General features: G+C 42.5%; 2 protein-coding genes and 1 long non-coding RNA gene across 9 annotated transcripts in view; 2 read left to right on the forward strand and 1 right to left on the reverse strand.

Moving 5' to 3' along the window:
- The window catches only part of LOC138959466 (ribosome-binding protein 1-like), a 39,854-nt gene extending 26,697 nt beyond the window's left edge, over positions 1-13,157 (forward strand). For all 5 annotated transcript variants that reach the window (XM_070330969.1, XM_070330967.1, XM_070330968.1 and 2 more), the window contains 5 exons: positions 789-981; positions 1,566-1,673; positions 2,249-2,547; positions 2,935-3,536; positions 9,329-13,157. In XM_070330969.1, coding sequence (XP_070187070.1) covers positions 789-981; positions 1,566-1,673; positions 2,249-2,547; positions 2,935-3,536; positions 9,329-10,596 — 2,470 coding nt within the window. In that variant the 3' untranslated portion in view covers positions 10,597-13,157. The remainder of the gene's footprint in view (positions 1-788; positions 982-1,565; positions 1,674-2,248; positions 2,548-2,934; positions 3,537-9,328) is intronic.
- Positions 13,158-16,837: 3,680 nt separating this feature from the next.
- Positions 16,838-20,500, forward strand: LOC138959464 (uncharacterized). The gene is made up of 5 exons (XR_011453723.1): positions 16,838-17,283; positions 17,800-17,902; positions 18,904-18,964; positions 19,330-19,423; positions 20,295-20,500. It is a non-coding gene; the product is annotated as an uncharacterized lncRNA (long non-coding RNA).
- A 4,919-nt stretch (positions 20,501-25,419) lies between these two features.
- On the reverse strand, positions 25,420-103,793 carry LOC138959465 (innexin unc-9-like). Of its 3 annotated transcripts, XM_070330964.1 has the most exons (9): positions 103,659-103,793; positions 100,225-100,394; positions 85,348-85,628; positions 38,378-38,572; positions 35,359-35,569; positions 34,012-34,155; positions 30,780-30,995; positions 29,299-29,517; positions 25,420-28,519 (listed from the first exon to the last, which is right to left on the reverse strand). In XM_070330964.1, the coding sequence occupies exons 3-9, from the start codon at positions 85,350-85,352 to the stop codon at positions 28,313-28,315; spliced, it is 1,197 nt and encodes a 398-aa protein (XP_070187065.1). In that variant the 5' UTR covers positions 85,353-85,628; positions 100,225-100,394; positions 103,659-103,793; the 3' UTR covers positions 25,420-28,312. The 3 variants fall into 3 exon arrangements, with proteins under 3 accessions (XP_070187065.1, XP_070187063.1, XP_070187064.1); XM_070330962.1 differs by lacking the exons at positions 25,420-28,519; positions 29,299-29,517; positions 30,780-30,995; ... (1 more) ...; positions 35,359-35,569; positions 38,378-38,572 and adding an exon at positions 50,894-52,801 and having other exon boundaries at positions 103,659-103,789; XM_070330963.1 differs by lacking the exons at positions 25,420-28,519; positions 29,299-29,517; positions 30,780-30,995; ... (3 more) ...; positions 100,225-100,394; positions 103,659-103,793 and adding exons at positions 50,894-52,801; positions 96,288-96,499.
- Positions 103,794-136,514: the final 32,721 nt, after the last annotated feature.

Raw genomic sequence — 136,514 nt, forward strand, 5'->3', positions numbered from 1 at the left:
CATGAGGTAAATATCCCATACAAAGAGATAGACTTCCTGATTTCACACCACCCATGAGGTAAATATCCCATAGAAAGAGATAGACTTTCTGATTTCACACCACCCATGAGATAAATATCTCATAGAAAGAGATAGACTTTCTGATTTCACACCACCCATGAGATAAATATCCCATAGACAGAGATAGACTTCCTGATTTCCCACCACCAATGAGGTAAATATCCCATAGACAGAGATAGACTTCCTGATTTCACACCACCCATGAGGTAATTATCCCATAGAAAGAGATAGACTTCCCGATTTCCCACCACCCAGCAGGTAAATATTCCATTGATAGAGATAGACTTCCTGATTTAGAGGTAAATATCCCATAGGAAGAGTTAGATTTCCTGATTTCACACCACCCATGATGTCACATAAAAAGAGTTAGACTTCCTGATTCCCACCATCTAGCAACCAAATATGTCATGGAAAAAGATAGTCGTCCGGATTTTTCTTTCATCCAGGAATAAAATCTCAGATAAATTTAAAATAAAGCTAGACGTCCTGATGTTCCCACCATCTAAGAGATAAAGATCCCAAAATATTTTTAGATTTCCTTACTTCCAAACCGAATACAAGGTAAACACCAAATGGAAAGACTTGGACAAAATCAGGTTTCCTTGGCTTAACCTCTGAGCAAATGTTTCTGATCTTGAACTTTCTCCGCTGAATCTCAAGGCTAACTGGAATCTGCGCTGAGTGTTCTACTCTCAAATATGCTCCCCGTTCTTGCCTGTATTCACTAGGTACCTGGCCAAGGCCTCCGTGCACAGGTCTGAGCTGTTCCTGACGTTTGGCAGCGGGCCCCGGACGTGCATTGGGTACGAGCTGGCCCTGCTGCAACTCAAGATAGCCCTCGTGCACATCGTCCGCAAGGTCAAGCTCATGCGCGCACCCAGCGAATACAACATTCAGGACTCCTACATGAAGGATTGCCAGGTGACAGCTTCCCTGCGCTTAGAACTGTACCCACGGAATACGCGCGATATAAGCCTCATATTGATTGATTGATTGGGTTTCGCTTACTGTAGAGGTGTGTGTGTGTGTGAGTGTGTGTGTGTGTGTATGTGTGTGTGTGTGTGTGTGTGTTGGGGGTCGGGTATGTGTGTGTGTGTGTTTGGTTGTGTGCGTGTGTGTGTGTGTGTGTGTGTGTGTGTGTGTGTGTGTGTGTGTGTGAGAGAGAGAGAGAGAGAGAGAGAGAGAGAGAGAGAGAGAGAGAATGAAATTGTGCTAGCGTGCGTGAAACCGTGAAAATCGTGCAGTTCGAAGCAACTCAACCCTGTGGAGGCACGGGCCCAGAAATCCATGGAGGAGGATAGAGATAGATGAGTGGTGGGGAATGTCTTCCTGTCTGGACCAAATGTATCTGCACTGTTATCAGCATCTCTTATTCTCGGCGTGTTTTCGTCCATATGAAATCCTCGAGCGCATTTAAAATCTGTAGACGTCTTCGTTTGCGAGTTGCATATGGAAAGGATGTCAACTTGCAAATATGTATTCTACATTTTGTTCTCTCTGTTCAGCTCAAGGGTGGCCTATCGGTGACGGATGAAGGAATTCTGAGGCCTATGAAGCCGCTACGCCTGTTAATGGAACCGCGACGTCCTCAAGATGTGTTCAAACTCAAGCCAGTAAGATTCTATTCGGCTTGTTTTCCTTGCGGGTTTTTTCAACTGATGTTTCCGATGTTAGTTTTTGGAAAATATAGTTTGTATTGTGTGTCTTCACCTCTCTTCCCTTCAAGCTACTCCTCTGCCTGCATTTGAGAGAACCAAAATGAGCCTGCGAGTCGAACAGTACTCTGAACAGACAATAAATCACCAGCTGATTCAGCCTATGTTTTTGGCTGCTTTATATTGCAATCAATGTCAAACTGCCTGAATGGCGGAGTAAAAACAGTCATACACATAAAAACCCACTCGTGCAAAAACATGAATGAACGTGGGAGTTTCAGCCCACGAACGAGAAGAAGAAGAAGAAGAAGAAGAAGAAGAAGAAGAATATAACTTGGAATCACAAACAAATCGTAATTCAACCAATCCGATCTCGGGACCGGTAACCACAAAGTTGGGTACTTTCTCTGTAAAATCAGTCGTGATATCAGTTGACCATGTGTACTTGATTTTGATCTAATCTGACGTTTTTTTTCCTTTTCTTCGCATCTCTCTTGAAATACATTCTTCTTTGTGTGTTTGGTGACGTGCAGAAGTCCGGGGCACAAACAGCGACGACAGCAGCAGGCGCGGGGGGGAAGGAGATGGACATGCTGAAGGACAAGGCAGTCCACTTCAATCGCGGGGGAAGCGGCGTCTCGTCTGCCGAGAGCAGTCACTCCATCCCCTCCACAGATTCCTCGCCCGCCCAGACTCCGGACCCGCGCGACTCCTCTCCTGGCAGCATAACCAGCGCGTCGGGCGGGATGTCTTCCAGTCGTTTGAGTGCGACCTCCACCACGTCTGAGAAAGGCAGTGGGGAGTTCGGTCCCTCGCTGGATGATTTGCTGTGGTGAGTATAGCGTGGATGGATGGATGGATGGATGAATAGGCAGATGAACAGACGGACAGACACACACACAGACAGACAGATCGACAGACAGGCAAGTAGATAAGTAGATGAAAGGAGGGAGGGTGGGTCGGAAAGATAGATAGAGGGAGAGTCAGTCGAATATTTACAGAAGCGCAAAATCACAGACGCATGCGTATACAGAACTTACAAAACAAATGAGTAGGACTTCATAAGAGGGAAAGAGAAAGAGAGGGAGAGGCAGATTAGCAGAGAGACATACAAAAACAACCAGAAAGAATATAATCAAAATCAACAGACAGAGAGTGTGACAGATAGAACTATCGCGAATTGGCTGCAGCTCCTTACGCAGGTCTTCCCATGTTACAGGAAGGAATCCAAAGCAGGGACCGCCAAATCAAAATCAGATCAGTTCTACGATGCCGTTGAAGCCGACTCCAAAGTGGACCACGGTCACCTCGCCGCTTCGAGCGAAGCCGTTCCCTCAGAGGGGACGTCGGACGAAGGCGACAAGAAAAAGAAGAAAAAGAAGAAGAAGAGCAAGTCAGAAGAAGAAGAACCGGCTGGAGGAAGCAAGACAAAACTGGCAGAAAAAGCCAACGCCGCAGGGAGCCAGGATAACTTGGAGGGGGGCGACGGGAAGAAACACAAGAAGAAAAAGAAGAAGGGGTTGCTGGACGACGATGAGCCAGAAGAAGCTGGAGGCAAGCAGGCAGCGAAGTCCGTGTCCAAAGAGGCGGTGGGTGAGGAAGGGTCCAAGAAGAAGAAAAAGAAGAAGAAGGGGTTTCTGGACGACAGTGGGCCGGAAGAAGCTGGAGGCGAGCAGGCAGCCAGGTCCGTATCCAATGAGGCAGTGGGTAAGCAAGGGTCCAAGAAGAAAGACAAAAAGAAGAAGGGGTTTCTGGACGATCAGGAAGAATTGGAGCCACAGTCCGTCGTATCAAAAGGAGCTTCAAGTACTGGCCTTTCAGGTGAGTTACAAGTGTAAAAGATCCGTTGTGTGTTCTGTTCTTTTCAGGTATCGACCTTCGGAAACAAAATGAGGCCAGGAGGGAAAGCCAAGTTGGTGAAGATCCAGAAAACAAAAATAGCATGACATAGTCAAACAAACACAAAGAAATCGCGTGTAAAACAACCATGCTTATAATAAGGACAGGACAACTATAGAAAATCCAGGTTTCCCATTGTAAACTTCACGACCTTTTGCCCTATGCAAGGGTATTTGGGTGTCTACAGACGAATCAACTATTGCATCTGTAGTGCAATCTACGACTCTGCTGTAAATGTTCACACAGATGAAGGCTTGATAAGATATGGATGTCTGCATGGCGGCACTTTTATTAAGACAATTGGAACCCCTAGATGATAACATTTGTTATATAGAATTGTGTTTAATTTCAAGATATGCAGACTCCAGAGGAATAACTTCGGAAGTATCTGAAACGACGTGTTCTTCAAAATGAATCTATATATATATATATACGACTAGTGTCTGTCTGTCTGTCTGTTCGCGATGCACGTTCAAAGTTCTCGGTGGATCTTTTTCAAATTTGGACACCGTATTCAGCTACACCCCGGACACAAGCTCATCGATGAGATATTTCAACACGTGCTCTCAGCGCGCAGCGCTGTGCGCGCTGAACTGATTTTTTTTGTGTGTGTTTTTTTGTTGTCGGGATCCACTACCAGTAACTCTTCCTTATCTTCTCCAGTGTTTTCAGCCGCGATTATCTCCCTTCCTCCGTGTGGTGTCAATCCATATTCCCGTTACTACGTTACTATTTTTAGAAGGTCACTGCACGTTACTATTTTTAGAAGGTCTCCAGTGTTATGCGCGTTTATCTCCTTTCCTTCGTGCGCCGGCGAAGCCGGCGTACACCCGGCAAAGCCGGTCCCAGGCGCAGCCTGGTATTCGGCTCTACTTCTTCCCGGCGAAGCCGGTACCCGGCGAAGCGGGTAATCATCTAGTATATATATATACGACTAGTGTCTGTCTGTCTGTCTGTTCGCGATGCACGTTCAAAGTTCTCGGTGGATCTTTTTCAAATTTGGACACCGTATTCAGCTACACCCCGGACACAAGCTCATCGATGAGATATTTCAACACGTGCTCTCAGCGCGCAGCGCTGTGCGCGCTGAACTGATTTTTGTTTTGTTTTTTGTCGGGATCCACTACCAGTAACTCTTCTTATCTTCTCCAGTGTTTTCAGCCGCGATTATCTCCCTTCCTCCGTGTGGCGTCAATCCATATTCCCGTTACTACGTTACTATTTTTAGAAGGTCACTGCACGTTACTATTTTTAGAAGGTCTCCAGTGTTTTGCGCGTTTATCTCCTTTCCTTCGTGCGCCGGCGAAGCCGGCGTCCCAGGCGCAGCCTGGTATTCGGCTCTATTTTCTTCCCGGCTAAGCCGGTACCCGGCGAAGCGGGTAATCATCTAGTAACTGATATATATACTTCCTAGGAAACACAAATGAAATTCTTTTGTGCTGTTGATGTATGTATTATTTTGCTGAGGTATTTGGCTAATATGAAACTGCCAAAAAAGGCTGTTATTTTTATACTCAAAACGTAAAAGGCTTTCCAGAAATGCCTAATCATTTCAAAATCCACCTTCTTGTGGGCGCGCTTTGAGCTTTTTGCATTATATTTTCAACGAAAAAGACATAATCATACAATGAAAAACTCTTCAATTTGATTATGTTTATTAATCTTATACGCTGCATGACCATTGTTAATGTTCTATCTTCTGCAAAAGGCAGGGTAGAGTAGGGCAAAACACGATTTGAACCAGTGGCAATTTCTGTTTAATGTGTTTGAAACCCCTCGGGTGTGGACCAGGCGTTCTGTGTAATCCAGGTTAAAAAGCTCCAGAAAACAGGTTTGAAAGATTTATATCCGTATGGGCAAGCTCGGTGATACTTTGGTCATGTAAGCTTTCTCCCAACCGCTAAACAAAGAACGTAAGAAGTTTCCGGTCAAGTGAACACGTTTTTTTATTTACCGGCACGAAAACACTCATTAACTTAACAGAATTAAATCAGACAAAACTGAAGAGGTTTTCAAACAAAAGCAAAGTCACAAACCAAAGAAACCTCCAGTAAACCTCTTCAGAATGCCATAACCTAGGGGTTCCAAATGAAACAGTAAAGTGCTGTCCAGGGGCGGATCACATCATTTATAAGGGGGGGGGGGGGGTCCAAATTTCTTTTAGGGACAGATCGACGACGCAAAGCGCCCCCCCCCCCCCCCCGGAAAATGTTGATAAAAACAAGGAAAATGGAGCAATCTGGTGCAAGCCAAGACACTTCTCCTAATACACGTTCAAAAATTTAATTTAAGAAGCAAATTTGGATCAAAACAAGGAAATTGACCGATCCGGTGCAACCTGAGCCAACAGACTACCCAACTACCTTCCAAAACCGTCATTTAGAAGACAAAGGCCGGCTCCTAGGTGGGTCCTGGGGTATGCCCCCCCGGGAAAATGTTGATAAAAACAAGGAAAATTGACCAATCTGGTGCAATCTGAGCCATTGTTTTTTTCGTTATTTTTCAAATTTATTGCACACACACAAAAATTCCATTCAAAAAAATTTAGGCTGAGGGAGGGGGGGGCGGAAACCCCGTAAACCCCCCCTTGGATCCGCCCCTGCTGTCTATCAGGTGTTCACATCCAGTTGGCCTCTAACCCGTGTTGCCTTCTGCGGACAATGTGATTATAAACACTACAGTTTGCCTACTAATGATAATCCGATTCGTCTCTTTCAGAGACCAGTGAATCAAAAAAAGAAGCAAAGAAACGCAAAATAGAAGAGAGAAAGCGCCCAAAACCTGAAATACATCTAAATCATACATCCAAAAAAGAACCGAACAAGCTGCAGACAGGAGGACACCAAGGAATTTTTCTTTCCGAATCGGACGATAGCCTATCTCCGCATCATTTAGATCTGGACACAGTGTTGCGTAAAATCTCCTCTTCCTCGGCATCGTCGGGGAGCGAGGGTGTGTCAATAGAGGTCCCCGTTGTCCCCAGAGCAGGGAGTCACCACGAGCCTTCCTATTCTCAGACAGACAGATCAGGCGTCAAGGAGAAAAGACAAGCCTCCGCAAAACAAATAACCAGCGAGGAGCGCGTTGTTCAGAATCTGTCCAAAGTGTTGCAAGAACTCTCACATTCCCTGATCTGTCCAAACTTTTAACTGAGGACACTTCAAGTGCGTCTAACCTCCCCGAATCGCATCTGTTTTTTCCTCATGCGACATCAGAACTGGACGATGGGGAGTCAATTCCAAGCGATCACAGCGGTCTCCCCGAAACGCTACGATCGTTTCAGTCCGTGTCTTCTTCACCTTTGTCTTCGCGCTCGCCCCAAAGTTACACAGCGGGTAACGAATTAGAGCAGCATGATCTGGAAGAAACTAAGAAGAAAAAGAGGAAAAGTACTACTGAACGTAAACTGAGCGATGTCTACTTGCACTCTTTTGGTAAAGATCCTGCTAGTAAATCTGCTGCAACCAATTCAAGGAGGTGTCAGATAGTTAAACTCGTGGTGGGGTTAAAGACACGTTTAAGGCAAACTCTGTTGTCCCATCTGCTTCTGAACAGAAGGATAGATCCAGCTATCGAGATCCATCTCTTGCGAAGACAGCTATGTCCGACGTTCAGTCAAGACAACAAAAGCAAGACGATAGTATGGAGAAGAAGAATGGAAGAATAACGAAAACTGTGGAGCAAGAACCTGGTGGTGGAGGTGCGGGTACTTTGATGTCAGGAGTCGTCGGCCAATATTCCCCTCTTTCATCACCACCCGGAGAGGTGTCAGACCGTGAGGATGAGACCAACTCTGACTCCGACCTAACGGAGCTCACCTTGCCGTTTGCTGACTATTCGCTCAAAGACGAGCCAAGCTCTCCGTATAAAATAGAGGAGAGGAAGAAGAACAAGTTAAAGAAAGACGAGCAAAGACACGAATCACAGACGGATGAGATAGGCAGCAGGGTCTCGCATCCCTGCGATCTGCCAGCAGTTCTTAACAAGACCTCTCGCTATTCCAGCGCGGCGAGTTCTCGGGATCTGTTTTTTCTTGTGTCCAGTGATGAGTCGTTTCGTTCAAATGCTTCTGCGTCTGTGAGGGAGTCAAGCCACGCAGAACCCTCTCAAACAGGGGTGGATGAATCAGAAACCGATGACCACGAGAGAGCCTCGCAGGTGAGAAATGCGTCAGAGGTGTCCTGGGAGTTCTCTGCAACAGGGCCAAGTGTACCAGACAAAAAGCCCCGTGATCAGCGAGACTCCTCTCTTTCGCAGACGGACGAGTCAGACCCTTGGGGAAAGCAGCATGACCCCCAGCATTGGGAAAAGGACGCCAAAGAAAAGATAAGCCCTCACAGACTGATGATCTTGTCCCGTCCTGTCGACATGTCGGAAGTGTTCGGAAAGCCGTCGGCCCTTGAGATCCCGGCATATGAGTCCACATACTCATATCCCTCAGACGCAAGCCGCGAACATTGCAAAGAAGAGGAAGAAGAGAGAAATATTTTTCAGATTTCTCAGACCTCAGTCTCGGTCGGGAACTCATACGACTAATTCCACTTCATCCAAAACGTCTGCACGCTCCATTACCTCACATCCAACCACGAGAACCTCATATCAAACCACGAGTATGCAAAGAGACGAAGACGAAGAAGATGAGGATGCTGACTAGAAAAGGATGGAGTATGGTGGCTCTAGCCACTGTCGATGGCTCTAGCCTCACGTTTTCAAGATTTGGTGTATGTACTATCATGTCAGAACAGGGGATGGTCCACATCAGGAGCCGGTCCATATTAGGGGCCCTTAGCTTCCCCTTCTACACATTGCAAATATAGCTTTAGAATAGCCAACTTGCACAATACCCCGCTTGGATAGCTCTCCGGTGCGAGAGGTACGGAAGGTTCCCTTCCCTGCGGGCAAACTTTTTGCTCTCAAGAGTTATCATTCCTTCCACACGCTACAATCACTGATATAAACAATGGCTACCAAACAGTAGAATTTGCATTCGATTGCAAGTACCAAAGTTGCAAAATTACCTCAAAGAAAGAAAAGTACAATATTCAGGATACAAGAAACTGCAGCTGATACAGTAATTGAACAGATAACGGAGTACCGGGATAGCACGTAATTTTGACGTCGAAGAGAATTCAGCCATCGCTTTATAAGCGCTGGTCTTCTCTGGCTTGTGTTTAAAAAAAAAACTCGATCGCCTTTCCTTTGTGTACGGGCCATGCTTTGAACGAACTTTAGGATTATTCTTGCGGCTATCATTGCTGCAACCCACTGCCGCACAGTGCAAATACACCATTTTCAAGGCGAAGTATCTGCACTGAAACGCAACCTCTCACAGAGCTCTCAAAACATGCCCGAAGTTTGAGGCGGATCTCGCAAGGCCACGCAAGGTAACGCAGATTCATCGCGCGACTTCGCGACGCTGGCTAATAGTGCAATTCGCCTATTATGATTAAAGCTGGTTGTAGTCACGGTACACAAAAGGTTTGCGGGCATGATATATCTTTTCTTCAGTCCTTTACCCAATCCAGAGATCTCCCCTTTATCCATTTTATTTTTTCTCTCTCCCAGTGTTTCTTTCCTTCTTTTCTCTGTTTCACTCTTTTGTTTAGATTAGTGTTAGTTTAGCTTTTTCATAAATGTGTACTTTTACATCTTTTTTTCCTTTCTTTCTTATCTATATTCATGGTAATTTATCCCTATTTTTTTGGTTTTGGTAGAATCCGAAGGAGGAAAGGAAAAGAAGAAAAAGAAGAAGAAAGATAAAGGTGCAGACGGTACTTCTGGCGGCGAAAATCTGGCAGCCACCTCGGGAGACGAAGCAGCCGAAGGCGATGGGAAAAAGAAGAAAAAGAAAAAGAAGGACAAAGAAGAAGAGGGAGAGAAGGGCGGGGATGCACCGGCCACCAGCGCCGATGATGCGGGCGAAGAAGGAGGGAAGAAAAAGAAGAAAAAGAAAACGGAGAAAGACGGCGTAAAGAATGAGGATGCACCGGCCACCAGCGCCGATGGTGCGGGCGAAGAAGGAGAGAAGAAAAAGAAGAAAAAGAAAAAGGACAAAGACGGCGTAAAGAGTGGGGATGCACCGGCCACCAGCGGCAATGATGCGGGCGAAGAAGGAGGGAAGAAAAAGAAAAAGGACAAAGACGGCGATGATGCGGGCGAAGAAGAAGGGAAGAAAAAGAAGAAAAAGAAAAAGGAGATAGACGGCGAAAAGAGTGGGGATGCACCGGCCACCAACGGCGATGGTGCGGGCGAAGAAGAAGGGAAGAAAAAGAAGAAAAAGAAAAAGGACAAAGACGGTGAAAAGAGTGGGGATGCACCGGCCACCAGCGGCGATGATGCGGGCGAAGAAGGAGGGAAGAAAAAGAAAAAGGACAAAGACGGCGATGATGCGGGCGAAGAAGAAGGGAAGAAAAAGAAGAAAAAGAAAAAGGAGATAGACGGCGAAAAGAGTGGGGATGCACCGGCCACCAACGGCGATGGTGCGGGCGAAGAAGAAGGGAAGAAAAAGAAGAAAAAGAAAAAGGACAAAGACGGCGAAAAGAGTGGGGATGCACCGGCCACCAGCGGCGATGATGCGGGCGAAGAAGGAGGGAAGAAGAAAAAAAAGAAAAAGAAAGACGGTGAAAAGAGTGTGGATGAGACTGGTGGATCTGGCGAATTGCCCGCCGAGGGAGAAGAAGGAGGCGAGAAGAAAAAGAAAAAGAAAATAAAGAAAGACGGTGAAAAGAGTGGGGATGAGGCTGGTGGATCTGAGGGACAGGAAGGAGACGAGAATAAAAAGAAGAAAAAGAAAAAGAAGGACACAGATGGAGATCCACCAGACGAAGGAGGCTCCCCTAACAACGCTGAAGGAGGAGAAGGTGCAGGGGGTGAGAAAAAGAAGAAGAAGAAGAAAGACAAGGAAGGCAAAGGAGAGGAAGCAGCAGGAGACCAGGAAGCAGGCGACGGGGGAGAGAAGAAAAAGAAAAAGAAGAAAAAGTAGGAGGCATAAACTGATTCCAACATAGTTATCTCTTACAAGTAGGCAAAACTTTCGAGGAAGAAAACATGATGTTGATATACTCTAAACAGCATTTCCACAGGTTTTGTTTAGGAGGCAGAAATTCCCGATACATACCAAAAAATGTCCCCGTAATAGACAAATACTTTGTGTGTGTTGTCCTAAAAGGGAGAGAGCAGTTTTACATTTCTGTATGGCCTGACATTGTTTGCTTTGGGCACATGCATTTTACCCTTTGAAATGGACTCAAAGGAAGACCGTTGAATAAAATATAATCGTCTTTCTCAAGAAAACTAAATATTTGACCTCATGCACGACGTTAATTCAGAAAACATCAAAGAATCAGCCCCACTGCACAGTGAAAAACAAAGAAATGCAAGTCCAGTTTGACAAAAAGAAGTATACTACAAAGTGGGGATCCTCGTCTTAGCCTTTATCTCTTTTCTTTCTTTACAAAAAGTCACATGAATGTAACCCCAGAGTGAGTGTATCACTAGGAACTTACGATTCTCATCGAAACCATGCCCTCCTCCTACACCCCCACCCCCCAACCAACACCCCCGCCCCCTTCTTCCTCCCTTTCCCAGTTGTACAAAAGCCCTAAGAATGTAACCCCTAAACAACACTGAAGATTCTCACCTCCTATTGTCGTTCAAAAATTCACATGGATTTTCGCCACTCACGACAGGGTGAAGTTGAGCATTACCCCTGTTTTGTTGTCAGACAGGGTAAAGTTGAGCATTACCCTTGTTTTGTTGTCAGACAGGGTAAAGTTGAGCATTACCCCTGTTTTGTTGTCAGACAGGGTAAAGTTGAGCATTACCCTTGTTTTGTTGTCAGACAGGGTAAAGTTGAGCATTACCCCTGTTTTGTTGTCAGACAGGGTAAAGTTGAGCATTACCCCTGTTTTGTTGTCAGACAGGGTAAAGTTGAGCATTACCCCTGTTTTGTTGTCAGACAGGGTAAAGTTGAGCATTACTCCTGTTTTGTTGTCAGACAGGGTAAAGTTGAGCATTACCCCTGTTTTGTTGTCAGACAGGGTAAAGTTGAGCATTACCCCTGTTTTGTTGTCAGACAGGGTAAAGTTGAGCATTACCCCTGTTTTGTTGTCAGACAGGGTAAAGTTGAGCATTACCCCTGTTTTGTTGTCAGACAGGGTAAAGTTGAGCATTACTCCTGTTTTGTTGTCAGACAGGATAAAGTTGAGCATTACCCCTGTTTTGTTGTCAGACAGGGTAAAGTTGAGCATTACCCCTGTTTTGTTGTCAGACAGGGTAAAGTTGAGCATTACCCCTGTTTTGTTGTCAGACAGGGTAAAGTTGAGCATTACCCCTGTTTTGTTGTCAGACAGGGTAAAGTTGAGCATTACCCCTGTTTTGTTGTCAGACAGGGTAAAGTTGAGCATTACCCCTGTTTTGTTGTCGGACAGGGTAAAGTTGAGCATTACCCCTGTTTTGTTGTCAGACAGGGTAAAGTTGAGCATTACTCCTGTTTTGTTGTCAGGCGGTCGAGGAATGGAAAAACTCCAGGAGAAAATCGGTCACGTTCTCTCTTGAATTGCCATTCTAGTCGCTGCTTAAGATTTGACTGCTGGCAGTGGAATTTATCGTCTGCCATTTAAGAAGTTCTCCAACACCAGGTCAGAGTCACAGATTTGAAATAGTATGCCGGACAGTTCAGGACAAAACACAAGAAATAAAAAAAACGCTTTCCCCCGACAGATTTAGATGATGTATCTTTTAAACGCTTTGACATCTTTACTTAATTGATATCACACTTCGCACTTGATGTTGCATAGGAATTGCTGTTCACGAGTGTGTGACTATAACTTGAAATTCAAACAATCGCTAAACGAAGTGGTTCATCTGCATTCATATGCTGGAGAACCGGTGTTGGAAATAATTATGTCTAGTTAAATAAATATAGTCAGGTTACTTTACATTTGGAAATAAGACTTTTTTTATCTCGAATTGTATGCCTGCAAAATATTGGCTGGCTTAGTTGATACTAGTCATCAAATGTAATGGATATGAAGAGAACGAAAGTCCTGAATAAGAACAGTATGGGCCTATTGTTTGAACGTTCTGCACGTCTGGCATACTTATTTCAGGTTCTGAGGCTTTGACTTGAAGTCGGACAGCCCCTTTTAGCCAAGAAGTCCGTATGAAACTACATTTGTGTTTACTTTTTATGCTTGCTATGTGGTCTTTTGATAAACTTGCCCCAATTACAAAGCGCGGGAAGTCGCCTATTTCAGAGTTGTAACACTCGTATCCGTAAACAATCTGTACAGAGTACGGAAAACATCAGCTAAACCGAACAGGACCCCATTAAATCCAAGTATTTTTCCTTCTACTTCGTGTTTTTCATTAAATAAAAACGCATAGACGAAGGGGCAAATCCATACGGATACTCGTTTTAAATAGATGCTTAAATTAAGTGCATTTTCACAAAAGAAAATAGAGAATTGTACCACTGGAACATATGTACCGAATTCTGAACCTTATTGTACGTTTTAATAAAAATTACTTTACGACAAATCATTTTTCTCAGCACATAATACTTTGAAAGACTGCGGGCATGTTCTGACTTCAGGTCAAAAGTCAGCTTTCATTTGAAAAAGCTTCAACTTGGCACACAAAATATTGCAACATGTATTTTGTATGTACTCCAACAAATTGGGTTTATTCATTCAAACTTTCTATGCTGTAAAAGGCAAGTGGCTTGGCTATCTGGTACACTTTCAGAGTAATCATTACTTTCATAGGGGCCACAAGACAGCCGCTCAAATAAGTGTACAACCAAAATCGACACGACCAAAATCTAAGTTTCAAATTGAAAAGTAAAAAAATATTCAGAATGGGCCAAATTAAGTAACGTTTATATAAATGGAAAGAAAGACCTATCGATTGTCTATCAAGAACAGGTTAATTATTTGGTATACCCTAATTTGAGCGTCTGTCATGTGGCCCTTGTAAAAGATTTATTTTTTCAATTCAGATAATGTGTCTGATAGCCAAAACACGTGCCTTTTATTGCATAGAAAATTGCAATGAAGAAAGAAAGCGTATCGCACGCGCGTGTGTGTGTGTGTGTGTGTGTGTGTGTGCGTGTGCATGAGTTAGTGTGTGTGTATGTGTGTGTGTGTGTGTGTGTGTGTGTGTGTGTGTGTGTGTGCTTTTGGGTATGCGTGGAGGAGATTGACGGGAAAGTAAAAGGATGCAACTCAAAGATAACACAGAAAGTAGGGAAAAGGGGAGTAACTTGGACCTCACGATTAATTAAACCACCGCCCATTCTCTAAAACTCGATGATGGAGAGCTCTACCTGGTTATGGAACAAACGGGCACTTTGACAGGCTGACATTTGCTGGCAAAAACATGGCTTTAAAAAAGAAACAGTGTCTAAGTTTCCACATTTTTGCATTTTGCATTGCAGTTTCATTTCTCTAGAAGTCACGAATTTGTGTGTAGATCTATTGAAGAACACAAAATTGCAAAATATTTGTTTGCTGCAGTGGTACAGCATCATTGTAGTTCACATTGACGCCACTTACACAGGGCCACATGCTCAACGCATATTATTACAAACTTCGTTTTTATGCAAGTAAGAAACACCTAAATTGGACCTCTGCTCAGAGGGAAAACGCATTATAACATCATTAGTGAAAGTTGGACCAGTGTACTACAAATGCAGTACGTCATCATAACATCTATGTGCTGAAATTGTTTAGTTGGGGCAGGTTTCACGGTATTGAGACATTCTATTGACTGCACAATGTGCTCTGATTTCTAACTTGCTGAACCAATTTTCTCAGTGTTTTTTTTCATATGCAATGCACAAATGTGTCATTTTGAATACAATTCTAAAAAAAAAAATCGTTTGAGTTGTTTTGTTGGCATTTTATGCACATGTGTTTGGTAGCGATCGTGTGAATCCTGACAGACGCCATTTCCTTCTGCATGACAGAAGCCAACCATTGATGTGAAAATTGAAACGAAAAGGCACTCAATTCACACTGAATGGTCATATTTGATAGCAGAGCTGCAATATCTAACCATACAAACAAAAACAAAAGCACAAATATGAATTTTGCATTACATATTTTGCACACAAAAAATCGAATCGAGAACTGGAAGCTGTCTGTCCGAAAAACTAAGTCTTCACAGATAAACCAAGTAAGCTTATTTTACCACAAGAAATGATAACATGATTTTATTTTGACATTGAAAACACACCTTTATAGTCTGTACTTCATAGGAAAGCATTTACAATGACCGAAATTTCGCGAAATTCCGCGCCGTGTCCATTTCTTGGAATGTCCGACCGTCGTCTGTCAGGGGTTTCCAACGATCGCTACTTTCACTTTCGTTGTCATTTTCGGGCAATCCTATGCCGTATGTGACATATTACACACTTTTCACAGTTGAGGCCGAAGGCGTGATTTGTGATTATTTTTTCAGGTGAGATTTTATTGTTTTTGTTGCCTTTTTGTCGAGTAATATGCCGTCTGTCAGCCAACGATCGCTACCACACGATCGCTACCTCTTCATGCTCGATCAGATTTTTAGCTTTTTCAATGATTATAGAAGTTTGATTAACGTTTCCTTTGCAGTTCTGGATCGGTAGGGTAAAGGTATCTAATTTCGACATAAGATCTTGGGGGTACCTAAATCCGACCGATTTTCCAAGTCACATCAATGACGAGGTGCGCACGTCATCACAACAGAAGGAATGCCATTCATACACGGGCCATTCATGAACCGGTTGATGACGCGATTTTACGGACCAATCGTTTTGTCGCGAGAGTTATTTGCGTCATCGGCACCGCGGCGCGAAAATTTGCCTTGCAAGTGTCTTCTAAAGTTTTAACGTTGAGGGGGGAATCGAGACAAGGGTGTGGTGTATGTGTGTGTGTGCGTGTGTGTGTAGAGCGATTCAGACCAAACTACTAGACCGATCTTTATGAAATTTTACATGAGTGTTTCTGGGAATGATATCCCCGGACGTTTTGTTTCTTTTTTTTGATACATACCTTTGATGACGTCATATCCGGCTTTTTGTAAAAGTTGAGGCGGCACTGTCACACCCTCATTTTTCAATCAAATTGATTGAAATTTTGGCCAAGCAATCATCGACGAAGGCCGGACTTCGGTATTGCATTTCAGCTTGGTGGCTTAAAAATTAATTAATGACTTTGGTCATTAAAAATCTGAAAATTGTAAAAAAAAATAATAATTTATAAAACGATCCAAATTTACGTTCATCTTATTCTTCATCATTTTCTGATTCCAAAAACATATAAATATGTTATATTTGGATTAAAAACAAGCTCTAAAAATTAAAAATATAAACATTATGATCAAAATTAAAGGCACAGTAAGCCTCCCGTAAACCATCACAGATACGGTCAGGCTTTTACACACAGTACAAACACCCTTTCATTTAAACACTCACCGATTGAGAACATCCTAGGTGCCCTCCGTGAAGAGCGAACAATTTTCAAAGAATTTATTTTTGCGTGGTTTATCTTACCCCTGAGCCATCGTGAACTCGTGTCATCCAGTTTCCCTTTTTCACAATGTAGTCGTCAGTTAGTCATTTGAATGTGACTCGATGTGAGCTTATCTACAATAGCACGTTTTTATGCACGAAACAAACGGCTGTGGTTCACAAGAACTCTAGCGATGGCTTTTGACTGTTGAGAGGAACGGCGATATGCACTGTAAACCGTCGTCTGCGACGACCCTTGCGTGACCCTGCTTCCGGGCTTTTCTGATCTTGTCTTGATGAAAAACATTCTTTTATGATTAAAGAATTTTGTAACAAGCTGTCAATTTATTATTTAGATTTTAAAAGTTAGGTCTAGCGCAAAAACGCACCACGGTCCAAAAACATTCTGATAATCATCGATCCACGGCTATCGACAGTTTACATCGATAGAAGGGAAGTAACTCATTTTTGACCTGAGTTCAGAATGGGTCCAAAAAGTGTTCGAGACAATCTGCAAAATTAATTCTTTAAAAATTGCTCGCTCTTTACGTAGGGCACCATACCAAGGATGTTCCCGTTTGGTGAGCGTTCAAATGGAAGGGTGTTTGTACTGTGTGTAAAAGCCTGACAGTATCTGTGATGGTTTACGGGAGGCTTACTGTCCGGGCGTGATTTCCGGTATCATATTCATAACAGCCGTCCCGGCCAGCACCAAAACGAGGCGCAATTGTTGTTAAAGCGGGGCTCACACACAGGTGGAGCAAGCGGAGCAAGGGTGGAGTAGGCTGCACCAGGCGGAGAGATGACGCTACTTCCGTTGCAGGAGTGGAGAAAGTTGTGTGTGCGGTGCGGAGCAAGGAATAGGACACGTTTCTATTTTTTGGCTCCGGTGCAGCGGTGCAGCCAATCAGCGCACTCATCACTTTCTCCGGAAATAGTAGTGTGACACTAGGTGGCATCCCAAATAACGACGGCCGCCTTTTTCGAAAGAACTTTTTCATGGATTTTACACAAGAATGCCGAAACGGAAAGATAAAATGTGGTTTCCGCTAGATTTCAAGTCACGCTTTTCACTTTTCCGAGGAAGCCAACAGCTGAGTGTGAAGAAACGCTGCTGTTCAACTTCGAAATCTCCAGTCGCAGACGACCTTCGCTTTCGCAGTACAGTCAATGCAGGTGCGATGTTACTCATTTCGATCAGCTCGTTTTCGTATATATGTTTTTGCATTAAGATCATGTACAATGATTGGAATCAAAGGAGGAATGACTTCAGCATGCAAATGCGTTGGTTTGGCCGAAATCAATACAGCAGTAATTAAGCTAGGTTCTTTCTCGTCAGTTTGTTTTTGCGACTGAATTAAGTTTGTCTTCTGAATGTAGATATCTACCACTTGCTTGATTTTGATTGTTTGTTCAGCTCCTCGGCACAAAATTCATCATGCAAGATATCAATTTGTTGAATGATAAGGGGATAAGTGAAGTTCAAACATTTATCTGCTTGCAAAAACAATCGCAGGGACAGATCTATCTGCTTCATTGACTGACAGATTGTCATTGAATTTCCAACGTAAAATGACTCGTTTGCAGACTCTCTAATTAGATCCATCGAGTGTTTGTGTTCTTAGATCCATTGGCTATGCAGGCTTTTTGCGATCATAACATTGTTTAGGTTTGTGCTGGTGCAATCTGCAGATCAGAGGAGATTGACCGCAGGGTGACGCAGTGTCAGTGATCAATGCAACTTGTGTTCGACACTCAATATTGCCTTCTACCAAACTCAAGGGCAAAACAAAAGGTACATGCTTGTGAATTCATATTATGTAATGTCTGTGAAGATTAACACCGTTTTTAGCTCTAGTCTGAGTGATCATGCTTATTAATATCCAATTCAAGTTACGTACGATACATACTCCGCCCCAGCACCACCCTCACTCCATAGCACTGCTATTCAGATACTACAGTCCAACAACCAACCCTCTAAAAGTCCCCCCCCCCCCCCCCACTCTCGGTGTAACATCTGTTGCTATCTGCACCTTTGTGTGGTAATGGGGAACTCGTGCTCAAATAGTTTCAGAACTGTTGATATTATAAGAGTTTTATTTACCAATGGTTCTCCCCTCCCTCCTTCATATTACACCGACACTCTCTATGCCCACCCTCCACCCCCTTCCCCCATCCCTTCCCTCTACAGGCACGTCTACTAAAGTCTGAGTCGTGATAGGTTCAAGAGGATGCCACAATGATCCAGGTAACTTTGCAAATAATCATACTGATATAACAGAAGAAAGTTATTCCACAGTCATTTCTGCTTATACATTACAGTGTTTCACACTGCACAACAGGAATTTGTGCTAAGTTATAATCTACAAACAACAAAGACCCTCCAGCCACCACCACCCCCCCCCCCCCTCCTCACCTGCAACATATACATGTTCATGTCCAACTTTCCCAGTGGCTCTTAATCTTATGCCTATGACTGTTGATATTGAAGAGTAGAAAGTGTTTAGTTTTCAATGACTAAATTTTCCCTCACACACACACACACATACACACACACACACGCACAAACACACACGCACATGCACATAATGCACATAGCTGTTGTCTCCTTCTCAATCTCTCTATGTCTCTCTGTTTAATTAACATATTTGGATCACTAACTCTTCACTGAGATTCAGTGTTATGTGTTATGTGGAGTAAGATTAGTGAATGTTGCTGCTGATTCTGTTGTTTTTACTGTTCTTCCTCCCTGCATAATCTTTTTACTCCTTAAACAGTTTTTTCTTATTACTACAGTGCGTCTATGGAGTGTACATCAGAGATGTGATGGGACCAAAAGCATTCCAAAATGAAACAGGTAACTTTTTAAACTGGTCTTCATTTGGTTTATTGAGAAGTTGGTTCACATGATACATTTCAGAGTCGTCCTTTTAAATTCGTTAAATATTGCACCAGTCACTACATCTATAGATGACCATGCTGATTAGTTTCAAACTGTGTACATAGCCAGCTTATCCCCACCCGTACTTCCCTCAGTTCCCAAACTACCCTTCTACAGCCCCCACCCTTCCCATCTCCCCAAACTCATTAGATCACTGACATGACACTGATCTTTATTTTATGATTAAATGTTTTTTGAGTAAAATCATATAGACTGTTGGTGCTGCTAATGTTGTTGTGACTATTCTTCCTCTGTGTATTCTTTCTTAATCTTTTCTTCAGATTGCAGTTCTCCCATGCACCACATCGTCTATCAATGGAGTCTACAACATTGTCTGAGATGTGATTTGAGTACGAGAATGTCAAAATGATGAAGGTAAACTTTTAAACACATAGAGCTGAACAAACTGCTGAATTCAAACAAAATCTTAACACTAAATGTCAGGGTATTTATCTCCATGCAGATTGTGAGGTTAAATTGCAGAGAGTTATTATGCAATGTGTGACTTGCATCGAGTTGTGTCGCTATGCAGAGTGTGACTTTTCTTGTCTAATTGCCGTACAATTAAATGGAAGATACTCAGATTAAAGAAAGTCTTACATTGGGAGGTAGGAATGTGCTTTTGCATGGTTTGTGACAAGACAAACTTTCCTTATAAGAGCTTAAAGATACATTCCATGACGTTTGAACCAAAATGTCAGCTATCATAGATCTCTCGAACTAAACAAAATGAGGGTAACCTTCTACCGGAACGCATACCAAAAGCTCTTTAGCTTGGTTACCACCCTTTCGAGGGCAGGTAATTTGAGTAGTTTTTTGACATCTAGCATATATGAGATCTTAGTCAATGCATCCCTCAGACAACCAGTGACACCGTTAATGACACATGAAGCAATAAGGTAACTATCAGATAACACTTGTATACACAAAATCCACTCGGACAAGATCAACAAAATCTTACGATCTTGTTAACTCATTGGAGACGTAATGTTTTAATCCTTTTTTGTTGTTGTTGAAAATGTGCTGAAAAAAGAAGATTACAGCTAGATCAAAACTCAAAAGTGTTCCAAATTACCCCTCCATTTGACCTGTGAACTCGCCACTGTGTTGACCTTTGTCATGCATAAGATATAGTTAATAATCACCAAATATTAACTAACTAGGTCAACAGGTCAAGAAATATTAAGCATTTTTGTGGGCTGCATTTGTTTCATTTGTGTCACCTTTTATGTTTATACTTTTGCAGGCTGGTGTGGAGTTCTGATGTTGCCAGGGCGATGGAAGACACATACATAAGACATATAAACAAGCTTCCCTGTGAAGTGTTTTGATCACAAATCACCATTATTTTACACATTTATGCATATCTATGCTCAGCTCAGACTTGTGCTTTGAAATTTGATGTTTAAGTACTAGCTAAAACCCTGAATAAAGTCTTCGCAGTACATGGAATGGGATTAAAAGTGTGTGTGTGTGTGTGTGTGTGTGTGTGTGTGTGTGTGTGTGTGTGAAAACAACATTCAAAAATGTGACCCTCCACCACGGAATGAGTCGCATGTCACCTCGCGCGGTTTTGCGCTAGGCTTAATATAAGTCTGGGGGGTGTCTGGTAACTGTCTGAGGGTCACCTTAGTCACAGGCTTATAACTCGAAAGGTTTTCGCTCTTTTCTAAAACGGTTTTCACCACTGGATAGAGCATTCAAAACTCTTTAGGAAAATGTAAAAATATAAAAATCATGCTAAGATGACATGCGACTCATTCCGTGGTGGAGGGTCACAAATGAGGGTGAGATAAAACATAAAAAAAGCTACAGCACAGATACTTTTTTGTTTTTTGTCTAGCGTCAAGGACGGATCCAGGGGGGGGGGGGGGTTCCTGTCACCTGTATCTCCCCCCCCCCCCCCCCCCCGGCCTGAACATGTATCTCCTCCAAGGGTGAAAATGAAATAAAAATCAACAAATCATGACAAATATTCGGAGAACGCGCCAGCTAGATTCCACATATTCTCATCTACATTTCAAAACGTCCTGACCCTAGCGCCCTCAACTAATGAACCCCTAACACAATTGCCCCCCCCCCCCCCCCCCCCCCAACCTGATACGGTCCGGCCATGAGCGTTCTATATCGTCCTCTTTAGAAACTTGTTGCGCTGTTGACACACGTACGTTTCTATTTGCAAACATCCATAAAGTAATATTTTGTTAATCATGTTTAAAACATTTCTTCTGAGTAGAATGAAGCTAAATGAAACCACACACAAAATGAAAAAAACTAAATCTAAATCAAAGCCATATTGCGCGTAACATAAAGCAACAGTCTAACCGTCTGCAAGAGAGATTGTTAGTAGTAGATCTAAAAGAAAAGAATGGATTCCATGGAAGCTAGTGTAACTATGCACATTGAACATCTTTGAAGCTTCGGATATAACTCGATAAAACAAAAAAGAACCAAAACTTAAAACATGTCCCAACAGTTGTTAGTCCACCTCTCTCTTCACCCGACCCCCACACTCACATATTTTGTGTCTGAAAAGCTCTAAAACGCACTGGCACACACACACACACACACACTGACTTATACAGAGTCCATTTAGAAATATGTTCAGTAATTGCGATAAAAGACAAGACTTTTGTCTCCTTTGGTAAACATCACGGTGTTTTTTTTCCCGCCACTGCTTATCCACGTGTAACAATAGTTCCCATCAGACAGCGCGGGTGGAGAAACTACGTCATATCATAGGGGAATCCCCTACCGGAGCAGGATCGGAGCAGCCTGCTCCGGAACCGGAGCTTGTGTGTGAGAGGGCAGGTGGAGAGCGGAGCAGGATCGGAGCAGCCTGCTCCGCTTGCTCCGCCTGTGTGTGAGCCCCGCTTAAGGAGAAGTCCACGAAAATAAATTCTTTGAAAATTTCTCACGCTCGGCAGAAAGCAGCCAGGATGTTCCCGTTCGGTGAGCGTTCAAATGGAAGTATGCTTGTACTGTATGTAGACGCTCGGGGAGCTCTGTGATGGTTTACGGGAGGCTTACTGTGCCTTTAAATTTTCGAAATCAATTTAAAAACACTTTCATCTTATTCCTTGTCGGTTCCTGATTCCAAAAACATATAGATATGATATGTTTGGATTAAAAACACGCTCAGAAAGTTAAAACGAAGAGAGGTACAGAAAAGCGTGCTATCCTTCTCAGCGCAACTACTACCCCGCTCTTCTTGTCAATTCCACTGCCTTTGCCACGAGCGGTGGACTGACGATGCTACGAGTATACGGTCTTGCTGAAAAATTGCATTGCGTTCAGTTTCATTCTGTGAGTTCGACAGCTTGACTAAATTTTGTATTTTCGCCTTACGCGACTTGTTCTTCTTTGTTTCTGTTTTTCGACGGCATAATTGGATGACCAAGCAGGCACGGCTACCTACTAAAGTCGTGTTGAGGCAGGCTTTGTTTAGGGATCCTTCTATCTCCCCCCTCCCTATGTGAGGAGAGTAGTTAGGGTACCCACAGTCTTTGGTGGTAAGCCTTCAGTTTGTGTGCGTCACTTATGTGCGTGTTTTTTGTTGTGTGTTTTTTCCACTTAAAATAAAAGTAGATTTGTTTAACATTCTGTATTCATATATGTATGCAATTGATTATTATTTTATATCAAAATGACTGAGTGTCTTTTTATGAACAAAAAAGTGTTCCTTGTTAATGAAACAGGTATCTTGGCTCTTCTTGCCGTTTTCTAAATTAGGGGGTATCGATAGTATAAGTTTATTTCTGCCATTAAAAAAATGATAAAGAAGTACTTATCTGTTTTTATCTTGTACACACATAAATACACTTTCAAAACATGTGACTTTTGTTAGTGTATGGAGACCTTGAAATGTGAAAAAAAACATTTCGCCGGCCGGTTTAGGTGAAAATGGCGTTCTGATCAAGGACATCTGCATGCAAACATATAGACAGCCTCAGGCAAGGAACTTTGTTGTGAAAATCTGTTATATGTTTAAACTTTATGTAAATCATTTAGTATTAGTGGTTTTCAGTCTTCTTTCTGGAGTCAGGCTTGCATCAAGTTTGTTTGATAGATTTTCACGTTTTGGGGGCAACTTTCGTTTCGCTTGATTTTCTATGGAAAAAAAGACTCTGCGTATAATTTTTTTCTTTGTTTTGTGTGGTACTGATCCTAATTAATTACAATAACATCCATGTTCACAGTATTTCACAGTTTTATGTTTGACTGGAAGTGTGAGAAAATGGGAAATGGCTGAAATCAATACTGTGAAACCTGCCTTGGGTTTTCTTTTTCTCGTGCGTGAGATGTCTTGCAATCAGCTGTTCAACATCTCGGACTGGGTGGCCGAGTGGTAACGCACTTGCGCTCGGAAGCGAGAGGTTGAGTTCGACCCTGGGTCAGGGCGTTAGCAATTTTCTTCCCCCCCCCCCCCCCCCCCCCCCCCCCACCTTTCCTAACCTAGGTGGTGGGTTCAAGTGCTAGTCTTTCGGATGAGACGAAAAACCGAGGTCCCTTCGTGTACACTACATTGGGGTGTGCACGTTAAAGATCCCACGATTGACAAAAGGGTCTTTCCTGGCAAAATTGTATAGGCATAGATAAAAATGTCCACCAAAATACCCGTGTGACTTGGAATAATAGGCCGTGAAAAGTAGGATATGCGCCGAAATTGCTGCGATCTGCTGGCCGATGTGAATGCGTGATGTATTGTGTAAAAAAAAATTCCATCTCACACGGCATAAATAAATCCCTGCGCCTTGAATATGTGCGCGATACAAATTGCATAAAATAAAAATAAGAAAATAAAAAAATAAAATCCCTGCGCTTAGAACTGTACCCACGGAATACGCGCGATATAAGCCTCATATTGATTGATTGATTGATTATTGTCCTGTTGTTTTTAAAACGTAAGCCCAAAATAAACGAGAGAGAAAATTGGACGATTAATATTTCCTTTTTGAGAAAGGTCCCAATGATAAAAATTGATTTTTTTTCTATTCTACCTTAGTCGGGGTAATGCTTTTATGTTATCTTTGAAGATTGCTTACAAATACGTTGTCATTTGTTTGTTATTTGGTTTTTATTATTGGTCCAACTTGCACCATCATGTGGTCTAAAGTGCCCGATGTGGCGGCTAAGTTAAACTTTAATAATATAATGTTTATTTTATTGTCCTGCTTTTGAATTTGTTTGTTTCTAATTCTTGCTCTGTATGCGAGTTTGTCTACCCCAAGGCTCAAGAACAGTAACAGACAGTATGTCGTTATCAATATTGCAAAACATATATTTGGCAATTTGCTTAGGGGGTTCAACTTTGCCCCCTTTACCTTAATCACTCTTTGACCTTCCCATACAAGGAGACAAAGAAGGTGTTGGTTACTACGTTACTTGCAGGCCACGCGGCCAGGCAAAGCATGTCGTTGATGAGCATGACTGGTAAGGCACCGAAAAAGGGTGTTCGGCAGGCTTGCAGGGATTACCCCATTGAGAAGTTGCATCATACTGGCAAAGTAGATGCTATCTGGTCTGTTCCTATACTTTCCTCGCCTTGCTTTTGTGCTATATCCCTAATTGTTTTCAGGCAAAAAAGAAAGTGGAACTAACACTTAGTTTATATCTTGCTGGAACCGACTAAACAGTTTTCGGTAAGCTTATACCCAGCCTGTTTCCTCGCATTGAAATCGCTTTGCAAGCAACAATGGTTTCTTCTGCGAAGAGCGTAAAGAGTGGGGGGGGGGGGGGGGAGGGGGAGGGGGGATCAACTTAGGAACATGTCCAACATATAACCCCTCTTCTTGATATACATGTAGAAGCTTCCTATCCTGACACATATAGGGGTGGACAGGATAAATATGTGCCCACGTCATCACCGCACTACGTCAGCAGTTTCCACGTTGTCGGCTGAGCTTTTTTGTGCGTGTTGAGCGATAGTCGGAAGAAGGATTACCAGGCACGATTGAAATATAGCTTATTTTGTAATACCGCGCTTCCTTCTCTTGCGGTCAAACCACTTTTACCGGGGGGGGGGGGGGGGAGAGAGAGACGTAAATACCGTAAACTACCTTGTATAGGCCCACCCCCCTATGCACCAATGTTGCATAAAAGTTTGGGTGGGCGTTTACTGGGTACTATATACCCTTTGCAGGAGTGGTTCCTTTGCTAGAATATTTTTATCATTTGTCATAGAAGTGTTCAAAGGATGCGTTATTGTACAAAACTTCTCTCTCTCTCTCTCTCTCTCTCTCTCTCTCTCTCTCTCTCTCTCTCTCTCTCTCTCTCTCTCTCTCTAACACACACACACACACACACACACACACACACACACACACACACACACACACACACACACACACACGAAACAAATACTTCAGCAATTCGAGCAGTCACTTTATTTTCCTTCTATAAACGTATTCGCTACAAAGCACAAGTTTGACGAAAATAGCTTGTATTGAAAGCACTAGTCCCTAACTAAAGCACACAGAAGAAGGGAAAATAATTTGAAAGAAACATTTAAAAATAACCACAGTTTAATTTAGTCGGCATAATGTTGTAGTCAACCCATAGTTTGTTCATGAATAAATTGGCGCTCAGGTATCAATAAACTTGAAACGTTGTGTACTGTCCATTGATTCAACTCTCTCAGCTTCTGAGCAGTTTTGACAGCTTGCACCATGTTTTAGCCATTTAGGATCAACTGTATTTAGAGTGCAATCCATTTGATAGATCGAAACTGCATATGTTGGTTATACATGTTTATGGTTATGTGGATTAAAACTTTGTGAAGTGTATAAGTATATTTCGATGTGTATTATCATTTGATGGGGAATTCTGTACAGAATAATTTATTTATGTATGTTTTTGTGAGGCGCATAGAACTATTTTATGATTTGCGCCATATAAATATCCTCATTATTATTATTATTATTATTATTATTATTATTATTATTATTATAAGTCAGTTTGTCAGCTTTGATTCGCTTCACTGTTTATACGTCTTCATTTATTTAATCACGGGTACACAAAGAAAAATAAGAAACTCAAGAGCACAAGCAAATACACTTCTATATACGCTTGAGTGCAAGAAAAATAAATACAAAATTAATTTGCTATTTCAGTACAAAATACAGAAACAAACAGATTCATCTGGCATCTGTTTTATGAACACATAACATAGAAAACTAGCTCAGATGACAAAAACAAAAGTAAACAAATACAAAATAATGTATCGTTTCCACTCTATAACCATGTAGACCAGCAAACTCGTTCTAGTACAATAAGTAAATGGTCAAAGTTAAACAAAATAAAAAGATATCTGTACTCACCGATACAAGAACAGCACAAGAGAAAATTCGTACTGTCTTGTGCTGTTCTCGTATCGGTGAGTACAGATATTTTTTTTTTTTTTTTTTTAACTTTGTTCATCTCACCACAGTCACTTCGTTGTTTAGATTTTGTAAATAGTCAAGTAAACGAGCGAAACTTGTGACCAAAGGCTACTTTTTTAGTATCTTTCTTCGTTGTCCTCAGTGTCAACAAGTTCGTGATGAAATACAAGCTATGTGATGTTTGCGTTCATATTATACGATGATTTAATGAACTATTCAGTTACCAAAAATATGTACGTATTCATTGAACTGTCATTTTATATAGGCTATGAGGTACATGTCTGTCATTCTCTTTAGAAATTGCATGTTACGATGTAGCAATAGAGTCATGATCTTCCAGAAAGCTCACATTCAAACTCTACAAATAACAACAAGTATTTTCCTACGAGCAATTTAACAAAAGAGGAAGAAGTTAAAAATGTCATCCCGAAACAAATCAAATTGCAGTACAAAAAGACGACTTAATACACATTAAAAGTAATGAAATATCGCGGTTATCCTTCAACCATTTAAAGATAAGAAAAAGAAGATGTAAAATAAAGATTTTAAATTGATTAGTCAACCGTTTTGCCCTTTTCGCTCAAACGCACACAAAAGGAGGGGGGGAGGACAACAAGGAACCACTGCGCAACAAACACACTCCAAAACAAATAGCACAACAACAGCCATCAAAGCGAAGAGGAAAATAATGGACGCCAATTACAATGTAACCAACAGCAGAAGAACGACACGACACAAGTGCTATCAAAGGCAAACTCCGTCTAGTGTAAACGATTCGGCTTACCATCTCAGCTTTGGTCAGGCTTTTATATGGGGTATAACACCACCCCTCCACTTGTTCACGTACCAAAAGTCAACGGCCTCGGTGCTCTCAGCGTACAGTGGGATTTTTTCTATGAATCAATTTCGTTAAGTAAATTAAGAAATTAATTCGTCCAAAAAAATTAAGCTCGCCACAGCAAACAGTGTGATAACCCTCGAATGACTAGTCCTGTGATAAATATTGTTCAATGACATATCTAGTCCTGTGATAATGATAGTTTTTAGCGGTAAACTTTTAGCTAAAGCTGACGGCAATTTACCTATTTGGAATCATGTTACTATTCCTGTTAGTGTACATATGCGTGCGCGAGTGTAGTATGCTTCGTATGGTATTTTTATCTGTTGTCTTATTATTTGTTTTGTCTTTTAATGTGCACCACACTGAAATTTCTCTGTATGAGATAATAAAGTATTCGTATTCGTATTCGTATTCAAACAGTCAAGGTGTTGATTTTTGGTATGTAATCAAGTGGAGGGATGATCTTATCTTATGTAAAAGCCTGGCTAGGTCTGAGATGGTGAACCGAACTGTTTCCAAGAGAAGGAGTGTGCCTTTAAACGAGGACTTTCTCAGTACCATTAGGAACGACAGGGATAGAATAAAGAAGCGTTCAGTCTCCATTATATAGAGTACAAAAAAACATCGCATACTCAACAGATGGATATTGTGCAGCTGAATATATTGTCGCCATAAACAAACAGCATACGGTACACCACACACCATCAAACGAAGACAATCTTACCACACAACAAACATTACAATAAGCAAATTAAAAAAAAATATATAAAACAACACATCGAAGCAACAATAGACGAAGGTCGGAAATAACTCTGTCAGTTTGGTATGGGTTGTGAAAGAGTGAATACTCAAACTTTCTTACGTGACAATGTATAGCCAGTCACTAGCGAGAGGTGTGTCTGAAACACGTGGACTGAAGGAGCAAGTGTAGAAAGCATGCCTCGAGAAAAGCAAGAGTAGGCCTATTCACTCTTTTACAACCCATACAAACCCGACAGAGTGATTTCCGGAGTTGGTTTATTACACGAAGACACAACGCCATTACACGAGCACCTCATCCGCCCCGGTACGGACAAGCGGCTTGGACTTGTAGAGTCGCCACAGCTGCAGCAGGAGGTCTGAGATCACCACGTTGTTGGAGTTCTTGGCCACCACGCGCAGCACGAAGATGCCGTCGTCACGCAGGTAGTGGTCAGCGAACCGGTCAGCCAGCCGCTTGTCCTCCTCCCCCGTCAGCTCACCTTGAGCCTGGGAGGAACATGGGGAGAGGAATAGTGAGAGGGAGGGGGTGGTTGTGGGGAAGTGTTGGCAGCGGGTAAGAGAGAGAGAGAGTGTGTGTGTGTGTGTGTGTGTGTGTGTGTGTGTGTGTGTGTGTGTGTGTGTGTGTGTGCGTGAGTGCGTGCGTGCATGCGTGTGTGTGTGAGTGCGGGCCTGCGTGTGTGTGTGTATTCGTGTGCTCAGTATACTACTCGGAATACCGTACGACTTTCGTGGGGAAAACAGGGAAACACCCACCCCCAAACCCCACCCCCCGTCCCGACTACCCCCTCCTCCAGCGCTTTGTTCTCTTCAATGTTGGTATTGTTTTGACATGCTTCTGTTTGTACATCTTCTGCTCTACGTTGTTTATACTGAAGCCGAGGCTACAACACTAAAGCTTCTACCAGGAGGTTTGAGTGTGTTTGACGCTTTTCTGCTTTTCATTTACCCCCACCCAATCGCATTACCCCTCTCTCTTCCAGTTTCCACAAGGACGCCAGACCTACTACAGCCTTTAGCCTTGTGCGGAATTCGTTTCTGCTCGGATCATCACTGCTCCACGCAATGGCACCAGGCTATTAATTTACTACACAAGGCCTACTCCCAAAATCTGTCTGAACGACACACACGAGATCGGAACGTGCCCGTATCAAGTTGTATGATGTGGATGGAGCAGTGGGGACGGGGCGGTGTGAGAACACACCGGGACACGAAACAGGTGTTAGGACAGCACTCACAAAAAGTTTTAACAAAAAGGTTTTTTTTACTTTTAGGAACTTGCGAACGTAGCGACTCCTGCTGTTGCGCACGATAGCACGTGCCACCCACAGGCCGAAGCTGAAGATGGTCATGCAGGCCACGAAGATGAACCAGAACCACAGGAAGCTGAAGATCTGTTCGTTGAACAGGTTGATGGGCAACACGCACTGGAACGTCCATCGCTGTAGGTTGTTCAGCTGACGGATCTCGAAGTCACACAGCGTGACCTGTTCGGACATTAGTACGTAGATAAAAACGTAAACGGTGACCACATTAAACTAGATTCACCATAAGTTATGTACGTGTATTTCATTAGTGCTCAGATGTCAAAGTCAGAATTTGTCATCTTCGTAGTATAATATAAACATGAGTATATCTAACGCGTTGGACAGGTTAGCATTAGTGTAAGGTGTGTTCCCCAGTTTTATGTATGTCTACGATCTTATAGAAACAAAGTCGTCTAAGTGTGACAGGGGAGGCTACCGCTCCTTTCACAGCAGACTCTGCACCCGAGTTGTTGGCCTTTAAGTCAACACCGGTGGATTGTGGAATTCTGTTTGTGATGGGGTCTGGTGGTTTCCGATTGTCTGTATGTTCATGGAAACCTTCGGGTTATTATAGGGCTAAGAAATTAGCCCTAACATTTTCAATCCTGTTTGATTGCACTTCGCCTCCCGAGGTGATCGTAGTGTTTCGGCACTCGGTTACATCTGGCGCTGCGAGCAGGATGGGACTCGGCATATGTTCAGGTAATGGCATAATATGACCACTGAACATTTTCGTGCTGTTCCCATTCTGCGAACTTGGGATGGACAGTGGTCCCCCGGTTCGGAACTTCGGGGCGAAATTCATTCAAACGGGGGCGATTGTGACAGGGGAGGCTACCGCCCCTTTCACAGCAGACTCTGCACCCGAGTTGTTGGCCTTTAAGTCAACACCGGTAGATTGTGGAATTCTGTTTGTGATGGGGTCTGGTGGATTCTGTATGTTCATGGAAACCTTCGGGTTTGCATAACAGTTTTTATAGGGCTAAGAAATTAGCCCTAACATTTTCAATCCTGTTTGGTTGCACTTCGCCTCCCGAGGTGATCGTAGTGTTTCGGCACTCGGTTACATAAGTAAAAAGGAAAAAAGCAAAACGCCAAACCTCTAAGTTTGACATCACCACTCGCTTACACCCATTCCCATACACGTTCAAGTCAACGCATCAGAGCTAAGCCACGATCAGAGCTAAGCCACGAAGACTCAAGGGGCAGGTTTCATGGGCCAAGCAACACAGTCGGTTGACTGCAGTTGAACAAGTGAAGTGGAGTAGTTCAGCGTTTCATGAAAAATATTTCTGTCGGCCGACTGTGCCTCTTCGCTCGGGGAATTGACCGATTACAGTACCACCAGCACAGCGTTCAGAAAACCGCAGTTTGGTGTCGAAGCGGTGGTCCGACTGTAAGTGTGACCACAGCGAGTCCATGAAACCGGCTCCAGATCTTACCTTGGGAAAGTATGGCGACTCGCGCCTCTCGCGGGTGTTGGTCAGCCCGGTGAGGATCTCCATGCCGAAGATGTTCCACCAGCCGCCCATGATGCGATTGAGGATGAAGAATTGGCTGATGACGTTGATGCTGTAGCCCAGCTTCACCACCAGGTACAGCCCCGACAGGTAGCACCCGTGACGCTTCCCGAAACAGAAGCAGCACAGCTTGGATATCTCAACATAAAAAGAAAAGATTCTCTGTGAATGAAATGCCACACAAAAAAGGCTTGGACAACGCTAACAGGTAGCACTCGTGACGCTTCCCGAACCAGAAGCAGCACAGCTTGGATATCTCAACAACAACAAAGAAAAACAAGTCGCGTAAGGCGAAAATACAATATTTAGTCAAGTAGCTGTCGAACTCACAGAATGAAACTGAACGCAACGCAACGCAGCAAGACCGTATACTCGTAGCATCGTCACTCCACCGCCCGTGGCAAAGGCAGTGACCGTGGAATTGACAAGAAGAGCGGGGTATTCGTTGCGCTGAGAAGGATAGCACGCTTTTCTGTACCTCTCTTCGTTTTAACTTTCTGAGCGTGTTTTTAATCCAAACATATCATATCTATATATTTTTGGAATCAGGAACCGACAAGGAATAAGATGAAAGTGTTTTTAAACTGATTTCGAAAAAAAAATTTTGATAATAATTTTTATATATTTAATTTTCAGAGCTTGTTTTTAATCCGAATATAACATATTTATATGTTTTTGGAATGAGCAAATGATGGAGAATACGATAAATGTAAATTTGGATCGTTTTATAAATTTTTATTTTTTTTTACAATTTTCAGATTTTTAATGAACAAAGTCATTAATTAATTTTTAAGCCACCAAGCTGAAATACAATACCGAAGTCCGGGCTTCGTCGAAGATTACTTGACCAAAATTTCAACCAATTTGGTTGAAAAATGAGGGCGTGACAGTGCCGCCTCAACTTTCACGAAAAGCCGGATATGACGTCATCAAAGACATTTATCAAAAAAATGAAAAACACGTTCGGGGATTTCATACCCAGGAACTCTCATGTCAAATTTCATAAAGATCGGTCCAGTAGTTTAGTCTGAATCGCTCTACACACACACACACACACACACACACACACGCACACACGCACGCACACACGCACATACACCACGACCCTCGTTTCGATTCCCCCTCGATGTTAAAATATTTAGTCAAAACTTGACTAAATATAAAAAAGAGATTCTCTGTGATAAGTGTAGTTGCACTCACGCACAGAATGAAATGCCACACAAAAAGGCTTGGACAACGCTAACAGGTAGCGCCAGTGACGCTTCCCGAAACAGAAGCAGCACAGCTTGGATATCACTAAATAAACAAGTCGCGTAAGGCGAAAATACAATATTTAGTCAAGTAGCTGTCGAACTCACAGAATGAAACTGAACGCAATGCCATTTTTCAGCAAGACCGTATACTCGTAGCATCGTCAGTCCACCGCTCATGGCAAAGGCAGTGAAATTGACAAGAAGAGCGGGGTAGTAGTTGCGCTAAGAAGGATAGCACGCTTTTCTGTACCTCTCTTTGTTTTAACTTTCTGAGCGTGTTTTTAATCCAAACATATCATATCTATATGTTTTTGGAATCAGGAACCGACAAGGAATAAGATGAAAGTGTTTTTAAATTGATTTCGACAATTTAATTTTGATAATAATTTTTATATATTTAATTTTCAGAGCTTGTTTTTAATCGGAATATAACATATTTATATGTTTTTGGAATCAGCAAATGATGGAGAATAAGATAAACGTAAATTTGGATCGTTTTATAAATTTTTGATTTTTTTTACAATTTTCAGATTTTTAATGACCAAAGTCATTAATTAATTTTTAAGCCACCAAGCTGAAATGCAATACCGAAGTCCGGGCTTCGTCGAAGATTACTTGACCAAAATTTCAACCAATTTGGTTGAAAAATGAGGGCGTGACAGTGCCGCCTCAACTTTCACGAAAAGCCGGATATGACGTCATCAAAGACATTTATCAAAAAAATGAAAAAAACGTTCGGGGATTTCATACCCAGGAACTCTCATGTCAAATTTCATAAAGATCGGTCCAGTAGTTTAGTCTGAATCGCTCTACACACACACACACACACACACACAGACACACACACACACGCACATACACCACGACCCTCGTTTCGATTCCCCCTCGATGTTAAAATATTTAGTCAAAACTTGACTAAATATAAAAAGAAAAGATCTCTGTGATAAGATGAGTGGCACTCGCGCACAGAATGAAATACCACACAAACAAGACTTAGACAACGTGAACAGGTAAGCTGCCACTGACGTTTACCGACACAGAAGCAGCACAACCGGGAGATCTGCACAAAGATGGCTGTAGACGATAAAGTATAAACCGGCCAGCTGTGGTGTACTCGCAGAAGGTACGATGGCCTTACTTGTGTTCAGCTTTCGAATCTGGAAGTGGCATTAAAAGCTGTTTAAAACTGTAGCAGTTCGGCTTAAAGAACTGCCTACAAAAAACACTTGTCTTGGAGTTAAATGCTACAAACCAGCTTTACAAAGAAGAAGTAGCACAGCTTGTTGACCTGCTTAAATGACTGCGTGAGTCCAAGTGCAAAGAATAATAATTAAGATAACATTCATATTGCCTCGGACACTCTTAGACAATGAAAGTAGTCACTTTGAATTACCATAGACACGGAACAATATTCAGATGAACCTGGGCATGGGAAGAGACAGGCAAGAAATACTGTTGTGTGCCAGCTCGCCTCAAATTGCATAAGGAGTGTAAGGGCAGGATATTTTGACTGGAATGAGAGAGAAATTCAAGTTTTACGCCCTCACGGCAAAGCCATTAGGGGCATGTTCCCGGGTTTTAACCCGACTTTAGATGAGATACACAAGTGTATGCGTGTTTAGGTGGTATCAGCCATCTGCACTTATGGCAGAATGACCGAGGTCTTTTACGTGCCACTGTGGTGACACGGGGGTGGGAGATGGATACCGTCTTAGGGTCTGCACATAAAGTTGACCCGTGTCCGTCCCGGCCCGGATTCGAACCAGCGACCTTTCGATCACAAGTCTAGTGCTCTACCACCTACGGGAATGCGCTAACCTAGCGATGTTTTATTGGCCAGGCGTAGCAAAGACAAAAACAGAATGAAAATATCAAGCGGACAGCAACTAAGGTGCGCGTACCTTCTGCCTGATGCGGACCATGACGTTCCAGTGGTACTGGCGGTGGGCGTCAAGCCAACGGTCCATGTAGTCCGCAATCTGCTGCACAGTCTCCCTGTGCCGAGTATGGTCCCCCATCTGGCTCTCCAGCGTCAGGCTCACGATCTGAAACAAGGATTAGGTCAGAATAAATACCAGATATGGGAACTGGGATGAATGAAAAAGTCTGAAAGTTATCTATGACTCACACATAATGTAGAAATTCTGGGCATGAACCATACAATTGCTCTGAAATTGTATCCCTCGTGCTCAAAGAAATAGTCTGGTTTCAGCCAAAAGTCTGAAGATTCTCATGTATGAATTACACAATAGGTCATAATTTTGTCAAATCCAAAGACAATAACAGCGTTCAAATAAACCTCCTGAGGGACTTCACGGCTGCTTAAAGAGAATCGCCAAAACAGCAAGAAAACCAAGTCTTTCTGTCATCTTCTGCGATCCCAGTATACACTCCTGTAACATACACTATAGAACACACATATCACCTTGCCTAGAGTGATGCCCGAACCTCTACAGAGCAGCCTACAGCAGCATCAGAGAAGCTTGAAGAGGGAAGGCGAGAAAAGCCAAATACCAATCACTGTTCCCTTCTTCTCTCTGCAGAAACGCAAGTCTTTTATCTGAATATCCCTATGATTTTACACACATCACCGGTGCTCCCCTTTTCCAAGTCAACAACATAAGTACCCCCCGAGTAGCCTCCGACAGATGCAGAGCATTTTGAAGAGGTGCACTACGAACAGCCTAATCATGAAAACAACCTGGTAGAGCATGATCTCACCCCGCCACAAGCAGAAGCCATTAATCAGCTCTTACCTTGTCGAGGTCAATGCCCGAAGCTCCGATGAGCAGCCTCCAGCAGTCAGGGTCTGATAGAGCATGATCTCCCCCCACCCCACCCCCACCCCCCCCCCCCCCCCCGACCCCCGGCACAACGCAAAACCCCTTCAAATTACCAATAAGCACTCAACAAATATTGTGGGTTTTTTAAACAATAATAAGGAGAACATTTTTAATCAGCACTCACCTTGTCGAGGTCAATGCCCGAAGCTCCGCCGATCAGCCTCTAGCAGAGTCAGGGAAGCTTGAAGACGAGCACTACGGACAGCCTAATCATGATACCCCACTGGTAGAGTATGATCTCACCCCGGCCCAAACAGAAGGCCTTAGTCAGCTGTTACCTTGTCGAGGTCGATGCCCGAAGCTCCGCCGAGCAGCCTCCAGAAAATTACCAACAGGCACTCAAAAAAAGTTGGGTTTATTTTAAACAATAATAAAAAAAATTAAAAAAATTAAAACAGCACTCACCTTGTCGAGGTCAATGCCCGAAGCTCCGCTGAGCAGCCTCCAGCAGATGCTGGGCAGCTTGAAGAGGAGCGCCATGAAGAGCAAGATGATGGGCACCCACTGGTAGTAGCTCAGCTCCAAGGACTCGCGGCGGATGATGTTGCTGGGGAGCTCGTTCTTCATCGGCACGTAGTACGTGTTGGCCACCCAGCAGTACGTCTTTGCGTAGGTCCTTGGGTGTGGGAGGAAGATGTCATAAGCATTGTAAGTGCACGTGGTTGTTTTGGGAAAAGAAATGACTGGGTTTCACAAGCATTACCAGATTGTCAAAGAAATCAGCACAGCTTCCGATGCACGTGGTTGTTTTGGGAAAAGAAATGACTGGGTTTCACAAGCATTACCAGATTGTCAAAGAAATCAGCACAGCTTCCGATGCACGTGGTTGTTTTGGGAAAAGAAATGACTGGGTTTCACAAGCATTACCAGATTGTCAAAGAAATCAGCACAGCTTCCGATGCACGTGGTTGTTTTGGGAAAAGAAATGACTTGAATGCACAAGCATTACCAGCTTGTCAAAGAAATCAACGCAGCTACCGATCGATCTGGAATTACTGATTTTTATTTACCAAGATTCAAGAAGTTTTGAATGTACATGTATTCACTCATATTTAGACTTGTCGTTCTCCTTCTTACGCGTGTTGCTGTGTTGTTATTGTTGTGAATATGAACATTGTTTTAACCATCTGGAACTCCATGGCCTCAGCACTTCGAATAACTGGCACCTACTGATTGGAAATCAGCAAAAAAATCAAAGTCTTCAACAATAGGGACGGATTAAGATTGTTCCCTGCCTACAGGACAGAATCAAAATCGCATTTTACGACTCCTTTTGTGGACTGAGATCAGCAGCGATAGGAACGATCGAGGATTATGTATTTAGTTTAAAAGTGGTATTCGATGCTGTTTGCTCAAAAATAGACAGGTTTGATTCCTTTTACCTTTTTTTCTCGGTGGCCTAGTGGTAAGGCGTCCGCCCAGTGAGCGGGAGGTCGTGGGTTCGAACCCCGGCCGGGTCATACCTAAGACTTTAAAATTGGCAATCTAGTGGCTGCTCCGCCTGGCGTCTGGCATTATGGGGTTAGTGCTAGGACTGGTTGATCCGGTGTCAGAATAATGTGACTGGGTGAGACATGAAACCTGTGCTGCGACTTCTGTCTTGTGTGGGGTGCACGTTAAATGTCAAAGCAGCACCCCCTGATATCACCCTTCGTGGTGGACTGGGCGCTAAGCAAACAAACAAACAAACCTTTTTTTCTGGTTGTTTGGTTGGTTGTTGTCGTGTTGGGTTTTATTTTCTTATGTACTGGTTGGTCCGGTGTCAGAATAATGTGACTGGGTGAGACATGAAGCCTGTGCTGCGACTTCTGTCTTGTGTGTGGTGCACGTTATATGTCAAAGCAGCACCGCCCTTCGTGGTCGGCTGGGCGTTAAGCAAACAAATAAACAAACAAATTTTCTTATGTTTGTGTTTGTTTGTCTGTTTGGTTGGTTGGTTGGTTGGTTGTTGGGTTTTTTAACAATCACCGGGACTCTACCAGTTGGTTACTCTTAGACACTTAGGGCTGGCTGAAAAATCGATGTTAACATGAACATTTGTAGAACGAACCTTCTCTTTTTCTGTAATTAGCACAAGCACATCACCAGCGTCTTCTTCAACAGAAACTCCCCTTGGGTGGACATGTTGCCGCTGAATGGTACGCACGCAATTCATACGCCTTTTTACCAAGCCCCTAATTTCCAAACTATAACCATGTGGTAGAGTACCAGGGAACCCTTCGCCTCGACGGACAATATTAATAAAAAGAACCAGCTTAAAGCCGCGTCAGGCTGTGTGGAGTGGGTGCATTTAATGGGTGTGCCGACATACCAGCTCACCTTAAAGCAGCGTCAGGTTGTGTGGAGTGGCTGCATTCAATGGGTGTGCCGACATAACAGCTCACCTTAAAGCAGCGTCAGGCTGTGTGGAATGGGTGCATTCAATGGGTGTGCCGACATAACAGCTCACCTTAAAGCAGCGTCAGGCTGTGTGGAATGGGTGCATTCAATGGGTGTGCCGACATACCAGCTCACATTAAAGCAGCGTCAGGCTGTGTGGAGTGGGTGCATTCTATGGGTGTGCCGACATACCAGCTCACATTAAAGCAGCGTCAGGCTGTGTGGAGTGGGTGCATTCAATGGGTGTGCCGACATACCAGCTCACCTTAAAGCAGCGTCAGGCTGTGTGGAATGGGTGCATTCAATGGGTGTGCCGACATACCAGCTCACCTTAAAGCAGCGTCAGGCTGTGTGGAGTGGGTGCATTCAATGGGTGTGCCGACATACCAGCTCACCTTAAAGCAGCGTCAGGCTGTGTGGAATGGGTGCATTCAATGGGTGTGCCGACATACCAGCTCACCTTAAAGTCGCCTCAGGCTGTGTGGAGTGGATGCATTCAATGGGTGTGCCGACATAACAGCTCACCTTAAAGCAGCGTCAGGCTGTGTGGAATGGGTGCATTCAATGGGTGTGCCGACATACCAGCTCACCTTAAAGCAGCGTCAGGCTGTGTGGAATGGGTGCATTCAATGGGTGTGCCGACATAACAGCTCACCTTAAAGCCGCGTCAGGCTGTGTGGAGTGGGTGCATTCAATGGGTGTGCCGACATAACAGCTCACCTTAAAGCCGCGTCAGGCTGTGTGGAATGGGTGCATTCAATGGGTGTGCCGACATAACAGCTCACCTTAAAGCCGCGTCAGGCTGTGTGGAGTGGGTGCATTCAATGGGTGTGCCGACATAACAGCTCACCTTAAAGCCGCGTCAGGCTGTGTGGAATGGGTGCATTCAATGGGTGTGCCGACATAACAGCTCACCTTAAAGCCGCGTCAGGCTGTGTGGAATGGGTGCATTCAATGGGTGTGCCGACATAACAGCTCACCTTAAAGCCGCGTCAGGCTGTGTGGAATGGGTGCATTCAATGGGTGTGCCGACATACCAGCTCACCTTAAAGCAGCGTCAGGCTGTGTGGAGTGGGTGCATTCAATGGGTGTTCCGACATACTGTCCCCCACCCACAAAGATGGCGAAGACAACGAGGATGGTGACGGTGTAGAGGTGGTTGAGCCGGTCAATGCGGTCATCGTCGTGACTGGACTGCAGCTTGGAATACGTAGCGAAACCCGCCACTATCGCGTTGATACTGCACGTGATACACATACACACGAACGCCCAAAGAAACACACACACACACACACACACACACACACACACACACACACACACATATCACTGTATTACCGACAAGATAATATGGTTTATATACATACATACCAGTCAAAAGAAAATCGACACGTGCTTCTCAGCATTAACTAGAATTTTCTCCGACATTGCTGTCTCATATAAATTCAATTCTGTAATTTTATTGTCCAAACAGGGCAGCTTTCTTTCAAGCGTACAAAAAAATAAACCTCTCTTTGCCATGGACTTTGGGTGTGTGTGTTTTTTTCTCAAAATGGGTATCACTGTTGTTATTATTTTATGTCATACTAAAATACATCCATTAAATTAAGTATGTTCATTCACTAACTATCGTAATAAAACTAAGAAAAACAATCGTTCAAAAAATTGCAAACATTCTTGAAGCTTCAGCGTAAGTGAAATGGGTTAGTACGAGCATAATCAATTTTCAAAAACGGAACACAACTGAAAAAAAAGAGATCCGGCAATAACACAGCAAAAGCTATACTTACCTACTTGGCATTTCTTTCAGTACCATTGATACTTACGTGGGAAATGGCCGAGTTCCCGTCTCGGATGCTGGACCAGTGTCATGAAATCAACTTCAAAAAAAGGTTTCACGACGATTTCATGATGCCGGGATTGACAACATTCTCATCGACGACCGCTTTCAGATTGCTTTAGGCCGGTATGTTATATTCGGGAAATGTTGCTTGTGATTATTTCATTCTATTTACATTTAGACACGTTTTGGCTAATTGTGTTCCATTAGACTGGGAATGAAGACAGGCCGGTTGGTGGTGTGTCAGTGTACGTGCGCGCGCGCGCGTGTGTGTGTGTGTGTGTGTGTGTGTGTGTGTGTGTGTGTGTGTGTGTGTGCGTGTGTGTGTGTGCGTGCGTGGGTGTGTGTGTGCGTGCGAGGAGAGCGATTCCCGGAAAACTACTGGAAACATGAAACTCTACAGATGGTATCCCCAGACGTGTTTCTATTTTTTCAAATGTCTTTGATGTCGTCATATCCGGTTTTTAAAAATAATAAGGTTGAGACGGTATACCGTGGCGGCCGCAATTTTCCAACAAACTTATCGAAATTGTGGTCCAACATTCTTTGACACAGTCCGGATTATTGGATTGCATTTCAGATTGAAAGCCTGCAAATTTTGACTAATTTGTCAATCAAAATGTTACTTGAAATTGAAACTATACGTGGTTCTATTGTATTTAGCTTCCCTGAATTCGAACATATTTAGATAAATGTATGGTTTAATTAATATTAAACTCAAAAACAGCGAAAAATTCGTTTGTGAAAATGAAGTCCACTGTGTGTATATGTATAGGTTACAACACGAGTGGTTTTTTATATGGCTTGTATTTCAGTCAAGACCCAGCGGATGAATATCATCGGGAGACACGAGCCTTTGGCGAGTGGCTCTCGATTGATATTCCCGCTGGGTCTTGACTGAAATACAAGCCATATAAAAAACCACGAGTGTTGTAATCTGTATATCCCATTCTACCATCAAACACAAAGTGTAGACTACTAGCGGCACTTTTGCGATCTGTGGAGTGTGAAACAGTGTTTTCAGCGAGACATGGCCTTTTTGCAACCTTAAACTAAGTGACCGTCGCTGAAAAAATAAAACGAATGAGTGCATCTATAAGTATGCGGTAACACTACTTTCAGACCGTTTAAAAGCGTTAAGTAAAGGTTCATAAGTTGCAAGAAAGTAATGAAGTCGTATAGAAATCCATTTAGTTGAAGCGCACAATTCTTTTGCGTTTCAGGTCGGCGGAACGGGGAAACCGGTTTGGCCCCCATTTGGCTTACTCGACTCGATTCAGAATCGATTCCACGTTGTTTTTTTCGAACGCATTATTATACAATTAGTCTTATTGACAGAGAAGCAAATTTTAGGGAACACATATGTAGATTTAACCATTTGCTCCCTATTTGAAATGCATCTACATGATAAACTGTTTTGCGAGTGTGTTTGCATGAACCTAAACTGGTATTGATGCGATGAAAACAGGACCCAAGTCTGTCACCGCCGCTTGATTGCATTTTGAAAGAATATGACTGGATTACGGAAAAATACACACATGTTAAGTTCTTAGATACCTTCATCGCCAATGTGGACTTACTGCAGAGCCAGGCAAAAGAGTAGACTTGCTCGCAAAACACGTGAAACAGCTGATGATAGCGAAGCCCAACCGTGCCAGGTAAGGACGGTCTGACAGATTCTCAAAAGTCGTCTGCTAACGAAGCAAGGGGAGGGTACTCGTGTTTTTGTTTTGGTTCGCTAGCATCTGGTTATCTTGTAAGTTGAATGTTCGTTTTTTCCCACCTGCATTGCTTTCATAATGAAAGAAACGTTTGCTTATTGCATCTCATACATCAGATCAGTTCTGAGATTCATTTTTGCGTGCAACTGATATGGTTTTCTGAGCCGTGCAATACGATTTTGGAACTTCATACAAATGTGTCACATTGTTCGGCGCGAGGTCAAAGGTCGGGAGCAAAGTAGTTCTTCGCCCAAATCGGAATCTGCACTATCATATATTTTTTTGAGTCCATGATGTATTTATTGAGCTATAAAAATACAACATATATACCCATACTGAAGTAACAGAGACAAAGAAGGGAGGTCATGGGATATTGTGTGTATATTTAGCGCTGTCTCGGTCAACGGGTTTTGGTCAGCTAGGACTTCAGTGCTAAGGAACTCTTGATATGGAGACCGACGCACCAGGGGACACAAACCCGTTGTACACAGGTTTTTCCGCAGGTCTAAGTAGTTTCCCCTCTACCTCTAAATTCATTCCTTCTCGACTGATACATACAAAGAAGTCATCTGCGCGAGAGCGTGCGTATGTGCGTGTGTGTGTAGAAGGGGGGGGGGGGGGGGGGGGAGGGAGGGCTAACGCACCAGGGGACACAAGCCAGTTGTACTCAGGTTGTTCCGCCGGTTTAAGTAGTGTCCCATGTACCTCAGTATAAATCATCATTTCATTCATTCCGTCGATTACACGCAAAGAAGTCATCTGCGTGCGCGCGCCAGTGCGAGCGTGCGTACATGCATGTGCGGGGATGGGGGAGAGAAGGCTTAAGCATTTGCACGGGCACAACAAAAGAAATATATGTATCTTTTCAAATGATGCATCAACGTTTTCCCCCGTTTAATCAGCGGTTAATTCCCCTGGACTTATCCTGGGACGCCCAAACTCATGGATTACCTCCCCTGGATCATGCGTTGCTCATGTCGGCTTCGTTTCGAGAGACTTGGATAACTTGAATTCAGTTATCATGAGCTTGAACGAATGTAACTTCTAATCCACACGACCTTGTTACGCCCTTGAGAGACCCATTTACCGTCTAGCCCTAAAATATCTCTCATCTGCTCTCGGTTAACAAGTGTTCCCGTTTGTACAAAATAAATGGTCAATGTACTGAACTTGACTCAACGATATGCATTTATGCTATCTTTGACATACAAAAGTTTGATACAGAAATTTCAATCTCAATCCTCTGCCACTAATGATCAAAACTTCAATTCACTACTTTTATTTCGTCACTAACTTCCTCAACCAAAAGTCGTAAAATCATGTTTCGACTTAAAAATAATCTGCACCCATGTTAAAGATTAATAATTACGATATTGTGATCATGGGTAGTGCTATCATGACATCACAGCCACCGTTTGCATAATCAGAAATGGCACTGAAAGACTGAAAAGAACACTGGAATTTTGTCAAGGGATGACAAGACAATAAACAGACAAAAGTCACGTTTCAAGACAAAAAGAAACACATGTTATTTTATTTATTTTATTTATTTACGAGGATTTATATCGCGCACGTATCTCACCACACAAGGCGACTCAAGGCGCATGTTACCTATTAATGCCGTGTGAGATGGAATTTTTTACACAATATATCACGCATTCACATGTTATGTTGAACAAGCCTGGTGGGCTTTAGATGTTCGAGAAATAAAAAACCTGATCTTCCTCCTTTTTTATATTTGATCAAGTTTTGACTAAATATTTTAACATCGAGGGGGAATCGAAACGAGGGTCGTGGTGTATGTGCGTGTGTGTGTGTGCGTGTGTGTGTGTCTGTGTGTGTGTGTGTGTGTGTGTAGAGCGATTCAGACTAAACTACTGGACCGATCTTTATGAAATTTTACATGAGAGTTCCTGGGTATGAAATCCCCATACGTTTTTTTCATTTTTTTGATAAATGTCTTTGATGACGTCATATCCGGCTTTTCGTGAAAGTTGAGGCGGCACTGTCACGCCCTCATTTTTCAACCAAATTGGTTGAAATTTTGGTCAAGTAATCTTCGACAAAGCCCGGACTTCGGTATTGCATTTCAGCTTGGTGGCTTAAAAATTAATTAATGACTTTAGTCATTAAAAATCTGAAAATTGTAAAAAAAAATAAAAATTTATAAAACGATCCAAATTTACGTTTATTTTATTCTCCATCATTTGCTGATTCCAAAAACATATAAATATGTTATATTCGGATTAAAAACAAGCTCTGAAAATTAAATATATAAAAATTATTATCAAAATTAAATTGTCCAAATCAATTTAAAAACACTTTCATCTTATTCCTTGTCGGTTCCTGATTCCAAAAACATATAGATATGAAATGTTTGGATTAAAAACACGCTCAGAAAATTAAAACAAAGAGAGGTACAGAAAAGCGTGCTATCCTTCTTAGCGCAACTACTACCCCGCTCTTCTTGTCAATTTCACTGCCTTTGCCATGAGCGGTGGACTGACGATGCTACGAGTATACGGTCTTGCTGAAAAATGGCATTGCGTTCAGTTTCATTCTGTGAGTTCGACAGCTACTTGACTAAATATTGTATTTTCGCCTTACGCGACTTGTTTTCTACTTTTTATTACATTTAGTCAAGTTTTGACTAAATGTTTTAACATCGAGGGGGAATCGAAACGAGGGTCGTGGTGTATGTGCGTGTGTCTGTGTGTGTGTGTGTGTGTGGGGGGGTGTGTGTGTGTGTGTGTGTGTGCGTGTGTGTGTGTGTGTGTAGAGCTATTCAGACTAAACTACTGGGCCGATCTTTATGAAATTTGATATGAGAGTTCCTGGGTATGATATCCCCGGACGTTTTTTTCCTTTTTTCGATAAATACCTTTGATGACGTCATATGCGGCTTTTTGTAAAAGTTGAGGCGGCACTGTCACACCCTCATTTTTCAATTAAATTGATTGAAATTTTGGCAAAGCAATCTTCGACGAAGCCCGGGGTTTGGTATTGCATTTCAGTTTGGTGGCTTAAAAACTAATGAGTGAGTTTGGTCATTAAAAATCGGAAACTTGTAATTAAAATTATTTTTTATTAAACGATCTAAAAACAATTTCATCTTATTCTTCGTCATTTTCTGATTCCAAAAACATATACATATGTTATATTTGGATTAAAAACAAGCTCTGAAAATTAAAAATATAAAAATTATGATCAAAATTAAATTTCCGAAATCGATTTAAAAACTATTTCATCTTATTCCTTGTCGGTTAAGCGTGCTATGAAGCACAGCGCAACCGCTGCCGCGCCAAACAGGCTCGTCACTTTCACTGCGTTTTGCACTCGCGGCGGACTACGTTCAGTTTCATTCTGTGAGTTCCACAGCTTGACTAAATGTAGTAATTTCGCCTTACGCGACTTGTTTTATTTTGGTATCGGTTCGGTCAACAGACAGAAAAACTGAGAAGCGCCAACATGTGAATTGCTTGTTCCTTTAAAAACTGTCCAAAACACGCACACTGTGAACATACTAAGATTATTTATAAAGTGTCCTGGCTAAAAGTTAACTTGTTTTTAATCACATCAAATGTTTCTATTGCGTCACTTTGCCGTTTTAGATGAAGATTATTTCTAAACCAGCGAACTGATAAGGAACACTTTTTAGTAGTAGTCCCGGATCAGCAACAACAAAGCTTGGGGTTCTCACTTTAAAGGCACAGTCAGCCTCCCGTAAACCATCACAGACACTGTCAGGCTTTTACACACAGTACAAACACCCTTTCATTTAAACACTCACCGCTTGAGAACATTCTAGGTGCCCTCCGTAAAGAGCGAGCAATTTTCAAATAATTTATTTTTGCGTGGTTTATCTTACCCCTGAGCCATCGTGAACCCGTGTGATCCAGTTTCCTTTTTTTTCACAATTTAGTCCTCAGTTTGTGATTTCAATGCTTATCTGCTATAGCACGTTATTGTGTACCTCTGAATCTAAAACGCAACAAACGGCTGCGATTTACACGAACTAGAGCGGTGGCGGATGACCGTTCAGAGGAACTGGCGCTATGCAGAACCGTCGTCTGCTACGCGAAAGACGTTTTGCGTGACACGTTTCCGGGCTTTTCTTTTTTCAAACTTTCAAAACTTCGAATTGTACTGATCTTGTCTTGATGAAAAAGATTTCTCTTATGATTAAAGAATGTTTGTGTAAATAGCTGTCAATGTATTATTTAGATTTTAAAAGTTAGGTCTTGCGCCTGATAGTCCGTTCGGATAGTCCACGAAAATAAATTCTTTGAAAATGCCTCACTCTCGACAGAAAGCAGCCAGGACGTTCCCGTTCGGTGAGCGTTCAAATGGAAGAATGTCGCACTGTGTGTAGAGACTCGGGGAGCTCAGTGATGGTTTACGGGAGGCTTACTGTGCCTTTAACGTTCAATTCTACACTACCCGTCATAAATAAAAGTACACAGATATATTTAGCTGTAGATTTGTGTGATGCGGCCAGTTATAGTAAAATCAAGTATATTGCCAGAAAGGTAATTCATTCCCCTACCGTATGAAATAAAGAGTTTCATTTTTCATAAATTAGTGTTTATGCAGTGTACTAAAGACCTAGGACACCCCCGAAAACCAAATTCGCAAAAGCAAACTTGCAGACACTTAAATACACAAAAAATCAAAATAAGCGAGAGTGACCCCGTTTTTGATCTCAAATTGAAGAACAACTTATTTTCTACCCATACAAATTTATTTGGTTCGGCTGTTGTGCCTGGCAGTGTTGTTTTGCCATTTTGAAGAAGACTGGTGTCAGCCTCTTCAGAAGCCGTAAAAGGCTTGTTTTGGCGTCATTTTTTGTGGGCTATACGGGTAAAAAAAATCCTGTAGTTTTGTAATTGGCTCATTGTATTTGTAATACTTTTAAATTTGACATGAGTATTGACAACACAATTGCAAAAAAGTATGTAAAATATCATGGTGTTTTGATGAGTTTGTTGGACGAACTGGAACTTTTTATAACAGTTTTATTGAACTGTAATAACATTTTACAGTTTGGTTGCAAAAAATTCAGCATTTTGCACACTTCAACACAAATGAATATTTTACAATTGGGGATACATTTTGGTAAAAAAAAAAAAAGCAACTACGCGCTTGGGTGGTAGAGAAATGTGAACACAAAAGAACAATTACGAAAAACAGTTCTTCCAACACTGATCAAAACCCAGTCGAGCGCAGCAGACTGAACTGGCACGTCACTCACAGCGATAGTGAGCATGCCAGTTCAGTCTGCTGCGCTGGACTGAGTTTTGCGAATTTGATTTTTGGGGGTGTCCTAGGTCTCCGGTACACTGCATAAACACTAATCTATGAAAAATGAAACTCTTTATTTCATACGGTAGGGGAATGAATTACCTTTCTGGCAATATACTTGGTTTTAACACAACTGGCCGCATCACAAAGATCTACAGCTGATTGTATCTGTGTACTTTTTTTATGACGGGTAGTGTAGTACTTCGCATGCACAGTTTATTCCATTACTCTCCCTCACACACACATTTGCATTTGGAACAACCGTAAATGTATCCATTGTACAATAACCATATGGAGCATCATATATTGAGGATTCCGCAACCCCGTCATCCATGCAATCATTCAACAAATCGACAGTCTGTCAATCAATCCGTCAAACACAACAAACACCTAAATCACTGTGTGCTTGAATTTTTATTTCGTATAATGGATGAGGTGCATGATTCAACTTTTCAAAACAACATACACGCACACACGGACAAATCACCGTAAAAAAAAATCATTTAGAGACGAGAACATACATCGAGATAAAAGAATAAAGGGATGATACGCATGTAATTCATCTCAGCAAAATTCTTGCAACAACTCGTCGCATAGATTTCTCTTCACACACACTGGAATACATAAAATCGTCAGCACATACTCAATTTTTTTTTAATTAATTACCAGTTTCAAAATACTACAAAGCAAGAAGCCAGGCGCATCACACATCAACGCTAGGAATGTACCATAACACTATGTTGTGACATAACAGACATCCACGTTTACACAAACACCAGTTGGTCACCTACACATCATAATGAAATGTTTACACATAAAATGCCATCCCTACACCCCCAAAATCTCAAATATGTCATTTCTGTCATTACCGGTAAAACACCACAGTAAGGTTGCATGGGTTGTTTGTTTGGTAACAAAGAACCCTTCTCTATTCGTCCTCGAGTTTGCTAGACGAAAGGTGAAGAATTCACACATTCTAAAATTGTGGCATACTGACAACAGAACCAGATAGTTTCGTTGCCACCTCTAGCAAATTAATAAAATTGTTCGCTGGTAAATTCAATTGTGTTTATCGATGTATAAAATTCAGATGTCAATAAGGCACTGCTACATCACAATAACGATTATTTGAGAAATATATCCCCATAATTTGTACATGTACAACTAAAGTACGAATAAATAGAAAAGAATTGTGGCCTACTTGACCTACATTTCTAACACGCATCAAGGACTACACATACTTTTCTACAAAATGCAGCGTTTTCATGGCACCCTGGTGTAAGCCAATGTAAACGATCAAAATATATATATACACACTTTTACTTCTTCTAGACAAAACAAAGAGCTGGGGAAAAAATCTGATTTTTGTCCGCAAAAATTGGAAAGTTACTGAGTGTGGCTTAGCATTTGATTACAAAATAGCCAAATTGTGAAATGGTAAAACACTGACAGTCTACTGCGGTAGACAAGCCAAACTGACCGACGTTCGATGCTCATACAAACAAAAAGAGAGTACATACCTGTCAAACAGAAACACACACAACAATATTCAAAGACAGGAGAGTGAAAAGCAAACCAGAAATAAAACAAGAAATTCCTCCGAGGTAGGAAAAACACCCCCGTCAAAGGGAAATAACCTTCTCAGTTGGTGGCAGTGACTGAGTGAGAATGGTTATTTCCCTTTGACCATTAAGATGTCCCTCTATAAGTCCTTGTAGAATCTTAATCCACCAATATCTCCCTAACCGTGTGTTTGACTGGTCCCAATTTTTGTAAGGACCGTCTCAGGAATGTATAGAACCTGTTCACCAAGTTTGGTGACGATCGGTCCGTTCATTCTTGAGATCTATATGCGAACACAAACACACAAACACATCGACCGAAACCTATACACACCCCTATACCGGGGGTGTAACTACAAAGTAAAATGTCAACACGATAATACGTTTGGCTACATCGGCAGCTAAGAATACGCAGAGTATAGATCTATGGTGTCACAAAGAAAGGATGCGGACCGGACGTGAACAGGACCACGTGATCCAAACTAAGCGTCCTACTGTTCATACAATGGAAGACGTGTGTGTTGTTGTTGTTGTTCGAAGCGACTGTACTCTCCCCAAGTTCCTCCGAACATTTCCCTCGAAATCTCTCCATAGAAACATATACACCTAGAAAGTGCGAAAAAAAAAAAAAAAAAAAAAAAAGACAACTGAAATCGAATTGAAGTCCACAGAAGTGTTGCAACAAAAACGAAAGCACGGAGTGAGTCAGTTATCCGATTAATAAAGATTGTGCTGATCACCTACCACCATGGCTGCACTACCACGAACGAATAACTAACTATACATACACCAGACTGGTCGTAATTTACCGACAAAGTCCTGCTTTTTACTTTTTTTTACTTTTTTTTTTATGCGATTCCCTTGCAGACGGTAAAAATAAAGGGCAAAATGAAAATATGCATCCCCAAAACAATGGCGATGAAATAAAGTATTTACACAAAAGCAACGCATAGGAGTGATTTGGGGAATTTTGTTTCATGTAAAAACGTAAACTACACAATTTGTTTTGTCCACACTGTCGCCACGTAATTAATATTTCACACTCACGCACTTTTGATGAGATCAAATGATTATTTAGGATTCATGATCTTGAACAATGACATTAAAATATGGGGGGGAGGGGGGGGGATAGCAAAAAACGCCAGTGATGCATGCCTTGACACATAAATGACACAAAAAGGAAGAAGGGGGGGGGGGGGGTGATGCCCTACCCAGGGTTGGTTGTTGGTTGCTTGTTCATGTCCCTTCAACCTATTGGCTATTCGGGACACCTTACCCACGCTATTTGTTTTTTGAAAAACTGAAGAACTTTGGAAATTGTTAAAAAGGAATGGGACGTCTGACATTTGTAAATGACTAGATATATATACGTTTACCATTATCCTATTTCCTTTAACCATACTGAAACAAGCAGGACAATAGTGATCAGCTTTTTATCAGGTCACAAGTCTGAGATAGGATTGACGTTTGGGGTGGACGGGTCATCCTCGGGTCATATACACGCGACCTTTTCGGCAGCTGATACCTGGATAAGATACTGGCCTAGTTTACATCTCACTGGAGCGTCACAACGAGTAGCGCTTTCATCATTCCGCGCACAGCCGGTCAATGTGGTACGCCTCTACTTCGCTCAGCTAACTGAAAAACAAGCCATAATTACATAATTAAGAATCAAAACTTGAAAGAAAAGATCGATGGTGAAAAAGTAGGTGTCCGAACATTCGTCTGAAAGGCAGCATGATAACTCGAGTGCAATGGGGGGAAAAAGTAATTCAGTGATAGTTGAATGTTGGGCTTGCTGACTATGGAATGAGAAGTGGTCGGGAATGTTTATCCAATGGAAAACGAAACACAGTATTTGCTGGGATGATAGGAAGGTTATGTTTTTTGTCCCCCACCAAGTTACAGCACACACACACACACAAAGATCAGAATAATCACTGTTTGCGGTATTCAGCATGGAAGTAAACTGTAAAGCGCATACCTTCCAAGGCACTGCTGGTGGGAAAAGAACTGATTGTTGCGATTATGACTGCAATCTTTAGTAACTACGTGCTGAATGTTCACACAAAAATAAAAGTGAACAGATCCTGTGATAGCAAGAACATCAGCTGTGCCAGAGTAAAACAAACAAAAAAACTAAACATGGTCATCACATGACCATGGATCGATAGCCAGTCACATTATACTGAAGGCACGCGGAGTTAAAATAAAAGGGCACTTTCTCCTATAAAAAGGTCTGCGTGCGAAAAGGCACCAACCAGTACGCCCAAGATTCACTTATAATCATAAAATCGTGAGCACTTTAGCAGGCATGGCTTAATGGTAAAAATGGCAACAAGCCAACTCGACCAGAATTATCACCCAAAATTATATGTTCACGCACGCGATCATTCATTCTCACAGACAATGTGATGACGTGGTCAACCAATGACGATGATTGGTCCTTTGTGATAATAAAAATGCCGCGTGTGCCATTGTCCTTCTCCAACGATCAATTTTGATTTTTACAACTCAAAAAAACAATCAATGCTGCAAATCTGTGACTTTAAGTCTAACTGTTGCTAGGATGATAATTATACCGTGTACCGTGGAACACATATCACATCATCTTCAACGGTGTAGCTTTCCTTCCCTCGATATCAAGTTCCCAAATTGTTCGAATAGAGTTTTGTGCTTTTTAACTCGTCTCCATGTCAAATTCCAAAATTGTTATAAAAAAAAAGTGTTTTGTGCTTTTGGCAAAATCGCTTAAAAATGCTCTTGTGCATAGTTACTATCCGTACCTCAACAACATTGAACAAAACCCTTTCATTGTCCCTCTCCCTTTGAACGTCCTTTTGCTGTTTCGCTGTGCTGAACATGGGCATCGACTACGCCGTTACACTCAAGGTATTGCCGGTGAACCGTTTGAAGACAGCAGTGTTGGCGAGTTCGACGAGTTCGTTGTCTGTATGTCTAAAAGACCCCTTTACTAAAAACCACTTTGTGACTTCAACTTTACTTACACTAGCATCTCTGAATAATACTTTTAAGCATCTTCTTTCTCAACACGGTCTCCCTCTCCCTCCCCCCCCCCTCTCCCTCTCCCCCTCTCTCTCTCTCTCCCCCTCCCCCTCCCCTCTCTCTCTCTCTCTCTCCCCCTCCCTCTCTCTCCCTCTCTCTCTCTCCCTCTCTCGCCCCCTCTCGCTCTCTCTTGTTTGTTACCCTTCAATGGGCGAGGGACGGATGAAAAGAAGCATGTATACATTGCTTATTCTGTCACCCTCGTAAAATAAATTTCAATTCAATTCAATTCAATTCAATTCAATTCAATTCATTCCCTCTCTCCCCTCTCTCCCTCTCTCCTCTCTCCCTCTCTCCCTCCCTCCCTCTCTCCCTCTCTCGACTAAGGAATATTAACTCTCCATATTCTTCAACAGCTCCTATCCTTTCAAACAGATACGTAAGGATATTTTCTAAAATATCTGGGAATATCTCACCTCCACAGGCAGTCGTCTTTATTATACCTAAACAATGTTCGAATTTGTTGGGTCTCAACCTTTAAATATTTATGAATACTGAATCCACTCGAAAACTCAAATAGGCCTGTCACTGTCCTTGTCCGTCCCAAAGGAGACAATCGTCTGAACTGTCACATTCCAAGAGGATCATCTGGATGGCTTTTGACAAGTGGTTTCGTGAGGGAAGGTCGTTTTCACAGTTCAGTTTGCATAGTAGTGTGCTGGCATGCGTCCAAGCGTCATAATATAACAGGAATGAATCAGATTTCGTTGTTCATGAAAAGTAATCGTTGCGTTAAAATCATTGCTGGCTGCAACGTCCATTAGAGTCCATCTCAGGCCGGGGACTCGTTGGTGTAGTCGTTCTCCGCCATGGTCTTCTTGATGAGTGGTTTGTTCTTGTAGATGCTCCACAGCTCTCTGACCAGGTCTGACAGCAGGATGTCGTTGGAGTTCTTGGCTACCAGGCGCAGCACGAAGATGCCGTCGTCACGTAGGTACTCGTCCGCGAACTTCTTGGCATACTTCTTGTCTTCAGTGCCCTTGAGCTCATCCAGGATGCGTAGGTACTTCTTGATGTAGGCCACGCGGCTCACGCGGAACAGGGCGCGCCACAGCCAGAAGACGAAGTTGCCGCAGGTCATGACGGCCACCAAGCAGAACCAGAACCACAGGAAGATGAAGATCTTCTCGTTGAACAGGTTGATGGGCAGCACGCACTGCACGGTGTAGCGCTGGATGTTCTGCAGCTGGCGGATGTCGAAGTCGCACATGGTGACCTTGGGGAAACGGGGGGAATCCCTCCAGCTGTGGTCGTTGGCCAGGCCGCTGATGACCTCGAAGCCGTACAGGTTGTACCAGCCGCCCATGAAACCGTTGAGGACGAAGAACTGGCATATGACGTTGACCACGTAGAGCAGCTTGACGAAGATGTAGAGACCCGTGAGGTAGGTGCCTTCACGCTTGGCACACAGGAAGCAGAAGACGCGGGAGACGCGCTGGCGAAAACGGATGAGGGCGTTGAAGTGGTAGTTGCGGTGCGCTTCCAGCCAACGGTCCATGTACGCGGCGATGTGCGTGATGGTTTCCTTGCGCTTGTCGACGGATCCGATCTGCGTGCCCGTGGTCATGGTGACGATTTTTTCCAGGTTGATAGCCGAGCCGCCGTTGAAGGTGCGCCAGATGAGGCAGGGGAACTTGAACATGAAGGCCATGAACATGAGGATGATGGGCACCCACTGGTAGTACGTCAGCTCTTCGGAATCCCGGTCGTGGTGCTCCACGGGGATGGTGTCCGTGATGGGGATATAGTAAGTGTTCTTCACCCAGCAATAGGACTTGGTGTACGCTACAAAGGCCCCCGTGAAGTGGGCAGGGGTCCAGCACTCAATGGGGTTGCCCACATACTGTCCTCCGGATATGAAGACGGCGAAGATTACGAGGAGGATGACGGTGTACAGGTGGTTCAGACGGTCCACCCAGTCGTCATCGTTGTTGCTGGTCAGCTTCGAGAACGAAGCCAACCCCAAGAGGGCCGACACACTGCAAGCAAAACAAACAGACTGTCGTTAAAGCATGGCACAAGTATCTCGTCAGGTTGTTCGGTATAATTTGTGAACAGACGAGGTGAATTCTAAAGAAAATTGCTAGATACACTTCGGAATAGTCATGAAAAGAAGCAACGGTTAAATACTGATAGAGGTAAGCCGTACTCGACTGTAAGGGGAATCGTGAACAGGTGCAGTGTGTGTTATGTGAGACGAAGTTCCAAGGTAGCATGGAAGACTATGGTTAGGACTGAGATGAGGCACAGATGGTAATGTTTATTAGACAAACGGCAAGAGCTGCGGTTTACAGACATTTTCTTTTAAGAGCCCGGGCAAAACAAAAGGCTTTCTGTATCTTCCGAGAAGGGCAAAGAAAAATTCTGCAAGGTGATGGCAAATCTCACAAGATGCATGTATAGCTGTGACCCTGGTGAGTTTGCCCTGCCTGTTTTACGCTCACATGCCCTAAACTATGCCTTGCAAGCATTAACCGTGTCCACAATGGCGATTTTCAACAATGCACGCCCTCAATGCTTAACACGGTTCGAACACAGGTGTAGCTTCTGTCTGTATTCCTTTACAAACGCTCGATGAAGGTAACTCATTGGATATACTCCCCTAGCATGTTTATCATACCAACTTTATTCAAGCTGAAGGATTCGTTTGACATCACTGTAATCACGCCAAAACATTCGACGAATTTTACTGTTTTGACTATACCAGCACGGTTGGCCTAGTGGTAAGGCGTCCGCCCCGTGATCGGGAGGTCGTGGGTTCTCATACCTAAGACTTTAAAATTGGCAATCTAGTGGCTGCTCCGCCTGGCGTCTGGCATTATGGGGTTAGTGCTAGGACTGGTTGGTCCGGTGTCAGAATAATGTGACTGGGTGAGACATGAAGCCTGTGCTGCGACCTCTGTCTTGTGTGTGGCGCACGTTAAATGTCAAAGCAGCACCGCCCTGATATGGCCCTTCGTGGTCGGCTGGGCGTTAAGCAAACAAACAAACAAACAAAACTCTATAAATGCAGAAGGGAGCTCAGACAGACATAAACTGTATAACAGGTAAGGAAGGAAAGGTGAAGACGCCAAATTGGCTAACAAACGAAAGACAGTGGAGCAAGGACGAAATGGGGTGGAAAAAAGAAAGGAACAGGTCAGCTAAAGCAAAGGATTTCGAAGCTTTGGCTAACAACAACAAAAACTTTACCCCCACAAAAAAGTGAATGTACAGGTTTGAATTTCAATAGACTCCACCAATCCTTGGCGTCGAAGCTCTCTTCTGCAAGAGTGCAAGCAAAGGTCAAAAAGTGAACGTACAGGTTTGTATTTCAATAGAACCACATCAATCCTTGACGTCGAAGTTCTCTTCTGGAATCTACGTCCAAAACCATGGAAAGAGAATGGTCTGTGTTTTGGGGGGTGTTTTTAGTGTTGTTCAAGAACCAAGATCAGACAATACAGAGAAGCTCTTCAAGTTTGGACATTGAAGCAACGGAGGAGAAAGTGGGCCATCCAAGCGGAAACACTTGTTTGTCTATTGTCTACGACCTTGCAATGGGGGTTTCGTGTGTGCTGTAAGTGTTGTCTCTGCAGCGAAACAGAGTGGACATGGGAGACATGTCAATGTTGTGAGGCAAACAGTTAAGACAAGCTTTCGTTTCAATCTGTCCACCGCTCAAGGTTGCTGGCATCGATTAAAGGACATTAATGAGACACGAAAAGCAAAGTATGCATGCCTAACCACAACAATCCCGCAGCAGGACACCCCCCCTCCCCCCCTCCTGGGCCTAACTCTAACTCTTCTCGCTGAATCAATGTCAATGTCCCTTTCTGACATTCTTTGTTCACCCATCGTCTCTATCCCCCGAACACCTCCATACATGGTATGTGCCTGCCCCCCCCCCCCCCCCCCCCCCCTCTCTCTTTCTCTCTCTCTCTCTCTCTCTCTCTCTCTCTCTCTCTCTCTCTCTCTCTCTCTCTCTCTCTCTCTCTCTCTCTCTCTCTCTCACACACACACACACACACAATCACACACACGCACGTAAAGACGAGATGTATCGGCCTCAGCTGCCTGTAAAGTGCGTCACTGACAGACTGACGGTCAGCTTTGTCCACAAGAAGGCGTGAGTTTCCATCTGTCAAATCTCTTCCTCATTATTTGACCAAGCAAGCCAGAAAGATTCAAAGAAACGTTATACTTAAAGATTCAATGTAACGTTATGTATCCACTCTTATTGAACCCTGTAAGACAAGCATGCAACGGGCCAGGTTTGAAGGACTTGAAGTCGAAACGTCCGATTCTGTTACAGTACACTTGTGGAAAGCATCGGACCTCACTCCTCATAATTACGGGTTATAAAGTGACAATTCTCCGCCTGTCATGGTAATGTCCCTCCCACTTTCCTGACGCACATAAAACCCTCATTCCGGTTGACAAGTGTGGATTTTCTGAGCCTTCCATGTGGATGTGTCTGTGGTCTAAGGTACTAGAGTTCGTACACACCTTAAGGGAAGTCGTGTGACGTCTTTATAGCACGGATAAAGGCAATTGTGCATGTCCTGTTAGTGTAGTCATCATGTTTGTTTTCCGGTTATTCCCAAGAGCAACAGTACTGGTTTGTTTGTTTGTTATCTTCCATTTTGTTGCAATCAAGAGAGCCTCACAAAGAGAGACCTCTGTCTAAGTTAAAAGAAAGCGGGGAGGGGGGGGGGGTGGTCGTGGCAGAACTGAGTTGGGAGGGGTGGAGGGGAGGGGGGGGGGTGCAATGTATAACATTGAACGCTTAAATGTTAACAGGTGCAGCAATCTGATCGTTATACCATCCATGGCTACTGGTAATCAGTTACAGCACACGATCAAAGTACTTTAAATCCAGCATTCAATAACGCCCCCAAGCGGAAAGGGGTGGGGGTACGGGGGTGCTCAGCGTTGGGACTAGGGAACATGCGTCTCTAGATTAACCGTGTAATATTTAACAGGTGTCCCAATTTTACCGTTAAATTAGAGCATAGCTACTGATAATCAGGTGCATCCTACGATAGAAGGGCTTTGCATAACAAAGTACAATGTCGCCGTCACCAACACTCCAATCCTCCAAGCTTAAAAGCGAAGGGGTGGGGGGGGGGGGGAGGGGGGTGAAGGGTCAGCTCAGCGTAACCGTCACAATTTTACAGTTTAATCTGTGGTTACCAGCTGTTGACGACGATTCACCAACACACCGGCAAGTTGCACTAAACGATAGAACGGAGGGGACGATAGTTGTGAGCTGAAATGTGTATACTGATTAGTATCGGAGAAAATGCATCTCACACTAAACCCTCACAGTTAACGGGTACCGCAATATTTTTATCGGTCATCGCTTCTGGTAATCAGCAATAGCTTGCAATCAAAGCCCCGAAGAAACAAGAACTCACAAACGACCCCCGCACCTCCCCCTCCCAAAGTAATTCCTCTAACTTTGACCCATAGCTTGACTTATCACAAAGGCAGGACCTAATAAGTACACACAGGTTGTCCAAGTCGTGTGTACCGTCGGGGCAGCTGACACAATCACCGTTCGCTTCTGACGCAATCTTACTTGGGCAAAGCGCCCACTTAGCACATACATACATTTACCCTAGCATACAATCACGTCATGTCCCAAATAGATACTCATTCTGGGGACAAAAATATAAATTTAGCATAGCATATATACATTTACATTATATACTTAGCACTTACATACATTTACATATTCTCCAGGACTGAACACGCACTGTTTGCCCAGCCATATAAGCTTACTGTAAATCTAGGGGTCTGGTCCCATCAGCCCTTTGTCTGAGACATACATTAACATATATGCTCCAGTTTTAAACAAATATATATGACAAGACATAAGCCGAGAGGAAATCTAGGGATCTAGTCCCATCAGTCATCTGTCTGACACAATTATATCACAGGGTCGTAGATGTGTATTGCGAACGGCTAACAGTCACACAGCTTCGTGATATGGCAGTGATCAGTTAAAAACCAATCACACAATCGTAGATGTACATTACTAACATCTTGCTGACACAGTCTCTTACTGGCAAGGAGTCGTAATCTGGGAGTGCTAAGATAAAGCCAATCATACAGTCGTACTCGTAGATATTTATCTTGTATTGCTTATTGCAAACACGCGAGTCATAATATTGGCATGCTTAGGTGAAAACCACTTAATTAGGCACCAAAATGGTTGTCGTTAGGTTTGAAGACTGGGTACAAAACTGACACGACAATACCATTACCATATATTATGGTTGATATATATTACGGGCAAAACGAAATGTCGTAATATATGAGAGTGCAGAGGTAAAACCAGCCCATCTGCCACACGAAAGTCTCTCCTCCCCCCCCCCCCCCCCCCACCCCACCCCACCTAATCTGAGGTGAAAACTTGCCCAATTAGGACCAAAATGGGTCTCGGGTTAGTTCAGAAGAGGGGGGACAAAGCTAGGCAACGTGAGTGTCACCGTGACTGGCAGTAATGAGCCCAACGCTGGCAATAACCTTTGGAATGTTGCAACCCAGCGTCACCAAAAAAAGCAAGAAAAGGAAGAAAGAAAGAAAATAAGAAGAGAGAGGGGGGGAGAGAGAGAGGGGGGAGAGAGAGAGAGAGGGGAGGAGAGAGAGAGGGTGGGGAGAGGGAGAGAGTGAGAAAGAGAGAGAGTGAGAAAGAGAGAGAGTGAGAAAGAGAGAGAGAAAGAGAGAAAGAGAGAGAGAAAAAGAGAGAGAGAGAGTATCCCCCACCCCCCTCCAAACAAAAAACTCTTTTCCAAAAATTGAAGCGTCAGTCCCGAGTGTCACGGCGACCTTTCTTTATTTCTTTCTGTATTTGGTGTTTAACGTCGTTTTCAACCATTCAAGGTTATATCGCGACGGTCGCGGCGACCTGACGAAGCAGTTTTTTCAACACTGAACAAAGCTGGCCAAGAGTTGTTTTTTGTGTGGAGATGTTCTTGTGTTTTAGTGTCGTTTGTTTGTTCGTCTGCTGAGCTCTGTCCGATCCGTCCCTCGTTCGCCTGGTCAAAAAGAAGATAAGTCCTTCAGCGCTTAGTGTGAAAGTATGGTATGCAACAGGGAAAGGTGTTTGAGACAGTATGGTATGCAACAGGGAAAGGTGTTTGAGACAGTATGGTATGCAACAGGGAAAGGTGTTTGAGACAGTATGGTATGCAACAGGGAAAGGTGTTTGAGACAGTATGGTATGCAACAGGGAAAGGTGTTTGAGACAGTATGGTATGCAACAGGGAAAGGTGTTTGAGACAGTATGGTATGCAACAGGGAAAGGTGTTTGAGAAATGACGCGTTGTGTCGCGTTGTAATGGTGTGAAATTTGGTAAAATTGTCGTTTTGATCTGTTGTTGCTGTTTTTGCTGCTGCACAGTAACTGTTGTTGTTAATGTTGTTTCTTCGTACATTTCTGTCGGTGGTTTGTTGTTGGAGGGGCTCGTGTTTGTCTTCCCTTTTCTATAGCAAGATATTGTTTATGTTTTTGTTGGGTTTTTTTGTTTGTTTTTCAAAAGTGCCTAGGTCTCCGTTTGTTTGATCTCGCTATTTTTTTTTTTTTTTAAAGAAATTACGGAGCCACATGACGACTCTTCAAGTCTCACTGTCTGCATACTGTTTTCAAGTTTAAGACAAAATGGAAAAAGAAAAGGGAAACAAAAACACAGCAACCTTCAATGACATTGGGGTGCACAAAAACCTACGTGCGTACTGGAGTCGAGATAAGAAGGCGGCCGGGTAGGTAATATACTTACTGCAGACGTACTTGATTTATATCAGGGTAAACATTTGACCCCGCTTTTTTCGCTCAGACGTGCCCTGTGTACACTAAGCAGTCGTATATCACATGGGCGTTCTTCACTTCTTGGGTTCACGTGCACGACTGATGCAGGTAGATTTGTCTCACTCTTCTGCTAAAATAAGCAGTGCTCATTTTAGTTTACGCTTGCTAATTCTCGTTTGTGAGAATCGTCGCGATATAACCTTCGTGGTTGAAAACGACGTTAAACACCAAAATTAAGAAAGAAAAGAAAGTTTGTGAGAATGCATGCCAAGACACGTTAAGTCCGGGCCAACACACATAACATTGACTTTCATAATGTTATTTTGACAGTTGTTTGTTAGTCTGCGATTAACTCGGTCTTATGCGTGAATGGTGGTTGGGGGGGGGGGGGGGGGAGGGGAGGGCGGCTATCATGTGCGTGCTTTGCATAAATGAGTTTATGTCGACTTATTTATATCATTGGCGGCATACATAATGAATAAAAAGTGAAGTCAGTGTACCATATTCGTTTTAAAGCTTACTTTCACAATACATAATGGTAGAAGGAAAGAGTTATCTCCGAGTGCATTACCCCATCTGCCACTCCCCCCTCCCCTCTCTCCCAGGAGAGAACATTATTTTGTTCCACGAAGACGTCTCAAAATATTTTTAACCGTGCGGAAAAAGGACCAAAACAGCACAACAAGCTGGCCTCCTACAAAAACTCAGTAAACCAAACAGGCATGATAACGTTTTCCAATTGGACCTTCGTGCCATTCTGATTACATCGCTCAACGGCTATTGCCAGTATATCTCTCTGACCGGACGCGAAACTCCTGCGCAAATCTATCAAAACAAGAAATTCCTCCGAGGTAGGAAAAACACCCCCGTCCTTACCATTCTCACTGCCACCAACTGAGAAGGTTATTTCCCTTTGACCATTAATATGTCCCTCTATAAGTCCTTGTAGAATCTTAATCCACCAATAACTCCCAAACCGTGTGTTTGACTGGTCCCAATTTTTGTAAGGACCGTCTCAGGAATGTATAGAACCTGTTCACCAAGTTTGGTGACGATCGGTCCGTTCATTCTTGAGATCTATATGCGAACACAAACACACAAACAAACAAACAAACAAACACATCGACTGAATCCTATACACACCCCTATACCGGGGGTGTAACAAGTTATCTCCCATAATGCGAGCCGTGCTCGCGAGACGAAAATAATTGCAGATTGGCCGACTTCGACAGTGATCTCCGTTCTGTTCTTCACAGTTATGATAAAGACATCGTTCTAAGGTCAAAACAAGTCGAAATTTTGGGACTGCTGCCGGAAGAAGACCGTAATATATGGTTGCATCACTACAGAAAAAAATCGTCTGCTTCAGCGAACGCCGAAACCAAACGGTTGATTATCACGTGACACTTTTGCCATATTTAGAGTTGTTTGCACAGTAAATACTGCCGCGAAAAAATAGCTCCCTTGAAACTGTCTTACAAATCAATTCCTTTGCAATTTAAAAATCACACAACACCATGAAAAATCATTATCGACGATCGTGAATCTGCTTATATCCATAACACATTACAAAAAGCTCTAAATGTGTTTTAAAAAAAAAAAATCGGTTTCCTTGCCAGACAAGGAAACTCAAGGCATCCTGTCAGGGAGAGAATGAGCCGAACTCATTTTGACCTGAGGTCAGGATGCCTTCGTGCCAGAAACCTTCGTTTCGTTCCATGTAGACGTCCAAAAACATCCTGAATATAGCGTGCACGCACAAAAACAAAACAATACAAAACAAAACAGGAAAAAAAAACTCAAAGAAGAGCTGAAAAAGGGGCCAGACCAAACCAAACGCTAATGAAAACGTTTAGTTTGTTTTCCCTTTTGCAGCATACACCACCACCCCCACCCCCCGCGTCCCGCACTGTCCCAGAGGCTCTGTTTTGATCATTTTGGGGTAAGAGTAAGGGGGATAGAGAGAGCACAGGCCCGGAATTCAGGCGGAGTGTAGCCAGAAGGGCCCAAAGCAGCTTTGAGGCCACACTCCAAGGGCACAGTGCCTTATGCCATGTGTGGCAATCGCCGTTCAAACAGCGGGTCGTGTTTGCCCGCACCCAGCCGCTCTGGGTCCCCCATCAGCTAGGGGTTCAAGTCCCACCAAGGGAGAAACAAATGTGTGGTGGTGGGGAGATTTTCCTTTTTAAGAAGAAGGGCAGGAGGTGGCTGAGAAAGATGGTGGTGGGGGTCGAGGGGGAGGGGGCGTGACAGAGGGGATAGGGGTTCGATGCTCTACTTTAAACCCCACCGACTGGGAGGGAGGGGGTAGGGCATGCGTGCGTGCATGCGTGCGCGTGTGTGCGTGCTTGCGTGCGTGCGTGCGTGCGTGCGCGCGTGTACGTGTGTACGGACGAGGAGATGGGTCGAGACTTGAGTTCTAACTCCGCTTCAGCCCAAACAGACGGGCGGGTGAGGACGGAGGTGGGGAGTGGAGGTCGTTTGCGGATGGAGGTCAGGAGCTTTAACTTCGCTTCAACCCAAACAAGACAGGCTGGGACGGACATTCCACGCGGCTGAAAACTGAAATGTCATTAAAACAGACCCAGAGACCCCCAAACATGTTTACGTCTGGGATGGTAAAAGGACGCTTTGACGTCTAAAGCCAGACCGGGATGACACAGGGGACGAATGGGCACCTTCCCCTGAGCTCTTAACTCGTCCACCAACACCAGTGTCTGGACCATACTTGGTGAAATTGGTCGGTGTAGGAAATGTAGTGAACAATACCGAATAATTTCTTTTCTTTCTTTACTTGGTGTTTAATGTCGTTTTCAACCGTTCAAGGTTATATCGCGACGGAAATACCGAATACGAGTATACTGACAACTGCAAATAATAATAATAATAATCTTCAGCACCCCGTCTGTTTTTCCTATCCGCGTAAACTAAATCAACTGATCAGATCTAACCCCATCCAAATACATACTTTCAACTTTCAAGTCAGAGTTTGAAAGAAAAAAAAAATCAGTGAAAAAAACAATAGCAGATTTCAGACTTCAATGTAAGTTTGAGGTGTTCAGGGCACGGTGTCATAAATCTGCGTTCACAAAAAAAGTGGTCATATTTAACTACCTATTTAACTACGTTGTCTCTGATCCACTTTCAAAACTGTTTAGTAGATCATTAGCCGAAGGTAGATTTCCAAAGGCTTGGAAAGTGGCACATGTTACGCCAGTTTACAAGAAAGGCGAGAAGTCATTATGCACAAATTATCGCCCAATATCCTTATTAAGCTGTATCGGTAAAGTAATGGAAAAATGTATTCAAACTCATATGTTTACGTATTTGACAGGTCATAATTTATTGACAGTATCTCAGTCCGGCTTTATTCCAGGTGACTCAACTGTTTTTTAACTTCTTGGTATATATGACAATTTGTGTCAATCTTTGGACAAGCAATGTACATCACAAGCAATATATTTTTTTTCCAAAGCGTTCGATAGAGTATGGCATCGTGGTCTGATTTATAAATCATACGCAATAGGTATAAGAGATATTTTATTAGAATGGATTAAAGATTATTTGTCTGAGAGAACTCAAGCTGTAGTTATAAAAGGTTGCATGTCAAATTACCGCTATGTTCATTCTGGTGTCCTTCAAGGGTCAGTCTTGGGGCCACTTCTGTTTCTTGTTTATATTAATGACATTGTTGTTGATATCAAATCAATAATTAAATTATTTGCCGACGACACGAGTATGTATGTGTCCCTCGATAATACACTTGAACGCACTGAAATTTTGAATTCTGATGTACAACAGATAATGCAATGGGCAAAAAATTGGAAAGTTAATTTTAATCAGTCCAAAACTGAATTATTGACTGTCTCTACTAGAAGACAACCGGAAACATTGCCGCTAAAAGTTGGCGAAGAGATATTAATTGAAACCACTGTTCATAAACATTTGGGCGTGTATCTGCAAAATGACTGTAAATGGAATCATCATGTACACTCTATAGTTGTTAAAGCTCGTATTTAGTTGCATGTTTTCGTTCCTATAAATACTGACTCAGTCGCAAGGCACTAGAAATTATGTATACGGCTTTTATTCTTCCTCATTTTGACTATGCAGAAGTAATATGGGATAATTGCAATGCAATGTTGGCAGTTGAACTTGAAAAAATGCACCAAGATGCTATTAGAACTATTATTGGAGCTGTTCGTGGCACTTTCTTTCTTTCTTTATTTGGTGTTTAACGTCGTTTTCAACCACGAAGGGTTATATCGCGACGGGAAAAGGGGGAAGATGGGATAGAGCCACTTGTCAATTGTTTCTTGTTCACAAAAGCACTAATCAAAAATTTGCTCCAGGGGCTTGCAACGTAGTACAATATATTACCTTACTGGGAGAATGCAAGTTTCCAATACAAAGGACTTAACATTTCTTACATACTGCTTGACTAAAATCTGTACAAAAATTGACTATATTCTATACAAGAAACATTTAACAAGGGTATAAGGAGAATCCGTTAGTCGCCTCTTACGACATGCTGGGGAGCATCGGGTAAATTCTTCCCCCTAACCCGCGGGGGGTTGTTCGTGGCACAAGCCATCAAAAACTTTACAATGAGTCCGGTTTTACAACACTGCAAGAACGGCGCAGACGACATAAATTGATCGTTTATTTTAAATTAGTTAATGGTCTAGCGCCAGTGTATTTACTTGATTACTTACCATCTCTCATTTCAGCAGTAAATCCGTACCACCGAGGCAAACCATATGATAGGCAAATGTTTCGATGTAGAACTGAATTATATAAGCATTCCTTTTTTCCTTCTGCAACATCTTTATGGAATAAATTACCTGATCATATAAAACAAACGAATTCAATTGGTTGTTTTAAAAGATTTTTGTCCAGAGATGACCCTCTAATTCCCCCGTATGTCTACTCTAAAGTTCGAAAAGCAGAAATCATTCACTGTAAATTAAGATTAGAGATTAGTGATTTAATTGCAGATATGTTTAAAAGACATTAAATTTGACAAATGATGTTTTCTGCAGGTGTGGTTTTCATGTTGAAAATTGTGAACACTTTTTATTTGACTGTCCATTGTACACGAATGTTAGAGCAACCACTATTGATACTTTACCAGATAAGAATATTACTGTTTTGTGTGCTGTGTACGGTAATAGTGACAAGTCCTTGGCCGAAAACACAGCGCTGTTTCATCAAATTCAGAAATTTATATTAGACAGCAAACGTTTTTGTTACTACCATATGTTTAGTCATTTTGTTATTAGAGCATTGAATTGATCTATAGTGGATGCTGATGCTCTCTCTCGCTCTCGCTCTCGCTCTCTCTCTCTCTCTCTCTCTCTCTCTCTCTCTCTCTCTCCCCCTGTATCTGTGTCTCTATGTGTGTGTCAGTGTGTGTGTGTGTGTGTGTGTGTGTGTGTGTGTGTGTGTGTGTGTGTGTGTGTGTGGTGTGTGGTGTGTGTGTGTGTGTGTGTGTGTGTGGTGTGTGAGATTTCCGTACCACTGTTGCTATAGTTATCGTTGTTGTTGTTTTCATTTGTTTTCATTTGTTTAAATATCATGCATTTAGAATATCGTCAGCCACGTTACTCGTTTGTTTCTAAGAGCACATTTATAACTTTATCTTGTTGTGCTCCCCTTATTATAACTTTCAATTACGGCTTTGTATTTATGCAACTGAATAAAAAAAACTGTTTAAAAAAAATTAAAATTTGAACTATACCTATCAGTTTTCTCTTCAAACAAATATTTTCAGCCGAGGCCTACAGCTACAAGTCACAAACAGAATTCCTTCGCGGCAATAGCACATACCAAATTATTCAAAAGCTATTCTATCACGACGAAGTCAAAATATAGCAACACAGGCGGGCCAGAGTTTCCAACTCGCTGCCAGTTAAACTAGACAGTCAAAGTGAGAAGGCACGGGACGCACGGACCTCTAAACAGCCACACGGTAATTGCACACCCACAGTGTCCAAAGTCGTGCCTTCAGGCGTTCCTTAATCAGTCCCAGCGGCTGACTATTTGAGCTGACTGTTTACTGCCACATCCCCCATGACGAAACGTCAACGGCTTCCGTGTAACATTGCGTCATCGCCACCTTGCCGTCCCTCTATCTGGCCCTCTTTGATTATGGCCCTTAACGCTGAGTGTCCGAGGGGGTTCGTGTTGATCAGAAATAGTTCAGTGAGTGGAAGCAAACCGAATTAAAGCTCTCCTAGCTGTGGAAAGCTATTAACAGGAGGTGCCTGTCGTAATAGAACCAACTGCCAGCCATGCCTTTGTTGAGGCCTGTAGTTCCCAGTAAGCTAACAGAAGTATAGTTTGCGGCCAACAAAAGTCAAACTCTTTATGACGAGAGTTCCAGCTGTTCACTGTAAACCAATTGCATGTATTGAAAATTTACAGAAAACAAATCAAGATTTCTTCATCATTACTTGCTCACTTCCTACAGCAGGTCTTACAATGCCTTTTTAGAACATGCACAGGTAGAGGTTAGGAAGAAAGGATAAAAACGTAGAGACTGCATGACACAAGACGAATTCACATAGCTGTGCTATACAATGAGGTATTGCAAACTACTTACACTTAGTTACGTTGGTAATCATATAAAGGAGTCATAAGACGCAGACAAAAACAAAGCTTGGCAGACAAAAAGAGAGGTCCGTGACAGATATTTTTAATACGTCTACTGTATCTACCCTGGGCTACTTTTCATCTGTTATCAGTTGCTGAGTGATCAGCACGGAGACAGGATTTAAGACACCAACATGCACGTCTCGAAACATGAAGACTGATCATCTCACTGCGACTCCTGACAAAGTCATTGGTTGAATCAAGTGATGGCAATATCATTTAATGAATTAGATGTGGCAAAGTCATTTAATGAATCAAGTTGTGGCAAAGTCATTTAATGAATCAAGTTCAGACGGTATAATCTTATCGATTATTCATCACGACTCGACTGTAATTCAAAGGCGTCCGGATGGGTAGTTGAACTCTGGTGATCCCGTAACATCTCAAAGTTTCCGAGGGAATAACCTTGCCACTTTAAAGGTTAAAATAGTAAGTAATCACAGCGGCGTTCCTTGCATGACAAATTATGTCTTAAACCACCCTGCGGCAATGTCATTTCGCGTCGCGGACTCGTAGGCCACGGTGTAAACTGTCTTCTTAATAATTAATTCATCCGTGAACTCCACAAATTACTAGAAGTACAGGGTTTCTTTTTTTGCTTTTGCAACCCACACAAAAATAACATTTACGTCAAGTCAGTCAGGCGCTTGCATTCAGAAATGAATTTAAGCAAAGAAATTAAACTGTAATATAATTACAGAGTGTCGAGTAAGCAGACAGGCCACAAGGAAGACATTTATGCGGAATTGGACCAGTTGGATTTTGGGCTTATTTTCTGGTTTCCCTTATGGGGTGTTTTTTTTTTTCCGGGAAACATAGATTCTGTACGACGTGACAAGTATACATAGAGACACTTTAATCATTATTTGGATTAAATCACATGCCAATAAAGAAATGAATATTAGAAACAACTGCGCAGCTAAGCATTCGTCATAATTCTTACTATAAATCAATATCAATCAATATGAGGCTTATATCGCGCGTATTCCGTGGGTACAGTTCTAAGCGCAGGGATTTTATTTTTATTTTTTTTTATTTTATGCAATTTATATCGCGCACATATTCAAGGCGCAGGGATTTATTTATGCCGTGTGAGATGGAATTTTTTACACAATACATCACGCATTCACATCGGCCAGCAGATCGCAGCCATTTCGGCGCATATCCTACTTTTCACGGCCTATTATTCCAAGTCACACGGGTATTTTGGTGGACATTTTTATCTATGCCTTTACAATTTTGCCAGGAAAGACCCTTTTGTCAATCGTGGGATCTTTAACGTGCACACCCCAATGTAGTGTACACGAAGGGACCTCGGTTTTTCGTCTCATCCGAAAGACTAGCACTTGAACCCACCACCTAGGTTAGGAAAGCCTGACCCAGGGTCGAACTCGCAACCTCTCGCTTCCGAGCGCAAGTACGTTACCACTCGGCCACCCAGTCCCATTGTCGGAATTACTATCGGAATGCAGACGAATTCTGCATGTTCTGGATTCTGATCATGGTCTCCTGTCTGATGTATAGGCTATACATCAGACAGGAGACCATGATACCCGGTACACGAAGAGAACAGAGTATTCAGTGAATCAGGTTCAAGAGGCGCACACACAAAAAGAGCTGAATAGTCTGTCAAACCTTGGAAAGTGTGATGACTTCTCCCTGCGGCTTTTTGTACATATATATATACATATATCTATATCTGTTTGTTATTTGAGTTTCGTTTCCCGAAAGTGGAAAAATGGCCCAGTCTCCTGCAATGATGTACAGTACATAATTATGCCCTCTAAAGATAAGCTTTTAATTATTCGGCCATTGTGTTAGAACAATACCCGTCCTTTTGTTCTTCTCGAGTTTTTGTGTGTGTTTTTTTTTTTAGACCTCCGCCCACACAAACTCCATCCCCTATTCCACTCCCCGACACTGCCAAACTGTCACTATAGTGTTCCCCCTCCCTCCCTCCAATCCCTTTGTCACGCCAGGGATGTACGTGGATGACGAACTACCACAGTATGCGATATGACTGATTACTCTGTTCAACATATTATGTTCAAACGTCCACGAAAAAGGTTATGAAGTGCGCATCGTAAAACAGTTCACAAGTTGCCCCCCAGCCCCCCCCCCCCCCCCCCCCCCGCCTCCTCCTACCCCAATTTGCAATTCTTTAAATTAAATTAAGTAGTAAATGGACGTAGTACCAAACAAGTCGCGTAAGGCGAAAATACAACATTTAGTCAAGCTGTCGAACTCACAGAATGAAACTGAACGCACTGCAATTTTTCAGCAAGACCGTATACTCGTAGCATCGTCAGTCCACCGCTCGTGGCAAGGGCAGTGAAATTGACAAGAAGAGCGGGGTAGTAGTTGCGCTGAGAAGGATAGCACGCTTTTCTGTACCTCTCTTCGTTTTAACTTTCTGAGCGTGTTTTTAATCCAAACATATCATATCTATATGTTTTTGGAATCAGGAACCGACAAGGAATAAGATGAAAGTGTTTTTAAATTGATTTCGAAAATTTAATTTTGATCATAATTTTTTTTTTCAGAGCTTGTTTTTAATCCAAATATAACATATTCATATGTTTTTGGAATCAGGAAATGAAGAATAAGATGAACGTAAACTTCGATCGTTTTATAAAAAAATTTTAATGACCAAAGTCATTAATTAATTTTTAAGCCACCAAGCTAAAATGCAATACCAAAGTCCGGCCTTCGTCGAAGATTGCTTAGCCAAAATGTCAATCAATTTGATTAAAAAATGAGGGTGTGACAGTGCCGCCTCAACTTTTACAAAAAGCCGGATATGACGTCATCAAAGACATTTATCGAAAAAATGAAATAAACATCCGGGGATATCATTCCCAGGAACTCTCACGTAAAATTTCATAAAGATCGGTCCAGTAGTTTAGCCTGAATCGCTCTACACACACACACGCACAGACAGACACACACACGCACAGACAGACACACACACGCACAGACAGACACACACACACACACACACACACACACACACACACACACACACACACACACACACCACGACCCTCGTCTCGATTCACCCTCTATGTTAAAACATTTAGTCAAAACTTGACTAAATGTAACAAGTCGCGTAAGGCGAAAATACAATATTTAGTCAAGTAGCTGTCGAACTCACAGAATGAAACTGAACGCAATGCCATTTTTCAGCAAGACCGTATACTCGTAGCATCATCAGTCCACCGCTCATGGCAAAGGCAGTGAAATTGACAAGAAGAGCGGGGTAGTAGTTGCGCTAAGAAGGATAGCACGCTTTTCTGTACCTCTCTTTGTTTTAACTTTCTGAGCGTGTTTTTAATCCAAACATATCATATCTATATGTTTTTGGAATCAGGAACCGACAAGGAATAAGATGAAAGTGTTTTTAAATTGATTTGGACAATTTAATTTTGATAATAATTTTTATATATTTAATTTTCAGAGCTTGTTTTTAATCCGAATATAACATATTTATATGTTTTTGGAATCAGCAAATGATGGAGAATAAGATAAACGTAAATGTGGATCGTTTTATACATTTTTATTTTTTTTTACAATGTTCAGATTTTTAATGACCAAAGTCATTAATTAATTTTTAAGCCACCAAGCTGAAATGCAATACCGAAGTCCGGGCTTCGTCGAAGATTACTTTACCAAAATCTCAACCAATTTGGTTGAAAAATGAGGGCGTGACAGTGCCGCCTCAACTTTCACGAAAAGCCGGATATGACGTCATCAAAGACATTTATCAAAAAAATGAAAAAAACGTTCGGGGATTTCATACCCAGGAACTCTCATGTCAAATTTCATAAAGATCGGTCCAGTAGTTTGAATCGCTCTACACACACACACAGACACACACACACACACACACACACACGCACATACACCACGACCCTCGTTTCGATTCCCCCTCGATGTTAAAATATTTAGTCAAAACACACACACACACACACACACACACACACACACACACACACACACACACACACACACACACACACAGTAAAACTTAAAACATCATTGATTTATGCAATTACATACATTTGGTTTCGAACAGTAACTTAAACATAATTCGCTTGTCAGGTTTCAGTATCTTCGTCCTGTTTGGAATAGTTACTGGCGTGGGCTGCTGAGGCTGTAGTCGCGTAGATGTTGGCGTCGTGAAAAGGTCAGAATCAAAAGCCCCCTAACTTGCTCCCAGGCAATACAAATGTCATTATCTCCAGTGACAAGATAGGGTTACAGTGTTACACTCATAATCATGATACGCCATCTTAACGGTCATGCTGAGATGATCTATTGCCTACAGCTGTCACGTGGGATCACGCGTGAGTGGTATCGGTCAACGTCCATGCCGATAGGTTCGGTTCGTGTACAGCGGAACACTGCGACCTGCTAAAAGTACGATTTCCCGCAAGCATACCCTACCAACCCCGCCTTCCACTACGTGATTCACGCATCTGCCGACTTTGCGAACGCCGGTGATATTGTCAAAGCCTAAACTAACTTCACCACCGTCAGCCATTCCCTATTAGCATTCGAACAGTCCAATACCTCAATGGCTAGGGTCTTTATGAACTTTAAATATATATGCGAAAAGTCCAAACATTCATTGGCTTTTGTGTGCTGTGTGTCTAAACCTTCACGGGCTTAACAGGCTTCGTCGTTCACAAACTGAACATTGACACGCAACCTGCCCAAGCCATTCGTGGCCTTGGTTGTTTCCAAACTGTGAAAGTTTAATCAAACTGTTCAAATCTCGTGAGTCTCTCAGTTTGTCATTCCAGACAAACATAGGCATTTGCCCCGTTCAGGCCCCTGCTGACTTTTCCATTATACACACCGTAACACCAGAACTGCCAAGGCTGGCCTTACCCTTTCTAGGCCATAACATTCAAACCGTCCAAGCTTCCAACGGTTTCGTCGTGTAGCTTCCCATTCCTTTGACATACTGACTTAGACGTTCAATTCAGACCCTTCGCCGTTCATCCGAAACTGACATTTGGCAGTTCTAAGCTCTAAAGGTCAGATCGCTCTAATCCTCGTCTGACTTTTGCATGGCCAGAGAATTAACACTACACTATGTAAAGGTACATTTATCATATCGGAAATCTGATCTGACTGGTAGTTGTTAATCTTCAGCATCCAACTCTGGTCATCCACACACTATCACCAGCCTGGTTAAGACTCCGTCCACGTAGGTAATGGTAAGTTGCGTCAGATGAACTCTGGTCTCCTCCCCCTTGGTGAGAGAGAGAGAGAGAGAGAGAGAGAGAGAGAGAGAGAGAGAGAGAGAGAGAGAGAGAGAGAGAGAGGGGGAGAGAGAGAGAGAGGGAGGGAGAGAGAGAGAGAGAGGAGAGAGGGGGAGAGAGAGAGAGGGAGATAAAGAGGGAGATAAAGAGGGGGAGAAAGAGAGAGGGAGAGAAAGAAAGAAAGAGAGAGAGAAAGGGAAAGAAAGAGAGAGAGACACACACACACACACACACACACACACACACACACACACACACACACACACAAACACACACGCATACACACACACTGAATGTGTTCGAGTTTAAGCGAATAGTTCAATGTCTATGGATGTGTGTTCAACCTTTTCCCTGAATAAGTTCAGCGAAGTGAACACACACAAAAACTACGTTTCATCAAAACGCGAAACACGTTATAGAAGCCTCAATAACATGTTCTATTGAGTGATGTCCCCTGAGAAAAATAAACATTATTTAAAAATAAACATGGGGGTTGATAGCGGAGTGCATCATTAAACCCCTGTCCTCCAGGCTGATTCATACAAATAATCAGGATCTCCCAAACTTGGAATATGATTACACTATCTTGATCAGTCGTGTACACTGAACATAACATTACAAAGGCAATGTTAACATCATTGCCTCGAGCAACGCAATGTGCGCTCATCTTTTGCAGTCCAAGATGTCAAAGTAACATAATCATGAGCTGTAGCAGTGTGTGTCTCGTTTGGACTTTGAGCCGCGGTATGGGTAAAATAAACTAGACAGGGCAGAAGAGAGAAGGAAGCTGTGTCTGACTTCAGCAAACCGTCAGTAAGACCAAATTAAATCAAACGAATAGCAGCAACAAAAATCCTCGCAAATTGCAAAATACTCTTAAAAGTTCAATGTTGGACAGCCACATAAGTGTGGATCACTGGCTGCTATTCAATGCAATTTCAAGGGTCGGCGGGTGGAAAAGCTGACAGATCCAACAGGGTTCAGTGAATAGATCCACAAACCTTTAATTAAATCCACCTTTGGGTCCTTCGAACTGAACCATTCTGTACAGCTTGCAAGACTAGTGCTGACGCCAACGTGCCTTTTTCATGTACGCACATATTTCTTGCTGAAACTGATACCTGAACAAATAATGATCATATTCGGCTAAAAGTCAAAGAGTGCCCCGATCATAGTGCGTGAATTGAGAAATTCCACATCGTGTTAAAAAAAATGCGTAATATCAAAATTCACAGCCCTGCCAACGGTGTGTGATATCAGAAGTTCAGCAGTGTTCATTGTGATATTTTTAATCATCACTTTTGGTACAAGCATGCCCTAATAAGTAATATTCTATCAAGCCTCGACTCTGCCACTAAACCCTGGTTGGTACCCCGCAGACCCCTCTCGATCAGCCCCGCACTATTTATTGTAGGCCACTATCCTCTATTATACGTGTTTAATAGTGACTCAACCCTCTTGACACGATGTGCCACGATCGTGGCTTTCCCGCTGGAGCACGGATGGTTGCGCTCACAAGTTCTTTCCCCGTCTCTGTGAATGTGGAAAGCTAATATCTTTTTTACACCTCTTTGACCGCTGCCAATTACTCCAACAAGATTTCCGCAACCTACACACCCTTGTCAACGAACACAAACTGAAACCCCATGAGTTTTTAGACAAGGAACTTAGTCGATAAATATCGACAGGGGGCGGACAAATGGTTTACATGTGAAATGTGTGTATATGGGTGTGGTTCTGAAACAAACAAACCATGTGAACCCCCCCCCCCCCCCCCCAATCCCACCGCTCGCGGGCTGAACGACTGACGTCACATGTCGTTTCGGTCTTTTCCAGAAGAACACCGCGTGCTGACGGACGATTCGATTTGATCGCTTCACCACGCCTTTCCAACTATGTGCTCCCATACAGTTTTGGTAGATACATGCTTGTGCAAGTATGTTATTAGTATTACCAATATGAATCTTATTTTCCTTTCGATGGTCAGTTTTACTCACCTCTGTAACGGCAGTCACATCTGCGAATGCTGTCGAAGAATCTAACCGAAAGTAAACATTCTGGGAATCTACGCGCATCGGCCTTCACGCAAGTTCAATGCTGAGCCAATGAGCGCGCCGCGGCGAAGTTGGCCGCTGTAAGTCTCGCAGCGCTGGCTGGCTGAGCGAGTTGCGTGTCCATCCATATTTGGTCCAAGCCGCACCCTAGACCAGATTAGTAGGTGCTTGATTTTGGTATTTTGATTTTACATGACATTAAACCTTTCTTGGGGTTCATGGTCATGGCAACAGCCATAATAATATTATATCATGTATAATATTACATTTCAGCATATTTGAATTACATGTCATCATACCAAACTGTCATACATTTTTATTCCTACATCATTCTGATTGATCACAACCAAACCTACTATCAGTGGACACATCCAAATGTAAGCGCCTGTTCTTGACAACTTTTAATCGATCTAAAAATAGCAACTTGCTGGGCCCTTTGCCGCCAACAGACACTGTTTGGCCTGTAGGTAAAATGTACAATGTATTTTCTGATTTGTGCACAAAAGCTTTTTTTCTTTTTTCTTTTTTTTAACATAACAATGTTTAATGTCACTGTATGTTTAAAAGACCATGGTCATATTTGTAAAAAAAATGTTAAATTAGAAAATAAATAACATTTTGGTTCATGATTTTTCCTACACCTGTGCTAAAAATAAGAAATAAAAATGTCGGGTATATAAGTCACTCAAATACAGCTAGGAATGAATGGCTCGGTTTGAGTTTGTTGCAGTTGACCCTGCACAATGCGACTTATCATGTTTTTGTTGAACAATTTTGACGTCACCCCTCCCATAGGGTGACGTATTTCACAACTTCCTGTGTTACACAAACTCTGTGATGACCAATTTTGACGTCACCCCTCCCATAGGGTGACGGATTTCACAACTTTCTACAGATGAACAATTTTGACGTCACCCCTCCCATAGGGTGACGGATGTCACAACTTCCTGTGTACACAAACTGATGACGTATTTCACAACAAAATGGCGCTGCCCATGGTCAACCTCTAAACTATCCGTATAGAATGGGGGCGTCCTCGCCCCCATAATAAACATTGCACGCTTCAATGGAAGCCAGCATACACCCTGTGTCTCTCAATACATAAGGCTGAAATAGGACATCTGTTTTAAAAATTTAATCCCCTCTCCCCCCCCCCCCCCCCCCCTCAACCCTCTCTCCCACCCACCGACCCCCCCCCCCCCCCCCCACCCAACAACCAAAGCGCCTACAACACCTATCATATAGCTCTATTCAAACAAGGCTAAATCACATACACCGCCCTCCTCCTACCTGTACTTAAGTTCCCCATTCTGATATATTTTTATTTTAGCAAATAATTTTTTTTTTTTTTTTTATGTTTCTAGTTACGTATTTATTTACTTATTCAGCCAGTTATTTATTACATTATTTTGGCATTATCCAAAAGTCTGAAAAATATTTTACATAAATAAAAAGCAAATAAGCCTACAAAACCGCTCCACTCCAACTATATTTCGCGTACACTATGGCAACAACCCCAACAAAATCTTTACTTCCATCCGCATTTTGAAATATCGCAACAACAGACTTCCAGATCTATAACACGTTCATATGTGTTCTCTGTTTGCATGTCTGTCCAGTGTCCTGTCCCCCCATAAAGCATATCAACTCTACCTGTCCCAAGATATCCAATTGGTTCTAAGAGGACGTTAAAACTAATTATCATCAACGATTGTGGCTCGCGTCATACGTCATTTTTACATTTAGTCAAGTTTTGACTAAATGTTTTAACATAGAGGGGGAATCGAGACGAGGGTCGTGGTGTGTGTGTGTGTGTGTGTGTGTGGTGTATGTGTGTGTGTGTGTGTGTGTGTGTGTGTGTGTGTGTGTGTGTGTGTCTGTGCGTGTGTGTGTGTAGAGCGATTCAGACCAAACTACTGGACCGATCTTTATGAAATTTTACATGAGAGTTCCTGGGAATGATATCCCCGGATGTTTTTTTTCTTTTTTTCGATAAATACCTTTGATGACGTCATATCCGGCTTTTTGTAAAAGTTGAGGCGGCACTGTCACACCCTCATTCTTCAATCAAATTGATTGAAATTTTGGCCAAGCAATCTTCGACGAAGGCCGGACTTTGGTATTGCATTTCAGCTTGGTGGCTTAAAAATTAATTAATGACTTTGGTCATTAAAAATCTGAACATTGTAAAAAAAATATTTCTTTTTATAAAACGATCCAAATTTACGTTCATCTTATTCTTCATCATTTTCTGATTCCAAAAACATATAAATATGTTATATTTGGATTAAAAACAAGCTCTGAAAATTAAAAATATACAAATTATGATCAAAATTAAAATTTTCGAAATCAATTTAAAAACACTTTCATTTTATTCCTTGTCGGTTCCTGATTACAAAAACATATAGATATATGTTTGGATTAAAAACACGCTCAGAAAGTTAAAACGAAGAGAGGTATAGAAAAGCGTGCTATCCTTCTCAGCGCAACTACTACCCCGCTCTTCTTGTCAATTTCACTGCCTTTGCCACGAGCGGTGGACTGATGATGCTACGAGTATACGGTCTTGCTGAAAATTTGCATTGCGTTCAGTTTCATTCTGTGAGTTCGACAGCTTGACTAAATGTTGTATTTTCGCCTTACGCGACTTGTTATACTCTGTACATGTATTCATGCATCACTGAAAATCAGACAAATTTCATTGCGAAGCTGAAGCTTTCTTCTTTCCAATGTGTCTAAGGTTAGGCCAAAAAAAACAAGAAGAGCAAACGCTCGATCGAGTCACTTTCGCAGTTCTGAATATTATATGAGGCATCAGATGGACAGGAAGAAATTGCTATTCACAACACAATACAGATGTAAATAATTTGATGTAAAGAATAATCCTATAAAGTTTGAATCAAATCCGATGAATAGTTTCAGAGATATGATATTTCAATTTTTTTCCTTCAAGACATACCTGTGACCTTGAAAAAGGTCAAAGGTCACCAAAGCAGACGTCAAAGTGTAGAGGTCACTGGGAGTCACGTTCACATAAAATTTGAGCCCGGTCACTTTTATAGTTTCCGAGAAAAGCCCAACGTTAAGTTGTGTGTTGCCGAACAGAAAAGGCTAGTTATCTCCCTTGTTTTTCTGATAACGTTCGTAAAAGGCTACAGATGTAAATACTTTGATGTAAAGAATAATCCTACAAAGTTTCAATCACATCCGATGAACTTTGTCAAAGATATAAAATGTCTAATTTTTCCTTTGACGCTGACCTGTGACCTTGAAAAAGGTCAAAGGTCAACGAAACCATCGTTAAAGTGTAGAGGTCATTGGAGGTCACGACTAAACAAAATATGAGCCCGATCGCTTTGATAGTTTCCGAGAAAAGTCCAACGTTAAGGTGGTGTCTACGGACGGCCGGCCGGCCGGCCGGACAGACTAACACTGACCGATTACATAGAGTCACTTTTTCTCAAGTGACTCAAAAAAGGTGTGGTTACGGTAACATAGCCAAAAAAAATAGGGTAGGAAGGTAGGCAATCACTTTTTTTTTTTTAACTTTTTTTTCTAATGTGTACAAATTAAACCTACTTGACAGGGAAATAAGTGTGCGACTCGAGCGCTTTCGCTTTCATTGCGTTTTCTGCACTCGTTTTCTTGTTTTTTGTGTGTTTTTTTGACAAATGTAATGAAAAGTTATAGGGTCGGCCCCTAAAAATAGGGTAGGTCGGGTTACCGTAACCACACCTATTTTTTTTTTAGGCCTTATCATGACATGAGACCACTTGCAATTAAAACACAAACAGCAGCCTCACTTAACACCAATATTTGGTGGACACTTTTAAATTTATGCAGTGCCAAGAGGGTTACTAAGCAGTGAACTACTTCGATTGTGAGCGAGTGTACCGCGTCACAATGCACGGCAATCTTATCCTTGACACTAAGTGTTGGTGAGGATAACCTTACGTTCGACTCCTACCAAGATAAGTCGACAATTCGAACAAGAGAATGTAAATAGGCGGTATTTACAATGGTTTCTGATATTTGTAGCAGTCACACGAGAGAGAGAGAGAGGGGGGGGGGGAGAGAGAGAGAGGGAGAGAGAGACAGAGACAGAAAGAGAGAGAGAGAAACAGAGAGGGACAGAGAGAGAGAGACAGACAGACAGACAGACAGACAGACAGACAGACAGAGACACACAAACACACAGGAGAAGAAGCAATAATACACCAGTTCCAGTGAACAACTACCAGTCAAATGGCAAGAGTCATTAGCAAATGATCTTGGCTGTGGCACTGATAATGATAAACTGGTAGTGGTACAGTGCGCACCTACTCAGCCATTGGCAAAGTGGCAGCATTCCATACCGGTCACTGGCAGACGTGCAAAATCAAACGATTTTCACAGGACTTTGTTAGCTGCGTACGACTCACGGCATTTATAAAGAAAACAGCATTAACACATTAACTTGTAAACGGCATTTAAAAAAAAATTAGCATTACACTTTTTACAGTACAAATTTACTTGAAAACGCCATGATTAAAAGAAAACGGAAATGCACATGAATTTTGAGTTAGGGTACACATGTCCCAGGTTTGACTTCAGCATCACCTGGCTTCAAAGAAGGATTCAGAAGTGAAAACAATAAGGCGATACGTAATGTATAAGATTATCAAACTTGTTAATGCGATATTATCAATGTCTCATGTTACCCAATCTTGTTTCAACAAAAATTACTCCGCTCCACCCCAAACAACAACCGCTAACATAGTTTTAAACTTGAAAACCAATGCATGGGAAATATCTTGAAATTAATACGGAGATAACTCTGAGTGATCGACAAGAAGAAGAAGATACGGAGAAAACAAACATCCCCCAATCAAACAAGTTTGATCATGCGTAGGTATTGTAACGTGTCTTTGTATATTAGATCAATCAGCACCGCATGTAAAATCACAGTAGGTGGTAAAGTAAATTTGATAAGTTACACTGAACAAACACTTTTTTTCCAGTCTGGGCGTGTCTCTCTCTCTCTCTCTCTCTCTCTCTCTCTCTCTCTCTCTCTCTCTCTCTCTCCTCTCTCTCTCTCTCTCTCTCTCTCTCTCTCTCTCTCTCTCTCTCTCTCTCTCTCTCTCTCTCTCTCTCTCTCTCTCTCTCTCTCTCTCTCTCTCTCTCTCTCTCTCTCTCTCTCTCTCTCTCTCTCTCTCGGTTCTGAACCTTAATACTCGCTCAACGTCTCAAACCCTCTTCAGTTACTTTCCTATCACTGTCTGGAGATTTATGACCAGTCCCACTTATCAGTGCACCCCATTTAAGCATGCTGCTCGTCCCAGATCTGTCAAGACTTAAAGGCACAGTAAGCCTCCCGTAAACCATCACAGATACTGTCAGGCTTTTTCACACAGTACAAACACCCCTTCATTTAAACACTCACCGATTGAGAACATCCTAGGTGCCCTCCGTAAATAGCGAACAATTTTCAAAGAATTTATTTTTGCGTGGTTTATCTTACCCCTGAGCCATCGTGAACCCGTGTGATCCAGTTTCCCTTTTTCACAATGTAGTCGTCAGTTAGTCATTTGAATGCGACTCGATGTGAGCTTATTTACAATAGCACGTTTTTATGCACGAAACAAACGGCTGTGGTTCACAAGAACTCTAGCGATGGCTTTTGACTGTTGAGAGGAACGGCGATATGCACTACCGTCGTCTGCTACGACCCTTGCGTGACCCTGCTTCCGGGCTTTTCTTTTTTCAAACTTTCACAACTTCGAATTGTACTGATCTTGTCTTGATGAAAAAAGAATTCTTTTATGATTAAAGAATGTTTCTGTAACAAGCTGTCAATTTATTATTTAGATTTTAAAAGTTAGGTCTAGCGCAAAAACGCACCACGGTCCAAAAACATTTTGATAATCATCGATTCACGGCTATCGCCAGTTTACATCGATAGAATGAGACCCGAAGGGAAGTAACTCATGTTTGACCTGAGTTCAGGATGGGTCCAAAAAGTGTTCGAGACAATCTGCAAAATTAATTCTTTAAAAATTGCTCGCTCTTTACGTGGGGCACCTAAGATGTTCCCGTTTGGTGAGCGTTAAAATAGAAGGGTGTTTGTATTGTGTGTGAAAGCCTGACAGTATCTGTGATGGTTTACGGGAGGCTTACTGTCCGGGCGTGATTTCCGGTATTGAATATTCCTATTCCAGCCGTCCAGCACCAAAACGAGGCGCCATTGTTGTAAGGACCAAGTCCACGAAAATAAATTCTTTGAAAATTTCTCACGCTCGACAGAAAGCAGCCAGGATGTTCCCGTTCGGTGAGCGTTCAAAGGGAAGTATGCTTGTACTGTATGTAGACGCTCGGGGAGCTCTGTGATGGTTTACGGGAGGCTTACTGTGCCTTTAAGGTCTTGAGAATAAGTTCATCGTTCGCCTGAGAGATCCGACTCATACATTATCATATAATTTATGTATACATCCTGGACACAATAAATTGAGATAAACGATACGCCTACTGGTAAGTATACTTGGTTGACTACTGTGCACGTGCTAACATTACAGTAAGTTCAAACTGCAGAGAGTCGTTTGTTTCGGCACTGCTTTCGGTGAGTTTCACAAAAAGACTCACATGCAAAATACATCTGCGCAGTCGCCACTACACTACCTGCTGCGATAGGGATTATGACGAGTACTTGGCCTGTTTTCTTTTCACGCAACGTGTAGCGGGCTGGGGAAAAAAAATTACCTCAATAATCTGCAGTGCGTCGTCTGTCCTGATGGCGTAACATAGGTGAGCGCCGGGCCTTATCAAACTATGTATGTACCATTCAAAAGTGACACTGATCGTATTACTTCACATCCGAACTAAGTTCATGTTTAGTATTGTTTATATTTTAACCTCTATGAATTCTTTGTTTTATATAGGCGGACAAACTTATGACGCATTGTTTATACTGCAAGTTCCCTTTCAAGAACGGTCAGAAATGTCAGTATGTGTCCGAGTGGAAGGATCCTATGGAAAAAGCCTGGGCATATCTGAGATTATCAGTAAACAGAACTGTTTTCACCGGAAAGACTGCAACTTTTAGAACTTTAAGGGAAAAGATTGCTCATTATTATCAGTACATATCATTCGTGCTCATCTCAGGGGAACAGAACTGTTTTCACCGGAAAGACTGCAACTTTTAGAACTTTAAGGGAAAAGATTGCTCATTATTATCAGTACATATCATTCGTGCTCATCTCAGGGGAACAGAACTGTTTTCACCGGAAAGACTGCAACTTTTAGAACTTTAAGGGAAAAGCTTGCTCATTATTATCAGTACATATCATTCGTGCTCATCTCAGGGGGAAACCAATAAAACTCTTATCACATTGCGGTTTAAAGGGCAGCTGTTGGGTTGTGGCTCTCAAAATCTGTTCATTAGCAGGGCCGGACCAAGTTCGTTTGAGGGGGGGGGGGGGGGGTTCCCAACTGAAGGCAGGGGTCCAAAGTCCACTTTTTTTTTCCTCTGAGAGGTACATTGGATGGCCGGGGGGGGGGGGGGGTTCCGGAACTCCAGGAACCCCCCCCCCCCCCCCAGATCCGGCCCTGATTAGAATGAGTTCTCATGTAACTGAAACTATACTTAAGTTACTTGGTGCCTTATCGGGTTCCTCGAGTGACGTCACAGCAAGGCTAACGCTGCGGCGTCTTTTCTTGTGCTGACCGAGTTGTCGGTCGCGGATTTTGAGTCGTTTCGGCCTGCCAACTGCTTCGGGTTTTTTCGGATTGTGAGAACTAGCATAAAGTTTTACGCATTTTAATGGTTTCAAACTAATGATAAAAGTGTCTTTTTCTGGACCAAATCAACAGTCTTTAGTTGAATCAACTCGGAAAACTCTTAAACGCGTTTTTGCACGCGACTCCGCGCATTTTTGAGGCCACTGGCAAATTCCGGCAGCCAAACATACACAAACCCGAAACCGAGTTGCACGTTTGTTTTAAGCTGAGACTCACGAACATTAGTCTCTGTCCATGCTGTCGCTAACATCGGACGGTAATTGTATCCCAAAGCTGCTTCTATTTTAGGGAAATGCTGCCGTCAAGAAAGTAACAGACGTAACACGAGTTCGTTCCAGGATACACCCTTGGCTTACATTTTAAGTTCCTCAACGTCATGAATTTATCACTTCGTCAACTTCGTGAATTTCTTATGTCCTGGTGACTTCCTGAAACTCGCAGCACTTTATTGCAAAGCAGTCTGTCAAATGCCACGATCGCATTCTCAAAAGTGACAAAATAAACTCACTCCTCAGTTGTTGTTTGTTATGAAACTTCCACGCGTTTGCAGAAATAAATGTCAAATTCCCAATAAGTTTTTTATTTACTGCTACCAAATAACGTTCTGATTTGTCAGAAATTTCCGTTGGTCAAGTTCCGCACAACTCTCTTTTACTCTTGTTGCACATGTCAAATGCATTTAGAGCGCTTTCTTCCCTTCGTTTCTCTGGTCATATGCTACGGACAAACGTTCACGAATAAACGTATGCATTTGATTTTTGTCTTCGACTACAAAGTTAACCAAACCTCATAATTTATGTGAAAATTTACATTTTGATTTTGAATGACTTGAGAGAACAATAGTCGATAATTAACGATCCAATGCGGTCGGAGGTGGGCGGGTGTTCATTGGCTGTAGCAAGGTCCCGACTCGTGTACTTGATACGTTCTTTCGCGTACTTCGGACGGTCAGTAACTTTCTCAAACTGTCGTATCCTTTGTCTCGCATCAGAACCTAGGAACGGCATTCGGTGTCCCGTAAACTTTGCCCGACTGAGACAAAAGCCTGTAGCTTGTGACTGTACAAACAAAGCTAACGTTCTCCGACAGTTAACATTAAAATAATGAGAACCACATCAAGCAGCAGAATGCCTCAATAGATTAATAATCGAACTAAAAGAGACACCAATTCGCTTATACAAATTCAAATTTTGTAATTCAAAGAGATAGAGCCGATTTTTTTTTTTTTTTTTTTTTTTGCTTAACGCCCAGCCGACTACGAAGGGCCATATCAGGGCGGTGCTGCTTTGACATATAACGTGCGCCACACACAAGACAGAAGTCGCAGCACAGGCTTCATGTCTCACCCAATCACATTATTCTGACACCGGACCAACCAGTCCTAGCACTAACCCCATAATGCCAGACGCCAGGCGGAGCAGCCACTAGATTGCCAATTTTAAAGTCTTAGGTATGACCCGGCCGGGGTTCGAACCCACGACCTCCCGTTCACGGGGCGGACGCCTTACCACTAGGCCAACCGTGCCGGTGATAGAGCTGATGAACATCAGTGTGATAATTCTCAGAGAGAGAGAGAGAGAGAGAGAGAGAGAGAGAGAGAGAGAGAGAGAGAGAGAGAGAGAGAGAGAGAGAGAGAGAGAGAGAGAGAGAGAGAGAGAGAGAGAGAGAGAGAGAGACTGAGAGAGAGAGAGAGAGAGAGAGAGAGAGAGAGAGAGAGAGAGAGAGAGAGAGAGAGAGAGAGAGAGACTAATAGAGACTGATAGATCTCACAACAAGCGCGTGTGTCTTTCCCGTTCCCATTGTGTGTCTGGATCTGTATTTTCTTAAGTGTGAACGAGCAAGTATTTGCGAGTCTGCTTGTATTCTGTGCGTGCGTGTGAAATGCTTAAAAAAGTGTGGTTCTGTATCGTTGATACAAAATTCAGAAACACAACGGTGACAGAACATGATCATTAATCTGGCTTGCAAGGTCACAGAAATAGTCTTGGAGTCTGGGAAAGGGAAGAGTGTTACCAAAAAAAAATATGAATATTTGACAATTTATACACACACACACGACATGAGTTTCTGAATCTCTCGATCTAAACTCTAAAGTGTCCACTCGATACGATCTTTTTCGATAAAGTGTCAGATACGATGATTGAAATTTAAGGCCGTTAGGAACAACAAAGCCGTTAGGAACATGTAATATGGGGTGAAGCCCCAAATGGGTATGATTAAAAAACAAATAAGGGGAGAATAGAAGATTCTAATCCAATCAAAGTAAAGGGCTTGTTCAGTCTACAGGTGATAGGGTTCTACTAGCCCCTTCGAACATGCCCTTACCACTGCACCACATCATTCGTTCAGCTGGTCACTCACAACACAGCATGCCAGCCACCACTCGACTCTCGTGGCGTCACGCCACATGCACACATGTGTTATTCACACATGGCCTGCACGGCTCGCCGGACAAAAGGTTCTCACCCTCTGCCCCGCTTCCCACTGCTGGCCATGGTGAATCGGGTTCACACTGACTGGTTGAATGACTGTTTCTCTCTCTAGGAGGACAGGTTGTAAGAAAAGCCGTAGCCTTGGACCTCTATCCTTGTAAAATGAAATTCCATCGCCTCTCTCTCTCTCTCTCATGTTAAACTGAGGTTTTAAGAAAAGATGTAGCCTCAAACCTCTATCCAACTGAAATGTTTGGTTAAATCACCAACCCTTGAAGTTGGTATTTCAACGTTTAGCCATTTTGATGATGATACAAAACGTCCGCGCACAACTGTCAAGTGAAGCAAATCTCTTTGTCAGTGTGTATGTCTGTTTGCTCGCTCAATGTACCTATCGGACGTGTAAATTAAATCTCTCTATGAAAGTCAAGTGAAGCAAATCTCTCTGTCAGTGTGTATGTCTGTTTGCTCGCTCAATGCACCTATCGGACGTGTACATTAAATCTCTCTATGACAGTCTAGATAGTAATGAGGCTACCAAATAATCGGGCAGCTGACGGGTGATTCCTGCCTCTCTCTCTCTCTCTCTCTCTCTCTCTCTGACCTTTTGCCCCAGTTGGCTTTCCACGCGCGATATATGTTTTGTCAAACTGTGACAGGAGGAAAATGTCATCACTGTCCGAGGCGAGACAGGGCAAAAAGAGCTGTAGCTTAGAACAATACACGGGGTTTGCAGGATTTGCCTTTTTCACGATGAAGCGTGGTATTTTTCACTCAGCAGTTGGGGCAAAACGGTATAGTGCAACACCCCCCCCCCCCCCTCCCCCCCCATTCAATATGAGGCTTATATCGCGCGTATTCCGTGGGTACAGTTCTAAGCGCAGGGATTTTTTTTTTTTTAATTTTATGCAATTTATTTATATCGCGCACATATTCAAGGCGCAGGGATTTATTTGTGCCGTGTGAGATGGAATTTTTTTACACAATACATCACGCATTCACATCGGCCAGCAGATCGCAGCCATTTCGGCGCATATCCTACTTTTCACGGCCTATTATTCCAAGTCACACGGGTATTTTGGTGGACATTTTTATCTATGCCTATACAAATTTGCCAGGAAAGCCCCTTTTGTCAATCGTGGGATCTTTAACGTGCACACCCCAATGTAGTGTACACGAAGGGACCTCGGTTTTTCGTCTCATCCGAAAGACTAGCACTTGAACCCACCACCTAGGTTAGGAAAGGGGGGAGAAAATTGCTAACGCCCTGACCCAGGGTCGAACTCGCAACCTCTCGCTTCCGAGCGCAAGTGCGTTACCACTCAGCCACCCAGTCTTAAATATAAGATATAATCGGGGGTGTTGCATTTACTCTTGCAGAGAAAGCCCGAGAAAGCAGGGTCACCGGGGGGGGGGGGGGGGGGGTGGGGGGGGGGGGGGGGGGGGGCAGGTACACTGAAGTGTATCTATGGCTTATTATTACTGACAAAGCTGAAAACTCGACATATGAGTTTACAACGAAGAAAACGGACGTGTGCATGAAATGCCCTGCATGATCATGATAAAGAATGGCTTTTTTTGTGGTTCTTTTCTTCTTCTTTTTTGATGGGCACATTAGCGCAGCAATCACAGCCACGAGCCATAAACTCACAGAAGTGTCAACAGGGACTGGGAGTTGAGTTTACCGAAAGAGGAAGACATCAAAACTGACAGTGATATGTGACAAGCTTCCCGAGTCATAAAAATGAATAGCTGACTGTCACTGTGAGTGTGACAGTGGTCACATCACATAAGGTCAACAAACATGTCATGACATATACCGATGTAGTGATGAATACAATCCAAACCGCAATTTTTTGACATGTCAAAATGGCATCACACAAGTACCAGTCATTAAAATGAGAGTGAACAGTTAACGTATCGCTGCACACATGTCAAATCAAGAGCATGTGAGTTATGACGTGATGTTAACACTAACAGCTGCAGCTGTAGTAAAGCCTACCACTCATAGCAACGTTACGTCTATTTCATCACTCAAACCACCCCGTACAGATGGTTGCTAAATCAGGCAATATCAGAATTTCAAAAACGATTGTTATCTGCTTTCATGAGTGACAGAAACGCTGTACTAAGTCGTCAATGCATATATATGTGTATATTTCGAATCATTTGTTGTGAAATTATGTAAAGCAAACAAAATAAAGTCACAGGCCTCCATCCAAACTTTCTGTTTCATCAGTTTTCTCACAATGTGATTCTCTGTTTTAGTGTTAAATATAACTTTCACTCAAAATGATGCATTTTTATACCTATCGTAAAAAGTGTGAGTAAAAACATGATAAAATAGCACAACAAAGAAGACAAAATAGAAACAATAACAAGGCAAAAAACAAAAACAATTCATGCACTGATGCAGCAATGACAAAAAGTGAAAAAATGAAGTCATAAAAAGACCGAAGAACTCGTGAAAAGACAAGAAAAACTTTTTGGGGAAAATAAAAAGAAGAAAAAAGAACTTCCGAAAAAAAATTAAAAAGGATTACTTACGACATGTTGCAGGCCTCTGTTCAACACCCAATGGACGAATCAATTTGGGCGTAAAAATCCCTCCGTGTGTGACACTGACGAAAGAGTACAGTAGTCTCAAGTTTCTCCGCTAAACTTGACCACCATCCGAAAAACAACCTGTGCACGCTTCACCTCTCAAAGCGAAGCGTAGCGTGTTCCCTTTGTTCAGCGTGTGTGTGTACCGCTCTCCACGCGGTGTCTTCGCTCAGTCCTCTCTCGTCCCCGTCACGTGATCCGCTTGGCCCAATCACTGCAGGCGTCTGAAACCCCCAAACACAGGACGTTATTTTTCCCCAAGAGACACTGTCGTCTGCTCCGAAGGTGCTCGGGTTTTGGCGAAAGTAAGAAAGTCACAGGTAGACAAGAGGACAGGTGACACTGCTTGCGAGTCAATTGTCTGAACCTATTAGCTTCGTCTCTCCCTCTCTGTCTCCTTTACTTTATCTTTACCTACGAAAGTGTGTTGCCAACTCTTGCTCTTTGGTTTGAGCATCACTCGTTCCACACAATACCGCAGTGAGACTCATTCATTAACGCCCTTTCTGTGACCCTGTACCCCCGTTACGTCTGACTTCGTTTTCATTGAAGATTCAATCCAGTGTGATTTACAAAACGGAAATAAAACAGTTGACATCCAAAACCTGAATCCGCGTTGCTGTCAATTACAGGACAATCAGTAATCCCATGATTAATGGACAGTAACCATGCACCACAGAACTTAAAATGTTAAGCTGATCAGTGTCTTCTCTTGGTTACTGAACTTAAATTGTGTATGTTCCTCTGTTTTTGTTTCGTTTCTTTTACTTTTTATGTTAATGTCCAAGACCCAAAATAAGGTGTCAGGATCTTCAGTTGTCAATATAACTTCTTGTTTAGTTTAGAAAATGTACTAAATTTATTCATCCCATGCTCCGATGGTACCTATTAATCATATATATATACATATTTGACAAAAAGCAAAGGCATAATGGAGACAGGACACGACAATAGAATGGACAAAGAATATAAAAGGGAAAGAGAGAGAGGAAAGGAGAGGGAGAGAGAGAGGGAGTAAGCGGAGAGAGAAAGAGAGAGAGAGAGAGAGAGAGAGAGAGAGAGAGAGAGAGAGTACAATGTCATAAGTATACATCACAATTGCATACACCAATAACAATCGCTATAACTTCTTAATTAAATTTAGACTTAAATTATCTATAATGAATGGGGCATACTGCACTCAAATTCGTTTTGCCCTAAGTCGGCCAGTTGAAATAATATATTCCTGGACTTTATCAAAAACAGATTCATTTAATTCTTTTGACAATCGATTGGGTCAAGAACATCAGTCGACAAATCTGCGCAACATGTGAACAGTTTAATTGGTTAAAGGTTTGCCTTCTTCTTCTTCTTCTTCGTTCATGGGCTGAAACTCCCACGTTCACTCATGCTTTTGCACGAGTGGGGTTTTACGTGTATGACCGTTTTTACCCCGCCATTTAGGCAGCCATATGCCGCTTTCCGGGGAAGCATGCTGGGTATTTTCGTGTTTCTGTAACCCACCGAGGTCTGCACACAAGTTGACCTAGGAGATCGGAAAAATATCCACCCTTAACCCACCAGGCAGCCGCGGCCGGGATTTGAACTCACGACCTTCCGATTAGGAGGCCGATATGTCTTATCCACAAGGCCACTGCTCCCGTCAAAGGTTTGCCTTGAACACTTCGCCTTGTCGGAAAAACATGGACCGACTGAACAGACTATATTTTCGAAACACGAATGAAGACGGCAAAACACGAGCTTCTAAATCAGTGATAAACAGGTCTGGAAGCTGACTTACGTATTGAAAGATGATTTGCTTCTGTCATTCGATATGTTTGACCCACCCAGGAGATAAAAGTAAGCGACAATGTAGTATGTAAATATTCAATATGTGTGTGCCCTCATTTATGAGTAGCCTATGAACTGCACAACATAATTACATAGTTGTAATGATCTTTGTCTTGACTGACTTATTCCAACAAAACTGACTTCGTCTTGAGTAACTGAACAGACTATCACAAGCAGTGGCAAAACTGCATTGCCGGATTGGTATTCTCTACAAAGCAATGAAAATTTACGAGAAAAACGTACACGTAATGAACGTGTAAAAATCGCAACGCCAAAAGGCATACAAATCCCATAATCCTTATCGAAAGTCCAAGACGCGCTGTAACTAACAAAACAATCAAGTCTCTACAATGACCCTAAACTTGTATATATATGGGAATATTAACTCTTGGAAGATTCGTCCACCCGTGACAACACATCGATGTAACTTCTTCTTCTTCGTTCATTGGCTGAAACTCCCACGTTCATTCATGCTTTTTGCACGAGTGGGTTTTTACGTGTATGACCGTTTTTACCCCGCCATTCAGGTAACCATACGCCGCTTTCGGGGGAAGCATGCTGGGTATTTTCGTGTTTCTATAACCCACTGAACTCTGACATAGATTACAGGATCTTTTCCGTGCGCACTTGGTCTTGTGCTTGCGTGTACACACGAAGGGGGATAAGGCACAAGTAGATCTGCACATAAGTTGACCTGGGAGATCGGAAAAATCTCCACCCTTAACCCACCAGGCGGCCGCGGCCGGGATTTGAACTCACGACCGTCCGATTAAGAGGCATCTTATCCACTAGGCCACTGCGCCCTCCTATCGATGTCACAAATCTGATCACTGACAAAACTCTCAAAGTCCAAAAGTGTATCGGAAGTCCAGGACCACAAGGACAGAGGGAAGGAGGATGGACAACCAGGAAAAGAGAATGAGCTACCCCTCCCCCCCCCAAAAAAAAAAAAAAACCCCAAAAAACCGGGGGATTTAAAAAAAAATTATTTCCTGTCTTCAATGACATTGACCACGCGCAGACGTCTGTAACACGCTGTCAGGACAATTAACCTTTTCAAAAGACCCGAGACAGAACTGAGGACGAGGACTGGAGAAGGAGATGAAGATGGAATAGAAAAAAAGATGCAGACAAAATGGAGGGTGGGAGAAAGGGGCGAGACAGAGAGATCACGGGGGCATTTTTAAACTATGTGCGTGTAGGAAGTAGGGGGTTATGGCATTAGCTCGCGATTCGTTGCAAAGCAGACGGCTAAATGTTGCCAATCACGTCACCTAGACCCCCGGTTTCTGCCTCTGTCCACAAAACGTTTTTGTTTTGTATACACACCGGCGGGCAAAACAGAGAAGCGAGGAAATCTGTGGGCAGACTTGCATGGACACACGAACAGCGTGCTTCTGGGTCAGGTCGCCGACCCAGCTCTGCTTCCAATGACCGTTGTGGGGCAACTGGCTGGCGAGGATGGAGTAACAGTGGTACCTGCGGTGAAAGGACACCATTGGGGCGAGCCAAAACTGTCCCTACGCTTCAGGTGTCCTTTCATGACGGGTATCATTTGGCCAAATAATAGACCAAGGGCCAACAGAACCAGTCTGTTATCAGGAGATGCCACGGTCCTCTCTGCGGAGGGGCCCCACATCGCAGGTACCCCTGCATAGGGAATGGACGGTCAAAAACTAAAAATGGCGTAGAACATTAAACAGACTCTCCTAAGACCTATAAATATAGATCCCTGGTCTGGCGAATGGGGACGAGGGAGGGTGCCAAGGACGAAAGCACAATGTGCTTTTAAAAACTCCACAGAGTTGAGGAAGTTTGGCGTTGCGTCAATGACCTTATGACAGCACACAGTCGATGTATGTTTATGGCTGTCTGGCTGGCTGGCTGTGTCAAACTTGATTTGAGATTCGCAAAATCAGTGTCAACTTAACACAAAACGCTGTCAAGAGAGGTGTCATGTTGCACTCAATGTGACATGCATGTCGAGAATGATAGATCATTGGTCAATGGTGTTTTCCGGTCAGAACGTCAACACAGACAGAGAGAGACAAAGAGAGACAAAAAAGTTATTCAGCCTGGGTCCCTTATTAAAGTGTTCGATAAATATAACTCGATTCGTTTCTGAGCGACTCATAACACACACACACACACACACACACACACACACACACACACACACACACACACACACACACACAGGTACATGGCATGCAGAGAGAGAGAGAGAGAGAGAGAGAGCACAAGTTCACAGCGTCCACCAATCCATCATTTGAACGTAATGTGATTTCTGGTTGTTTACAAACGTGTATACAAGTTCACAGAAAACACTCCATCAAACTTTACTTTTTGATATTTGAATCCCCTGAGGGTAAGATGCCAATCCCTCCCCAAAATACTTTGCGTCTGCCTGTCTGAGTGTCATTTTCAAATCATATCATAATCAGCCGTCATCGGTTGAAGCGTCTGAAACGGCAATGTTTCCTAACTCCTTCTTTATCCAGTCTTAAGCTTTTCTAAATAGAGTTATTTCCGTCTCACTCGTTTCACACTCGACGCCAGAAAGTTTATGAGGCTATGAATAGACATTCCACTGTGCTTGAACATAAATTTTCTGGATCGATGTTTTCTTTCCTATTTTTCTTCTTCTTCTTTTTTTCTTTGTTTTTTTCTTTACATTTAGTCAAGTTTTGACTAAATGTTTAACATGGACCAGGAATCGATGCAGTGGTGGTGGTGATGGTGGTGGTGCGTGCTAGCGTGCGTGCGTATGTGTGTGTGTTAATGTAGAGCGATTCCGAGAAAAATTCTGGACGGATCTTCATGCCAATAACATGCAAATTCTTCCAAAGGATATCCCCACTCGTTGTTGTCCTTCCCCCCGTGTTTTTGATAAATCACTTTTATGACGTCATATCCAGCTTTTCGTGAAAGTTTAGGCGCCACTTTCGACACGCCCTCATTTTTCAATCAAATAGAATATAATTTTGGTCAAGCAATCTTTGACTCAGTCCGGGTGCATTTCAGCTTAGAAGCTTAAAAATTAATTAATTAGTTTGCTCCTTAAAGTTGTCATTAAAATAGAATTTATCTTTCTTTTGTTTGTTTGTTAGTTTGTTATTTTCTCTCGTCTTTTCTTTGAAGTACCCATCAATGTTTCTATTCAAAGTTGCTATGCAGATTTGATGTAGTCCAGCTGACACTAGTGAAGTAAGCTCGCATTCCCACACAAAGAGGCCGTCTCCTAAGATTTAAACTCTACAAATATACCCGTGTTGCAAAAACAACCGCTCGCGCTTGGGGATGATGACTTCAAACCGTGCTCTGCCTAGAGTGTTACATAGAAGCTCACAATTCTATTTCAAAACTTGATATTTCTTGGGAACTTGTGTACTTTCTAATCAAATTTACTTGAAGATTCTTATCTTCTCATTTCCATCAATGGCCTTACCATGCGAAGACCAATCCATTCATTACCTTCAACTTTTGCCTCCTTTTCAACTTAGAAACTTTAATTTAAGTAATTCGTATGATTTCCACCGGTAGAAGTAACATTCTCTGGGTTACACGTGCCGCTAACGGATTTATACTTTTTTACAAAGTCAGTTTGTCGGCTGTTTCAATGGTCTCTTTGCATGGTTTCAGAAGTGTGCTTGTAATACCTTCTGTAAACATGTTTGGAGTCGCAAAAACATCACAATCACCCGTCCAGTGCATATGTTTGCATGAATCACTAATTGCTAGTTGCTAAAAAAAAAAATTCATTTTCTTCTAATTACTGGGGGAAAGGAAGAGGCGCTCCCAGTGCCTGCCCGGACAGCTGTTTCCATTCGGCAAATGCAAAATTTTAATAAACTTTTTCTCCCGCATCAAAGTGAGCTATAATGAAGAAAACGTTGTGTGCCAAAGACATCCGCAGGTGATTTTGTTGAAAACTCGGTGATGTTTTGAAAATTGAACACCCCCGCGAGGAGCTTTACAGCAAATAATCTGCATGATATTTGATTGAGTACACCTACATCTATCAAAGCTATTGATGTTCCATAAAGGAGGCGACCGTTATGCTAATGGAGGAATGATTGCAAGCAGCGAAATACACACACACACAAACACACACACACACACACACACACACACACACACACACACACACACACACACAATTAACTAACATGCATAATGTACATATTGAGCGTTGTTGACCTGTATCAAGCATAAAACGAACCTGTGGCACAGGCTCCGTTTCTTCCTACAAAAACTACTCCTTTCCTTCTGTCTGTAAGGTCAACAAGCAGAACATGTCGAGGCCCTGGTGTAGTACGAGGGATTCACTTTTTGCTACATTCTAAATCGATGTGCATTGACTCAGACACCCTGGAGGCGCGCAGGGATTATACTGTTGTCTAAATGTATCTCAGGTGCTAGTGGACAAAAATATCCTATGCTTTGCCTGTTATGCCTGAGTGAGAAAGAGGTGCAGCATAAGCCCATGAAGATCATGAACTGAAACAGGAAATGTAGAATTCTGTAGGTGACCTTAACCAAAGTTAAGCCGTTGGTTTAAGCGTGTTTTTATTAATTTCTTGTATACATGTTATATACAGTAACAACATTAAGAACGTTAACAGGCAGACTGCCTATGGACACGTTCAAAAACTAATAATCAATACACATTCTGATAACAAGACATGGCGAACAAGTGATAACTTCAACCCTTTTCTTTCAAAATATTTCATAATATTTTATACAAATAAAGAGAGAGAGAGAGAGAGAGAGAGAGAGAGAGAGAGAGAGAGAGAGAGAGAGAGAGAGAGAGAGAGAGAGAGAGATAGAGAGAGGAGGGAGAGAGAGAGAGAGAGAGAGAGAGAGAGAGAGAGAGAGAGAGAGAGAGAGAGAGAGAGAGAGAGAGAGAGAGAGAGAGAGAATGCTTTGCTACATCTATTGCTGTCACTGTTAATATAATATCAGCCGAAGCGATCAGTTGACATAACGTAATCTTGTACAGCAGAAAATATTTTCGTATTCAAAGATATAGTTAAATCAGTATTGCCAAACAAAAGTGTTTTGCAATCCAGAGCGTACGTTGGTAGACTATTGAATAAAATGGTTCTATGTTCTTTAAATTTTGGACAATGTAACAAAAAGTGTTCAGCGTCTTCCGTGCGTACTCCACACGTGCATTCTAAATTATCAGAGAGGTGTCGGTTAACAAGGTCTTGTTGCAAATCGCTCATATTTAATCTCAACCTGCTGTGAAATACCTGTGCCTTACGGTTGCCTAAATAATAATACTGTGGAACAACAACATCTCCATTCATCAAAAATCTTTTAAATTCACCAATTGACTGCGTTTGTCGTATATTTTCTGGAAGATTATTCCACAAAGCTGTCGTTGAAGGAAAAAATGAAGATTTACATAACTCACTTCTGCATAATGGAACCTTACGTTCAAGAGGACGTCGTCTGTGGTAAGGATTTACATCGGAAACCAAGACAGGCAGTTGGAATATAAATATGCTGGGGTTAAACGATTTACAATTTTATAATACAGCAAGAGTTTATGACGACGTCGCCTTTCTTTCAGGGGCACAAAACCCGATTCATTATACAATTTTTGGTGGCTTGTACCACGAACTGCACCTACAATAATTCGGATTGCATCGAGATGAAGTTAAGCCGTTGCATCCAGGCCTTTTCAAATTAATAACGGGTGCAGTATTTCTCGACAATATGAACCAAAATAAAAAAGGAAATTCTTTCTTTATCTGGTGTTTAACGTCGTTTTCAACCGTTCAAGGTTATATCGCGGCGGGGAAAGGGGGGGGGGGATAGAGCCACATGTTAATTGTTTCTTGTTCACAAAAGCACTAATCAAAAAATTGCTCCAGGGGCTTGCAACGTAGTACAATATATGACCTTACTGGGAGAATGCAAGTTTCCAGTACAAAGGACTTAACATTTCTTACATACTGCTTGACTAAAATCTTTACAAACATTGACTATATTCTATACAAGAAACACTTAACAAGGGTAAAAGGAGAAACAGAATCCGTTAGTCGCCTCTTACGACATGCTGGGGAGCATCGGGTAAATTCTTCACACACACAACAATGTCGTGTTTTTTTTTTAGCTGACGTTACCCTGGGTCAGATACAACTGAACGGGTAACCTCACCTTTTGGTAGTTTCTGGATTAACAATATGAGGGCTAAACTGATCCTGAGACACACATTGAACCATAAAATAATAATCAGTCTGAGATGATGAGGCTGCGTGCTGCCAATACACTACGGTCGTCTCAAGGACATTTTCATTTCATTTGAAATAAGTGAACACTGAGGTTAAGAAATTCAGGTTTCACATTGAGCCGCTTGCGCTGCACTGGCATACTTTTAGGTATTTCCCTTTTTACATGATATAGTAGTTTTCTGTCACGAATGTATAAAATATCGCGTTTTATCCACGGCAATGGCTGATTTCATACGTATGTGTATGTCACGAAACCGGAAGCCGGAATTCAGACGTGTTATGGTGTCCCCCAGTGAAAATCAGGATCTTGATTTTCGTTTCAGGCAACCAGGATCTCTTTTTAAACTGTGCACTGGGGGTGGGTTTTGCACTCCAGCTAGCTGGGATTTTGTACGACCCCAGAACAAGACATGTTCACTCGTGCTTTTCACACGTATGTGTCACTCTTCGTTGCAATTTCTCGTCCCGAATTTGTTTTAACTGATCGTACACGCTTTCTTCTCACTCCAATCGCTTTCAGATCGCCTTCCTATTGTCATCTAAACGTGGCTCAGTTTTATTCAAAATTACACACACTTTCATAAAAACGCAGCCGATAGATTCCCCTGGGTGTCTGGGTCCGACACGACAGAAGACACGTTGCATGTCAACGGGATGTTTCCCCGGACAAGATTCAATGATTGTTTTACTTTTTTGAAAGAGATTAGGATTTTTAACATAATTTAAAGTACCCGTTGTAAAATAATTCTTAAGGAACCCTCTACGTTTTACTGTGATACGCTACCAATGTGATAGTTTTGAAAGAGTAGGCCGAGAACAAAACAGAGAATAAGATCGATGGTGAATCTGTCGCCCACGACCCCCTGGGGTCTCAAGACAAAAACAGACACACACAAAACAAGTCGCACGAAGCGATATCGAAACATTTAGTCCGTCTGTCGGCCTGAAACTAAAAGATCAACACTGAAAACTCGTGATCATTCATCACCGAGGCTGCAAGTCATGTATGGCTAGCCGAAACCCGAAGACCGAGATGGGTTGCGCTCGTCTCCGCGAATCAAGCGATTACATAGTACCTTATTTGCATAAAACGATCATCTTTAATTCTGTGCACACTTTTGAGAGTACATTTCTTTAATTCAAGAAATAATACAGAATACAATGCAATCCTTTTTGAACTATCAGTACTGATATATTTTTTTAGAATGAAATGAACAAATTAATTTAGTAATTTGTAATTTTTAATCTTCCACCATTATTTTATCATTTCTGATAACTTTATTGACCCAGAAACAAATTAGGTTGTGGCTATATCCACGGGTCCGTGTCTCTAGTCCCGGCCAGGCTATATCCACGTCACTGGTGTCATCGTCGCACGAAAAGCCTCGCGTTGGCACTCTTATCAAGCGCCATTTTGTTTTTACCACGAAACAATCAACTCTTTTGACAACCTGCAAACTAAACTGAAAGCCTTACAGGAGTGCACTCATGTGCAACTTTCGAAAAGTTCGTCGAGATCGATAGCAGTCATCAGGAGTATCGCACAAAATATAGATTCCTATTTTTTCTTTAACGGACATGTTGTCTCCGTAGCTCAGACGATAGTGGATTGCCAAACAGTCCATGAGACCTCCGGTTCGAACCTGGCCCTAGTCTTTTTTTTATTTTTGTTAAAAAAAATGTGTTGACTTATTTTTTTCCCCTCTTAACTTTCCTTTCTTTTATTTTGCTCAACTCTTCTTTTCTCCAAAGCATTTCGTTGATAGAGCTGAGATTGCAATTTTCACCGGTCAAAACGGTAGGACGGCAGCCGGCTTTGTTTACATTTTATCACATAAACTCCTCTCTCCTCCCCTTCAAAGTGCTGCTGATCGAACTTTGGACCCTGTATTCCACTCATGGAGTCTAACTCGTTATTTAAAAATAAAAGGGAATTTTGACTTTTAAAATGTTACAGCTGAAGTCAGTGAACTTAAGTGCCCAACCGAAAGCAGGAAAAATATAAGGCGATAGTAGCGTCCCTTGAGTACGATGACGTCAGTGACGTGGATATAGCATCGAATCTAGAGACACGGACCCGTGGATATAGCCACAACAAATTATGATAGCCATTCTGTTCTTATTCTTCTGATACGTTTCCGTGTAATAATACCAACTAAACTAAACTAAAACAATTTGAAGGTTGTTGTTGTGGTGTTCGTGCATAAAAAATCCATCAAAATGGGATAAAAAGGTATTCCCGAAAGAAGTTACTGCTTTTGTGCCTATTTCCCCGGACATTTACTTTTAGCCATGGCGTAGACTCACAAGAACTTCCTCATGCACACCGATGACTGCAGGAACAGCACTGATGGTTGTGCCATTTAAAATGATAGTGCATGTGATTAGAAAGAGCTTGATTATATTTTTAAAATAAATTCGAATTCGTAAAAAGTACGCCCGGACAGTAACGTAGATGACGTTTTTGGTAGTATTTCAGTATTGCTCTCAGAACTAGGAGTAACAAGTAATTGACATAAATTGATGTGCCGAAGTTAGCCCACGGCCGACCATAAGAGAGGTTATAAAACTTAACCTGTACATCTTTTTGTATTAGCTGCAGGGCCCCCGACAACGCAAAAATGAAATGGTCGCTTCTTATTGATATTGAGCGCTTAGTCCAGTGAACGTCCGCGAGAGCATCATGAAATTACGCGTTCTTTATTTTGCTGTTTTTTTTCTATCCTTTTCTTTCTTTCCTAAAAATGTCTCCTCCTCCCTCTTTTGTAATGTAATTTTCTCCAATAACCCTTGAATACGTTTGCTTACCTTGTAAGTAAGACGTCGAAGAACAAAGCTATCAGCAAAAACGCTCTATTTAAGTCCGAAACAACGCACGGTATTATCCAATGTAACACACTCTACACCTGCTGGCACACAGCAGTCTGTGTCAAGACAGCGAGATAGTGCAGGTCTTAGATGTTGAACAGATCTTTGATTCACGTAGATGTCCCAACGTCTGTTCACGCAAACAGCTTTGCATTGATATGACATTTCGCATCAGTTTTACAAGCTGCACCCTGACACACGAGTTCTTAGCAACTTTCGTCATACACATAATTATTTAACACTTTAAGAAGACACTGATCTGCCACCTTCACATGTTTTAGAAAGCTGGGGCTCTGGGCAGGTTCTACAAAATGATTCAGAATGCTTACCTCACTTCAGGTATTTTTAGTTCGATCTTATTCTAACCACCACCAGAATTTTAAAATTCAACAATAGAAAACGAACTTTGAAACGTTCAGGTACTGCGTATACAAAACACACATAATTATCCCGTGTCCGTTGGCTTCGGGTTACAATTACATTAAATGCGTAGTTCCAATGTCGTGGTGTAAACAATGTTACAATGACAAAGGGTCAAAACCTGCAGTTTTAGATATTGAATTTTTGCGGTGTTTTATTTTCTCCCGTGCAGAGCCCCAGGGCTTAACAACAGCTGGCACAACTGTCGTAGGCCATCCAAGGACCGGCCGGATCCCAAGAGGATGTGAAGAGGGTGTGAGGTGGTGTGAAGTCACTTTTTGCTTTCACGATCAATATGTTTGAAACAGTCACTATGTGTTGTCTATTGTACTTGTTGTATACCTAGTGTCTTAGCTTCCTTCACCCCCACCATCTCTCAATTGCAAAGCAGTAATTTACCATCAAATTATCTGCTGTCGTCGGTCGCACAAGGAGGGTGCATGAATTAGTGAGTCCGAAATTGCGTTTAAGTCACTTTCTCACTTGCGATCAATATGTTTCAAACACTTACATTTTGTTCATTCCCCCTATCTTTTTTTATACTTAGTTATCAGTTATTAGTTCGTTCGTAGAATAGCTCTCTCTCTCTCTCTCTCTCTCTCCCTCTCTCTCTCTCTCTCTCTCTCTCTCTCTCTCTCTCTCTCTCTTTCTTTCTCTCTCTCTCTCTCTCTCTCTCTCTCTCTCTCTCTCTCTCTCTCTCTTGTGGGGGTTGGAGGGGGGGGGGGGCCCGGGGGGGGGGGGGGGGAGGCATTGAAGAAATGGCTGGATGGTTCATTAGCTGAAGGACTGAAATGTTCTATTGGTGTAAATTTAAAGCCATAAATGTATTTACGGATGTTAGCTTATACTAGATCGCAGAGCTGTAACCAGACAATGATTGGGGTTTTTTTTTTTTAATGTAATGACAAGAAGTAAAGTCGGTGGAGGGGCAAGTCCACTCCAAGTTATACGCAGAAACAGCGAGAGAGAGAGAGAGAGAGAGAGAGAGAGAGAGAGAGAGAGAGAGAGAGAGACAGACAGACAGACAGACAGACAGACGGACAGACAGACAGACAGAGAGAGAGACAGACAGAGAGAGAGAGAGAGAAAGGAGGGGGGGGGGCAGAGAGACAGACATAGGTTGAGACTGAGAGACAGACAAATAGACAGGCAGACAAAAACAGGAGACATTACTGTTTCCAAAATCGGTAAACGGCGGACGGCTGTATTTCAAAACGTACGATCGAGAGCAAACAAGATCGTGTGCTCAGCCACATGTCCCATTGATCTTACTCACAGGAATGGCTCCCCTTACGCACACACCAAAGCCAAAACTTTCGTTGTTCGTCACAACAGGTGGTTGAACGCCAAGTCAAATGCACGTGCACGCACGTTTTGTACAGTGAGGGGGGAATAGCGATACGCAAAAAGAAGAAACAAGTCGCGTAAGGCGAAAATACAACATTTAGTCAAGTAGCTGTCGAACTCACAGAATGAAACTGAACGCAACGCAACGCAGCAAGACCTTATACTCGTAGCATCGTCACTCCACCGCCCGTGGCAAAGGCAGTGCCAGTGGAATTGACAAGAAGAGCGGGGTATTCGTTGCGCTGAGAACGATAGCACGCTTTTCTGTACCTCTCTTCGTTTTAACTTTCTGAGCGTGTTTTTAATCCAAACATATCATATCTATATGTTTTTGGAATCAGGAACCGACAAGGAATAAGATGAAAGTGTTTTTAAATTGATTTCGAAAAAAAAAATTTGATAATAATTTTTATATATTTAATTTTCAGAGCTTGTTGTTAATCCAAATATAACATATTTATATGTTTTTGGAATCAGCAAATGATGGAGAATAAGATGAACGTAAATTTGGATCGTTTTATAAAACAAATATTTTTTTTACAATTTTCAGATTTTTAATGACCAAAGTCATTAATTAATTTTTAAGCCACCAAGCTGAAATGCAATACCGAAGTCCGGGCTTCGTCGAAGATTACTTGACAGACAGACAGACAGACACACACACACACACACGCACATACACCACGACCCTCGTCTCGATTCCCCCCTCTATGTTAAAACATTTAGTCAAAACTTGACTAAATGTAAAAAGCGACGCTTTGTAACATTCACATCTGGTTAGTATTGGTTGACATCTATGACAATGCAGCTGTACCGTTGTCGCAGTAAACCGGTATTTTCCCTACCTATCAATTGTTTTGCTAGACATGGTTCAACACATTTTAATAGAGTTCTTCATGGTGACCAACAAATAATGTTAATTTCTTCTACACGTCTTCCGCGATTGACTTCATATTTAGTGCACATTAACGTTCGTTTGTGCACAATCATTCCAGAAAGTTTCCCGTCTGCAGGTCAAATGGATCTTCTATTTCATGTGGTGGGGAATGACTCGACTCGTATAATCGCCATATTTTCAGCCTTTCGCTCTACCTGTTTACATTTGCACTCACCGAAACGGCAGACACCCTTTACTACGTGAAATAACAGACACATACGGTAACTGACATTACCTCAGCAGTAAATCAACACGCAACATCTAAATAAACATCTTCTACACAAACGTTGACCCTCCCTGTAGCATTGTTTCCTAAATGCCATAGTTATCTGGGTTTTTTCCCGTAGCCTCAAAGGGAGGTGATGCAAGTTTACAAGGTGGTTACCGGAGTGATTGCTCTTGACGGCGCACGCAGTGCACGGCACGTGCAAGTCATAGTTACTTCGCGCGCTGCACTGACGTGCTCATGACAGCATAACTCGTCTGCGGTATGTGTGGTGCGCGCAGTTTGGCTTCAGTATTCCCGCTCATTATGGTTACGTATTCACTTTGTGGTTAATACGATGTTGTGCTAATCATTTTCGTCCAATTCTTCTTTTTCCTCTTCTTCGTTCGCCCACGGACTCATTCGTTTATTCACAAATAAATAATGACGGTCATTCACAAACTCAGACCGGCTCAGAAACGGAGGAAATGTGCAAACAGGTCGGATGAGTTGTTTGTCACCGCGGCTTCAGGTTTAGTGTAGATGTGGTTCCGACTAGTGGGTATGCGTATTCAAATCAACTCTTTTTTTTGTAATAGCAGAATGTTGATCAGTTTTTATCGAACTTTTTGAAGGCAGTGCTGCAATGCTACATGAACATTTTTAGAAGCCTCCGGAACACCCACACGTGATTTTTTGGTTCTAATTCAAAAAGTGTCAGAGAGGGACCATGAAAGATGGAACATTAATAATATGGTTTGTTCTTTTGCTTATTATTACAACGTCAACCAAGATAAAATCAGAAGGCTTGCAATGATAATAATAACCATAATACTAATCATGACCATCATAATGTTAGGAAGAAGAAAAATTACTTAAGAATGTGCTTGTCTATCAACAGTTTCGGAAATCGAAAAACAGTAACAAATTATCGACCAGAATTATGTGTACAGAATATAAATACTGACCGTGTTACAGCCAAGTCAGTTCTGGTTCAAGTGATGCTCACTCAGTAGGTTGCAAACAGCACTCAGGACACCACTGTAAATACTGAAGCACAGTGCATAGCCTGTCATATCCTCCTTCGTGGAGACGAATCTGAGTGGGAGTTTGTCGCAGCCCTTCCTCTGAAATCAGACTGCAAAATGGCACGTTTTGAATATCACTGGAATTTTGTATACATGTAGGGTTTGTTTTCCCTGGATGGTTAACTATGTGCGACCCTTCCTCCATTCCTCAAACACGATTGGAAAATTGCATTCGCACCGATTCGCCCTTTAGTTTACACTTAGGTTCCGCCTCCTATATATAGATATATATTACACTTCAAACATAGTGAACTCTAAAGGCACTATTGCATCAGTTTTGTTGTGTTACAGGTCCCATCGCCAATGGGTTTTTTGCTTGGCGTGTTGGATTATTATTATACAGTGTTGTTCCCAGGCCTCGGTCGTCGGCCACTGATGCATACTTTCTTTTTGTATCTAACCCATTGTTGTGACCCCTGGCCGGTCGACTATCCGGTAGTATTGACGCGCAGGAGGTCTTACTCTTCGCCAGGTCATTTGAACCTACATATATTTTCAATCACGGTCCAACTGACCAATTGTCCTCCGAGTCTTGGAACAACACTAATTTTGTGCTTTATATCTTTTTCATTGGTGTTCTCACGGTTAGGCTAACAGATCGATGATATCTAAGTGTGTAGCTCTTATTAGCGATGTCATTGTTGTCTGTTAATTAGACACGCCTCGGGAAGGCCGGCATTTGTCAAGCCAATAAGTTCGAAGATCAACCCTCAGATCAAAAGATTTATTGTCCCTTCATTTACCAACAAGTGATTTCGGCCGTGTGTTGAAGGCTACGCTGGGGTTGGTTGGTTGGTTCGTTTGTTTGTTTGTTTGTTGTTGGTTTTTGTTTTTGTTTTTTTTTTTAAACTTGCTTGCTCGCTCGCTTGTGTGCTTGCTTGTTCCTGCTTGTTTGTTTCACCAGTCTGTTAGAAAGGACACGGATCTGGGATTGCTTAGTTTAATCGTCTTCAAAGAAATGATTTACCTATACAGCAGATTACATGACTACGATTGGGTGGCCGAGTGGTAACGCACTTGCGCTCGGAAGCGAGAGGTTGCGAGTTCGACCCTGGGTCAGGGCGTTAGCAATTTTCTCCCCCCTTTCCTAACCTAGGTGGTGGGTTCAAGTGCTAGTCTTTCGGATGAGACGAAAAACCGAGGTCCTTTCGTGTACACTACATTGGGGTGTGCACGTTAAAGATCCCACGATTGACAAAAGGGTCTTTCCTGGCAAAATTGTATAGGCATAGATAAAAATGTCCACCAAAATACCCGTGTGACTTGGAATAATAGGCCGTGAAAAGTAGGATATGCGCCGAAATGGCTGCGATCTGCTGGCCTATGTGAATGCGTGATGTATTGTGTAAAAAAAATGCCATCTCACACGGCATAAATAAATCCCTGCGCCTTGAATATGTGCGCGATATAAATTGCATAAAAAAAAATCCCTGCGCTTAGAACTGTACCCACGGAATACGCGCGATATAAGCCTCATATTGATTGATTGATTGATTGATTGGTTGTTCTCGATATTACCCTCTCATCCCTCAACCCAACTCCTCTCTATGTAGACAAACCCTCTTTGTTCAAGAAGAAATATCCGTGTGAGACAGATCCTGAATATGAAAAAGTGAAATGCAACACTTTAAATGTCAACTCCGGGTTTGTCCATTGCAATGTTGGAGGCCCTTAAAATCCGATCGGAGGGAAAACAGGACGTGGAATGCTTTGAAGCGTTCTTTTGTGTGTTTTTTTTTGTTGTTGTTGTTGGTTTTTTTTTGTTTTTTTTTGGGGGGGGGTTCGATATTGCATGTAAATATTGTTAGGTTCACACCCCCAAACAATGTAGCTTAAACACCAGTTCTCGTCACGGATTCAAGTGCTTCTGTACAGCAGGAAACTATGCTCTAGCTTTCCTATTGACAACCGCACTTTCTAATATCCAGGTTTAAAGATACATTCCTTTTGGTGCAAACCATCACATCAACCACCACAGACTTCTTCGGGCAACAAGAGCATGCTTTTACGTAGAATAAGAGCCTCCTTTCACTTGGATATTCCAAAAGTCAACTTCGTGACGTGGCTACTTTCTTTGCAGAGTGGTACTTTTAATTCATTGCGCAAATAATTTCGCTGATTGACGTGCAAGTGTTACTTAGGAAATTTCTTTTTACAACAAAGAAAAAATAATAATGAGACCAAGAGGCAAACTATTGTTCTTCAAAATGTAAGTACTTATGAAAACAAATCTGGAGGGAAACAATTGCTGAAGAAACACGCTTTAAAACAAATTTTAAAAAAGAAGAAAAACAAGAACCTCTTTATACTTTTAGTCAGAGAGATTGAGTAAGGAACTCGGTCATGTGTGATGATGTGATGTGCATGGGAACACGCGTATCTGCACCCAGCGCTGCGCTCTGCACCATTAGCATTCCTTCTGCTGAGGAAGTCACTTCAAAGACCTGCCTCTTCTTGTTATTTACCTAGTCGTGTGTTAGATTTATGTTACAACTCAGACAGGTATAGTTACTGTTACTTACGCAGGAGATGACTTCAGGTGAAAGAACAGGCTGTGTTAAGTGTTGCCTGTGGATGAAAGTTAGTTTTGTTGCAACTACCTGATTAAGTTCACTTCATTTGAGAACTGCGTTACTGGTTGGCCTTAGTCTGAAAAAAATTGTCATTTCAAAGTTTTTTGGGGGGTAGTTTGACAAGCAAGTTCGGAATTGAAAACCTCATAGAAAAACAGTTTATTTCACTACAAGGTTTACTTTGGTTTTTGCGTGGCACATCAATATTTGTATAAATTTAAAAAATAATTGATGTTGACCATTCTTATATTATTCCATTTGATTTCTGTTTTTATAATCGGCATCCTCGCATGAAAATGGATTAGATCTAACCTAATCTAATCGCTATGCACATGCTCCATATACGATTGAACGGAATGTCTTCGTACTAAAAATTTCCCTTTGCTGCGATTGTGAGAAGGTTTTTCGGTTGTTCTTTTTTCTTCTTTTTTTTTCCCTTCTTTTTTTAGGTATCGCCGCCACCACTACCACCCCACCCCCTCCACGCCCCTACACCCACCCCTCCCCCTTTGTTTTATGTCAATAACGTAGTGACAGACAGTTTGCCTAACCGGACAATACGATGCGCCAAACGGAGTAAAGGTAAAATCACCAGTCAATTCATGCAGATGATAGCTGCGCCTGCCTCCTGCTCTGACACAAATCTCGTCATCAATGTGAGCATTAGGCCATGATCAACACAAACACCGACGAAAAGAAATTGCACCAAAAAATAGTAATGATAATCAAGACATTCATTACCTTTCGTCTGGCACAAATCGAAAGCAGCTGTGGAACCCAGCAAACTTTGTCACGGTGGAACCCTAAAAAGACAAACACACTCTCAGTGCTCACCGAGTCAAACCCTGGGCCAGAAAGAATGAGCAATGAGAGAATTTGGTGTCACACTGTTAAAAACGCAGTAGAGCGACTATCATCACATCACAAGAGACTCTGTCATCACTTTCATTGGAGACTGTTAACTTAATTGATAGATAGCTGATGGATCATGTCGGATGGTGATACGTATCATGGGGGGTACATGGTGCATGTAATACTGATAGACTGTAAGCCAGAAGTGCATTAGCCTGCATGTGTGACTGAGCACACATGTAAGAAAAGGATTTGTGCCAAGATATAAAAACATGCAGGTAGGTTGTTCTGCCAAGAGCATCCCAGATTATACAGGAAATAGCAGGATCTAGAGGGGGGGGGGGGGAGAGAGGGGGGGGGGGGGAGCGGGAGAGAAGGGAGTAAGATATGACTAGTGTTAGGAAACACTGAATTAAATTTAAAGTTGTGAAATACCGTTCACTTTGCGTATTCTGTCCAGGCGTGTGTGTGTGTCTGTCTGTCTGTCTGTCTGTCTGTCTGTCTGTCTGTCTCTCTCTCTCTCTCTCTCTCTCTCTCTCTCTCTCTCTCTCTCTCTCTCTCTCTCTCTCTCTCTCTCTCTCTCTGACTGTGTTTGGGGGTGGGGGTGGGGTGTTTATGGTTGGGTGCGTGTGAGTGCGTGCGTTAGTGTGGTTGGATGCATGCGCGCGCGTGTGTGTGTGTGGGAGTGCGTTTGAAACTGAAATGGTTGGTGTTATGGGTGTATTGGACTTTCCAAAATAACGTGCTTAACGACATAATCCGAAACCATGATTACACGTCATCACACGGCATATGCGAAACTGTCATTACACGCCAGCGCACAATTTATATTTCCTCTACTCCAGAACATATTCTTTGCAATAGCCTGCCTGCCGTCTAGGAATATTTTATGGGAAATATTCTGGCTGTGTCTGCTTCTGGTATCCTACCATTTGTTTTATAACCGTGTGCGTGATTTAAAAAAAAAAGTCTCCACAGACAGCGTGTATCGTGCATTAAAACTACAAGTCAGCGATAACTCAAATCTGATTTCCTGATAATATTCTCTGTTCGACGAGTGTGTGGAAACTGCGCAGAATGCCCAACATTTGCTGCAGGAAATGCTGACTTTTCGTCGATTCAGTTTAAATCTAAAGATTAAGCAACTTTCCATAGCAATCATTAATTTTCCCATGAAGAAACATTGCAGTGAAATTTCTTTGGCTTAATAACAGGTTTAGTGATCTATTCTAGCCTTGAATTTCGTTCACACGCACCTTACCTTCTCTCACTTGGTTCGAGTGCGTCGCGTTCCTTTTGCCGGAAGTGACAAACAATTGATAAATCTCAGCAAGGGACAATACTCTCATAGAATTGTTGGAACTTCACAACAGGTTCTTGGGGTGGGGTGGGCGGATTTTCCTCTCACTTTTTATTCATTTTATATCAACTTTGAGCGATCTTCATCTGTGACTTGGGATGCTTGTTGTCGTTCTTTAGTACTGGCTTCTTCTTTTTTTTCTCACACAAACACACTGCAATAAACGCTTGATACATTTTCCTGAATTATATACAAACTATGCGAGGGGAGCGGGGTGGGGGGCCCGGGGGGGGGGGGGGGGGGTGGGGGGGGGGGGGAGAGGGGATGTTGAATGCCTACAATAAATGAAAGCTTCCCGGGACCCTCTAGGTGGATCGTATGTGGGGTGTTCAAGTCGGATATATGCACTCGGCGTTAATAAAACCCTGGACAGATCTGTGATGGTTAACACGGGAAGGAAGGAATGCAGAAGTACTTGTGGACTAGCAACGGCCAAAAGGTACAACACATATTCTGGGGTTTATCTAAGTGTTATTTAGCATTAACGCTTCTTCTTGGATCAGACTCCCAGCGCATTCTGTATGCGTGTCCTCTCCTTGCCCCCCTGCGTGACCAGAGTTGGCCAGAGAGCACAACTACAGATACAAAACTGCGCGAAACTGTTAAAGACCTGCGAAAAAAATGGCCAGTTCATAACATCAGCACGCCTCACACTATGAGCAACACAACCTTCGAGCGCAGAAGAAGAAGAAGAAGAAGACTCGTATTTGTCGTCTCTCTGCACCTTTAACGATTAAAAAAGGACTTTCATTTATAAATGTTTTGACCAATATCTTGGCCAAATATTTCCTTCAACAAGTCAAAATATGTTTGATTTGTGGTTCATTTGCTGGTTAAGCAGGTTTGCATGTTGTTGTTGTTTTCGGGTTTATACATCTAAGCTGTTTTATAATGTATACATTTTATTGACATATTACTTATTTTTCTGTCTATTATTTGCACAACCGCTGCAGTGACTGCTTTATTCATGTTGAAGCCCTGTTTTAAATTTCTAAATCAACACGATGCTTATCTTTCATACCCTGTTTTAAAATTTACCTTTTACACTCCTGCGATAAGTTTCACTGTTGAAAAAAGTGCTCAAGAACGACTACTTAAAAATCAACACACCGAGACAAAGAGGCGGCACATTGTGTTTGACATGTACACCATGAATGACGTCACTGGTTAGAAACGTAAGGTATCGTGCACGTAGCAGACTGTATGCACTCACGTCTTCAGGTCAGTTATGGGTCATTGCATTGTCATATCCAATCTTCTGTGGTGTTATTTACAATGGTCAGATTATGGTCACCCTTGTGGTCAATCTCTCTCTCTCTCTCTCTCTCTCTCTCTCTCTCTGCCTCTCTCTCTCTCTCTCCCTCTGTGCCTCTCTCTCTCTCTCTCTCTCTCTCTCTCTCTCTCTCTCTCTCTCTCTCTCTCTCTCTCTCTTGTGTGTTTGTGCGTCCCAAGGACAGATTGTTTGAAAAGGTCCAGCCATAAATCTGTATCCTTGTAAAATAAAGTTCAGTTCAGTTCAGTTCAGTTTTCTCTCTCTCTCTCTCTCTCTCTCTCTCTCTCTCTCTCTCTCTCCCCCCCCCTCTCTCTCTCTCTCTCTCTCTCTCTCTCTCTCTCTCTCTCTCCCCCCTCTCTCTCTCTCTCTCTCTCTCTCTCTCTCTCTCTCTCTCTCTCTCTCTCTCTCTCTCTCTCTCTCTCTCTCTCTCTCTCTCTCTCTCTCTCTCTCTGTTCAGTGTGTAACTTCTTTGCTTCCTATTTACATGACAGATATAAATCTCAATATACTGCCCTAAACTGTAAAATATCTACTGAGGAGACTGTGAAATGCGGGGTGCCTCAAGGTTCAGTGCTTGGGCCGATCTTGTTCTGTCTGTATATCAATGATCTGCCACTGCACATTTCTGATAGTAATGTAAGAAGTGATTTTTTTGCTGACGATTCTTCTCTTCATGCAAGTGGAAAGTCTGTTCCAGTAATAGAGTCCTCCCTTCAAACAGCTTTAAATGATGTAAATAACTGCTGTAGTGCTAATGCTATGCTTGTCCATCCAATAAAAACTAAAAGTATGGTAATTGCAACCAGACAAAAACACCAGATTTCTCCACTCAAACTAAATCTTACTATTGATACGCAATCAATTGAACAAGTTCAACAGCATCGCGTTTTAGGGGTAATTATTGATTGTGAATTCAAGTGGCAGGCACAATTACAGCATATTTGCAAGAAAGTAGCCAAGAACGTTTTCCTCCTATCCAAGTTAAAGCAATTTACGGACAGAAGGACTCTGGAAATGTTCCACCATGCTCATGTAATGCCTCACATTAATTATGTTTCGACGCTCTGGGATGGCAGCAGTGATGTCCACTTGAAAAAGTTAGACTCTCTCTATCGTCGCTCGACCAAACTCATCGTAAAGGATAATGCCTCAACAGATATGAAATTAAAAATGCTTAACTTTCTTCCAGTGGAAAAGCATCTCAAGTTAAACAAAGCCATTTTCATGCATAAATTGTATTACGATAAAGTGCCGATTTACATTACATCATTATTTAATAAAGCTACCCACAGATATGGGTCGGTCAACTTGATCCCACCGATTCCACGAATTGACCTGTATAAGACCAGTCTTGCTTTTTCGGGTACTTCAGTTTGGAATTCGCTTCCATCATCCTTTAAGCACTTAAAGTCATTAAAAAGTTTTAAAAAATGTGTTAAAAACCACTTAATGTCTGAGTACTTTAACGCCTTTTGATTTACCACACTTAGTATTACGTCAAAGATATGCTGCGCATTGTATGTTCTGAACATATTTTTGTTGTACTATTGCTACATGTTCGATTGCTACCAGCTTGTATTCATAATTACCTGCATAGTATGCATTTGATTTTATGAATAACCACATATGTATGCTCTTCATGCCTCATCTTCATCATCATCATTATCATCATCATCATCGTCAGCATCATCGTCATCTTTATTATCACGTGCTGAAGTTTTCCGACCTCCTTTTGTTGGTTAACTTTTAAATTTTTAATTTTTTAATTATATAATTGTGTGTCTATGCGTCCCAATGACAGATTGTAAGAAAAGGCGTAGCCTTAAATCTTAATCCTTGTTAAATAAAGTTCAATTCAATTCAATTCAATTCTCTCTCTCTCTCTCTCCATAATTATTTACATATGATTCTTTGATATAATCTACCATAATTTCTAATGAAACACAATGCATCTTGAATTGTCTTATTGATTGCTCGACATGTTGATCATGTAATTTGTAATGTACTTAACTTAAGTTCTATATCTTCTTGTTGTTGAGTTACCCCTCAGTGGAGGAGGGCCGGATGGAAAAAAAATCATGTTTGCTTTTTCTGTCACCCTCGACAAATAAAATTCAATTCAATTCACCTCCCCCCAACGAACTTTTAAAAAACCCAACTAAATCAGAATCCTGACAATAATAAGATATGTATTATTCGAAGGAGATTACCTTAGCTGTAACCGTTGATCATTTGAGAGTAATTGATACTGGGGTCAGCCGTCGTTTGGTGTGCGTGTGTATGTGTGTGTGTCGGTGTCGGTGTCGGTGTCGATGTGGGTGTGTGTGTGGGGGTGTGTGTGTTTGTTGTTTTTTGTTTTCAAACTTTTTTTGTTATTCTCACCTGCAAAGAGCTACACTCACTTGAGTTAACGGACGTGAGAACCAGCTGACCTACATAGACACGTGACCTCTGTGACTCTTCAACTTCATTTTGCCCGTCACACCATCATCAAGATTTTGCCGAGACAAGCGCATGTAGGTTATCAGCTAACTTATATCTGTACCCTTGTTTGAACTAGACTTTCACGACGTTCTGTGGTTTTCTTTATATCACTGCAGTGCGTGCTCAATCATGTTATTTTGCCTTCATTTGTGAATGCGTGATATATTGTGTAAAAAATTCCATCTCACACGGCATTAATAGGTAACATGCGCCTTGAGTCGCCTTGTGTGGTGAGATACGTGCGCGATATAAATCCTCGTAAATAAATAAATAAATAAAATTTGATTCTGGTCATCATCAAGTGTTAGCGTGTTACAGGTTTACAGGTCATAATTATGCAAACACGCAGTCTTTGCATAACCTCTTATATTTGGTCTTTGGTAAATAGGTCCCTGGGTAAACCAATATTGTCTTCAAGACATAAAGCGTACTTCTAAAAAAAACTAAGTTTAAACAGCGGTCATTTGGTCCGGGAAAGCAGGCACACTAAAGTACAATAACATTTAGTAGTACATTTATTTTGATACGATAGACTGCCACATGCAATCACAACCGGTAGGACTAACCGCTTAACAATTTCGTTTCCAGTATTTTCAATCTAAAACCGGTATAATGCCAAAATTGTCCGTTTAAAGCGAACACTAACACAGTGCAAGTATACTGTCCTGATAATTTCAGAATCTGGGGCAGCTTGCAGAGTACAATAAGTTAACACTTTTTTCACTTGTGTAGTTCATTGTACTACGTACACTATCACCACTCTGCGTGTTAGCTGATTGGGAAGTAGTTTGTTCTCAGGTTGCATTTTACGACTCATAAACAAGTACTACATGTGTTTGACCTGTTTTAACCGTATGGCCTGTCATGTGCACATGTGCTTTCCCGACCTCTATTCGTTCCTTCCTTTGTCTGTCGGTCGGTCTGTCTGTCTGTAGGTCTGTCATTTCCAGTGCAGTCTCTGTCCGTCATGCCTGTGGCTCTCTTGCGCATTCATCTTCTTCTAATTGTCCATCCGTGTGTTAATATTGCTGCCATTCTGTTTAAATCGGTCGCTCTGTCTTTTCGTCCGTCTGTCCATCTATCTGTCTGTGTCTTTTGCCAAATCAAAAGAGTGGACGGGATACAGTATGGCAATAATTCGTAGTTTTATTTATTTATTTATTTATTTATTAAATTTTATTCAGTTTGTGTGTTTGTTTGTTTCCGATGTGTTACGTGCAGTGCAGCAAGCACGGCAGAACTTTTTGCACTTTCGTCCCTTTACACAGCTAATTTGAGACCTAAGCTAGTTTTGCTTAGCCTCCTGGCAACCCGTTATCCGCTTATCTGGGTACCGTCAAAGGGCTGTCTGGGATCGTTGCCAGGTCTTCGATGAGGTTAGATCACAATGTACCTGACAAGGGGGAGGTTAGTGTCACAAAGGGAGATACGTGTTTATGTTAACCAGGGAAAGTGTATTGCCTACACTAAAACTGACCTCCTTCCCCGAGGCCGTTGAACCTAGCTGTAGTTGTGTTACCGCGTTGACTGACCGCTGGCCGAAGGATACACGTCATTGGGGTCAGTTGTTATCACGGTGGCAAACATCGGACCATCCCTGTGTCCACAGCGGAGCGTCACAAACTTGTTGACCATCGGCCGGTGTCCGATGAAAGCTCAGTGCTGTCTGAAGTGTTGACTTTCTGGATTTCCTCGGCTTTTCTCAACGATTCTCTCAGTTGCCGAGCGCGACCTTGCATGCATGGTGGAAGGCGTTAAGGTGTTTAGTTGAGGTGGGGGGGTGGGGGTGGGGGTCAGTCTGTGTGTTGTGTGTCTGTATGTCTGTATGTCTGGCTGTCTGGCTGTGTCTAAGTCTGTGTGCATCTGTAGCATATGAGTCAGTTTCCGGCTGGACTTACGTGGTTTTTTCTGTCTGTATGTCCACCTGTCCGTCTTTTCGTTTCTGTCGTTTCTTCCCTTTCCTCTTCTTTTTCGTTTTTCTTTCTTTCTTTCTTATGGCCCGGGCAGTCCTCAAAACTTACTTTTTATTTCACAGAACTGCGTCCCAATCTCGCAACAGAAATGTCCTGGAAAGGAGTGTCAGATGCTTCGAGGCTCAACCAGTGCTATTTATGATCCATAACTGTTAACCTCCAGATTCGCCCTATCTACTACGAATTGCCGATAGATGGAGTGATAAACGTGGACAAATAAGGAAGGTTTGAAGGACACCGGAATGTTTGGCAGAGGTCAAGCGTGTCTTCAGGACATGGAACTGTCTCGGTCGTGAACATCAAACATATCTCATGACTGATTGGCAATGACAGAGGAAGTGACCGATCAGTGGACCTCGACATTCTGCCTTTAGCGAAATATCTCATGCGAAGATATCTCATCCATATTTATTTATGTCGAAAGTAATGACTTGGTCCTGTTAACTAATTTATGTAGACAGTCAGCTCGCAGCGGTCGTTAAGTTTGATGTGTAAGTTTTACAAATTCCAAAGCTTCTGCCGCGAGGACAAATATGAATATTTTTAGAAATATCTGTACAAGATCTCTCTTTAATTTGATATATGTGTCCATAATGTCGTCAATTTATTCTATGTTGTTCTTCTGTAGTGTTTCTATGTTACTTTTCAGCGTAAGATACGTTCTTGTAACACTTGACTATTGTAGATCATATTGTTTATAACATAGGGAGGTGAAAGATTGTGTCAATCAAGAAAGTTTCAGCGTAAGATACGTTCTTGTAACACTTGACTATTGTACATCATATTGTTTATAACATAGGGAGGTGAAAGATTGTGTCAATCAAGAAAGTTTCAGCGTAAGATACGTTCTTGTAACACTTGACTATTGTAGATCATATTGTTTATAACATAGGGAGGTGAAAGATTGTGTCAATCAAGAAAGTTTCAAGTAGTTGTCCATATGTCGGTTCAGGGAAACCCTCATGGCTTTTAGTTGGTTTTGTTTTGACAACAGGTTCAGTGAAACTTTAAACAGTTTTTTTTTATTCAGATACATGAATACAAAGCCATGGAGTGTATGATGCGATAAAGGAGCACAACAAGATGAACTTAACAATGTGCTCTTAGAAACCAAAGAATAATGTGGCGGACGATATTGTAAATGCATAATATTTAAACCAATCAAAACAACAGCAACGACAACGACAACTACAACAAAAAACTGCACAGAAACACACAAAATATGGAGTATTACATACAGAGGTTGAAACGTTCCTGATTTACACAATAAAGCTCTTTTAATGACAGACCATATCGCTTTAAAACTACAAAATGGAAAACTATATACAAACAGCAGCAACACCTCTTTTTTTCTTAAAAAATAAAAGCGACCAAAGCCTCACTATGCTGAAGGACGAGCGAGTGTTACAAGAGTGCTGTGTCCCTGACACTGCTGTCTTCACGGGACACAAGGTGTTGACAATCTACACTGTCTGTCCCTTCATGCACTAGGGGGATCATCGTGCATAGGGGGGGGGGGGGTGCGGGAGGGGCGGTGTAGAGGGGGGGGGAGGATAATCCCTCTCTCCCCTCTCCTCTTCCCTTCTTCGTCCTTTGCGTCATAATGCGAGGCAAAGCGCCAGCCAGCAAAGCTGATGCAATGGTCCATTTTGGCAAGCTGAAGAAAGATCTTTTATTTTTTAGTACCAATTTCCGAATAAAACTATTTTTAGCTGACTCCCTTGTGATCCAAAAGATGAGATTTGCTATGTAATTGTCAATTAAGGCATTTATCCCTTGAGGATTTCCCAGGACTCCAATTTTTGTTTGGCAGATTTTGATTTTAGTTTGGCAGTTTTCAATATTTGGTCGGCGACACAACAACCATGCATTAACCTACATCCTTTGGTTGGAACATGGCTAATTGGCTGCTCGGTAATATTTCCTGCGGCCAATTTGTCGACATTGCTGTCAAAATGTTGGCAACTGTCCGAAGTTTCAATCAATCAATCAATATGAAGCTTATATAGCGCGTATTCCGTGGGTACAGTTCTAAGCGCTTGTCGAAGAGTTGTCAACACAGGACTAACAAAGAAACTAACATCTTCAGACGGACACGAACCCTATCACACACTAGCAAACCCTGGTAAACAAACAACTGTTTAACAACAATGTACACATCAATAGCTAGGTCAAACAAAATAATATTAAGCACAAAGAAAACACATCTCACAGAGCACAGCACAAGAATGTCTTTTGGGGCACAGCACATCACGTCGAGCATGAAAGTCGCAGCCAGCTACGGGAAGAACTGAGTCTTCAACCTACTCTTGAACGCGTCAAGAGAGGGGCTCTGGCGAAGCTCAAGCGGCAGGGAGTTCCAGACGGAGGGGCCCGCGGAGGGAAATGCACGCTGACCAGCAGATGCGAGTTTCGAGCGAGGGATGTGGAGGCGGAGAGGGTCAGCAGCAGAACGAAGGGGACGGTCGGAGGGCTGGGTGTACAGGTCCAGGGAGGATTGAAGGTACTCGGGAGCAGAGTCGTTGAGACACTTGTAGACCAGAGTGGACAGTTTGTAGGAGATTCGGGTGTTGACAGGGAGCCAGTGCAAGGAGCGAAGTAGGGGGGTGATGTGGTCTCGCTTCGTCTTCCTCAGCGTCAGCCTGGCAGCGGCGTTCTGGACTCGTTGTAGGCCATGAATGGATGAGGCGGGGAGGCCAGCCAGAAGGGAGTTGCAGTAGTCCAGACGACTGAAGATGAGGGAGACAACCAGCTTGACACAGGCGTCGTGGGTGAGGTAGCGACGGATGGAGGCGATGCGTCGTAGGTGGAAAAAGCAGGTCTTGATGATGAAGGAGATGTGTGTCTGCATGGAGAGAGTGGAGTCGAGAAAGACGCCAAGGCTCTTGACAGCAGGGGAGAATGGAACAGTCGCGTCATCCAGCTGGAGGTCGGTCACAGTGAGGGAAGCAATCTTCTGTCGTGTTCCAACGAGAAGGGCCTCCGTCTTCTCACTGTTCAGCTTCAGCTTGTTCTCAGTCATCCAGTTCTTGATGTCAGTGAAACAACTGGAGATGGATCCAAGGAGATCGTCAACGTCCTCCGGCTTGGCGCTGTTCTGGAGCTGCGTGTCATCGGCAAAGGAGTTGTAGTTCAGGCCGTGGCATTCGATGACCAGGGAGAGGGGTTGGGTGTACAGGGTGAAAAGGACAGGGCCGAGGACAGATCCTTGTGGGACGCCGAAGCGGACAGGGACAGGCTGAGAAGAGAACGAATCAGTGGTGACAGTCTGAGAGCGGTTCTGGAGGTAGTTCCTAAACCAAGAGAGGGCGGTGTCGTGAATGCCGAACGTGGAACTGAGGCGATCGACGAGTAGCTGGTGGTCGATCGTGTCGAAGGCCGCGGAAAGGTCCAGCAGCACAAGGGCAGAGACGAGACCGCTATCTGTTGCGTTCAGGAGGTCCGTGGTGATTCGCATCACTTCGCTCCCATCGTGATAAATGTTCAGCAGCTCTCTCGAAATGACAGCAACGTTTTCGGCGACTTGACAGAATTGTCAGCGTTTTGCCGATCGCCGACGTCAAACATCCCTGTTGTATAAATTGTGTCGATGGCAAGTTTTGCTTCACTTTATGGCGACCACACAGATAATAACGAGAATAAAAGAAATTGGTGGTATTCATTTCTGCTGTTGATTGCAATCCAATACAGTCGTACTATGCTCTTTTATCGTTGCATGTAAACATCATTCTGTTATTTTAATTAAACGTTTAAAACATCAAAACAAAACAAAAGTTAGTTTTTTTTTACAGAGCAGAAAATAGATGTGCCTAGCGTACAATACAATATTACTGATAAAGGGCGCGGACGTAGGCCTAAATAAATTGCATTCTTGCCTCGTGGGAATTCTCTAACGGAACGGGAGAAAGTTACAATTTTCCAATTGACAATTATCCTCCGGCGACGCGCGTAGCAAGTGTTTCACAGAAATGTACCGTTTGAAGTATCCACACACGTTTTCACAAAACTTAAACGCCTGGCGTTAATTCCGTTAAATATGTGGCGCTAAAAAAACGCATTTCGATTTTACCTCTATTCAAAGCAGGGCTCCCCATAGAGCACGTGCCTGTGTCCTATACGCACTAGAAGCCGAAATCACGTACTAGAAATTCATGGAGGGGGTCCCGGGACGCACTAAACCTACAAAGAGCGGGTCCCGGGACGCACTCAATTTCCTCTGCAGTGCGTCCCGTATACTCTTTTCAGATTTTAGTCGTCAGCTAAGTCAAAGTGCAAACACAAATTATCCCCTTTTCACGCGGGAACAAAGTGTTCGTGTGTGTTGCATTTGCAAGTGTCCTCCTCGAATATTCTGGTAATAAAAAAACCCACATTATTCGCGATCACAATGCGTTATATGTAAATAGGGGGTTTGGGGACCCGGGACTCTTAATTTGGACCCTCTAAAACATTAAAAGTGGGGGACCCGGGACCCTCCAGAACGGGTGTTCGTGGGGAGCCCTGAATCAAAGGGATACGTTTTTCACAGAATCTGTTTGAACTCAATTAAAGATGCAGTCTTTCCTGTGTTAGCCATCTTCCCAGACATCATTGATCTCTCCAAGCAGCCTTCCCCTTGAAGACATTCCAACAATCAACATTCTGACTGTTTGCTGACCGGCACGGTTGGCCTAGTGGTAAGGCGTCCGCCCCGTGATCGGGAGGTCGTGGGTTCGAACCCCGACCGGGTCATACTAAAGACTTTAAAATTGGCAATCTAGTGGCTGCTCCGCCTGGCGTCTGGCATTATGGGGTTAGTGCTAGGACTGGTTGGTCCGGTGTCAGAATAATGTGACTGGGTGAGACATGAAGCCTGTGCTGCGACTTCTGTCTTGTGTGTGGCGCACGTTATATGTCAAAGCAGCACCGCCCTGATATGGCCCTTCGTGGTGGACTGGGCGTTAAGCAAACAAACAAACAAACAAACAAACAAACAAACAAACAAAAAAAGACTGTTTGCTGAGTGAGCTTTCTTTGTGAAGTAATTTCTTAAAATGCCACTAGTTACTTTTACGAAATGAAACAAAGATCAAATTGAGCATATACAGCAGCCAGGCTGCTTCTTTATGGTATGTGCCCAAGTCAAAGGATGTTCTTATCTCCTGTAAACGCCAAGTCAGATCTAAGATGTAACGTGAGCGGGCAATGATTTTGTCTTTCATGTTGAGTCCTTTAACCCCACAAGTCAATGAATTCTGTCTCAACTTGAAATAAAGTTTGTGTTTTTAGTGTCTGCTCATGTAAGCAATGCTTGGATCGTGATCTTAAAGGCTTTATTCTAGTCGCGGTCAAGTAAAATCCATTCTTGTTTGCTTTTGATGTTTGGGTTTTATTAAACATGGCGGATGAATAGCAATGCGGATCAAAGCTACTTGAAGAATTTTACAACGGGATTTGTTGTGTTAACATTACGTTACGTCAGCTTTGTGACCGTCAGACATTGTTTGGTGCGTGCGTGCGTGCGTGTGTGTGTGTGTGTGTGTTTCTGTGCGCTCGTGCATGCATCAGCCTGTCTGTCTGTCTTTATTGTCATATTGATGTCTTGTCGTTTGCTGTTCATGTTTCAAGACATTTAACCTTGCCATTCCAAACCCACAAATTATCGATAATAACTTGCTGAAACTGCGCATGTGCGCATCAGACATACATCTACAACGCATGCTGTATTAAATATCGTTATGAATCCTTTTTTTTTTTTGGGGGGGGGGGGGGGGAGGGGGCACAAGAGATTAATCATTGTCTCAGCAAATCTGTAGGCAGTCTGGAAGCAATATTTTCGCAGGTATTCCCGAAGCTTCACGGTCATATTTAAACTCTTTGCTCCGAATACAATTGATAATGCGCAGGCGTTTCAGGTCAATAACTCTGCGTCAGTCACCACAGTTTAGTTTCTTTCCACATACGGGCAGTTGTCCAAAGCAGTGTCCCACCCAAGAAGATGCAACGTCGTTACTTTGGTAAGTCTGTGTGACAACACCCTGACAGATCCCGCGTGGTTAAAAAACAAACGATACTGACACCTGCTGTGATGTTGGTCTGTCAGGCACTGATAATTGCTTTCTTTATCTGAGGATTATATCTTGCCAGGTTGCGTGCGAAGTTGCTCAGCTCTCGCGATCAGAGACAAGAATTCAGAAGTTGCTCAAGTAGATCATCTTACAAGTAGATGCGCGTGTGTGTGCGTGCGTGGTCGCGTGTGTCTGTCGGTCTGTTTGTCTGTCTGTATTTCAACGAGTGTGTGTCTGTGTAAGTCTATCGGTCGGTGTCTATGGTGAGTCTGCATGTTTGTCTGTCTGTCTATCTGTCTGTCTGTCTGTGTATACGTAGATGCATGCCCGTGTCTGTCTGTGTATACGTAGATGGATGCCCGTGTCTGTCTGTGTATACGTAGATGGATGCCCGTGTCTGTCTGTGTATACGTAGATGGATGCCCGTGTCTGTCTGTGTATACGTAGATGGATGCCCGTGTCTGTCTGTGTATACGTAGATGGATGCCCGTGTCTGTCTGTGTATACGTAGATGGATGCCCGTGTCTGTCTGTGTATACGTAGATGGATGCCCGTGTCTGTCTGTGTATACGTAGATGGATGCCCGTGTCTGTCTGTGTATACGTAGATGGATGCCCGTGTCTGTCTGTGTATACGTAGATGGATGCCCGTGTCTGTCTGTGTATACGTAGATGGATGCCCGTGTCTGTCTGTGTATACGTAGATGGATGCCCGTGTCTGTCTGTGTATACGTAGATGGATGCCCGTGTCTGTCTGTGTATACGTAGATGGATGCCCGTGTCTGTGTATACGTAGATGGATGCCCGTGTCTGTCTCTGTGTCTCTGATCTCCACATGTGTGCAACGCGGATGACAGGGATCATCAGTTCAAAACAACAATTTATGTGTGCATTCAACCCCGTCATGAGCGATTTTTCAATACGCCGTACATTGACCGATAAACTCCAAAACCGTTAGAACGCCACGACTTTTTTTTCGGTAGTCCCGAACAATTTATGTCAGAGTGCCAATTAGAAGACAATGACAACTCTGAGGCACTGACCATAAACAATATGTTTTGAAGGAGGACCTCTCGTGTCCTTGTAGTGACCTTGCCCGTTGTAAACTTATATTCTGCGGTTTGGTTCTTTGTCTTTTGACAGGGGCATTCGGTATGAAGTTTACATGAAAGACAAAATCCAAAAACAAAGAGACTGCCAACGTTCCAAAATTCAGAATCAAAAAACAAGAAAGGTAGGTTGTTGGAACGTTTGTTATTGACAAAACCATACAATACATTCACAGATATTTCGACCCAACGGTCTTTTAAGTGAACAGACAAACAAATATTCACACAAAACTTATTTTGATAGTTCTATCAGTTTACGTCCACTCGTCAGGAAGCCGAGCGAATGAATCATTAATATCTGTGAATGTATTGTTTTATCAATAACAAACGTTCCAACAACCTACCTTTCTTGTTTTTTGATTCTTTATTACATGATAGACAGTTATTACAGGTGACAATTTTGTCGGTCTCCGACCTTTGTGGAAACAAGGCCACAACGCATAGTAAAAGGCATATCGCCATGGGTCTGTTTGTATTTCTGCCTTGCTACTTTTATCACTGTGTATCAGTGTGTCTGTCTCTATGCATGTGTGTGCGTCTGTTTCTATGTCTTCGTAAATCATGATCTGCTGTCTGTCTGTCTGTCTGTCTGTCTGTCTGCCTGTCTGTCTGTCTGTCTGTCTGTCCCTATCTACGTCTGACCCTGTTGATGTTTTAGCACCAACAAATTAGAACCAGTCGTTATGCATTGTTCTTTTCTTTTTTTATGTAATTTTATAGGGGAAGGACCCATGATACGGACCCATTTCTATTTCATGCTCACAGTTATGCTTCATTTTTTCTCACGAAGAAGTTTTGTGCGTGAATTCAGAAAGTTACTGTCACTGTTTTGTTGTGTCTTCACAATTATGCCACTGATACATAGCAAGCCTTCATAAATGATGGATGATTACGATGTCTGCAAAAGTGAAATGACGCCAGTAATTCTACAGGTCAAGACGGAAGAGTGAAATGATACATGTCATGCAGTGGGCTTATACTAAAGTACATCCGTATTTTTCTTAAGCTAGTTTGTTTGCCCATACATGTATCCGGAATAAAGCCAAACAAAGTTGAGCATTATGATAATGTCCTCGTCAACCCCGGAGGTGTGTCAGTGTCGAATTCTGTACTTTTATTTTATAACTGAAATTCAGTGAGAGGTTTGCGTCAGAACGTGTTGCGGTACATGCATCTCTACATGTAAGCACTCATCTGATTCGCTGGGAGTGTCAATGATCGACGCACTCAAAACCATTTACAGTTATTTTAGAACGGAAGATAGCATAGTGTTCCGCTTGTATGCTAGTCTATTGAAATTTACTTAAGTTTACACGCCAGAACCAACCATTCCGCCCTTGTGGTCGGCTGGGCGTTAAGCAAACAAACAAACAAACCATTGCATGAAGTGTTCTCAACGTCACAGTCCCCAAAGCTAATGTCAAAGTATTTGGGTGTCATAGGGATGCAGCAATTATGCTACCGCGCTCCGCTCTCTCTCTCTCTCTCTCTCTCTCTCTCTCTCTCTCTCTCTCTCTCTCTCTCTCTCTCTCTCTCTCCCCCCCCCCCCCCCCCGTAATTAAAGAAAACCTGCTCTGTTCAAGTCATAAATGATACGTTGTCGTCTAGCTTTAAAGAAAGTGGGTGTTAGTGGATGATATTAAAAGAACACCACGATAAACGGAAACTATCTTTGTCGTATTTATCGCATTCTGCCGCTGACATTTGGCAGCGACTGAACTTGACAAGAAAAGAACCGGTGTAGTCTACATAGATTAGGACAACCAATTTTAGAACGACTCACTCCAGCGGATACATTTTTCTGATGGGAAAACTGAAGGAATATAACAAGACACACACACACACAAACCATGACAGTGGGTATTTTACTAGGTGTTTGAACCTACCCTTTGCTGCAAGTCACTGTAAGGTTTACATCAGAATGTATACATGTATGTTTACATGTAAACACCTATCACATTCGCTGGGAGTGCCGTGTCCTGGTAAATTTATACTATCATGTTCCGCTGGAATGCTAATTATCTTCTTTTTTTGCGTCAGTCAGAACAAACAATTCATGAGTGCTCAAAGTACCCAAACTGAAATATGTAGAAGTAGGCCTACTTGCGTTTACCACCGTGTGACCTCGTGCAAATTTCCGAAGTGTTTGCATCAGAATCTGACAGCTTCTATAACAGTAGCGGAAAGAAAACCCTGTGCTAAATGTACATTAATTCACAGTAAGATCAGCGTAACTCGAATCTACTTTCCAGTCTGCGTGAAAAGCATCAAGTTGCTTGCAGCAGAGGCTTGCTAATTAATTCCAGGGACCTGTACACATTTTAACTGGCTACAAAGGAGAGGCTTTTTCGCGAAAAAGGATAAGCAGTAATAATTCTGTCTCATTCAAGTGCAAACTGCTCAAAAGATTTCGTCAGAACCTGCCTAACTGTTTGTCTGTCGTTCTGTTTTACTGTGTGTATTTCTGTCTGAACATACGTGCGTGTGTACATGTGCGTAGTGTAATAAAGTACAATGTGTAGGGTAGTTATGGTGCGCCAAATTGATATTACTATCGTTAACTGTTATATAGGGTTTTGAAACTATCGTTAACTGTTATCACAGAGTTTTCTAGAAACACAATTTAAAAAACTACAACAATAGTTATTGACCGTTCTTCTGTTGTCGTCAAGTTCTCAAATCATCGTTGAGTTTGTTTAATATTAGCTTTATCATATCATTTGTACTTTCGGCCGTACCGTTTTCCACGTGTGCGGTTTGAAGACGGTAGGCCTACTGAATATTCGCGGAAAAGACCATGACAGACGCACTACACAAAACAGTGGGGGTTTTTTCAAAACAAACACAAATTTGAACAACGTGACATCCCCCACGACGCGTTTTGGAAAACACTGCATGCTTTCGCATCGTGTTTTGGGTACTGGACGGGTCAACCTGACACTGACCGTTGCCCACTGCATGCATGCCGGCCGTATGTGTACAAACCACAGAGATATATATCTCTGTGGTACAAACTGACCCGCACACAGCGCGGTAGCTAGAACGGGTCAAGCTCAGTGACTCTGACCAATATTTCTGTGAAAACAGGAAGCGTGCTAGCTGTAACGAAGATTTGATTACTTGATTAAACGAAGCAGCGAAATGATGGACTTCACTTATCAGACGACAGTTAGTTGAATATGATCTACAAAATGTTGTAGTAATTTAGTGCAAATTCGCTAGAACGAAACGTTCAGCAGCCATTTTGCCGGCATCGAAAAATCCGACCACGCCATCGCTATTTTTAGAAACTCTATATAACAGTTAACGATAGTAATATCACTTGCGCGCACCATGCTGCCGTTTTGAGAAACCCTCGTTATCTGTTATTCATAGTTTTAGCAATAGCGCGCACAAACGCGCTATTGATATAACTCTGAATAACAGTTAACAATAGTTTCGAAACTCTATTTAACAGTTAACGATAGTTTCGAAACTCTTTATAACAGATAACGATAGTTTCGAAACTCTATAAAACAGTTAACGATAGTTTCAAAACCCTTTATAACTGTTAACGATAGTAATATCAATTTGGCGCACCATAGGTAGTCTCGGATCGCGTCCGTCGGGGAGAGTCAGTGGGGGGTGTTAAGGGTCACTCGCTCCGTGTGTGTGTGTGTGTGTGTGTCTTTCTGGCTCTCTGGCTGGCTGGCTTGCTGGCTGTCTGTCTGTTTGGCAGTGAGTCTCTGTCTCTGTGTCTCTGTCTCTGTTTTTGTCTGTGAATGTCTGCGTATATGTGTTCCGGTGCCTGTCGGTGCCTTTGTGTCAATCTGTCTGAAACATGTGCATGTATGTATCTATTTTGTCTGAATCATCACATGTATGTATCTATTTTGTCTGAATCATCACATGTATGTATCTATTTTGTCTGAATCATCACATGTATGTATCTATTTTGTCTGAATCATCACATGTATGTATCTGTTTTGTCTGAATCATCACATGTATGTATCTATTTTGTCTGAATCATCACATGTATGTATCTATTTTGTCTGAATCATCACATGTATGTATCTATTTTGTCTGAATCATCACATGTATGTATCTATTTTGTCTGAATCATCACATGTATGTATCTGTTTTGTCTGAATCATCACACGTAGGCTATGTATCTATTTTGTCTGAATCATCACATGTATGTATCTATTTTGTCTGAATCATCACATGTAGCCTATGTATCTATTTTGTCTGAATCATCACATGTGCTAATTAGAGGCCCGTGTGCATCGTAACATCTTTTTCTCATCTTTTCAAATTCTAAATTTGAAATCTGTTCAATCTCCACTCAGTATCAGGCTCAAGTTTGCCACCAAAGTTTCTGAGAACACTGTTTGAATATTCACTCCATATCTCTTATTTTCATCACACACATCACCTTTTTTTACGCTTCTTAACGTATTGGAAAACATCGACCTTGAAAACTGAAAACGATACTTTTTGCCTTTAGGCAATTCGGGTAAGAGGTAAGGTAAGAAAGATCGAGTCAGGGATCAGCAAGTTCACAGCCCTCGTAATTGTAAAGAAACCACCAAGTGTACATTTTAAAATATGTGCAAGCTGGTCACATAAAAGAAACGAGGCCTTGGATTTAACAGTCGAGCATTGAAGCACTCGATTGCAGTGCTTATTTAAGCAAATGTTCAACGGCTCTCATTTTGTTACTCTCAGTAGGGTGAACTAAAGTAGACCACAAGCTCTAACCTGAAAAACTGTCAAAGGAGGTTGCCCTTGAAAACTGCCCCGGTGCTTGAAACGGAACCTAACACAGAATGGCATGTGGACTTATAAGCTTGAGGTCTGATATTCACAAAAAGCCAAAGAAAATAAAAACAGACGAATTCATTATTGGGAACAACAGCAATTTTAAACCTGATCCTCGATAATAAAAGTCAAATTAAAAAGATATTGTCTATCGGGTTAGCTAAACCAAACGTTCCATTTCAACAATTCTTTCTGCAGTTTAGAAGATACCAAAATGTAAATTTAAGTTTGGTTTCCCTTCAAAGGTATTTTGTCAGCATAAGGGTCTTTGATCTGACGCAATGTTATAATCCATGACGGGTCGACTGTCCGTTAATTTAGACGTTTAGGAGCTCTTCTGACGGAACGCATTTTCTAGGCCAGGTCATGTTGACCTATAGATATTTTCAGTTCAGGTCCAACTGACCTACAGTACTCTCAGTTTGGGAACAACACTGCTACAAATGCGTTTGCTCATATTTGCGTCAGATTGCACCATTTTCGGTGTCAATTTCCTACCAGAATTCACCTGTGCAAAAGTGGGTGTTGGGAAGAAAGGCTAGTGGGGGCAGTTTGTGATTCAGATGACACCACTTCAATTTGAAGGAGTAAATAAAAATCACCATTCTTTGTTGTTAGAAATCGTTCAGCTTTTTGTGACTTGAATTATAAGAATTTTAGATTTGTCGATTAGTGAGTTCGGTGCAAAACAAGCGCTTAGTTTCAACAGTTACTTCCTCCAGTTTCGCAAAGTTAAATTTCACATTTTTAGTGCAGTCGAGACCACCTCTATATTACGACCACCTGCCCATTACGACCACCCGAAAGCAAATCTCGACGAGGTTCTTCCCTATCTAAGTCATCTTTCTATAACGACGACCTGTCTCTAGCGACCACTTTTGGCTTGGTCCCTTGGTAGTTAAAACAACGCGAGAGTGCCGTCCTTCTCATAAAACCCATCATGTCATCCATAGAGAATACTACATGGCTTGCTGTGTCGTACCAGATTTACACGAGTTTTTGTTTTTTTAATATTGAACTGCGAGCAAAAGCGAGCTGTTCACTATTTGAAAGAGCAACGAGTGTAAATCTGGTACGACACAGCAAGCCATGTAGTAATTCTGTTTATCCTACATACTGTACTTACGTGTATTTTACTGAAAATGTCCTGCAGTCGAGGCAGCTAAATTGAAGACGCTTGTTTTGGAACCTCGATCTTTTCTAAAGCCTCGTGCAATCTATTACGTCAAAGCAAAGAAACGTCACTCTGAAAGTGTGGCGTGACGTGTTAGTTATAAAAATTCATCGAGGGTAATTAGCGAGCGCAATTTTTTTTCTTCTATAATGACGTTTGTCTCGGTGACTTTGGCATCATAAGCAGTGGAAAAACAGGTCCCTGCTAGACTTGCTTGACATGACCTCATTTACATGATATACACACGTGTGATTTGAACGATTATTATCTCACGGGTGTCTCTCTCACGTATGTAGCATAAATCACGGATCTAAACAGGTTTTTACATGGGATACGAGCATCCTTCATACAGAACACATATCGATATTCAGCGGCCTCACTACGTTCTACACAGACTGGGTTAGTTGGGTGTTGGTTTTTTTGCTGAATTAATTTCGAAACGTCGACCAGTGTCAACATAAGAAAGTAAGCCGGAAAATTGTTCCCACGCTGCACAAAACACAGCCAGGCTGTTACATTTTGGTTTGTGTTAAAGCGGAAAGATGCACAGGAGCTTGTATCCAATCGCCGGTCGATCATTATTTACTCCTTATTCCATTTATTTACTCCTTATTCCATACAGTCTACTACTACTATTTACTAATAAATAGTAGTAGTAAGGGTAAGCATGCAGCAGTAAATAATAAGCATGCAGGAGTAAATAATTATCGACCGGTGGTTGAATACAAGCTCCTGTGGAAAGATGCTTTAATTCCCTGTAAAAGCCTGGACAGATGTGTGCTGGTTAACACGACCGTTCACATGGGGAGGAATGTATTTGTAAATCTTGAATCAAAGTTTTCTTGTTTCACAGCTGAAAACGTCTGTCGGTAGTGTATGTCGTTAACATTACTAACACAGAGCCGTTTTCAGGGCATTTCAATGGGGTTTAGAGCTTGCACTATGATGTTACTGCTCTGAACACAGTCGTGGAGTGCATGTAATGTCATGACTGATGAAAACTGTAGTCAAGTTGTCTACTCAGACAGTACCGCTTCAAAGGGCCTTTCAAAGAGGTTTAGAGCTTGCATGTGACTGCTCTAAACCGTGACAGTCGCGGGGTACATGTAATTGTCATGACTGATGAACCAGTGCTTGAGCCGTGTGCACACACACCTTGCCTGTTTGCCAGACACCTGTGTTTGACCGCAAACCTCCTCCCTCCTTACACCCCCCCCACACACACACACACACACACACACAACCTCCCTAATTCTCTCTCTTTTTTTTCTCTTTTTTTTTTTAGGTTGCGACGCTTTTCTGCCCAACCCGGCTACGGCGTCTGTACCTCTGCTATTTTATTTGCTTTGCTGTGCAACGATCTGGTTTGTGATTGTGTTGGGGAGGGGGAGGGGTATTTGGGGGGAACTGACTTGAAGGGGAGACGAGGCATGGTTCTGAAAGGACCTGTGTCCTCGTGCACAAATTCATATTTATAATTATTGTCTATCGGGTTACATATCCAAACAAAGGTGATAACACTGTTCAGTCACGCCTGGAAAGGTGTTTGCACAAAATTCTGCAACTCATTCTGATTTTAAATCAGTGGGGGGAACTGAAATAGGATATAGACGAAAGAGTTAATTAAGCGTAAGCTTACTACACTTCCACCTTTTTTCCTGCATTAGTAAATGCGCGCACCCCGCCGTGTACCAAATAGGTTGATGCGTACAACATGATCTGTCTGTAATATATCAAACTGTCCTTACCTTTGTAGATATTTGCATATATGCAGATTACCTAAAAACGGCAAGCAGCAAGAGTGTTGAGGAAAATGTCACGTGTCTTCAGGCTTACTACATACTTGTGTGTCAAGCACATTTATCACGTCTGGTATTCAAACTTAACAAGAATAAATATTGACTTGACTTGACTTGACTTTGACTGAATGGTAACGAAGCAATTAGTATGTTCTAGTAAGACAGGGAGAAACTCCCTCAGTTTCTCCTCTTCTTTGCTTACCTATGCCGTGTGGTGATAGTGCGCTGTACCTCTCTCTCTCTCTCTCTCTCTCTCTCTCTCTCTCTCTCTCTCTCTCTCTCTCTCTCTCTCTCTCTCTCTCTCTCTCTCTCTCTCTCTCTCTCTCTCTCTCTCAATTACACACACACGCGCACACACACATAAACACACACACACACACACACGCACACACCACAGTAAACACTCGGCGCGCGCACAAACACACACACACACTGCACACACGGCACACACACACACACACACACACATTGACAAACACACACACACACACACAAGTAAAACAGGAATAATGAACAAAAAGTCATATTGGGGAAGGAAAGAACGCTAACATAATGTCGGTCCAGTCGTTGTGAAGAAGTCACAGTGCATCGTGACCTAGCAAGATTGACAGTGCAACCAAAGAGCTTCCCCTTTGATACAACGGGCGGCTTTCTGTTGGGAGGATTCTCTCCCTTCTATTGAAAACGGTAACAACGCAGGGAAGAATCTATTTCTCTGTTTCAATCTCTCTGTTTCACACACACAAAGAACACACACACACACAAAGAACACACACCCACACACACACACACACACACACACACACACACTGTCATACATACACATTTACACCGTGGCAAACACACACACACACACGCACACCCACGCACATAATTATGCACGCCGGCACACACACACACACTGACACTACACTATACCCACATACACACACACACACTCGCGCGCGCACGCACGCACGCACACACACACACACACACACACACACACACACACACACTCAAACAAACAAACATACAAACATATACACACACTTACATCGTGGCAAACACATACTGACACACACCCAAACACACTGTCACACACACACTCACACACACACACACCCACACACACACAAACACACATACACCCACACATTTACTGTCACACACACACACACACACACACACACACACACACACACACTGTCACACAAACACACACTTGAAACACTGACCGACATACACACACACACACACACATCATGACACACACTCACACACACACACACTCACACACACACACACACACACACACACACTTGAGCTAGATACAAGGTGTTCGTGTACGCAATAACAAACGTCGTTGTTCCACGCAGTGAACGTGAGCTAACACACGAAACACTGAAGACACCCACAATGATCAGTGAAGATTGCACTGTCACTGCATAGTTGAGGCGTGTTCCAAAGTTCCTGTTGCTCAAAGTGATACTGTATCAAAACAAGGTAAACACAACAGGAACAGGAACAAAACCACCACCATCACCACATACAACAACACAACAACAATAACTTGACGACGACAACGACGGGGACAACGCCGGACGAGTACGACGACGACGACCAGCATAATTTGCGGACTCGAAACGACGACTCAACAGTTTTCACTCTGCAGATCATTCAGCGATCTTTGATTTTTGTAAATTATCATAGCAATTAATCTGTTTGTCTGTCAGTCTTATTGTACAGAGAGGGGCAGGATATGAATGATCGGTGTGTGTGTATGTATGTATGTGTGGGTCTGTTTGTGCGTGCGTGAGTGTATGTGTTTGTGCGTGTGTGTGTGTGTGTGTGTGTGTGCGTGCGTGTAAGAGTGCGTGTGTGTGTTCGCGTGCGCAAGCGTGTGTGTGTGTGTTTGTGTGTGTGTGCGTACGTGCGTGCGTGCGTACATGCGTGTTTGTTAGTGTGTGTGTGCGTGCGTGCGTGCGTGCGTGCGTGCGTGCGTGCAGTGCGTGTGTACGTGCGTGCGTGCTTGTGTGTGTGTGCGTGCGTGCGTGCGGCCTGTGTGCATTCGTGCGTGCGTTAAACAAAGCATCTTCAGTTAAACTTGCCGTTTATAGCAAATCTGCATATATTTACATGATTGCAAAGATAAGGACAGTTTGGTATATCACAGACATATGTCATTCAACAATTGTATTTGATTGTTCAAAATCCCAATAAGCGGACCAAACCAAAAGGTTAACCGAATTAAGGTCAGTTTGCTCACAACGGGACTAATTCCAGAGGTCATCAAACCACATATACGTGCCATGGTGTCGAGTTGTGTATTATCATAGCAGCGCTTGTCAGTAATAACAGGGACATCGCCCAACTCTTCTCTGGCCCCCTCTGCCCTTTTCACCCGGCTTTGAACGAGTCATCTACAGTAACAGAATCTGGCGAAAACACTGCCTGGTATTTGTAAGCTTAGTCCTACCAGAGACAATAGAGTACCGTGCACAGACTCTGGTCCTTCTCAGTATGTGTGTATGTGTGTGTGTGTGTGTGGTGTGTGTGTGTGTGTGTGTTTGTGTGTATCAGTGTGTGTGTTTGTGTGTCTGTGTCTGTGTGTGTGTGTCAGTGCGTGCGTGCGTGTGTGTGTGTGCATGGGCGTGCGTGCGTACGTGCGTGCATGCATGCGTTCTTGTTTACGTGCGTGTGTGTGTATAAGAAAAACATAATTTCAGAACTGTCTTCAGTGTAATGACTGTTTTTACACGGTACCGCTGAAACGTAGATGTTGTTGATTTAAAAAGTTGAGAGCACGCGACTACTACGCAGACACAAGCGCGCACGCACATGGACACGCGGCCTTGTCTTGCCAATTTGCACCGTTCAAAGACAAAATTTGATTTGATGTAAGCAGTTGTTTACGAATAATATTCATGCATAAAAAGGTTAGTCAATGAATTTTTGTTTCTTTTCTTCTTCTCGGTTTTCAATATGCAGTATGTACGCCAAAAAGAGTCCCCCATCCAACCATCTCCCTCTCTCAGTCTCTCTCTCTCTCTCTCTCTCTCGCTCTCTCTCTGCTGTGTAATGTAGGCCTACAGGCATTATTCCACGCAGTAAATCGAGACTTGATCTGATTTTGTGAAGCTGCCAAACAGTTTATTTGTTCAGTGTTCCGACACAATACACCCCTTGTTTCGCCCTGTCTCTCAGTGTCCCCCACGATCACTGCTGTCGGGCAAAGTGTGAAGGGGTCTAGATCGATGTTTGTAGATACATGCAGCTCCTTCCAGTGGACACGACTGGATAAACCAACACACATTTGTTGAGGCTTTTGCATGGGACAATAGCATCCTTCTACAAAATTCAACAGCAGGGCGGTTTCCTGTTTACGAAATGGTGTAGTGAATATGCAAGAAGGAAGGTATATTACACTTTACGAAGTCGACACTTTCGGTGATTTCTTGCTGAGTGTTGTAAATCAAGTTTTTAAGGACCATCTGTTTCATTCGTGGCCATCGGTTCCCAATATTTTTCATGTAGATCTTCCTGTTGGTTGACTGTTTATTGGCTTCTTGCCACATTCTTGCCATAGTTTAAGGTTCTTTTGGGTGGGGAAATGGTTGGGGTGATGGGCGGGGGATGGGTGGGGTAGCGGAAACGATGCTGAAATACTCGCTAAAGCGTTACATTCTTCAAGCAACATTCAAGATAAAAATGTTTGTCGGTATGATAATTGATTCTTTTGATATTACAAAAGGAAATCTGAAATATGACGAGAAATGTCGTGATAATTTTGATGTAACAATAGAGACACAACCGCTTTAAGACACATGCTTTCAGCAGAGATACTCTTGCCTTTAAGCAGTGGCCTAAATTCTAATTGCCCCATAGTCAACATGGGATCAAGAGCAGTTGACGAAGACACCTGGTAGTGCCCAAGAAAATGAAAATGTCAACGTGGACGTAAATCTTGTTGGCCCATGGTAATTAAGGCATGGGTACAGGGCAGTTGACAAGGACGCCCAATGCGTTTACCTCAAAATACAAAATAAAATTCTTGAAATAATGGTTTTATTTTATATTTTTTTATTTACTCATTTGTTTATTTATTTATTTACTTATTTACTTATTTACTTATGTCAATGTTCATTATCCATGAAAGAACATACGCGATAAATTTCATATATGATAAACACTATATCAAACCCCGTCCCTTATTTGACATGCTCTCAGTCGATACCCTTTCGCCCTTTTGGTATGGGGCGAAATTCGTGTTGCCACTCGGCGTGGTGAGCATGGGATAAAGAGCGGCTGACGAGACCCCCTGATGCGTGTAGGTACACAATAGGTAGATTGCCAAACTATCTGGACTTCAAAGTCAACCCTGGGTATTGGAGTTTAACAAAATCTGACCCCAATCTGTCAATCATCTGTGGCGTCGGTTTGTGCCCACTCTCGCTTCTCTGCCCACACAGTCCTTCGAGTAGTCAAATCGCCCAGCGATGTCGGTGACAAAGAGAAATAATTGTCAAGATTATTTCTTGATTGCTTTAGTTAGGAGGAGTACGTGTTGGCGTACCTGGAATTTTGTACGGTTTGGGAAATAGTGAATTTTGGGATGCAAGAAATGTCCGACGTGATTTTATTGAAGAGTAGTTGTCGAGGCACTATGAAACGTTTACGCACAGCACAATAGGAAGACTGATTGTACGAAAATCCAGACTGACTTCAAGGTTATCCCCGGGTAGAGGGTCTAACCAAAGACTGTTACCCTACGGACTTTCCGAAGGGATACATGACTCTTTGGTCTAAGGCTGGATCTGACCCCAAACTGTCAACCCAAGGCGTTGGTTTGTGGCCATGCTTTCACTCGAAGCTACAGTCTCTGCCCACACAGCGGTTCAAATGGTCAAAACATCCAAACGAGTTTTGGAGCGATGGCTATGTGGCCAAGATTCTTGACTGCTTTGGTTATGAAGAATGTCTATTTACATAACTGGAATTGTGTCTCTGATTGGAAAATAGTCCAATAAAAATTATGCAAACAAAGTCGGATGTGATATTTGTAAAGGAATGATAGACGAGGACCCCCTGATGCGTGTAAACAGTCAATAGGAAGATTAGGAGTCTATCTGGACTTAAAAGTTATACAAGAATGAACGGAAAGTCTACCGGTATCTGACCCCAAACTGTCGCCCTATGTGCTCATGCTTTCACTTGTAAGCCTATCTCTCTTCTTTGCCCAGTACATGACGGTTCAGGTGGTCCAAACGTCCAGTGGTGTTTGTGATAAAAGTGGGGAGATAGATGGTTCGCATTCCTGATTGTTTTCGAGCGTTGCTGTTTACACAACGGGAATTTGGATTAATGTTTGGGAAAATAGTGACATTTTGGGGCACAAATAAAGCCTAGTGTGGTATGTAATTGTCAGCGAGTAGTAGGCGATGGCCGCTGATGCGTGGGAAGATTGAGAGTCAAAACCGCTTCAAAGTCATTCTTGAGTAGGAGGTCCTAACGGGATTTGACCCCAAACTGTCAACCTAAGGCGTAAGTTTGTGGCCACGCTTTTGATCGTATCGCACGCAAGGCCGGCCGTTCCAGCAATATCAGTGATAAAGAGTGATAGGTCTTTGTGCTCACGATTATTTCTTGATTGCTTAGTTTCAGACCATTTCATAACTGGATTTTGTGTTGATTTGAGAAGTCATGAATTTTGTCGCAGTTTTCGTGGACTTTTAGTGTTCTTCAGTTTCAAGGGCGCGGGTGTGGGGCTGGGGGCTAATGGGATTTGACCCAAACTATAAACCTATGGAATTTGTATCTTCCCAGTTTGCACGCGTATCATAAGTCTGAGCTAACACAGCCATTCGAATGGTCAAAGCTTCATATCAGTCTTTGCGATAAATTGTAAAGCGATGGTCATGTGGTCAAGATTCTTGACTGCTTAATTAAGTGTTGGGCAGTTTTTGTTTAAACTGGGGATCCGGGTTAGCTACAGGAATTTGATTAAACTTAACAGCCGGTTCATCTGGACGGAGAGACAATGAATTTTGGGCGCTATTAAGGTCTCACGCAGTATTGTCAGAGACTGTAGTATTGTCTACACTGACTGAGGGGGCACACATAGACCGGACGCTCTATTCTTTTAAATTAACACACCGTATACACATTGCTTATAATTAAGCTTACCCATCATAGGTGTGGCCAGTTTCTGGAAGAAATACGTCATGTTCATGATTTGCTCCTGCATGAGACAGTTCGGTGAACATCATTTACGTTCTGTGTCTGTCTGTGGCTGTCTGTATTTTCTAATCGTGTCTGTGTCTGTACGAGTGTGCCGTCGCGATATAACCTTGAACGGTTGAAAACGACGTTAAACTCCAAATAAATAAAGTACGAGTGTGTGTGTCTCTGTGTACGTGTGCCTCACAATATGCGTGCATGACTCGGTGCACGTACACGTGGTTCTAAAAATAGCGCTTGTTTATGAGGTCGACAAATTTACGTTTTAGCAAGAACGAACTGCTACCAAAGTCACAAGGACATAATAATAAGCATCAACGTAACGCACGTAGCAAAAATGGCCTATTCAAGAGATCGGACACCGATTGACCCCCCAAAAAAAAAGGTTTCACTAATATTTTGCGTGTAATATTTTCAGAGTGTGATGAAGCAAGTATGACAATCAATCGGACAGATTTTATGCTACACATTTTTGAAAATGATGACATGCCAAGATTGAGATAAACGAGGGTTGGGTAGTTAATTGGGGTTTCTGCCCGATCAGTTACAACCACATGACCTATTTTGGAAGTAATATCAATCCCTGGTTTACGCGTGTTGTGATGATGTGTTTCTATTTGAATTATTGTAACGTGCCTTTCCAATAATTATGGCTGGAAATCACGCAATTACGCCACGTTTTCGTAGGCTAAAATTAGATCAATTTCTCATTTCGCATGATATGAAAATATTTCCTGAAGCATCCATTGGATTTCAACAACAAAAATGACACAATGTCAAGCAGGATCCCTACAATCACATATCAAAACATGAAAACAATTGATTGTGACATTTCTGCGTAGATCTGAAAAACGTACCATTACTCCCATGTTGAACAATGGCATCAGAAGAGGTACACTTGAAGTAATCGTACTCTAAAAATATGCATGTTGAGTTATATTCAAGCACTGTTTTAAAGTCTTCATCATCTGCCATGTCTGAAAATAGATACAAGTGTATCGTCAGGAACTTTAAAATAAGAAAATTCTAGTGAAATCATTAGCATTAGAACGTAACCGTGCGTGCGTGTGTGAACAGAATGCATTGGCATCACAGATATATATAGTCGAGAGAACTGAATACAAGTGAGCTTTTCCTGACGCACTGAAATAACGAAAAGTTCGTATCCTGCTTCAATACGTGATCGTTTGCCTGATATTAGTCACCAAAGACTATGACGTAGTTGTCAATGACAATTCCTAGTATAGTATGGAGAATCCTGCATGTCCCACTGACACACACGCACACAAAGAGAAACAACTTAACTGGTCTGATCTGAACTTCTTTTTATTTCAAGGTTTGAGATGTAACGACGTGAGAGAGAGAGGGAGAGAGAGAGAGAGAGAGAGAGAGAGAGAGAGACAGAGAGAGAGAGAGAGAGAGACAGAGACAGAGAGACAGAGAGACAGAGAGACAGAGAGAGACACAGAGACAGAGACACAGAGACAGACAGACAGACAGACAGACAGACAGAGAGAGCAAGAGGGAGAGACACACAGGGGATACATACAGACACAAACAGACAGACAGACAGACAGACAGACAGACAGACAGACAGGCAGGAAGAGAGACAGACAGACAGACAGATATTAAAAAAACCAAAGACAGAGCGTGAGACAGAGAGCCTGAGAGAGAGAGAGAGAGAGAGAGAGAGAGAGAGAGAGAGAGAGAGAGAGAGAGAGACTCACAGAGAGAGAGGGAGGGAGAGCTTTTGACTTTTATAGTAGCCTGAATTAGATCAGACACGTTACCTGTTCCCATTTCTTTCTTAACTGTATAGTCACTGTATAGCCACTGTATAGTGGATGAAAACATAAGAACTGGACCCCTTCAGTTCTGTAGCATTACCAAGAGACAGCTTTGCTCGTATTGAAGGAAAAGAGTCATTGCCTGTAATTACAAGTTGACACTGATTCAGCATTTTCCTCCTCCATAGCAGACTATCCAGTGGTTGCAACTGACAAATATCAGTCATCATAGAGGGATGCAGTGGAGACAGATTCGTTGACAGATCGTGAAACCGATTCACAAATATCGTGTCACACATTTGATTTTTCACCGTTCACACCCATGTGTGTGTGTGTGTGTGTGTGTGTATGTATATGTGTGTGTGTGTGTATGTGTGTGTGTGTGTTTGTGTGTGTGTGTCAGTGTGTGTGTGTGTGTGTGTGTGTGTTGGGTTTTGGTTTTGGTTTTGTTTTAATTTATTTTTCATTGTAACCAGCGAAACGCCCCGCTTTCAATGTTTGGTGTAGGCTTTTCTCTTTTTATTTTATTCTGTATTGTCTATTTGCTTTTGTTAGTTGTTTGTTTGATTGTTTGCTTGTCTCGAACTGTCTACCTGTAGTAGCCTACCTATCTTCAGTTTCGACTCGAGAGGCATTTTTTTCGTAGTGCAAAATTCTCGCTGAATAATTATTTTACATTTTATTGACATTATACAACATTTTGGAATTGAATAGCTTTGATAGCTTTTAAAGGGCTGAAAGTGAATCCGAAAAAAAACAATCTAGCATTTAAAGTGCTAAAAACCTAAGTCAACTCCTTTGAACAATATTCTGCACTGATATCTAGATATCCTACTTCTCGCTCCCCAACATGTCTACAGTTTTGGAGTAAAGTTTGCCGCAAGCTGACCTTTTCTTGCCCTTTCATTGCAAGATTCTTTCATCTTATCTTATCCCCTGTTTAATTTAGAAATTCCAGCGTTCTTATCGCACTCTCACAAAAACCGCTTGACAAACACAGCACTTGGACGTTCCTTGACAATTTGGTGTGTCCACGATACCAAACGTCCCCAGAAAAACTTGAACGGGGTAGGAAAGAAGATCGCTGGTTTAAAGTGAATATTGTAACTTAGTGTGCTGTAACTTTGTGAAGCTTACAAATAATGGGGATATACCGATAGTATTGTTTGTTGCAGATACTGGCGGATTTGTCTATTGCAGCTTCGTTGCAAGTAATGGCAAAGTTAACCGATAAAATCCGGCTGAAACCAAATTGTCTCATTGGAAGCAATAGAATATGGCCTCGATAATCACCGGAAGTAGAAGGACAACTTTAACCTTTCTCAAATGCGGGGATCTGCAATGATTTCTAGGCGACATGACATTTTACAGACAAAGGAATGATTTTTTTTTTTAAATAGATCTCTTCTTACTTTACTAAAAATACTTTTGAACTTTGTGCCAAATTGTGGGGAAATGTGTTTGATAGAAAGACGTATACAGCTAGGCTCTGAGCGTTTTGATTGATATGAGATTAATTCAAAAGCGTTGTAAGATGGTACTGTGATTTAATTATTTCTCGCCATTGCGCAAAACTGAAAGGATTTAAAATGAATTTCGCTCCATACGTTGACCTTTTCCTTGGCTTTGCTTAAACAAAAAATCATTTATTCAGAAATGTCTACGCATAGAGTTCTAATGACGTGTCAAATCTATCAAGCATGCCTTTTGCTTTTTCGTTGTTCCGAGGCTACATACTACGCCATATTTTACCTCAGAGTCACTAGAAGGGCGTGTTCGACTGGATACTATTTGTGGAACAAAAAATTTGTTCCCCATTTACTAATGTTTTGAGATATTTCAATTATTCATATTGCACGATAGGCTTTGATTAGTCACCAGCATGAGGATTTGGAGGGCGTGTTTGGCTATGCTAGCATTTGTAAACAAGAACAGGGCAAGAATTGAAAACGCCATATTATAGCAGAATAACAATACGTCAATAGGTAATTGTCCTGGTGTGGGAAAACATTCGTACACGACACGCATACTCTCCTTACAAATACAATACACAATCTGAATCTGGAAGTATTCACAGGTGTACATGAACATGTCCAGTAGTTTTATGTGAATCACTCCACACACACACACAAACACACACACACACACACACACACAAACACGCACACGCACACACACACACACATATGAGACACACACACACACATACACACACACACACACACAACACACACACACACACACACACCATCACACTCGTCTCAATTCCAAGCCTGCCAAAATACATTTAAGTCTAAAATTGACTAAATGTAAAAAGGGAAGCGTGGGGGGCATTGGAATTAAAAACGACAATAATAGTTGTTCAACAGCTAGTAATGTTTCATTTATTTCAGTTATTTCAGTTATTTATGACGATTTGCGGTTTGATCCGTTCTACACATAGAAGCAATGCTAATACTAGGTCTTAGTGACACAATGTGGGCTGGAGAAGGATCCCTAATTTCCCTTTTTGTTAGGGTTGATGATGTTGGCTTTGTGTGTGTACGTGCAAGACGTGCGTGGTTGCGTGCGTGCGTACTACCTCTCTCTCTCTCTCTCTCTCTCTCTCTCTCTCTCTCACACACCCTCTCTCTCTCTCTCTCTCTCTCTCTCTCTCTCTCAGGCTCTCTCTCACCACCACTCCCCCCCCCCCCGCCCCCTGTTTAAATCCTGTCTACGTGC

The sequence above is a fragment of the Littorina saxatilis genome, linkage group LG2, assembly GCF_037325665.1.
Source record: "Littorina saxatilis isolate snail1 linkage group LG2, US_GU_Lsax_2.0, whole genome shotgun sequence".
Lineage (NCBI taxonomy): Eukaryota > Metazoa > Mollusca > Gastropoda > Littorinimorpha > Littorinidae > Littorina > Littorina saxatilis.